This window comes from Vigna angularis, chromosome 10 (assembly GCF_016808095.1).
Source record: "Vigna angularis cultivar LongXiaoDou No.4 chromosome 10, ASM1680809v1, whole genome shotgun sequence".
Classification (NCBI taxonomy): Eukaryota; Viridiplantae; Streptophyta; class Magnoliopsida; order Fabales; family Fabaceae; genus Vigna; species Vigna angularis.
The window spans coordinates 24,388,204-24,516,973 of record NC_068979.1 but is presented as its reverse complement, the minus strand read 5'-3'; the positions used below and the strand labels follow the sequence as shown (position 1 = coordinate 24,516,973).

Below are 128,770 nucleotides of genomic sequence, written 5' to 3'. Positions count from 1 at the left end.
AAGGGAGTGGAGACATGCTTAGTGTAAAGAAATAACTAGTGGAGAAGAAAGCTTGAAGAGAGAAAACAAAAAAACGAGCAAGGGAGGTGCAGCGGCCTGGGTAGGTTTAGCTTTTGCAGTTTAGGATTTTTTTAGTATAAGTGTAAAATGTGGGTTTTAATTTTTGCGGGGGTGCGGGAAGAATAAAATTGGGTGCAAGAAGAGGCTTTGGTTGATATCCATATACTTTATAAGGTTACAAAGTAGGCCTGAACCCAATTTGTGTCCGTTGTTCATCATGTTTTTCTTTCTGAAAAAAAAATTCTCATAATTGATAAGGAAAGAAATTAGGTAAAATTACAATTAAAATGAAAACGACATTTTCATCTGTTGTAAATATAACCAAATTTCCATTTTTTTTAATCTTATCGTGAATTTCTCTAGTTTTCTAAGATAAAAAATAATATTGTTCTAAATACTGTGATCGTTGTGGATATTTTCACAAATAACAAGAACTATACATAAATTTCTCTTGTAGAGCTTATTTTAACAATGTAAAACCATATTGTGACTAACCACTAACCGACTCATTATATTAGAGAATTATTATTTGCTTTGAATAAGAATTTTTGCATTAAGGTTTTGCTTTGAATTTTTGTGTAAGGGTGGGAAATAATAAGTGTGCACTTCCACCATTTTATTTTCCAATAAAATTTTTAGGCCATTAATATAGAAGACTTGATTGCACCGAAAACAAAAAGAGGACTCTAATCACAAAAGTCTTCCTTCTTATCCGTAAAGGAACAACAAAAACTTTAATGTTATACCTATGAACAACATATTCCACTCATATGCACATCTACTTCACAAAGTATTATTAATTAATTGGTGTCGTCAATAGAATAAAAATCGAAGCGCAAAATAAACTAAGATACCTCAATGTTTTAAGTAAATCTCTTATGGAATATTTTATTGACATGTTAATTAATCGACCGAAATGGAGGTGTCACGAATCTCAATTAAAAGAAAAACTATGTAAGAATTTTATTTTGATAGTAAGTTTGAGAGTATAGTTAGAGATAGTTATTCTATTAAACATATTGTTTGTTTTAAAAAATGAGTTTTGTAATTGTTTTATCTTTAAAAAAATACATTAAAAAATAAATGAAAAAAAATAATTAAACTGTATTTGATTTTAACTTTTAAATAATATGAAACTATTAGATGTATCAGAAATAATAATAATTAATTTCATGATAAAAAAATTTATATTTGAAAATATTTATTTTTTCACAATTAAACCTATAGAAGTTATACTCTTGCATATTTTATTGATTTTTGGAGTTTAAATTATGACTAAAACGATTAATTGTACAAACTGGGTTATAATGTAAATATGCTTTTAAATATTCACTAAAAAAATACCAATTAAATATACAAACATTCGAAAGGGATTTATAAAAACTTAAATATACCAATTTGAAACTTTTATAACCCTGAAAAAACTAATAGGATGTATAAAATACAACTTCACATAACATACAAACATTCGAAAACCATATTTAAAAAATAAAATTCAAAATAAAAGTTTATATTCTCTTCCGGATACTGCTCATATATAGTACAAGTACAATATGTCATCAAACAAACAACACACGTACATAACCTATTCAAAATAAATTTCTAATATAATAGAATGATATAAAAAGGGAATCAATAAACAATCCAATTTCAGTCAAACACAACATATTAAAATCATATATACATGAGTCTATAAGTGAAAAGATATTCAACAAATAAAATATTGACGGATGTTTTTCAAAAGATTCGTATTAAGTATGTTTACGAGAAACTAATATTTTATTTAATCCAAGTCTTAGATTTACAAGTTATTCTTATCAAGCTTGAGTTTTATGTCTCAAGACACTTGACTAGATTCTAAGAATAGTTGTGCAGGTCACATTGAATTTTATTCACCTAAAAAAAAATTCTTTGACGTTCAAGTCAGTAATTATCTGTGTATAAAAGTAAAAAATAACTTAAGTGAGTAGATACTTCTTAGAATATATCTCTTAGAGGGTTTCTGAGCCCATATGTTTATTGTATCAAACACACCATCAATGTGAGCACACAACAACAATATAACTGAAAAATATCATGATTGAAATTATCGAGCTTAATGATACATTAAGGTCTTTTTACTGGTCAGGTAGGTACACAAGGAAACAGAAGAATCATGACTTAGGATCATTACAACCAAGTTCACACATTTACACTTGTTATATTATGTATGACTACCCCATACTTCTGACCACCTAATATGTTAGTGTATGTAAGAATCTTGATTAAGGATCACTACAACCAGGTTTACACATGTACACTTGTCACATTATGTATGACCACCCTATACTTTTAACCACCTGATATCTTAGTTCATATGACTCAGATCTTCTATGAAGTAAGGAGATTATACAAGTGTTGATCCTTAATACACAACTCTAACAATGGTTCATAATAACTCCATTGTATGACCATAAATTCATACAAGTTCAATTAATCTCATTAACCATATAATACAATATAACTCAATCAAATAAAACCACCATCAATAAATTAAAGAGATTAGAATAGAAAAAAGAAACACCTAAGGGAAAATCTCCTCACTTAAGGAAAACTTTTTTCATATGAACGAAATTTAAGCATAAACTAGAGTTAAGTTGTAGTCTTTTTTTTTGCTTGATCTAAAACAGGATTGAGAGTAGTCACTTTGAATTCTATTTTTTCCTAAGAAAAAATATCTTACTTGAATGAAAATAAAGTAGAGAGTCAGGTTGTGATCTTTATCAAAACAACTTCAATAGAAAAATTAAATTAGTTTTCAAGGATAATTCCAAACGCATTTTATTTTAATAGTACCACTTTTAAAATAATTCAATTGATTAATCCAAACCATGATTTTTTCCAGCATCATCTTTATCATTTCAAATTACTTTTGGCTCCTTAACTCAAAACATGCCATCCAATTAAAAATATAAAAAATGTGTCTACAAAGTAATTCTCTCTCCATAGCTTATGATGTTCTTTATAATTTGTGTCCCAATTAATGCAACTTCCATTTAAATCATTAGAAGAATAATTTTTTTTATTCTTTTTAAAACAAATAATTCCTTCTTTTATATATTTCCTTTAAAATTTTATAAATTTATCAAAGTCCTATCTATGTCCCTTTTGGAGACGGTAACTCTATCATGGATTTATCCTTAAAAAATGTCTTAAAAAATAAAAAGAGAAAAAAATATTTAAATTACTTAAAGCGCGAGACAATTATTAAATTTTATTCTTTCCAATTAAAGTAGTAAAACTAATACATTGAAAATTTAAAAATTACTAATTTAATAATAAAAAAGGTTGTATCTGTTTTAAATTGAGATAAATTTGAATATTTATTCTTGGCATAAAACCATACTAAAGAGCCGTAGCATGTTCTTGTCCCCTACTTTCTCCCACATGAGAACCCAAAACCGTGACATGATGATAGAAATAGGGACCAAAAGAGGGTCTTGTTTATAGAAAAAAGATCGAGAAAAAAAAAAGGAAGAAGAAATTGAGGACCACTACCTACAGTGAGTAATGGCTATAAGCAATTGTCCCTTAACACATAACAGCCATATATATACATGCCTAAAACTTGTGGCCACTTAAACCTGGTGCAAAATATCCAAGTCTTTTTAAATTCTCAGACTCATTTCTGTGACATATTAGGTTTATTGAATGCGACATTAGCCTATGATGAAGGGATAAAATAAATGCTGCTTTTCTCCATTTCTAATTGGCCACACCTTCTTTGGCTTACACATAAAAGATGAAAAAAAGAAGGAAAAGCAAAGTGGATGTGTACAAAGTTAGATCACTTTATGTTTTTTTTTTCCTGTTTTGGATGCTATATATCGACTATGTGTTTGAACTTTTCTCACAAATTATTCGAGTTTATCCATGCAAGTGAAACCCTACTAATATCCTTTCACTTTTTAGCTTTTGCTTTTCTTATGTTTGTAAATATAATTATAAAATAAAAAATTATCATAAATTAAAATAAGTTAATTTGTAGAAGACTTTTTATACAGTTCTATTAATATTTAGCTTGTAAAACGTTACTCTCTTTTTTTTTTTGTAAAAAAAAATCTTTTTTAGAAAAACTATCCAAAGTGATGCATAATCTGACTAAAAATTCAAATTAAATTTGATGTTATATAATTACGTTTAAATTTATATAAAATATAATTCTATATCGAGATAGGTGTAAGAAAAAGAATATTTGAATTAACAAATTAAACACTATATAATGAAGTAGAATAGACTATACATTTTTTTTAAAAGATTTTGAATATGTGAAATTTACTTGTATTTTCAGTGTTTTGTTTCTTTTATATTTGAGTATAATTATGTATCTTTACCATTTAAAAAACAGATATAGTGTTTAGCTTTAAACAAAAATTATTAATCAAATGTTTTATTTTATTTTAGTTTCATAGTCATTTATTTCTTTTTCTTTTTTATACGCTATGCTTTTACTATTTCATTATGTTATTTCAACGCAAATGAATATATTCATTACATAAAAGTAATTGATGCTAGGCATTTTCATACTAAAATGCATGGTATTGTACAATACCATGCATTTATCATACCAGTTTTTAAACTTTGTAATTTTAATTTTCATATTAAACAATTTTGATTTTTTTAAAGTGATTCACATAGAAACTTATTGAATTTAGATTTTTTTTTCTACAATTTTAGACTTGAAATAGTATAGGTGAAGGTAATCTAGCACTAATATATATATATATATATATATATATATATATATATATATATAGTAAAATAATTATTAAATAAATTTAAAATATTTTAAATTAAAGGTTGTTATGTGCTCTCTTTCTCACATACCTTCGTGTTAGCATTAAATGTTGAAAAATCTTATTCTACTAGTCTAAGATTGAACAAGTTTTAATGATAAAAAAATATATAATGAAACAAAGAGAGATGAGTAAATATATATGTTCCAAAAAAGATTAGATTGATTAGAAAAATATCTTTAAAAGAGCTATGAGCATAGAAAGTGCAATCAAGTGATAGATTTCATTAGACAAATAAAAATGATGATTTTCATTAGACAAATAAAAATGATGATTAGACGATCGAATGTGTTCAATATGTGCTTGTAAATGTGAATTTGTATCAATATATGTGTTTCAATGAGTTCAAGTCAAGCACGACACAAAAAAGAACATGTTAATGCTTAGTTAAAGAAGCAAAAACATGAAAAAACAAGGCTGGGACAAGCTCAGCCAAAAGCACTAGTTAGACGATTAGACGAATATAGTTCTACACTAGTGTAAGACAATGTAAAGTTGAATAGACGAATCAAGACAACAAGTCAAAAAACAATGATCAGACAACTTAAACAACATAATAGCAAGATGCAGACAACTACGTTGACCAGATAAGTCAATCTATAATAACAAAGCACTAAACTTCTACAAGAGAATAGATTAGCCAAAGCAAGCCTCAAATAAGAAATGAGTTTGATAAGAACATAAGACTTAACTATTGATCGGACTAAACAAATATAATGCAATAAAGTGATGGTCTCACAAGAGCACACAAATAAATCAAACAAGTATATGTGTCACATGAGTCAAAGCAGACAAATAAAGAAAAAAAGCATTAGACGAGTCAAGCACTACAAAAGAAACATGCATAACCGACAGTCAAAATCTATCAGAAACATAAAAAATCTGTGAGTAATAACTTTTTTTCGACGAAGTTCTAACAAACCGAAATTTGTCACTAGAAATGTAATCGGCAATATTTGTCGACAAAAAATTATATCTGTTGATAATTATTGAAGAAAAAATTTGTCGATAATTACCAAAAGAAAAATCCATCTGTAAATTCTAATAGTATATACTGTGATCTGGTTTATCCTCTTCCTCCTCCCTTCTTCTTCTTCTTTCTTTTAGGGTTCTGTTTTTTTTATTTATACATTTTCATGATAACTAAATCAAATCCGCTTAGCCTTGTCGTCATTGAGTGCATGGTTTTTGCATTTTTAAGTCGTTGTATGGAACGATTTACTCTGATGACACAAATCTGTTTCAGGCACGCGAGCTGACGGTGGAACTACTGGTTTTATGGTGTGCGAACTAGTTTTAGTGGTGTAGATATAGGTGGCTACTGCTCGAATAGTGGTGTAGCATATGGATTTGCATTCGTGTTGGTGACACAATTTTGAGGTCCAACAGGTTCTTGGTGGATTCTGTTTTCCTCGCGGTGACTGAATGGTTCGATGAAGAAGGCTCTCCGACGAGTGTTTGGTGCGTGATCTACTCGCGTTTTGGGTTGCTCATGTGGTGACATGAGAGTTGTCGGGATCTAGTAAAGCTTTTAATCTACATCACTGGTGGTGGTTAGAGGTGTTGTGGGTTGTGGTCGTGAGAGAAGACCTGACGAGGTTCGCGGTGGCTGCTTAAGTTGTTTGTGACGCATGTTCCATGGTTTCATTGGAGAAAATGGAGATGACGAAGGCTACATGGCATGTTGTGGTTGGTCTAACTTTTAAGTGGTGGATAAATGTCACGTGTCTATTCTTGATGGATAGCTTCAAAAGTAATGGATTGATGTCACGTAATTGGACATAAGATTTGAGCAGGAAATTTACTAATTTTCTTACAAATGAATTTGTTCGTTAGTACATCCATCTATAATATGTTATATAATTGCCAACATATTTACCTACAGATTTTTTTTGTTGATAATTTTTACCAATAATTAAAATTTCAAATTTTTTTGATAAAATCCATTAATCTTTATAGTGTAAAAGCACTAGAGCAAGTCAACATAATACATTGGATGAGTCAATGAAGAAGGCACACAAAGGATATTATAAGAGTATCTATCAGACGAGTCAACAAGATGTTAAACAAGTCAATGCTCATGTAGAGACATTAACCAAATAATTTTTAATTGAGTCAACTAGATGTTACAATTGAGTTCTTAATATTAAGGGGAGATTGAGACATGATAACTGGAGATGTTGGTACTCGTTGTAACCTCAAGAGGTTTGTACTCATTATTCCTGGAAAGGTTAATCTCGTTCTTAGAGAGGAATGACACTTGATACCTAGAGATGTTAAACTCGTTGTAACTTGAAGAGAATGATACAAGTTGTTAGTCAAATGTGTTAATTAATGAATTTTTAAAGTAGGTGACTTAATAGACTGGACATAGCCTTAAGTAGAGGTGAATCGATAGAAATCCTTGTGTGCATTATTCTCTTCCTTACTCTTTACATTATTTGTATTTGTTATAATATGTTTACACAGAAAGATTGTCTTTGCAACACTTCCCATTTCATTTTCAGAAAAGAGGTTTGAAGAAAAGAAAGTAGAAAGAAGGTAAACAGATAACTACAAAGAGAGAAAATAAACTTTAGATGTAAGAGAGGGAAAGAGGAATGAAAAAAAAACGATATTTCCTATTATTTATAAGGTTTAATAGCCTCTTTTGTCCCCAGTTTTGTTGCATAATGTCAATTCAGTCCCTCATTTTAAAAGTGTTTGAAATGGGTCCTCAGTTATTAAATTTTGCGTCCAAAACGTTCCTTCCGTTAAAAAGAACCAAACGGAGTTAATGGGCTGATGATCTGACAATAGTTAATGGTAACATGTCATAACTTAGTTGTGTGCGTGTTGAGGTTTTATTTAATTACAGAACCTAGGGTTCATCTTCTACCTCTAGAAACCCTAATTTCCATCAAGCATGAAACCCTAACAGCCGCCACTGTCGCGCTGCCACAGCCTCGTCGCCACGAAAACCCTAAGCCAACCACTTGCACAACCCAACCAGAAGTGCAAGTCGCCACGAAGCCTTCAATCTCTATGACACACAGAGCACAACACGCCACAACCTAGAGCATCTTCCATTGACATCGCCAACCATAGGAAACCCAAGACACCGCGAGTTTAGAGACCGCGAGCCTCCGTTGCGCGAGCATCTTCTCCTCTTGCACGACTCACATTCATCTTCATCACCCTCACCTACAACCATCAACCTACAAAGGAAACGCCAATGACAACAGAAAACCCATAAACGCAGATTTGCGAACTCTCGCAAACCAAATGCGCGAGCCTAGCACCCTCAGGAACCCTAATTCACATCTTCTTCCTTCTTCGCAAAATTGGCAGCTAGGTGGGAGAACCCAATCACAATGAACCCTAGCACGAAATCGCATCAGTCTTCATCTTCAACCCCAAATCGCGAAATCACCCGAGCTACCAGCAGAGCCATCTTCACACCTCCATCACAAAGCGAAACCCCTCTCACCTCATGACGACGCAGGTAGAAGCAAGGCAGGGGAATTGCAATCTATAGAACCCTAATTTTTTGGGTGGGGGAAGGGGCTTCCATGTGGCAGTTCACCATTTTTCCCAAATTAAAAAAATTCTATCTTTAAAAAAAACCCTAGGTTCTGTAATTAAATAACACCTCAATACGCACACAACTAAGTTATGACACGTTACCACTAACTGCTGCCAGATCATCAGCCCATTAACTCCGTTTGGTTCTATTTAACGGAATGGATGTTTTTGACGCAAAATTTAATAATTGAGGACCCATTTCAAACACTTTTAAAATGAGGGACTAAATTGATATTATGTAACAAAACTAGGGACAAAAGAGGCTATTAAACCTATTTATAATTTCATGTTTTTATTATAAAAGCAAGTTGACAATACATTTAATATATATTTTTTATTTAATGCAAAAAAAAATCACCTAAATTTATTTCATCCTATATAATTTAGCATATAAGATTTAATTACAAATTGCTTAACATTTCAATATAGTTATAGAGAATAAAAAAAATAGCGTCACTTGAAGCATTATTTGAAAAAAACAATTTCATTTCTTTAATGATAAAATCACATAAACATGTTAAACAATTAGAACAAAAACTTATTTATACAATTAAAACGCTTTTAATCTTCAAACCCTTATTCTCAATATATGAAAGTAAATAAGAAAAAAAATCACTAGAGTTTATAATGTTTACTAAATTTAACTTCGCCTATCATAAACTTTCGAATATTAGAACAAATGAAAAATTTATGAATTAAGATTAAGTGTAAGATAACAATTTCATATAAAAAAAAATCCTTAAATGACAACCAATTTTAAAAACAAAAAATAATTAATTATTACTCTACTAAAAAATATTAATTTTTTATAAATAAAAAAATATATAATTTATTTATAATTTAGATTTTAAACTGATTACTAATATTAGGTATTAAAGTTTTGACTATCAAAAAATTATTATCTAAATTGGTAATTAGAGATGAATTTAAACAAAGATTTCTTTATAATCAAAATCTTAATAATAAACGTTAGTGACTAATTTAAAGTTAAATTCACAAACGTATTATACTTTTTTTAATCATAAATATTTAATTTAGCTACTATAATAATTAATTATTTTTTATTTCTAAAATTGGTTGTGATATGGAATATTTTTTTACAATGAATTAGACCGAATTGGTATTTAATAATAGATATTCACCCGTAATTAAAAAGGAGAAAGAAAATGTGATTCTAATGACCTAGTAGACATGCTAACATTTAATATATGTACGTGGAACTTTAATGAAAATTTATATTAGACAAATCTAAATTTTTTTATGTGGCAATCACACACTAAAATCACATGTAAATTTATTTCCTAAGTGGGTGGATGGGTTTGTCCTCATTAGTTTAAGGGGATCCACCGATACAACATTAATGGTGCATTAATTTGAGATTAATTAGGTGATGAGTGTTTGACAATGATACAACATTAAAATAATTATTAAAATCGTTAAAAAAAAAGTTACTCCTCCCAAACATGTAAATAGCTAGCTTTAGATATCAACCACATTTTTTTTAAAAAATTCAGTTGAAGTTAATATAAGAGAAACTCGTGTTAACAAGAGTGACTGAACTCAAAATCCAACAAATGTGTGTTACACCAAAAAACAGAAAAACTAATACGTGTAATTTATGAAAAAGGAAATACAAAAGAAAAAGAAAAGGATGTATCAAAAAAAAAATATTGTGGGCTGCCACTAATTAAGAGGTGGGAGATGGTGATAGTTAACCGTTTTCTTTTAATAAAAGTAATACACAACTAGGAAGAAAGAAAATATTATTGGTTAGTGTGTTTTAATCAATTTTGTATTTTTTTAAAATTATTTGATAATTTTTTAAAACGTTATACAATCATAGATGACCATGTATGATAATAATGTTATTTTTAATTATAATTAGTCTAAAATCACATTTTAAGATTGTGGTGGTGCTATTTGTTGTGGGACAAACCCCACAGAGTTAAACTCATTGGTGGAAAATGGTGGGTTAGTGGGTTTCGAAGAAAAGCTTTTGGGAGTTGTCTCACGAATCGAGGATGAAGGCTAAAAGTGATAGAGAAAGAAAAAGTATAAAAATCAATGAAACGAGCATAAGACGATTTTTATCAATCACTTTTTTCAAAAAAACTAATAATCCAATCATCAAATAATATTTTGAATTGTTAGAATTAATTGATAAATTAATTTTATTATGTGATTATTTTAAATATTATAACACGTTTACATTTAATTTAATAAAATATAAAGATTTATTAATTATTTTAAAATATTATAATAAAAATAAAATAAAATAAAAATTAATTTGATGGACGTTGGTTTATAAAAGAGGATTAGGGTTCTATCCTTGGCCATAATGTTCTTTCACAGTAATGTCACAGAAGAAAGAAAGACAAAAAGATATATTGAAAACAATATGTTGAAAAATATAGGTTGAAGGACACATTGGATTTTTCATGGATGAAAATTAGTATCCTATTATGATTTATGTGTGTTAAAGTGTGACAATCATGAATCTTGAGATCGTAGAATAGTTTTCAAGGAATGAATTAGCAACATAGAAAAACTACAAATGAATTTACATGTATGAGAGCAAGTGTTATTAGTTTTATGATTCTCCTTTTTATAGTGTTTGTTCTCAAATTATTTTTTCCCAAATCAAGATAAACCCTTATTATGAATTTAGGGATTATTTTTATGAAATTGGCATAAAATATAATTTAAGTTTATCTCCAAATTTATTTAAGAACCCTAATTATTCGATTTAGGGATTTTCCTTTTCTTCCACTGCTATTTGATTTTAAGATAATTGAAATCACGTTATGCGTATGATGAAATTATGATTGAACCATTACCCTTTGCTAATTGATTGAAAACATTACACTGTATGTGTCCCTAGTTTTATTTATATACCAAAAGGTAGTAGGTGATTTTAGTTTATGCATATTTTAATTATCATTAATGTTATATAATATGATTAGCTTCATTATGTTTATGTATTACTAGATCTTCCAAAGAAGAAAATTAGTATACATTGAATGATTATTTATGCCCGAATTTGTATTTACTTTTAGTTTTATGACTAAAAGCATTAATGCTAGGCATGCGTGAATTATCGTCTCTATTTCAGTATCTTTACATTCGCTCTCTACGTCTGTTCTAGTCTTCAATGGATTAAATTTTCTTGACTAGAGTGAGAAAGTCCAATTTCACTTAGGTGTATTGGATCTTGATTTGGTTTTTCAACCATAGTAATGAAAAGAAAGCCTATTATAAAGCTTGAGAAAGGTTAAACAAACTTAGTATGATGTTTATGTGAATGAGCATAACAAGCAACATTAGGTATGCTCTTCCAAAAAATGAAAATATGAAAAAGTTTATGAATTTTGTGGAAGAGCCCTCCCAAACTACTAACAAGTCCCTTGCTGGGACATTGATGAGTACGTTGACTATCATAAAGTTTGACGATTCGCATACTATGCTCGAGCACATGATCTATTGAATTGGACAATAGAATTTGACAGGCTTGCTCAGCAAGCCTGTTTACTCGCTTAGTGAGTGACCTCTAGAAAGGCACTCACTCAGTGACTAAATGACTTGCCCAACAAACAAGCCTCATTTGCCTCTTTGTCAAACTCAACATTGATATTCACTCAACAACATTTAGGTTCACTCAGCGAAAGAGCATTATAACTAAATTCTTTACAATTTTTTCCAACAAAGAACAAAACTCTCTCTAACTTGAAAATTATGCACACTCGCCCAACGAGTCTACATAATTATACAAATCAGATCCTGCTGACATTGTACTCTGGTCCATTTCTCTAATTTTTTCACTCAACTACAAATACAATATGTCTAATTTCACTTTGCAAATAGTCTTAGAAAAATGAAATCAGATTACATAACCAATTCAAATGAATAATTAAGGCAAATAACTAAAAAACACATCAAAATATCAATTCCATCAGGTATTTGCATGTATGAAATTCATCATTCTCAATAGATTTTACAATCCCATGTATCCAATTCAACATTTCATACATCACAATTCATTAGAGTAATTCAAGCTTAAAAGAAAAACTAACTTCCCTTCCAATTATAGGGATGCCTTCTTTCCTCATAGATGCTGTTAAGCTCTATAACTTATAGGATCCTCTAAAAACACAAGGAGAACTCAATTAATGATTGATAACAGTTGAAAAACTGTTATTTTCATGCTTAAAATTGATACTAAAAGCAACCTTTAACACTTAGAAACTAGCTTGGAATCATGCTTTTGTTTATATTTTTGGAAATAAGAGAGTTGGATAGGTTTATGCTTGATTTCAGTGTTTTATGCAGGTTTTAAGGTGAATTTGATGAAAGAAGTGAAGAAGGATAGAGATGAAATCATAAAAGAACTCAAAAAGTGCAAAAGAAGAGAAGCCGCAAGTACTGCTCAACGCCATTTTACCGCTGAGCGGCACTACTTAACACTCGTTGGCACCGCTGAGCGGTGAAAGTGAAGCTGAGGGGAAGAATTCAACACACGCACTTACCGCTGAGCTCCATTATTTTGGGCTTGGGCCTACTTTTCTGTAATTTTTAGAATAGTATATAAGCTTTAGGACATCCTAGGGTTTGTATCTTTGGCAGAGTACGAAGCAAACACACACCTTTCCACCCCTTGGAGGAAGATCTTGGATGCTAAGGCTACCTACTCAACTTTCTAGGGTTCTATCTTTCACTCTTTCATTGTATTTCATCTAGTTTCATCATGAATATGGTGAACTAGACTCTTCTTGTTGTTGGGGAATCAATGTAATCTTTTGAAGCTCTCATATATGGAATTTTGTGTTTAAACATCATATTTATGATACATGCTTTCTTTCATCATTAGTTAGGGTTTTTCCTCTTTGCTCAAAGCATGCATTGTTTAACTCATTCGATGTCATGATTATTGGTTTTATTGATATGGACACATACGGTAAAATCTAGATCCGGGGAAAATCTCCCAACAGTAGTATAAACCTAGACATAGGAATATGATGGTTGGTTGCCGTTAAGCTTCCGTTCACTATAATGCATGATTAATTGTTAGGGAGACAAGACATTGTAAACTAGTGATTATGATTAGGCTTTCTTCGCCGAGACATCGGGTTTAAGGTAATTTAGAGAGTGACATTAACATTGATGAAAAGAATGATGAATTCCTAAAATATATGAGAGTGGATAAGATGAAATTGATTGCCCCAACAACATACTCATCCACATATTTCAATTCACGTGTTTTGTTTCTTCTTTCCCATTGATCATCACATGCATACATGTTTACTTTTTGTCTTTTGCATTTGAAACTTATAACAATTTGTTCTCAAGTCTTAAATAATCAAGAAATCATATAACTAACTAGGCCGTGAGTCCTTTGGGAGAACGATACTTGGTCTTACCGAGTTTATTACTTGATACGATTCGGTCACACTTGCCGAGGGTTAAACAAGTTTTTGGCACCGTTTTTCGGTGTTCATAAATTTGTCATCAATGATCTAAGCATGTGCTTAGTTGGAACCACAATAGAACAAGGATTTCTAAAGAACCTCCTAAGTCCACATGCAAGACCTATATCACTTATATGTATTAAGATCAGTCATTGATTCAAGAAGAGGGCAGAAATTTAACTTACTTTATTCGAGAAAATGATCAATTAGATGTGTCACTTTTGATGCGAGGAATACAAAGGTGTGCTTGGATAGTGAAAATAGAATTCTAGAGAGGCTAGAGAAGGTTTAAGGATAAAGTTCTAGAGAGATAATTTTTTTTTATAAAAAGAATTTGATTCTAATAAAGTTCAATTTATACTTAACTTTCTTTAATAATAAAAAATTCAAATTTTCATTTTATAAAACTTATTTTTTACTCTTAATCAATTTCTAGGTTCTCACACATTTTAACTTTTTCTTTGTTAATTATAAAGGATTCAACTAATAAAATAAGTACTAAAATCTTTTTTATATATATTTATCTCGTTATAAATTAAAAGAATGCAAGTATTATATTTTATTAAAATATTTTTAATGTTATGGGGTATTTTATAATTAATAATACTCTTTATAACAAAATTTTGATAGAGTGAAAATTTTATATATGATGATTTTTTTATATGATTTATGATCAAACTCTTAACATCTTAAAGTAATAGTATATATTAAGTATGTTAATATTGTAGATAATATTGTTATTTGCTATGCATGGTGAAACTTCTATTTAAAGATATATTATATAAGATCGATATAACTTGTGCACAAATCTCTTACTTTGTAAGGGCCAAAGTATAGGTTGATAGTCTTTTAAGTGACAAAAATATGTTACACTTAACTTGCTATGCTTTGAAGTTCCTTTTGTACTAAACATCATTGTCTAGTTTCTACCACATCAAACTTGGCTACAATAACAAAAAAATTGGTCTATTATGTTAAAAATTTTATTTGGATATATATCGGTTAATGTCCTAGTGACTTTTTAAGATGGTATGACGATTTCAAATTGATCTTTTTGAAAACGAGGAAAACACAATATGGAGGACTAAATTGTGTTTTTAAAATCTATTAAGCATTTTTCGTGAATATTATCTGATAAGTAATATTTAAACGATAATATTATATAATAAGTAATCAGTTGATGACAATTATGTCTAATGAAGTACAATAATCAAACATTTAAGGCTTAATTGATTTACTTAATTAAAAAACATTTTTTATTTATTTTACCTATTCTTAAAAAAAAGACTCTTCTCTAAGTTAGTATAGATAAAAATAACATGCAATGTAAAGATATTAGGAGGAAAAAAGAATACACATTTTAATACTAGTTCTTGTTACCATGTATATTACGTCTAGGTTTCAATCAACCGATTGAGTTCCACTAAATAGACTAATGTTATGAAGTACAATGTGAGTACTCTTTGGGTTTGTTAACACTCGAGATTAACTCCTTGAGTACTTTTTGGGCACATGACCACTCCTAGCTAACCCCTTGACAACTCTTTAAACAAGTCACCATCGACGTAATAAAATTTTCTTTCACAAGCCACTTCTAATTTAACTTGAGTATTCTTTCGAGTCCTAACCATTCCCTACTGACACCGTCAAGAATTCTTTATACAAATCACTCCTAGCTTCAACGAGTATTCTTTGAACAATGTCTAGTCTTGGCTAAGATAAAATGTTTGTAGTTAATGATCAATGATCACATAATTGTTCACCAGAGAGGTTGATCATCTCTTGATTGAACACAAACAATGTTCTTCTTGAAGCTTTTTATTAATTCAGAAAATTTAACACGTTTTTTGCACTATAGAACAAAGTGTGTCTATCTTTCTTCTGCTTCTTCGGTTGCTTTGTGTACTTGGAAGAAAGTAGCCATTATGAAACTGTTTAGAGCCAATGAGCAACTTTAGCTCTTTTTGAATGTCTTCCTCTCATGTGAACAACTTAAAAAAGATGGAGGTATTAAATGCACTCATTCCAATAATAAATGTTCTTTTCTTCTTTATGCAACATCTGAATAATTGTATGTACTTATTTTTCTTGGACAATGTTTATTTTCTTAATTTATCTAAATTGCAGTTTCAAACTAAGTAAGCAATTCTTCCATAATTGACCATGCTTATTTCAAGGAAATGTTGAAGAAAAGTACATTTTGCTTTTGTCTAATGATCACTTTTGGAAAATCAAAGTGGTAACACTCCCTGTAACATAAAATAAACATATATATACTTTTTATTTAGTATCATGTTAATTGACTTTTATGTACTTATCATTTGAATGTATTTGTGTCATATTAGACATAAAGTAAGATTATATAATGTTGTATTGTCCGTCGTTTGGTGTTGAAATTAACCTTCGTCTTTCAGATAAACATGTTTATGTTTTTATGTTTAACTGCTTTAAACACATAATGAAAATCATATGCATGGTGTTAAACTTTCTCCATACAAATGTGTTGTGTAATAAGTTTCGTCTTCAACCTTCCTTTATTAAATGACATAATTTACATCTTCATCCTTACTTTATTTATTAGATGACATCTTATAAATGGAAATTGAAAGCCATATGAGAAAAACAATGTTATGACTTAACAAAAACATAACTTCCTTTTACTTGATAATTTATAATTTTCTCTCATAAACATACTTTGACGCATCTTAATTTTGGTTATTTAAAATCCAAAAAATATTAATCTAAATCCAATTATATGGAATGAGATTTGGATTTTCAAAATCCAAATACAAATAGATTGATATTTGAATTTTCTAAATAAAAAATTATCCAATTCAAATTCAATTAAATCGATTAGATTTAAAATCCAAAAATATGAATTTGAATTTAGATCAATCCATGTACTTAAAATAATATTAAAATAATATGAATTTGAATTATTATGAATAGATGTCAAAATTTAGATTATTTGTTATTAGAAAGTTAGTTTTTTTAAGCCTAACTTAACCTTACAAAACTGGTTTATAAAGTGAGATTTGCACCTCATTTATATATTATATTTTGGTCTTATCTCTAGTCGATGTTAGACTTCCAACACACACTCTTCACGTTGAGGTATAGACATCTCGTACGTGATAATAGAAATTGGATGGTCCGATAGCGGATAAAATAGAAGAATAGAATACCCACATAGAACTCGCTAGGATAGGTTCTGTGTAGACATTCTATTCTTTGTCCGATAACTGCCGATAAATTAAAAGTATTTTTTTTATATTACGTTGTTGGTGCAAAATGTCTACCCGCTTTGTTAATGATTTTTCTCCTTTGGAAAACTTGTCTAGCCACCTTTAATAAGATCTTCGCTTTAAATTCACAAAACTCAATCTCAAAATACTTAAGAAAATGAAAAATAATATCATTCCAATCTATTATTCAAGACAAGTATATCATATTTTTCAACACACAGTATTAAAAGTATATTCAAGAGAAGTATTATATTTTTCAAAACTCAAACTCGATACTTTGCTTAAAAGAACCAAATATATTATCAAGTACACAACTTCCTAATGTATTAAAATTAGATGCAAAACAAGTTAAATTTTAAGAAAATACTTAAATATAAATATATCATATTAAATTTAGTTTTAGTTTACGACGTCAAATAAAGTTATATATATATAATATTTAATTATAAAACTCACATGGTTTTTCTTTTAATAAGAGATAATGTGAAATTTGTAATTAAATATATATTTTATATTAGGAAATATAGTTGATTTAGTGAAAAAATAAAGAAAGAAAGTAACAAATAAGAAGTAGATTAAAGGTCTTACTGATATATTAACAACTAATATTTACTAAAAAATGTGATTTAAACTTTTTTCACTTTTTTATAATAAAAGTTTTCATGGAATAAAAAATGTATCATAAACACCTCTTAGATATTGGATTTTTTTTATACATATTAGATTTTTTACATTTATAATTGTTTCGAGAGTGAGGTCGAGTCACTGTTGTATCTGTCAAAGGTATTCTGTTGTAGGATGATTAATAAATGCACAGTAAATGGAATTACCTACGTCTTACCTTTGACCTATATTTATAGTTTTCGACATGAGCTTAAGATTAGTGAAATCTTAATCACGACCCAATCTCAGCTCAATACCTCTAATTACTATTTACCTTAATCTTTGTAGGGAAATCTGATTATTGACGGAGCCCGGACATTCTATTCCTTACTGTCCAATTTGTCCTCGTTCAATCACTGTTCAGCTATGTCCTGCTCTTCATGATCATCCAGCTAGCTTGATAATGAGATGATTGTATGGTCGTTCGGACACACGATACAATAATTAATAAAAAGTATTTACAAATTTAATTGATGACTAACTTTCCTTTAAGAATTTAATAATTTTTAATAGATTTTTCTCTTTCAACCCCATCTTATATATATTGGATTTGCATAGCTTAACCATACATGCAATATAAAGTAAATGTTTTTTTCCTGCCACTACTTGATCAAACAAGAGACAGGTAGCTATGTGTGGTGTGGGTTTGTAAATAACTTTCATACTTGTCATCATGCATGAAAAAAAAAAGTACAAAAATATATATTTTAAATTATTTAGTTTCAAAACTAGTTTATCGTTTTCAGAAGTGAGGAGGATAAGATAAAATTGCCTAGTAAAAATGAAGACTTTTTTTGAAAAGCAAGATCATGATGGTGAAATTATTGAATCTTTAAGTAAGAAAATTTGGAAAAGTAATTCTCTATTTTGTGAGTTGATAACTTAATAAGGATAATGTAAAAAATGTAAAAGTGTGAATAAATATTTTCATAAATTTCAACAATTATTTTTTCATTGGTGTTATCAACTTTACTAAGTGATGTAGTAGTGTCTTTAGTCGTCAGCCACCACAAAGAGAAAAAAAAAAAGAGAAAGAAAAGGAAAACGCTCTTTGACTCCACGCGTGTGAAGGTCGTATCAGTGCTTTATCTCTTTGGCACATCATAAATCTCTGCACTGTATACCCATTATCATTTCTGCAATGCTTGTTAGGTGGGTGATGCTGCAAGATATTTTATATTTGTCCCAGGTGGCGAAACAAAATATTAAATGAACACAAAATAATAAAAGTTAAAAGTCAAAAATAGGCCTAGTATTATGAAACAGCATCGTAAACATCAACAACTCACGGAAACTGACATAACACATTAAAAAAAACACTGAATTAAATGTCGTACTAATAAGAAAATTACTATATCAATGCTCAGAATCTCAAAACAAAACAAAAGAAGAAGCAACAGCAGGTTTGAAATGAAGACCCTCAACTAAAACAACATTGGATTTTAGTCCAAGAATCTACTTTACTTTGTCTTTTCTCCTTGTTATTTATGCTGTCTCTTATATTTTTATATATATATATATATAGATGTATATATATATATATATATAGATATGTACAGCAAAGATATTTACTAACAAGTCATCGAAATCTGAAAAAACACCTGTTCAGTCTGACAGGCTGAAGATGGAAACTAAGCTATATATAACTCTCCTGTCCTACACATCCTGCAGAAAGGTTGGTCAATAATACAAGTTCTGACGGAGAAAAGCAAAATCATGTCATCACCACCTAAGAACAAGGTTGTTGTAATTGAACTAGCGTGGCCTATATGAGAAACATTTTTGGATGAAGCTCAGGAATTCCCAACTATGTTCTCTCATGGAATACAAGAGACCTTGACAAAGCTGCAGGGTTGGCTTGCAACACTGGGGATGCTTCAACCACCACATGGTTCTTCTTGTCATCACTGCCCCCCTTTGATGCAAATGCCTTGAAAAGCCCTCCTCCATTCAGAGAGTTACCCTTCTCCTTCTCGATCCCTAGTGTTGACCATATCGAGCTCTTTGCAGCTTCTGTAGGGTCATCAATTCTCAGCGTCTTGGGGATCAACACAGTGTTGTTATTTTCTGCCATGTTGCTGCTGCTTTCAGTGCCAGGCTTTTGGAACAAGATGTCCCCTTCTCTTGAATGTTTCCCCAAGGTTGGTGAGTTTGGACCAGAGCAAGGGGCAGATTGGTAATTTAAACTCCAAGATGGTGGTGGCATGCATCTCCAGAATGCTGGTGTGGGGTAGAAGGACACAGGTTGGTAAAAAGCAGAAGAAGCCATTGCAGGGTTCCATGGATAAGGCCAAGGAGAAGATGATGATGAAGAAGAACCTGTGAGGCACAATTGAGGACTGAAACCTTGATGATAAATCTTATCCACTGATTCTTCATGAGAGCTAGTAGCATTGTCTCTCTTCTCACACAAAGATGAAGCCATAACAGAAGCACCAACTGACTTAATATCATCACCAGTCTTGTTATTATTAACAGTGCTAGCATTATGCTTAGGTGAATGAAACCCGTTGAGGACACCGTTTTGTGTTTTCTCAGCAAGGTTCAACACAGAAGCCATGGAGTCACAGAGAGGGAAATCTGATCCAAAGGTCAACACAGCACTGTGCAATGATCCGTTCTGAAGGGTTTCAGGAACCATGATTTGACGATAATGAGATGCAGCAGAAGAAGAGTTTTTGTTCTTGCGGCGACCTGCACCAACTGGCACATTCCTCATGGTTCCTCCTGCAGTCCAGTATCTCTGGCAGTGCTTGCAGAAGTGGCGTGGCTGATTCACGTTATAGTTGTTGTAGTAGCAGAACTTGGTGTCCATGCTGTTGCAACGAGGGCATGGAAGGATCTTGTCTGGTTTCTTTGGAGTTTTGTCCTCTGATGCGCTTGTCGTGTCGCTTTGGTCTCCCTTTTTAGGTGATTTCGTTAAGGAAGTTTCTATTTCCGTTGAGGGTGTCTTGGGGTTCTCGAGATTGCATGAAGATGTTGGAGATTTCAGTTCTTCATGCAAGACTTCGTCATCTTGTGTTGAGGTGAGTTCTTTCCTTGATGGTTCCTGAGATTAATACACAATACTTTGGTAAGACATGATGCACTTGTATTGTCAAGATTTTTGTATTATAAACTATCATGTATCACAAGATTAGGATTTTTTCTATGTAAGAAACTAATTATACGGTCTAATTTACATCCTTTAGGGGCAAAGAAAACTATGTTATATGTCAGTTTTTCAAGTCTCATGTTTTAGAGGCACAAAACGTAATTTTGTATTTTGTAGTGATTAGGATTCACGAAGATATTGCTTTCTTCTGGTAATTTGAAGCATTTTAGATAGAACAGGGGAGAAAACAGAGTTTAGGTATATGATTTATTCTTCTTTTTCATCAGGTTTTAATCTCTCATATATGACCTTTTCTTGATGCAAGAGAGTGTTGTGGGAAAGTACAGAGAAGATAATCAATTGAATATCAGAACAATATAATGGAAATTTCGGTAACTTCTGAATAAAAGAGGTGAATACTGACTGATATTTCTTGAATTATATAATTAAACAAAGTTTTCAGAGGAAACAAACTAGATTATGGTCATTGGAGGAGAATTCAAAAAGTGAGAAAGCAAATTAATCCGGAATACAACTGTTATAAATCAACCAACATTGAAGGGACAAGTTGTTTTTTCTTTAAAAAAATTTTTCAACCCCTTATGAAAAGGTCTTAGCAAGAAATTAAAAGAGTATAATATAGTTCAACAATAAAAAAAAAAGCCGAAATATTCTTTAAGCATTTCTATGTGACAAGTCTTAATCGGAAACAAAATAAGCAATTGAATGTGGACAGTGTTAAACTATAATAAAGTTAGATCCAATAGAAGTTCGACGCGTGAAAAGCAATTATAGTTTGGTAGAACAAGAAATTCAATAACAAATCTTCAAAGTTCAAACCATCCAAATGGCTACAGAACTTGCTGCAAGAGATCCAATAAGAAATGAACTCGAAGTTGCAAATTAACAACCAGTTTAGGATAAATGTTTTTCAAATATGAATAAAGTGAGCTGGAAAAACTGGTTTGGAATTTGGATTATTAGAAAAGTCTAAAGCAAAATTATTGATCCACCAATAGAATGGACAGAAGCAAAGCGAGTCCAACCACATAATATTATTCGTTATTCTCAAAATTATATTCTGGGAATGAACTGGATCCAGTTTCGATGACAGTGCCCCACAATGACTTGTAGCAACCACTAAAGAAACTATTCAGCAAAATTAAAAGAAAGAAGTAAACAATTTCATGAACCATATGTGATCATGCAAAACACTTGGTGTAGTTTTGAAACAAAAAGGTTCTCAAAACAGCCATGTAGATTGCTTGGCCCCTAAGGAGCCAAAAAGATGAAAAATTGCATGAACCCATTATCAATCGTGAGCTTCTGAAAAAAGGGTCACTCTTAAATTTGGAAAATACAGTAGTACAAATTAGCTTGCGCCATGATATGTTTTTTTGTCATGTTTGAAGCTCAAGCCTTACACAGACACCATCATGGCTCATACCTTATCACTCTCATCAGGTTCATGGTTCGTTGTGGAGGTCACTTCACGTGGAAAAGATGAAGATGAAGGAGGACTGTGATGGTGAGAATAATCTTGAGGAGGAGCAGGTTCAGAAGAAGAACCATTAGCAGAAACCTCGTTGTGGCGTGGCAGAGAAATTGTTCTACCAAACAGCTTTATGGCTGAGTCTTTAGCAGCCTCAGACATTCCTGTGTTATATTGTAACTAAACTAACAACTCAGCTTCACCACTCTCTCTATCTCTCTCTCTTTTCTACTTTTTCTCAGGCTCTTTGAAAATAAATGAGGAAAAAAATAGAAACAAACGTATATAAAGAAAAGTAACAGTTGTAGCAGTAGTTATTGTTGTTGCAAGTGTAGCCAGCAGTGTTGGCTTTGTTTCTTTTCTCTCTCTGATTACCTGATCATCGTGTGCAAGGAAAAAATGGATAAAAGAAAGAAAGAGAGAGAGAGAAGTGTTGTGTGAACTGGTTTATTAACAAGGTTGGAATGGAATGCCACTTCAGCAAAGGGGAAATTTTGTGAGCCACAAGTTCTTGTGGCCTATGAGATCTTTGTGTGCGGTTGGATTCCCCCAAGTTACATATAAAGATAGTGCTCTGTGTGTGTCCCACCCCTTTTTCATTCCATGTCATCTGCTTTCATCTTTTGCCTTTTTGTCAATCTCTTCCTCTTTCTTCTTTTTCTGCCTTCTTTCTCAATAGTTGGTCAAATAACTTCCCAACCTTTCGTTTTTTACCTTAACCTTCTTCGTTTCAATGCTGTCTGCTTCGCCTTTCGCTCTTTTCTTTCCCATTTTTAACTGTTTTCTCTTTTTGGCAATTTTAACCTCCTCATTTTTTTATTGGTCTTACACAAAACTTTCTAAATACTAATGGAAGGAAGAAAAATGCCAGATTTAATGCCTTTATGATCAACATATGCATCAACTAGGGTAAAGGTCTATCTTTTTTTTATTAGTAGTTTATGAAATATGCTTGAGAATTAAACAACATTATTTGTTAGATGGGTACATGGGGACTAGGAGATTATCTCATTCCTAATATTGGAACTGAATTGTGAATAAGGTTCATAATGAAATAAGCTAGCATTTTACCTCAAAGTTAATTTGAATATTAGAGTGTTCTTACATGTATTCAACTCATCATTTTCTAAATTGTAAATATCAACAACAAAAAATGACTTGACTTAAAATGAAAAAGGAAATATAAGATTGGAAGTTTGAATGTTTTGTATAGATCATTTCAGTCTTATCTAAGAATATTTGACATTTACCATTGGTCGAGACAAGAAACCATGGTACCTATCGATAACATGACGAACAATTAACAACAATCGAAAGAACTCTAGAAAAACAATACGAATGGTGTTCTTTTGTTACTTGAGCTTCATAGTCAAATATAGACTCTCAAATGGAGAAACATTGAGAAAATAAATGCGAGGATTCGGTAACGATGGAAAGAAATTCATATCACACATTTTGACTTTAAGCCCAAAAATAGTGAAAGGTTAAAGGACATTCAAAAGTCATCACATTAGCCACTCACATAGAAGATACAAAAGGTTGATAGGAAGTAAAAGGTCAACAGACAATATCATATGTTCGCACAAACATCATTTGATGTGACAAAGTTAAGGCGACACCCCTTCGTTAATGGAATTATGAAAACTCTTTTACTTGTCAAGTTGGAAGACTCCTATACTACATAAGAATGATAGGATGAAAGACCATATGAGCATATTGACATTTATGTCTCACAATAGGGATTTACACAATGAAAGATGTAATTTTTTGATAAAAGTTTCCAATAACCTTAAAAATAAATGGCTCCGAGCTAGTTCATGTGATTGCCAACTCATTTAATAAATTGTTTCAATGCCATGGTAGCCAAATTTCTTAACTAATCATGTGTCTCATATCACTTCCATCACATTAATAAGACTTTTTTTCTCTTTGTAAAATCTTTACCTTGATACAAAGTTGCAATTAATCATTGAAATCTCTAGAATTTAAGAGTTCAACTTTAACTCTTATAATTAGATTAAGCCCACTTAAGAACCTAAAAATAATGGTATTTTCCTCCTTCCTTATCTCTGCCTTATTCATATATAATCTCACATGTTATCTATATTCCTCTATACTGATGTCCTTCTTGTGGGCCATTTAGAGCTTACTCATAAGCTTACTTTTATAGTAAGAGGGAATAAATTTTCTCATCATAACACCCGTAAGATCATTAGTGTATTGAATCAAAGGATTATTATGGAGGCATTTCTCTTACTTAAGGGAGGTCTTATAATACATGACATAACCTTAGAAGCTTAATGTTGCTAAGGACACTTTTCTCTCCTCACTTACTTGATGGCAAGAAAAAAGTTACTTTATCATCATCTTTAGAGAACACAACAAGACAATGACAAGTTTCGTTATCTCATACATATCTCCAAAGAAAAAATTATTCTCCATCCCTACACCTAAACCCAACGAATATGAAATTTTTGTCTCATCCTCATCCCCACCAATATACACATGTACCCGTGCTCGTACCAATACATGTATACTTACTGTTTCAATATCAATTAATTAATTTTTATAAAATAATAAAAAATTATTGCAAATGAAACATAATATTATCATTCAATATCAAAAAGACATATTAATGTTTCTTCAATATTAAATATTTAGAAAGAAATTATAATTATCTACATTTCAAATTAAAGTACCAAATAAAATTTTATGAAAACCAAAACATTTATTAAATTTACAAATGTTAATAAAACAAAGTTGATAAAATTTAAAATTAATTTTAAAAATTTTTAAAAAAGTAAACACATTTCAAATTTAAAAATATTTTAAATGTCTTTTTACTAATAACAATTAGATGTAAATTGTTGAATAAGAACACCTAAAAGAATTAATAAACTTTCACAAATAGAATTAAGACATATGAGAAACTTACTCTAATGATTTTATAAAGGTCTATTAGCAAATATAAATTCAAAGTTACAAAAACAAAAATCATACATAAGCTACTAGATGAATTTTGAAACTTAAAAGCGAAAAAGCAAAATGACTAAATAATAGGAAGTTGTAGACAATTAAAGACTAACATGGCTCTAGAGAAAAAACTTGTTGATCATCAAAATTACAATTACTCAAATATGAAACATTTGAACAAATTCAAATCAAATAAGACTCAAGAAAAAAAAACATATAAATTTAGTGAGAAACTACCGGCACAAGACAAGATGACCTAAGGAGATGATACAAATAGTTGCATATAACTAAATAAGAAACACCAAACAAGTAAAGAAAAGTAATGAAGCAATCATGGATCAACTCAATAAGAAAAGATAAGACACTTATCTTCTGTTGAACAATGCTTTATACCAAATGTTGGATTTCTTGATGGAGTTAAAGAAAAGTTGCAAAAACTTGGAGTTAGGAATGTTAGAAGTGGACTTTAAGCCTAACTCAACTCTACAAAACCGGCTTGTAGGGTGAGGTTTGCACCCACTTATAAACTATGAATTGGTCTTATCTCTAATCGACGTGGGACTTCCAACACCCCCCTCACGCCGAGGTATATACATCTCGAGCGTGGGATTAGACATTTTTTAATGGGTGGTTCGATAGCGGCCTGATAGCGGGTAGAACAATATGCTCAACAAACAACAAATATTGTTAGGATAAGCTCTAACCATGACTCTGATACCATGTTAGAAGTTGACTTTAAGCCTAACTCAACCCCACAAAACCGGCTTGTAGGATGAGGTTTGCACCCATTTATAAACTATGAATTGGCCTTATCTTTAGTCGATGTGAGACTTCCAACAGTTGTGCCGATTAGTATATCTGTTATCAAGGAATGTAAGTGTGACATATTGAAGCCTTCAAATGGAGAAGATAAAGAAAGCTAACCTCGCAATGAAAGTCTTATAGAAGTTGTCAAGTATAAGCTTATCCTAAAGTGACTTTTGTGAGTTTTATGAATTTTTATGAATCTCACATAGGTTCACACTTAATTATAAACTAAGTTTGATGAATTTTTTTATCATTTTACTATTCTTTAATTAATTTGATATTAAATATTAAAATTTAATTTTCAATTTGTATATTTTTATGTATTTAAGGATTAAATTAATTTTTTCATTCATTTCAAGAATAAATCGTCGTCAGTCTACATATTCAAAGAACAAATTAGTAAGTATATATATATATATATATATATAAAAGCTTTTAATAAACTTTTTAAATAATGAGTTGGTCAATACACAACAAACGCTTGTTTGCATTGTATATCTAGTGGGCATACACAACAAAAGAAAATCACATCGTGATTATTCAAAACAAAAACTAATTCTTGTCGAGTTATGGAAGGTGACTACAACATGAGAAGATCCAATAATATTATATTATAAGGAATATATATTAATTTTGTTTACTATATTTCAAAATATAAGATTAATTTATAATTACGCGTAGACATTTTCTTTAGAAAAACTTAAAAGTATGCGGGGGCAACTACTCCAATATCCACCCTTGGTCCAAAGTCAACAATATTTTAAAAAATAAAACATCCCTATAGAAGGGAAGGGTCATATGGGGGTACTAATAGTAATCCCCAATTCATGCAAAGAGTTTGAGTGTTTAAACATTTGGCCCAATACGATTATTTTCTGAGAAAAACCAATTAAATTAACGAATAATCAGCATTTGCAATAACCTTCTAAATATCTATTATGACATTTTTTGTAGTACCAAAAGGATTAGTTACATTACATATATTGAGTTAAAATTAGAAAAACTTGCCTCTTCAAATTAGAGAAAAACAAAAATAATTTGTACCTGTTTTCAAAGGTAACGAAACATTGTTTATTTGTACCATCTTTTTTAGATAAAAATAAAAATAAAAATTATTTTTTATAAGTTAAAGTTAACTTATATATATATATAATAATAATAATAATAATTTGTAAAAGTTATATCATATAGCTTTTGTAAATTCTTATTTTCAATTTATATATAAAATATTTTTAATTTACAGAAATTCTTTTTAAAGCTATGAAAAGAATTCTTTTGTAAAAGTATTTTTTTCTCCCATGCTTGCTTGCTTAGTGCAACTATAGAAGCAAAATCAATTACTATTAAATAATCTTTTGTAATAGTGATATATTTAAACAAATTTAAAGGATCTATTTCGTTTAATATGTGGAAATTTCACTTGTTTTTTTAAAAGGTGTGCCAGGAGTATCCTGTAGTAAGTTACTCTCTGGATATTTTATTTATTTTATATTTTAATAAAATAATATTTACATTTCTTGTAATTTTTTAACTAAACGTTTGTTTATTATATATTTTTAAATAAATTACATCTATCTCTCTTTTATCTTTGATAAACTAGCATTTACTTTTCTTATTTTATTTATAAATATTATATTAACTAAAACTTATACTAAAAAAATATTAAATTTAAACGTTCAAATTTTAAACTATAAAATTTAATAATTTAACAAAAACTAAAAAGTATTTCTATAAATGAAATAAAAAATGACTGTCAATTTTAAAAATCTAAAAAAATGAATATTATTCATTGAAAATATAGGTTAATTTTCATTTAGTTTTTTTAAAAAATGTAACCATCATTTTATAAAAATAAAAAAGGTGAATATTTATGTTAAAATTGAAAAACAAAATTGCTTCAACATTTGTGTTTTGTAGTAAGGAATTTAGGTGGAACATAACGTACTTATTTATAAGTGACCAAATTATGAGACTCTTCTAATTGTCTTAGTTGATAGATGTTAGGTATATCCAAAGTCTCCTATAATATAGGATCTGAAATTAATAATAAATTTTAAATGTCTTTTTTTTACCTACTAAGTGCGTAATAAAAGAGCATTAAAATCTCGAATCCAGTGATTTAGTTATTTATATAAATATTATATTTACAACAATTTTCATTTTCATCATAAGCAAATACATATATCTTTTTCTTCTCTTAGAATTTACTTTGTTATCCTACTCATGTTTTTTCTTTTAATTTTCAAAACTGTTTTCTCTATTTGAAATTTAATGATATTTTGTTTTTTCTCAACTTGAAATTCAGTAATGCTATTTATAACGAATTATAGTACTAACAAAACCATATTACATATAAATTTTCAACATGTACTATTATATATCAAAAGTTTTTTTTAGAATATACTATAACAATATATATTTAGGATAAAACAAAAATTAATATATTAATCTTATTCATCTATATCTCAAAAATGAGTTTTAAAATTTTTTATAAAGAAAAATATTATGTTCTTCTTTCTCAAAATACAACAATCGATTAGTACAACGAATATACTTATGTTTTTAAAAAATAATATAAAACATAAGACTAAAAACAACTTTATATAAAAGTTGTTATTAGGTTGCATAATTTCTCAATAAAAATAGGTAGTATTTATAAATATAATAAAATAAAATAAAAATAAATTATAATAAATATAATTAAATAAAATAGTAATTGGAGATGAAGTTAAAACAGCTTACTCATAAATAAAATTTTCATTTTTCAAAACTACAACCTGAAGGAAACAAATTTTAGTCATAAAACTCATAAGTATAATGTCAAGTAAAACACTTCTTTTAAGTTTATGTAATAAAAAATATTTCAAATTCATTAATTTGATCAAAATTAGATTTATCATCCTTCATTTGAAATTAAATTAATTTTTAGATAAACTTTCTTTTAAGCGTAGATACATATTTTTAGTTCGTGCTTCTATAAGGGTTTTAGTATGACAAATTATTATAAAATATCTCAATTAATTTTATAAGATGTTAAAATTCAATTAATATAATAGAAAAATCAATAAGTTTATAAATCACGTATAAAATATTCAGTGAACCAAAATCTCATTTTCTTGTTACCAGCAGAAAAAAAAATACACATTTAATATTATCTTTGTCTTTTACAATAACAAGAATAATGATCAATAAAGTAAAATAACATATCTTTTCTCTAAGACTATTAGAAAAAATAAAAAAATAATAATAATAAAATTGATAAAATCAAACTATTACTAAAAAGATAAGAGTATAAGATAAAATTATAAATGAGAAAAAGATTAGAAAGAATTTGAGTTAAAATAAGCATAGCACTCTCCATAGAGAAAAAAATATTATATTCTTTTTTCTCAAGATACAACAATTCATAATCGAGTGAAGTGAAAAATCTTTGAATCATATGAACATCAATGTTTTAAAAAAATATAAAAGTGAGAGCAGTTATATATAAAATGTTGTTTTCTTTATATTTTCTTCAAGAAAATAGATAATATTTATAAATGAAAGATAATAAAATAAGAATAAATTGTAATAAATATAACTAAATAAATTCATAATAAAGTTTAAACCTTTAACCGAATAAATAAAATTTATTTATAACATTAATAGTTAATAAAAATATTAATAACAATAAAATATTTTATTTATTTATTTACTTTTTAAATTATATTAAATGTTTCTAGCACATAAACTTACTCACAAAATGCAAAAGTTATCATTTTCCCTGTCGGAAAAGTCGTTCGAGCAAAACACCTTTAATAGCTAAAAAATTTCAAACTTCTAAAAATTTAAACTACATAAACAAACACAATAATTTCAATAGAAGACTAAACAAGATGAGATTGATCATTTTACTAAATTGACTAAAACCAAGATAGATCTATAATATAAGAAAGAAAAGAAGAATGTGATATTTAAAGTAAATATATTTATTCTAATTTGAAAATTATTCAACGAGAAACAATTTTCAGCTCATTAATTAGTGGAAGGTGGAGTCAAATCCTTGAAAAAAATTATTAGAGAGATGTTGAAGTAGAAAAATTTAAAGAGAAAAGAAAAAAGTTTCATGAATGAAGAAGAAAGAATGAGAGAGTTTTAATAATATGGATGTAATATTGGTTTTAGTATTATTCTTTAATTGAATTAGAATTTTACTTTAACAATTGTAACATTAGTTTTTATGCTTATCTCGCCGATTAGTTAATAAAATAAAATTCCAACTTTGACACACCAAAAACAATTTAAAAAATATTACATGTCAATGTCATGGAATTGTGCCCTTGAACTCTTGGTGATAATTGATTAAGACAACATCCAAACGTAACCACAATATAGTACATACAATTAAGTTAATATAAGAAGGGATTAATTTTATATGGTAATAAATCAAGAATTTAATCTATTAAAAAAAAAGTGCACTATAGTAAAAGTTTTTGATTGGTTGCTTTAAATAAATCCCACCTAGGAACCTTTTGTAAAGAAAAAACCAACTTTTTGAGATAAAATGGCGTAGAAAAGTTTTCCATTCCACTATTTCTAGTACAACTCTTTGTGCTTTTTTTATTTTTACTTTAAAGTTTGTGCCACTTCCAATGATCATGCCAATAAATTATTAATGAATAAGTATAAAGTATAAATTGAAAGCTAGTTTGGTAAAGAGATAACAATGTTTACAACAAACCATAATATTACTTCCATTTTACGAACAAATTGCACACAAAAGATTAAAAAAAAATGTTCCTTCGTCAATTTTGGCAGTATTCTCATTATAATGTCTACCCATTAATATTTAGGTTGTGTTAGGGCACTATCCTAAAACTTTTGATTGACGACTTCAAATGAAACCCACCCACCTATAGAAACCTTTAGTAAAGCAGAAAGATGTCTTTTGGAGATAGCATGACAAGTTTGCCATTCTTCAATGCTGTTTTTAGTTTGTCTTTTTAAATTAATACCTTTATTTATCATAGTATTTATAGTAATTAGTTAATTTTTTTTTTCAATTTATTCTTTTACTTGATGTAGTTCTAATGTTTATTACAAGAGTCAATATAATTCATTTCCTTAGATCAATTTTAATGTTTTTAGAAAATAATGATTTGGAAGAGTGAGAATGGTATGAAAATAAGTGGAAGTGCCTTTATATTTATAGAATTAACATATATTTTCCCTTTCTTGTTGATCAAAAGTATCTTACTGTGCTAATCAGGTTCTCTTTTTTTTGGTAGAATGTTTTAATTGAATAATTTTAATTTAAATACTTTATTGTAATAATATTGAATAATTTACAATTATTTATATTAATAAAAGGAATAATTGAACATTTTAATAGAATAAATACTTTCTTAATAAAATGAATAATTGAAAATTTTAATAGCTTAAAATTAGAATTATAATATTAAAATATTTAATTGAATAATTTTTATTAAAATACTTTATTGTAATAATATTGAATAATTTATAGTTATTTATATTAATAAAATGAGTAATTAAAATTTTTAATAGAATAAAACTAGAATAAATACTTTTTTATCATATAATATAATGTTGTAATTTTTAATTTAATATTTTAGTTAATTTAAATAAATATAGTTATTTATATTAACAGAGTGAACAGTTGGGAAATTTAATAGAATAAGACTCAAATAAATTCTATAGTTTGAAATAATAATAGAATTTTAATAAAGTGAGAAAATAAATATTATAAAATAATATATTATTGTTTATACGAGTAATATTTCCAATTGTTAGAATAATATTTGACACATTTCTACTTCAATTTAGTTGAGAAATCCATTTGAAACAATAAAAATAAACTTGATAAAATTTGGTTAAAAAAATTAAATTCATACATTTTTAAAGATAAAAAATTAAATTAATCCAAAGTTTTAAAAATGAACTAATTTTAATTTTAAATGAAAATTAAAAAATTAAAAACATATTTTATAAAAAAAAACCCCATTATGTAAGTACCATTCAAAATTACCCCATTTCGTACATAATCCCACTATGTTACTCTGTATCAACCCTTGTTTCGCATCATAGTTATGCAATCCTTAGTGTCATATATAAACCCTACAACTCACATCTAAAAATGCAAATATAATGTATTCGTTATATTCCTCCTTCTAATACTTTTGCATGGATTCTATACACGCTACCATAGATTTTTCCTTGCTACTTTATTTAATATTACTCATGACCATGTGAAGTGTTGTGCTGATAGTAAAGTTAATCTTCCCTCTAATAAGGTTTTGTAATTTTTTGTGTAAATGGATGTAATGTAACAATATATATTTAAGGTTTTTCCTAATAACTCCTACATCAAGATTTGCAACTTTAGGTCTTTCCCATTCAAACGAGAACCTCCTCCACTCTATAGACCACTCTCATTGATCATTATTCAACCTACTTCTTCAAGTGTTGCTTCCTTGAAATTTATGTTTATGTATAACCTAGGAATTTTTGGAATGAGAGGCATTTGTTCTCCAAGTCACTTATCATTGCAAAATCTTATTGTTGTTCTAGTTTCTACTCTCCAAACAACATTCTCATCAAACTAATTCCTCCTTTCATCCTCTCAACATACTTTTCTCTCAAATCTCTCCTCCACCATCTATCATAAATATTACTTTTTTCATTTTTTTTAACTTTTGTCTTCCATATTCAAATCCTTAATATATCTCCTTCTTAAGCCTCTCGATTTTCTTCTTAACCTCTATTTCAATTTAGCTAGAATAGAATAAAGATATAAAATATATTGATATGATGAAAAAAAAATCGAGTATTATTTATAGCCATATTCAGTTAATACGGTAATTCTTTATAAAAATAGAAACGATTTTGGGAAATGCCCAAGAAAATCCTTGAAGTTGTGCGAAAATAGAAGCCAAACATGAAAAAGAAAATGAATGAAAAAGGAAAAAATGAAATTCTAAAAAAATAGATGTATTGTGTATCTTCAATATTATGTGAGTTCATTAAGCAATCAATTTAATATCTTTTTCTCTATTTTTTTGTAAAACAATTTCCAATTACAACAATTATCCCAATAAATCAATATTATTTTGTGTCGATTACATGAATTATTTTTAGAACCAGTGTAATATCCCTTTAAAATCATAGAATATTACATTGATTCTGAGAATAAATGATTTAATATCTCTTTCTCCCGTTATTTTTTACAAAACATAAAATATTACATCCGTTCATAGAGCAACAAGTAATATCTTTTTCACCTACTTTTAAAAAAAAAAAATTCAATTATAACTGTTACTCCAATGAATCAACATTATTTCGTGTTTATTATGGGTTTAGTTTAACTTATGCAATATCTCTTTTCTAAATTTTAAAATTGTCACTTATTTTATTTACTACTATTTTCAATTTAACTCATTTAAAATCTTATTTTTGTATTGTACATTTAATTTAATGTGAATTGATAAAGTTGTGTCAGTCCTAACCATTTTAAGAATTAGAGAGAAAATTTTCTAAAACCAAAGGTTCAAACTATTGTAAAGTTGAGCAAGAGGTTCAATAATAATGATAATAAGACTTTCTTTAAAAATGAATTAACTACTAATTATGTATTATTAACATCTTCTAAAACATACTCTACTATATGACCAGACGGTCATATGACAACCGATTGGATGAAATCACCTAAGAGACCTGACCGGCCAAGAAGCTCATAAGCTGCAAGTTAAATAAGCGGCCAACCCATCAACTGGACGACCCAAAAGGAGAGGAAGCTAAGCGTACGTATCCTGACATCCACCATCCTTAAATACCCTGTCAAATCAAGATTACGGATAAATATTGCTTAGGAGATTTTGGGTCATGATTAAGGCTTCACTAATCTCAAGCTCATCTCAAAACCTATAAATAGAGGTCAAACGTAAAAAGGTAGGTGAATTAATTTATTGTGAATTTAATATTTTGCTCTAACCTGTGATCGAATCAATTACTAACTTGAGTGTCTTTAGTAGATACATCTCAGACGATCTGGAGTGCAAACAAAAAAGAATTTGGACTAAAACACACAGGATTACTTAAGCTAACTTAGAACAAAATGTGAAAATGTGTTTTGTGGAGACGCTCGACCCTACACCCGAAACCCATACTATATAATCTTCTAAATATTTGATGACATGACTTGCAGCCATGGTTTTTTACAAAGCAAAACCATCATATAGTTGGAAAACCAAATATGGAAGAGTATGTAGCATGTATTTCTACTTGACTTTTTGTTTTCTTTTTTAGGCAATTTTTATAGCTACGAGATCCCTTTTCTCTTAGGTTTTACGAATGTATATCCCTAAAGTTCCAATCAAATCATCCAAATAGGGTCATTCCACAACTAGGTAATACTTTAATATCAATATATCACATTATAGGTTGATATGGAAAAATTCCTTTAGATGAGTAGGATAATGTACTTTGGGGGTCATGAGAAGCAGTGTCCTAGAAGTGTGTGATCTCTCATGTCTTAAGTATTCACTTTTTTTCACTGTGTGCCAAAGGTATTTTCTCACACCAGGAAAATATTATTTGAAAAAGAAAAAGAAGGGAAAACATTATTTGAAAAAGAAAAAGAAGGATGGAAGTCATTTGTTTCCATATTTTATTATTTGTCTTTTAGATAGCAAATTTTGTGATATTTTTGAAATTTAAATATATTTTTATAAATTAATTAACTTTTTATGTTTTTAGTTTGAATAAGATTATACAAGTTGATTACATTTTATTTTATTATTTATATAAAATAGTTTAGTTACCATCGAATATTAAATACATAAATTATCACTAACAAGCTTTGTATCATAACTACAAATAAAAAATGTCAGCTTACATTTATAAACTACTAATTCTAATAATATTTATTAAGAAAAAGTTAACTGTTGATAATTGAGATATATTGCTGGCTTATATTGACATATGGACAATCCTAATCATTTCAACCAGAAAATAACTATTGTTAACATAGATAAAAAAAAAGTTTAATTCACATTAAAATAGTCTCATTGCGGATAAAAAAACCTTAGCTGACATCATTGAAAAATATTATCATATTAGTCCAGAAAACTTTAATTATCATTAGTTTAAAAATAACTTTAACCTATTTTATTATCGGCGTTGATAAAAAAATAAACTTCAACTAATATCAAGTAAAAATAATTTTAATTAATGTCAATAAAAAAAATTGAAAAAATTATGTTTGACATCATATGAAAAACATTGATATTGATAAATAAAATTCCTACTAACATCAACTACGAAATAACACTTATAACCTATATTTGCGAAGAAAAAATAATAGCATGGTAGCAAACGAATGAGCATAGTCGGGTTTAACAAAAATAAATGGATATCAATCATAAAAGTAATGTCAATCTAATGATTTTGTTTTACCTTAATTAAGCTCATCATGACATGTTAATTGAAGTGAGACGACCTGAATATATAGAAGTGACGTAATTTTTGAGAGAGGAAAGAGTTGAATATTTTTAAATTCTTAGCTTTCAGAGAAAATTTGAGATTACATAATTTTAGATAATTAACTTACTTTCATAAATTCTTAAATTTCATTTTTTAAAAATTATATATGTCCAAAAAATATATTATACCATAAAATGTTTTAAATTTTCTAAACAAATCTTAATACCTTCAAAAGAAAATTCTTTATCGAAATATGTCTCATTCTCTGTATATTTCTCTCTCTCAATGCAACATACGAAATCAGTACTATTAAATCAATCATAAGACATTATACTCGAAGACCAAAAACACAACTAAAATTGCAAATAGTACACAACTATGATTTGATAATTAACACCAAAAAGTAATAAATATATTATCATGAATAAAGTGGGTGTGATGTGATTAATGAATTAAGTAAAAAAAATGTTAAGTGAGCTAGACTGAATTCTAATTAACCTAAACTCTAAAAATTAATAAAAATATAAATGAAATAAAATATATAATTTATCTGGTTCATTGATTTAGTTCACATTCTTGGAATAAAAATCAAGATTCAAACCAAATTGATCGAATTTATATTCTCATTGGTATATCTTTATTCTGTACATTGTATTAAAACTCTTATGTGAGATACTTGAACAAAATAAGAAAACAAGATAGCACAAATAAGATTGTAGATGGATTGACAGAATTAACTGAAAGAGATTACAGAAAGATATCTGATCAAACTCAGGTGACATAACCTAAAAGGTTGGTTTTTGTAGGAAGTACATGTGTTGCAACATCACAGTTCAAAAATTTCATGTTGGAGTACATACTTACTTCAACTTATATACATACATCTTATATGAATATATGCAGATGTAGTCAAGTGCAAAGTTAAGGTTAGTGTCATAGAAGATATACAAATTCATTGTAGTTACTCAATTATTTATTTGCTTAAATTGTCATATAGAGGATTAAGTTTCAAGGTACATGAGAGAGATTTTTTAAATTGAATTATATAGTTACCAAGTAGGGAGAATCTAAGAGAGAAATATATGAACATATCTTTTGTTTTTTTGTTTTTTACCATGTTTCTTTGAGTCAAAACAAGGAAGAAACATAAAAAGGAGACAGGTGATTTCGTTACATCCAACGTATTGCAAACAACAAGAGAATATAGAATAAGGTAATGTTGATTTAACAATGTGCAAAGAACTAGAGAATATATACAGACAATGATGATGTTGAATAACTATGACATTCATCTATCATCTTGACTGATAGATTTTAGTGTTGTGGAAATGATTGATTTTTTGTTAGATACAAACATTCATGTAAATATGTATATCGTAATTAAACATATTGAAAGAAAGAAGAAGCAGCTAGGGTTTGGCACTGATAGAGACAGGTTGAAAAAAGAGAAGAAAACTCAGAAAAAGGTAGCACTAGGTCTGCATTTTCCATTATGAAAATGTTTGAAAAAGTTGGTAAGTAGCATGGCTTTTTTAACGTTAGTTGCCTGCGCATTTTGCTGGAGATTCTCACGTGCAAGAATCAAAAGACGTTGCTTTGAAGCATTGGATATATTCTTTTTTTTTTTTGGATGTGAAATGATTGTTGGGAAGTAGGGTTAAACTAGTGGATGTCTGTCAAAGGATAGAAAAGCATGAATGAAGATGAAGAAATTGACCATTTTTATGGAGAAAGTGGGTGTGAGGTGTCACTCACTGCTTTCACATCCCATCACTTATCTTCATTCTTCCCTCCTTACTTACCACTGCACCAATGCATTTCACAATTTTTCTTTACCTTCAACATTTTTATTACTTTAAAAGCTTCACTACAATGTTACATGGACCACCTTTACATGCACACCAACTTACCAACTAGGAAAATAAATCATTCCTTCTACAAATATTCTTCTCAACTTCAAAATTTCAACAAACTTCTCATTTAATGTTCACATGAAATATATATATATATATATATATATATATATATATATATATATATATATATATATATATATATATATATATATATATATTAACTGCTTCTCCTTTATGAAGGTATTAATATATACATATAAATCCTTTGAGAATCTATAATTTAGTGAGACTTTTTCCCAACATAAAAAAGGAATAAGATTAATTAACGACATTAAATATAACATTCTTATTAGGACAACGTGGGTTGAAACTTTCGGCTTTGTAACCGGATGAATCTTAATTCAAGCTTCATAATCTCATGTACCAATGTCATCATTATTTAAAAACTAAAGAAAATAAGTTTTTTTTTTCTATAAATAAGAATATAAATTATAAATTATTGTATCAATAAGTTAGCTAATTCAGTTTCATTTACAAAGCTAAATTTAAGTGATTTAATGTTTTAATTTTATGTATTTATTTAGATTTCTTTTAATAAGTATAAATTGTTTATGTTTTGTGATTATAATTTTTGTCATGAGTTTTGTGTGATTTTTTATGCTTTGTATTATTTTATTTTTTAATAAAATTTTATATCATGACAAATGATTAATGAACTTTAAAAGATGTCAAAATTTATGATAATGTATTTTATTCGAAGTATATATTTTTTCATATTCAATTTTTAGTTCGAAATTTTAGAGTCGAATCTATCAAAATATAATTATCTAATTAAACATGAGTATGAGAATCAATTCTTTTACCACACATATTAAGTTCTATCTCATTTGTAAGTTACGGTAGCATTTGATGCTTTCACGGTTGTGGAGAGACCTTTTTATAATAGTTAATTTGAATGTTTTATGTTAATTGTAAAATTCACGTATTTATATGACATAAAAAATAATTATGACGGTTTTAAAATAATTAATCTATATATTAAGTAATAATTTCTGTGTTGATTACTTTTGTATGACATTATGATTCAAGTATGTAACGAGGTTGCCAACACAGAACCTTCTTTGTCATATATATATATATATATATATATATATATATATATATATATATATATATATATATATATATATATATATATATATATATATATATATATATATATATATATATATATATATATATATATATATTATTTGAATCAAAGTTAAATATTTAATTTTTCATTACAATAAAATTGTGATGTAACACTGAACTTTAAAAGAGAAAATGCCTTAATTGTGGTAGTTGATCCTAATAATAGAAAGGTTAAATACAAATTAAATAAATATTCTTTTCAATTATAAAATGTTATTTGAAAGTTTATTATTATTTCCCTTTTTTATAATATGAAATTAACTATCTTATTTCCCTCTCTGAACAAGGATCACATGAAGCCTTTTCATAGAAAAACAGTAATTTGAAGAAGAAAAAATCTTTTCTGCACAATTTTCTTGTTATGAAAAAAAAAAGTTCAATATTATGTCTGGGTTGTTTCTAAAGTGCATTGTTCCGAAAGAATGGAAAGATGCGTTTTGTGGCAGGACCAGTCCCTAACTGACATTGTACCAGCCAGTTTTTGAAGAGGAAGAGACTTAATAAAGGAAAGAAATTCCGCAGGAAAGTGTTTCTGTAAGGGCCTAGAACTCCAAAGTTATTGATAATAGCGAAACTTTAAACCATACTTTGATTTTTATTTCATCTGTGGAACGTATCCAATTCTGAAAAATCATGAAAACAGAAAGTGCCTTGATAAGAAATCACTTATAAAAAGTTATGCTGTTAGAGATGTACCAGTAAATTGTTTGACAAATACTTGTTTTTCTTTATAGCAATGTTTTTAGAACCCTAATTAGCATTTGCCAAATTGCAAAGAAAGACAATCTTGTTACCACGGATGAGTTGTTGATAATGCAGATGAACCCATTTGATCATGGTGTTGAAGAATAACAAGATATTCTTACTTAGTTTGTACAATCCCATGCATGTTATTTATCAACAACTTTTTTATTACAATAAGAGAGATATGACAGAAATAAAAGAAAGTACTAGATGAATCATGTTAGAAAATAATAATTTTCAAGAAAGAAAGGTAAAAATGAAAAAAATGGTGAAAATAATGAGTAAATAGTGTTTATACTGTAGAAGAAATTTACATTGTAGTCTAACAAAGAATATAAGATTTTTACATTCTAGTCTAATAAAAAATTACAAGGTACGGTAAATTTGTTAACTTTTATAATGATTGTCTTAAGAAATATATTAAATATATTTTAATTTGGTTGAAAATGTAAAAACTATTATTCTTATAATTCTTATGGATTAAGGGCTTAATAGAAAGTAGATCTTTAAACTGATACTTTTTAATTAGCTTTCTAAATTTAAAAAATATTTTAAAGTATTAATCTTCTACAACTTTTGTTGTTAGATCCAAAAAAATTAGTAAAGTTATAACAGATTGTTACTTTTATAGCCATTTCTGGAACACCCCAATAATTAGTAGAATTCTTTTACTAAAGCATCTTTTTGTTGGTATTAAGCGTAAAAGTTACATATGATTCATGTGTTATTTATATAGGAATGTTTGCAAATACATAATACTAAAACAATTAAAAGAGGAATTCTATGCATTACTAAGGAATCAAATAAGTAGTTTTATTTATCTACATCTTTCTATGATTATCATAGGTGAATAAAACCACAAGACAATACTAAGCTAGAGTTATTAAAATTTTACTATAATTTAATATTACGACCATAATAAAAGATTATACATATATTTATATAGAGGTACACTTTATGGTCATAATAAAATATCTATCATATCATGGTATTCATACTTCATTTAATTCAAAAAATAATAGTTTAAACCATATGATAATCTTACATGACACATTCACATTATTTCATAGTCATCATACATACAATAGACAAGACCTCTATAGGACTAATGCATTAATTAGGCTCTTAATCATGCACTTGTTATACTCATCTCACTCTTTCAAGGTCCTTATTATGTCAAATATGTAGAATTTACCATAAAGGTCAAATTTACATATGATTATCTCCTTCAACCCTCACTATAAATATTTTCCTATGTGAGTCAATTACTTACTCAAGTTAGAATAGTCTTATCATGAGTCATTTCATTAATACATTTCACACATAATTCAAACATTAACATCTTCACCTTGAAGATTACTAACACTCACTCTAATCCACACAATCAACCACAAGGGAAAATTTCACTATATAAAACAATTTCATCATAAACACAACATTCATACCTCTTCATTTTTCATTTAGGATCCATTATATTGAAATAAAACTCATATAATCTTAAATCATCACACCATGTCATGCATATGTTTCTTACTTCCATCCAATCTCACCATATATCATTTAATTCAATTGAAACATTAATAAAACATCATTTATTTTCTATTGCATTAGTATAATATTTTAGATTATTTCTATTAAGTACATCAAAATGGTGAAAAACATTACTCTAACCATAGACCTTTAATCAAAGATCCCAACGGTCAACATAAAGATTCAGCTGTCAAAATTTCAACTCGATCTAACGATTAATGGAAAAGGAATTTCAATTTTTCTGAGTGACTAAGGGCTAAAAACAAGGTGGTGCCTAGTGCCTACACCTGAAACCTAAATTGAGATCCCCTAGAGCTCACTTCGAAGTGAGCACCCAACAATCCCTAGAGTGGTGCTCGGGGCCTTGGGTCTATACTACTAGAACCACTGACTTGGAAGTTCACAATGTTCCTAGGATAACACTCGACCTCTGGACCTTTGGTGCTCACTGTTTAGGTTTACATGAATGGTTCCCAATGATTTTGTGGTTCGCTAGGTACTGTGTTAAAGTTTTAATATCCAAATTGACTTAATTAGATTGTCCAACTTGACTATCTAAGCAACTTTAGTTCATTTTTAGTTTAAAATATCTTTTTTTTTAGTTCAAAATAGCCATAAAATACATCAAATTAGATAATCTTAGCCAAATCCAGTCCCACATCACGATCTAAAAATAGTGGCAAATCAATTTTACCAAAATAGTTCAACATTTTGACAAATCAACTCACACTGAAGAATTTATAAACACACCACATTTTTCATCATAGTTAAATTCCAATTAAACAAAACCAAAATCAAGCAGTCATATAATCTTAATTGAAACCAATACATAAATCAAAAACATATATAAGTGTAGAATTACTATTACCTTCCCTTACCTGAAAAGAAGCTCTTAGACTAAAAAGTTATTCCTACATACTCTACCTTACACAAGCTATTCTATCTACTCATAGAAAATTCTAATTAACGATTTAAACTATCTAACAATCCTAACCAAACAAAGATTCATCCTCAATCCTTAAATGTCACATGCAAGCCCAAAAATCCTACATATAACAATTTTTAAAATATAGAAAAGAATGACAAAAGATGAATTTACTCTATTGAGGATTTTGATTAGGTAAGATTGTAGTTCTTCATGGTAGGAATCCTATGACGCATTTCAATTTTCAAACAAATGAAAGATGAAGTAGAAAATTTAGAGAAAAGATCAAGAAGGAATTTAAAAAAAAAAAGATTTTAAAAAAGAAATGAAACTCTAATTAAAAATTTAGTTATAGTTAAACTTTAACAATTGAATGTCATAATTGAAACCACTATTACTATTTTTTTGAGTTCTTAAAATTTCAAGTTATCAAAAATTAATTTTATAGGGACCCAAAAAAAATAAATTATATATATATATAATCATTCCAAATATCAAAGATATAATTATAATTTTTTAACGTAAAACTCAATTAAAGTTATGACTTACCTTGTTATAGACGAAAATTGAACTAGCCATTGTGCTTTGTGACGAGAAGAGAGTGGAGTTTATGTTATTTATATATAAGTTGGGTTCACATGTCAAACCCAAAATGGCACTAATAGTAGCTAAAATTCTATTACTCTTAAATGAAAAGCTTCAAATTGAATATGCCAAACTAGACTTAAATAACATTATCATATTTTCAATATTTGTGTAATTTTAAGGATTAATACATGATATTTAAAATATAACAACAAACATAGGTTATCTATTGAGGTATTGTGATCAAGTTATCTCTTATATATTATTAAAAGAATTTGGTGTTTGTTAGGTGTGTGGTAGTGCTTTATATCTAAGAAATATTTTGACGAAATTTGAAGATTTCACAGAAAATCAAACTTAGTACATGGCTGTATTGGTATTAGGTTGGTGCTTGTCTACATGAGCAGGCATCATGGATAAGAGGAGCTTAGAATTTGGTGCTTGTTGGTTTCTTAGAGACTCATGCTGTGCACCACACTGCTTTTAGATCACATTAAATGCTGTAAAATCAGTAGTTCTCTTCATCATAATTTCTAGCTTATAGTGGCAAGAATGATTATACATATACCTAATAAAAAAAGCATCAAAATACAAAAAGATTTGTATTTTTCAGGACATGGTTGTTAGGAGTGGACTTTAAACCTAATTCAATCCCACAAAACCAACTTGTAGGATGAGGTTTGCATCCATTTATAAACTATAAATTGACCTTATCTCTAGTCGATGTGGGACTTCCAACAATGATATATCATCAAATATATCAGTTTTGTTCATGTTTGCCCTCAATATGAATGAACTAAAAATAGATATAAATAATTGGTTTTGTTGGTTGTAATACCTGAAGAATTTAAATTTGGAACTTAGTTTAATTAAATTTCAATTATTAATTATAATGAATTGAAGTAATTTGTAAATGTATTAATAATTTATTTTATTAAAGATATTAATAAATAAAATAAATATTTAAAAATATTTATGTGATTAAATGTGTTTTTCAAATATATATATATATATATATATATATATATATATATATATATATATATATATATATATATATATATATATATATATATATATATATATATGTATATGTATATATATAATTATGGTATCATAAAAAAAATTATGTATTATAGAAAACTATTGCATTATATCCTAAAATTTTATATAAAAAGTACAAATTTATATCTTGTGAGAAAATTTTCAAATTAAATAAATTTTGAAAAATTTGAATTTTTGTATCTTATATATAAAAACTATTATATAAAGAGAGAATTATTTTTTAGTATTTATATTTAGTTAATTTTTTATTTAAATATTTTATAAAAATTAACTATTGTATTAAATTAAATAAATAAAAATCATCTACAAAATAAATAAAAACTATATACTAAAAATTATATATATTTACTTTTATAATTATAATATTATTTTTTATTATCAATAAGAAAAAACACACGTAACGCATTCATTAGTATAAAGGAAAGAAAGTGAAACAAATTCGGGGGCTTTGCCCCTTACCATGAACGTAGCTTCAATCCAACACCACTTTTGTTTTTATTATTTTTATCAGAGATTTAAAAATCGTCCATGATTTTCATGATTTTGAGTATGAAGTGTGTTTGAATTCAATTTAAATATTATGTTTAAAACTCAAATAAACTATAAAGAAAAGTCACTTGGAATCTATTTTAGTCTATTCCCTTTTATTAAGATTTGGGAAAACTATTTTAAGTACTTCCACACTTTTGTTGAGCACAAATTCCATCAGGCTATGAATTTCTCAACCTTTCTTTTATCTTAAAAGGAAATAAAAAAAACAGAATATCTTTAAAAAATTCAAGAAAAGTTTTGTTAAGTGATGGATGATAAGAGAAATTAAGTGTAAAAGTGAATGAATATTAAGAATAATTAACGAAAATATTAAATAATGAATAGAAGATGAAACACAAGAACATATAACAAACTTTACACTGATTTCATTTTTTCAGAATCTACATTAAAATAATCTGAGATGAAATGTTCACTAAAAACTTGATTTATTCATTTACAAGACAATTTATGCAATTAAAAAAATCAAAAATAATTCTTGAAACATCTATCAAGAAATTGTACACTAAGTAAATAAATCATTCAATTATGTATTCTACACACACCAAAACAAAACATGGGCAGAAGACTTACAAATAAAAATTCAAGAAAAGAATATATTATATATATATATATATATATATATAAACTTTAAAAAAAATATTTAGTTTTCCTTACTTGATAGATGATCAAACAACTTTAAAAATCCTAAGACAACTCTAACAACTCAAGAAGCTCTATATTCTCCTACAAACCATAGAAACATGATCAAGACACATAGTTAAGACCATTGATTAGCAGAGAGTCTTACAAAAGACTTAGATGTCACATGCAAAAACCAAGGTAGCTCACATGTACAGAAAAACACACAATCTGTAACATCCCAAAAATAAATTATACCCATAACCGATCGGTTAATACAAGAGTATAGTGGTAACCGAACGGTTCACCAAAAACTATAAACACTAATATGATCAAACGATCATAAACTAAACAGCAGGATTCTCGCCGTCCAACTCCTGCTCCAACGTACACTCCTCCCCTTCTGCTCACACCTAAAATGTGATCATCGCAAGAGAAAAACTGAACGGAAACATGGACAAACAGAAAATAAGGGTAAGCTAATATAATTTAATTTACTATACATACATACAGTTTCTACAAGTTTAAACAATGCAAAACCGAACATTACATCAGATTAAAACCAAGCATAAGCAAACATACATAAATTAAACATTTAAATAGTAAAGATTGATCGTAATACTCATGTATAGACCTGACATCTGACTCGACCATCCAGATCGTATGAATATATAGCTTGAGGCCATTCATGCACTCAGGTGGTGTAATAACTGGAAAACCATCAGCTGCCACCCGAGGTTAGTCCGTTATAACTCACCCAAGAACCTATGGGTTAGGACCTCCTGCCATTCTCACACAATGCATTACCCATCTCTACTTGAGAATTGGTAATCATCAGAATATCAGGATGAACTCCGTGAATTTCACTATCCATATTCATACTTTATCACATCAATACACATTTCACTAAGACATTCCTCCTTGGAATTCTCTTCCACATTACATGAAACATATACCTTATTGGAATATCCATAAAATTCCCCATACACATTTGACCAATACTATTATCTCAAATAATCAGAGTAACATAGTGAAAATATCAAATATTCATTCATAGAAGAAAACCGAACGATAACAACACAGCTCATGAATACGACCGAACGGAAACTAACTAACTGTGACAAAACCGAACACTTAAGCTTAGACTGAATACTTATAAATTAAACTGAACTCTTAGTGTAAGACCGAACGGTATTTCACTATCCACAGAACAGGACCGAACGGTCCATACTAGGTAAGAATGAGAAAATGTCCAAATACTAAAACTAAATAAAATACTAACACGAAACCGAGCGCTATAACCTAAGACGACCACTAATAGTTTAATCCGAACACTTAAGGTTGATTCTAAATAATATTGTTAAGATCTAACACTTTTAAGAAACCGGTCGTTACAACAATATGACCGAACTATGTATAGGAACAACTATCTCATTATAACTAATGTATTTAAGCCTAGTAAAAGTACGAGATCTAACACTAGTCTAAGAATTATCGCTAACAAGACTACCCAACCCGATAAGACTTATCATTATTACAGAATCATAAACCACTAGGATGTCAATCACTCACCTAAGACCGAGCGGCCATGCACGGGTAAGACTAATAATCTAACTATATTGATGAATTATTGACTGACCATGACCGAGCGGTCAAGACCGAACACTCAGCTTTTCTGCATAATTCTGCAGAACTTCTGCAGAATTATACAGGATCACCAAACTCATAAACACAACATTTCATACAACATAACCAAATCATCAAATCATTCAATTTCACACAAACACAGAATCATCACTCAAACAATTAAATTAAATAGCTTCCCTTACCTCTTAACTAGACGGAACGCTCACCGTGAAGAACTCGCTCACCACCAAAAATCTCAGAAACCTAAGATTCACTGATTGAGGAAAAATAGACCAACCACAAGACCATAAATGTGATCAGAAATTTTAAAAGAAGAAGAAGATAAACACATGCAAACAGAAACTTGGTTTGCATGTGCCAGAAAATAGACTTTCTCAGAACAAGAAGGACATACCAGCTCAAACAACCACTTGATCGGTGAAAAGAGAACTCTTGCCACCCGGAAAGCTTCAGACACAATCTGATTGATGATCAGATGGAGAAGAACATGAGAATTTGTAGAGAAAAGGAGGATAATTTAGAGAAAAGTTAGAGAGAAGGAGGAGAAAAGAAGGTTTCAGAATTTTAGAAAGATGAGTTGCATGCAGAGAGTGGCACCAGATTTTAAAAATTTCCTTTATATACTATCGTCAAAAACCGATCGATCCACTCTTCTGCTCACACCTGTCTTCCACTTTCCGAATTTCTAAATTCTCACCCCTCCACCTGGCTGCCACTTTCTCTACAGAAATTAAGGGTCCTGACACAAACTAAGGGAAAAAACAGAAATTAACTTACTCTTTTACAAAAACTAATCAGATGAAGTTGAAGATCTCATTTCAAGGATCACTCAGTATTTGATCTTCAACCAAATAGACATGAGTTTAGAAAACTTAGAAAAAGAGTAGAGAACTCTTAGAGAAAAAGTTTTAAAAAGATAGTCCATTTTTAGATAATAAAACTCGTATGTAGAAATTCTATTTATACGTTGAACTTTTAATACTATAATAACTGAGTTTCATTATTTAGAATACACTATCAATTTTAAAACATGATTTTCTAGACTCTTACAAATACTATGTATTAATATTTCCTAAAAGTATAAAATTTCTTAAAAAAATGACAAATAATTTATATATTTTTTTAGAAAAACTTGAAAACTTTTTCTTTTTCCTAAAAACAAATAGGTTGATTCTTCAACTAATACAATATTCTATTTATAATCTTAAATCTTAATATAAAAGGAGGAAACAATTTCCTAATTTAATAGGTAACATGTTAAATTTAAATAATCGAGATAATAATTTAAATTCAAGGAAGATCATATAAATTGAAAGTCAATTATTTTCTTAATATATTAGTAGATAATAATTTAAATTCAAGGAACATCATATAAATTAAAAGACAATTATTTTCTTAATATATTGTCATTAACAGGGCAAGTACGTGTTTACATTAATTTTTTAACTTCTTCTAAGATTTTTCTCAAAGAACCTTTCACTTTATAAAAATTCAATCAGATATGTCCTCAATAGCTGAATTATGCATATTTTAAAGTAGCATTAATCATACATTTTTTTATTAATTTGGAACAATTTAACACTGAAATTACCAAAAGTGGTCCAAGTTTTAAAAGAATTACAACTTGAAGGTAATTTCCGAATTAAAAGTGGAAACAAATTTCCTAATTTAAAGGTAGCATGTTAAATTTAAATAACCTAGATAATAATTTAAATCCAAGCAACATCCTATAAATTAAAAAAGACAAGAATTTTCTTGATACACTGTCATTAGCCGTGAAAATGCATGTTTAGATTATTTTTTAACTTTTTGTAAGATTTTTTTCAAAGAAACGTTTTTTTTTAAATTAAATCAAATATGTACTAAATTGTTGAACTATGCATATTTTAAAGTAACATTAATCATAAGTTTTTTTATTAATTTAGAGCAATTTAACACTAAAATTACCTATGTGATCCAAGTTTTAAAAAAATTACAACTTGAAAGTAATTTCTTAATTAAAAGAGAAAACAAATTTCTTAATTTAAAGGTAACATATGTTAAACTTAAATAAATTAGATAATAATTTAAATCCAAGCAACATCCTATAAATTAAAAAGAGAAATAGTTTCATAATACCCTGTCATTAGCGGTGCAAATGCCTGCTTAGATTAACTTTTAACTTCATGTAAGATTTTTTTCAAATAACTTTCTTTTAGAAAAATTGAATCAGATATGTACTAAATTGTCGAACTATATGCATATTGTAAGGTAACATTAATTATAGGTCTTTTTATTAATTTGGAGCAATTTAACACTAAAATTACCAATTTTGTTCAAGTTTTAAAAGAATTACCACTTGAAGGTAATTTCCAAATAAAAAAAGAAAACAAATTAATTCTGAAAATTTCTGATGCAGTGCTCTTTAAATTACTATGAAATTGGTGTGGCAGAGGCCCAGAAAAAAATGTGATGGTTTGGCTGAATTACATACGTGGGGAATATTCTGGTACGATTCTCTTTTTGTCTTCTCAGGCAGTTCGGGAAAGACGTTGGATGGTTGCACAAGTGTGTGTTTCCCCCAATAAGATTCCAGAAATCAATGAATCTGTGGCATTCATTCAGTGTTTAACAACTGTAGTTGTGCAGGGGTCTGTAGATAGAGTAAGAAACTGTATTCTTGGTTATAATCTGTAGTTTTTCAATTTGCAAGTTTCAGAGTTTGAATATGTAATTAATAATTTTCACATGATTACATGTAACTTTTGTACTAGGCAAGTTCAAATGAGAGAACTTTTTTTAGTTGGTATCATCCCATGAAAACGCATAGAGTAATTTGTAACATCCCATGTCAAAATATCTGTTTCTTGTACATGGTGTTTGATGAACCTGGGATATATATTTGCATGATGTAATTGGATGGTATTGGTATACATGCGTTTTATGTCATCCACCTAGTTCAATTATTTGAAGCACTGAGTGTTGTGACAGTGTTTACTTTGATGATGCGTAGTGGGCCATTTTAACTGGAGATAGACTAGGATTGAGCCTGAGAGAACATTCTTGATGTGAATAAGTTATTTGCAAAACTTCAAGAAGATGGAAGCATTGTTCATACTTTGGTCTGATAGAGAATGCTTTGATGATACAAAACAATAGGTTAAGTGTCCCTTTAGGGGAATTTTGGAGCACATGGGGAGGCCTAGTTAGAGCTCCTATATACTCACTTTTCCCCTTAAAACTGTACCATTCTTATCACTTTCCACGAATCCATGTCCTGAGATGAAACTGAGGTACCTTTCATGACCTGATCTGTTGAAACCTATATACAATTATGGCACCTTATAGGTCTGAATATACGATGTTAAAGTTTCCTAATTGTCCGGAATATGTCTTGGTTTTGGTTTTTCATCGGTGTTGTGGTGACACAGATTAAGCAAAGGAAATGGAGAAAAAAGCATGTAGCAATAGCAATGTTGCAGATAAAAAGAAAAGAAAATGCTATGCTTCATGCCTACTCTACCAGTCTAGGTTGAACTCCTGCATTTACCTAGTGACATATGGCTCACGTCATTTTGAGGAAGTGAGGATGTTATGTTTGACAAAATGTTTTTGTTTCAGTAAAATTGAATTATTCTATGGTGGGACGTTGACAAGTTCCTTTTGCTTCTCTTTTTGTGATTCCTGAGGCCACATTCTTCTCATCTTCTTTCACTGCTTTTGGATTTGTGAGATCTTCCTTGATGGGTCCATTAAAAGAGTAATAATTGATGAGGCAACTTTGCTTAAATGACTTTTGATTCAACGGACCTTCTCCTACTGATCTAATAAAAATACCGGGGTCCCTTTGGATTTAGCATCATCATGGAATCTCCTTTACCTGTTGTGGAATATATTAAAGCAAGAAAGGAGCTTCAAGTACACCACCTGTTAAAGACTAACCTCTTGCAATTACTCTCCCTCTTTTTTCCTTCTCTTTCAAACCTTTGCTCCACTCACCACAAATACGTGTCATCAATCAATAATAATAATAATAATAATAATATTCCTTTCTTCCAATCTCAGCCAAGCTTCCCACTACAGTTGAATGTATTTCGATACATACACAAAGCAGCAGCATATGCTTACATAGGAAGAACCTACCCTTCTCCCTCTTGGTCTTGTAGGACCCACCCTACCCTTTATTGTAAACTTATCTGAATTCATAACTGTTTCTTAGTGGATTTCTAAGTTTTTTACACCAAATATTGTGTCTTACATTCCACTAGCAGTTGAATTGTGCTAAGTCAACTAACCAGTGTAGTGCATGTGTGTGGAAGTGTTATTGCTCTTCCAATGGATAGCTTAAAGTAAATTGGGGTCGATTTTCCTCAGTTTTGAATCATGGTACACTGTTGAGTAATTCATGGGATTTCATGGTACTGGAATGGTAGTGTTTCTAAGGCCAAATAATTGAATTTTGATTATAGCGATCAAACTCTTAACGCCACCCTAAGAAGAATGTGAAGAGTGGCTTGCTTGAATTGACTTTTACAATTTGTTGTTGGCCATTATAAACCCCCTTTACCCTTTTCTTTTTTCCTTTTATTTTTGGCCAAAACTTCTTTTATTCTCCTCAGCTTGGATATATATCACAGCATTAAAGCACGCATTCCCTTTAGAATAAATTCTTTCTGTGATGGATGAGTGAGCCCTGTAGATGGCTTGCTTAATAATTCATATTACAAAGAAAAGTTAACTGCATCTGCATGCACAGCCACATATGTATGTTCTGTCATCTCCTTCTGACTAATAATTTTTACTCCCATTAGTTACTTTGTTGCCTTGCAGCCAACAGCAACATGTGGAGGAACTTCTAAGTACAACACAATTGGAATAGAAATTTTTTGATCTGTGTGTGCTGTAGACTCTTATATTATGCATGTTTTGTTAAGGTTCAATTCCTTGATGGAATACAGCTTTACAATCAATGATGGATTTATATATATATATATATATATATATATATATATATATATATATATATATATATATATATATATATATATATATATATATATATATATATATATATATATATATATATATATATATATATACATACATTTGACCCCACTGATTGATTGGGTTAGTGCTTAGTTATGTCATGACAAGCACTGAACTGTGGTGATGGTCCCTTAATGAACTTGGGGGTTGCGATTCCTTTGCAAGGATAATGTAACAAATTAATTGTTACCTGTTAAGTGTCTTGAACAAGCAAGTATTTTATTAGTTTCCTTTTCATAGCAGCTCCATCTTGATCTTTGAACAGGCCTGATTAGTTCTCTTTCTTCTACATTACTTTCTTTGTACAAACATGGGGACTCTGGGTCCAAAAATCCAATCCTAGATTCTTTGATTCCTCCATCCCTACATGGAACAAAAAGAATCTGCCAATGCCACCACAAACAAACACTACATGAAAGAAAAACATAATTAAAGTATTTGACTCCACTTTTTTTTTTGTTTCAGAATATAAGTTTGGAATAATGTATTTAAATGAACAGTTATATTTTTTCCATAACATGATCATTTTTTGGGCTTGAAATTAGTTTTCCTTCATAGGAAAAATAACTGTCAGAAAATCTCCTTTTAGAAATGAAAGTTGAAATAAGATTAGTTGGTCCAGTTTTTTCACTTTTGATTGCAAGATGAAAATATCCTGAACTGGTTTACGGCATGCCCATGATTTTTATTTTCCCTAAAAGTTTTTCTCACAGCATTAGGAAAGTAGTACCCTATTATTCATTACGGTGGGCCTACCTAATTCAGTAGGGAATCAACCATAGAGGGAGATTGTGAAGTGAGAAAACAGAAAGATAAAAACAAACCACACACTTTCCCTCTTTTCTCTCCTTTTAAGACTCAAAATTGGGCTGTTTTGCTTTCCCTGTTATTGCTGCATCAGAGATTCTCTCCTCCCCATTCAAGTCAAAGAAGAAAGAATAGAGGGAATTTTTTTTTTTAAGAAAAAAGAAAAAGTTGGTATGAAATGGGATGAGAGAGGAAGAACCACATCTCATGGCATATATTCCCCCAACATAACCCCACTCATGTTTCCTGATATGGAGTGAGATCATAGAACAACACAACCAACTCCAAGTTATAAAGAGAACTATAGCTGGCACATATTGATGCATAGCTAAAAGGATCAAAAGACATATATTTTTCAGTCCTTTGCCAGTAAGTAAGTAGTAACTCCTCCATAAATAGCAAATGGATCTACAAAACATGCAAAATCAGAGCATGCATTTTGTGTTGTCCACTGATGCCAAACCAAGGCTAAAGTGGACTCCTGAACTTCACCAACGGTTCATTGAGGCCACAAATCAGCTTGGAGGTGCAGATAGTGAGTATAACACAAACTTCATAAACCTTAGTATTTCTATTACCATCATTGTTATCATTAGATTTTGTAGTACATCTTATCTGATACTATTTTTCACACTGTGGCATCTTGTGGCAGAAGCAACTCCAAAGAGTCTTATGAGGGTGATGGGGATTCCAGGACTTACTTTGTACCACCTGAAGAGCCATTTACAGGCATTCATTCCCCTTTTGTAATGATATTATAATTCTTTGTTTTTCCTTCACTGAACATGGAAATCATAAGTTGTGACATTTTTTCTGTTTCGGATTACAGAAATATAGACTTGGGAAAAGCCAACAACTAGATACCAGCTCTGACAGCAAACAAGAAGGTGACTAGTAGTGTGTCTACTTCAACAGCAAAATAGCATGATTAGTATTTATCTCACTTGGCATAATATCTCCTTTTTTTGGTGCAGATTACATAGAAACCAAGAGCAGTGATGGCCATTGCAGCAGGGAAATCAGTCTTGGGGCCCAGAATCAAATTACTGAGTAATAATTTGAAATTAATCAAATATTTTTATTTTATTTTCAAAGACTTCGTGTCTCACATAGAAATAGTATTTCCTAGAGAATTAATTCGTCAAGTTCTGTGTTCGTTTACCAGAAACATGCAGATAGCTCAGGCCCTCCAAATGCAAATGGAAGTACAAAGGAAACTTTATGAACAAATTGAGGTAGCACATTAGATATGATTATGAATTTAAACTTGCTCTTATCAAGGTTTTAAAACTGTGGCCACGATTGCTGTTTTGTAATGTTCCTTGATATGCAAAATGTGATCATATATACTGAAAAAATATTTGAAGTTGCAGCCAAAATGGCGATTGTTGATCATCTTCTAAAAACCTTGCCCTTGTTTCAATTCTGAATGATGCAGAAAGTCATGTGAATCATTTTGGATGGTGATTTCAGGTGCAGAAACATTTGAAGCTCCGAATTGAAGCTCAAGGGAAATACTTGCAATCAGTGCTAAAGAAGGCACAGGAAGCACTTGCTGGATACAATTCTGCCCCAGTGGGGATAGAGCTCACAAAAGCTGAACTTTCCCAGCTTGTCACCATCATCAACAATGCTTGTCCAAGCTCTCCCATCTCAGAACTAACAGAGACAAGAGGGTTGAGTTTAAGCTGTGGGGACAGGAAAAGAGACAGAGGCACTATGTGTTCACTGGAAAGTTCCTTAACATCTTCTGAAAGCTCTGGGAGAAAGGAAGAGAAACAGTCAATGGAAGAGATAGAGGAGTTCAAAAGCTCCAATAATGCTTCAGTTGAATTGCCGTTGATGGGCTTTCACACTGAGAATAAAGCATCCAACACAGGCTCTAGCAATGAGGCTAGTGGGAGAAAGAGAAGTGCAGCAACAAAATCTAATGATGGTAAGTGTGTTGTTGAACAACCATGTGGAAAAAGAAGTGGCAACAAGTTCAGAAAACCAGAAATGCTTGACTTGAACAGCCAATGCCAGATTGACATCGACTCAACAACTTCAAAAACATTAGACTTAAATTGCAGCTTAAACTTTTGGGAACCATGAAGATAGTTTTTACATACTCCCTAATATTATATATATGTATATGTATATGTATATGTATGTATGTATAATATATGCGGCAAAATCTGTCATTAAACAAATCTGTTAATATAGTATGTATATCTTTTATGATTATAATGAAAAGAAAGAAGAATTTGACTGTATATCCTGGTGAAGAAAAAAGGTATTAGGCATGTAAAATGATATGGTGAGGTGAGGCATATCTCTCCAACCAGTAAGCACTCTCTCTCTTTTGCCATCTATTGGTGTTGCTGATATTGGGCCAGAGAATAACAAATTTCTGCTGTTACAAGTTGGTAATGGTACCCACTGGTTTGGTTGAATTATTAGCCTTCTAAAGGCCCTACCAAAATGTGTTGGTAACGTCTAACAATGATCCGTATTATTCCAATTTGAACCCTTGTTTACCTCCAAGTAACTCACTGAAACTGTGGTGTTAGGAAGGCACATTAGCCATGTTGTTCAAATAAAGTTACTTGGTAAGTTTACTTCAACTGTCTAAAGGGAAGAAAGAAACTTATGACCTATATATAATGATGTGTGATGAGCATAAGTTGTGGACAAAAGGAAACAATTAAGGAATGAATGAATGATGAGTCAAAAAAAAACTTATGCAGTTGAAAAATATAATTGATTGATGAGGTCTAACTTTAATTTATTGATATAATGTTGTCGATTATTAGGAGGCAACCTTGTTGTTTGAATAATTGACTTAGTTAAATTATATGACATGTTCTTCCTTAACTCTACAATGAATGCATTATCCATATCATGTTTAGATGTGGAACACTGTTATTAAACAAGTTCATGAGCATCTTACAGCCCTTTGGTTTGTTTAAATAAACCATAAATAAAATTAATTGAAAAAGAAGTTTGTTCTCATGAAAACGACATTCTCTTCTTAAATAATCATATCCTTCAACACCATTTAATAAATAGATAAATCTCTGCAAGTTCTTTCATAAATTATTTTGTTGGTTTCTATAATGATTATCTCTTAGGAATCCAAGACTGTGCATATATGTGGATTAAGAACACTTTCACCCTTTTTTTTAAACACCCAAATGACTTCATATAAGTAGAATTAGTATATTAGCTTAAATCTACTTACCTAATATTTGCTAATGATTTACAATGTGTAGTGTTTATCACATATCATATGTGTCAAAATTAGATGATAAACAAATATTGATCTTAAAATTGTCTATTTCTTAACTATTAAACTAAAATCAAATTGGTAATGATACAAAGATGAAAATTGTCTGTTTTTTAAATAAACAAACTAAAATTAAAGAATTAAAACTACAGAAACTAAAATTACTCGTCTATTAAAGTATTAGAAAAGGCAATTGGTATATTTTCATTGTCTATCTAACTACAACAAAATCAATGAAACCTTAACTAAGAAAAGAAAGCACAAAGCCTAACAGTGTCTTAAGATGGTTGTTACGAGTTTTTTTTTTTAAAAAAGGTTGAGATCAGTATTACACTTTAGTAACGGCTAACCCTAACAACCCTTTTCGATTCACCAAAAGGAAAATAGCTATAAGTAGAAAAACTCATTATATATATATATATATATATATATATAATGGAGATGTATTACAAATAGTTTGTAAAACTATTTTTTCTGAGAAACAGTTTTTTTGTGATTAATAGTATATTGATTAAAATTTATGATTTATGAGTTATTATTTTAAAACGTTTTATACTAAATTGAAAATTCAATAAAAAAAATTTGAAAACATATATCTATTAAAACTAGTTCTCTATAGCCACTGCTTTTCTTAGCAGTTTGAAATTGGTTTAACAGTATTCAAATATAAATTACATGGTCAAGTAATAAGAAATCTTCTTTTAGTCCTTTAATGATGAATGAATGTTTACTTATGACTAGATTAAAGAATTGAATGTTAGTATATTATTAATCTAAGATATAACCTAATTATAATTATAAAAACAATATAATTAAAAGAATTCAACTAAGAAAAAAGGGGTAAATAGTTATTTTAATATAATAAGAATTGATATATTCTATTTAAGAAAAAAAAATTAATGTAAAATGAGCATCCAGTTAATGTGTAGTTAAAAGTATGAAATTAGAATATTCACATGAATTCTAAGAGTTAGGTTCATTACATATTTAATAAGAATGTGTTTAGTATGTAGGAATTATCTCAAAGGATCATTACACACATTAAAGTTATTTTTTCTTTAAATAAATATATATGTTAGTTATTAAAGATCAAACATTTATTTAATTACCTTAATCATTATGAGATTGTAAGGAAAACTCAGAATTAAAATCTTGGTATTTACTACTGTTTTTTTTATACTAAAAATAAAATATATTAAATTTTTTGTTATATTGAACTGAAATAATTATGCATAGAAAAATAATAACTATACATAAATATCCAAAATTCTAAATAACAACTAGAAAGAATATATAATTAATATGATGTGATTGAAAGAAAAAGATTAAAAAAATTGATATTGATTAAATGTTTGTGAACAATGAATGATATTGTAAAATACTTTCTAAATTGCAGCTAACTCATCTTATTCTGTACTACAAAATAATGCATAAAGGCAAAGTAAATACTATTATTAGAATTAGATACTTAAACTCAGTTGTCTCAATAATTAAGTCTTAATCATTTCATTTACTACTTGTATAAAAAGTTATAGAAATGAAAGAGTCACACTCACTCCTCTGGGTCCCTTCATTCATTATCATATTCATAGTCAACAATGGAATACATATATGGTCGTATGCGAGGCACGTGACACCTTTTCCACTCACTTTATTTTTTCTTCCAAACATATCATCATGCAATGGAATACTTATAATGTGATTAAGCAGATCATTAATTATGTCTACATGCATAATTATTATTGTTACAGCCCACATCATAGATTATTCCATTTTTACCCACATGCAATTATGCCCACACTTTGTAATAATTTTCACTTTGTTTAACGTAAAAAAGTCTCTTGGACCATGCTAACAAAGTGATATTTTGATGGATTTAAGAAACTAAAAACACTGATTGAATGGAATCATTAGCCTTGATCTTCAAAAAACTGTGTGGACTTAATTCACACGAAATATTATTTTAACAAAACCTTCTCTTTTTTGATATCACAACCACCTATGAAATTCAAGGTTAGACAAAAACATCATGCCCCTAACAGACAACGGTTGTGGCCAACAAAGGAAGAAGGAATTATTAGTAACACCATGCGCATTTTTTAAATGTTTTATGCAGTGTAAACTTTAATCAATTGGTGTCACCAGCCAAGAGAAAGAAAATGATTTGCACAGCCCACATTTTGGCACATAAAATCAACAACTTCCTCACTAGTCAAGCATTAGCTCATTGTAATATGGAACTTCCACAAATTAACCAAGTCCATAGGCTTCTCATAGCATTTTTGTTGTTTCTTCTTGCAACTTTGGTTCTGTCTTTTCCTTTTGAGCCTCCAGGTAAGTTATATATAATTTTTCTTTGTTTTCTTATTGAGCTTGAAACAATTTTCACTTGATTTCCCTTCGTAGGCAATGTTAGGCAATGGCACATGACTTCTGATGTAAAGGAAGTAGCAGGGAAGTCTTATGACTATATTATAGTGGGTGGAGGCACATGTGGTTGTCCATTAGCTGCTACTCTATCAGAGAAATTCTCTGTGCTGCTTGTAGAAAGGGGTGGTTCACCATATGGGAATCCTTTGGTGATAGAAAGGAGGAACTATGGAATTCCATTACTTGAGACTGACAAATACATGTCAGTGGCACAAAGTTTCATATCACAGGATGGAGTTGGCAATGTGAGAGGAAGAGTTCTGGGGGGGTCATCAGCTATAAATGGGGGCTTTTACAGTAGAGCAAGTGAGGAATTTGTTTGCAGAGCTGGTTGGGACAAGAAGCTGGTCAAAGAAGCTTATGAATGGGTGGAATCAAAGGTTGTCTTTCCTCCTTTTTATCTCTCACCATGGCAATCTGTTGCTGAATTCAGCATACTTGAAGCAGGAGTTTTACCATACAATGGCTTCAGCTTGGAACATATCAAGGGAACCAAGATTTCTGGAAGTGTGTTTGATGAATTTGGAAAGAGACATACCTCAGCAGACCTTCTGAATGCAGGGAACCCAAAGAACCTCACAGTTCTCATAAATACCACTGTCAAGAGAATCCTCTTTCATCACAATAGTAAGTAAAACAAAAATATAAGCCTTTTTGTAACTAGCTATAACAGGTAGTTTGAAGTAAATTGAATAAGCCTTTTTGTCAGTAGTTGGAAAAAAAATATCTCAAATTGATTGAGTCTGATTAGCATTTTTAAGCGACCAATTCATAATTCAGAATTTTGATCGTTGAAGTGCAGGTTACAGGAATGAAACCAGAGCTAAGGGTATAAGTTTCATGCAGAGCAATAGCACATTAGATGAAGCACATGAAGCCTACATAAAAGAAGTCCAGAATTCAAGTTCAAGGGGTGATGTCATATTGGCAGCAGGTGCATTGGGTAGTCCTCAACTTCTGCTGCTAAGTGGCATAGGGCCAAAAGAACAGCTGAGAAGGTTCAACATTTCGTTAGTGCGTGACATTGAAGGGATTGGGAAAGGAATGCAAGACAACCCTTGTATAGCAGTTTTGGTGGATTCTAAGCCACAGGATAGGCTTCCTGATCCACCCCAAATTGCAGGCATAACAGATGACTACAAAATTATAGTTGAAGCATCAATACTTCCTCTAAGTTCCAATTCCACAAGGGTTAATGTTGCTGCCAAGATAGCTATGCCTACTTCAAAAGGGGCGCTTCACCTGAACAACACAGACCCCAGGCTGAACCCTTCTGTGAGGTTCAACTATCTAGCTAGTGAAAATGACATGGAAGAATGTGTCAAGATGACAAAACTGCTTGACAGAATTGCAAGGTCAAAGTCTATTGCATTTTTCCTTGGTGAGTCACGGCAAGAAAAACTGACATCCGCTGATGTTGATCTAAGAAACTTCTGCAAGAAAAATGTGAGAACAATCTATCATTATCATGGAGGTTGCACGGTTGGATCAGTGGTTGATGAGCACTACAAGGTTTATGGTTTAAAGGGATTGAGAATATTGGATGGCTCGACTTTTTCAGAGTCACCGGGCACAAACCCGATGGCCACCCTTCTCATGCTAGGAAGGTACCAAGGACTCAAAATTCTGAGCGAAAGGAATGCAGTTTCTGACTCAAATGCCAAAGATAAAACAAAATGATTTCTCTATTATTACCTTTCAAACAAAACCAGCTTGTAAAAAACAACAAGGCAGCGCTTAGAAGCCTAACAGTGTGTACCATGCAAAATAATAATTCTGCTTCAGCAATGTAAATTCATTTCATTTCAATTCATTCCCTCTCATCTCATCCAATTCATTGATTAACATTGAACCAGAGAACAAGAAAACCTTCATGAATTTTTCCTTTCTTTCTTTCTCGCTAGTCCTAAAAATTATATAAATTTCTGAGTTCAACACGTTCCAAATAGCAATTCCAGAAATTTGTGTCGCGGTAATCCACATCTATGCAACCAAGAAGTGTAAAAAAATCATCATTTATTCATTGCAAGAAAATATATCATATAATTAACAATTTCGTGCAATTTTGTCTGTACATATATTTATCAATCCTTCCCCAATTTCAAAACCGACAACACTCTACACCCAAAATCAAAACCATTCTCTAACTCTCTGCAGCATCATCTTCAGGACTTGATCGAGAATCATCATTTGAAGAAGCAGCTTGATCATGATCCTGGCCTCTCCTAATCCTATTGTAAGAAAAACTAACCCAAACTTCATCACCACCATCCCTTCTCCTCTCTCCCCCTTCTTCCTCGCTCTTCATCACGCAATTCTTCTCCACGGGCATCTCATACCTACACACAGGGCAAGACCCATGAAGCCCCAACCACTTCTCAATACAATCACCATGAAACTTGTGCTTACACGGCATCTCCTTCGCCACCACACCAACCTCAAACTCCTCCAAACAAACCACGCACTCCAAATCCTCACCCTCTCCAACTTCCACACTTGGCATGGCCTCAATGGATTCTTTGGAAGCCGGAGGCCGACCACCTTTTCCGCTGCCAAGTTCGCGAAACAGAGCTTCGAGGCGCGAGTCGGCGTCGATGACAACCATGCCCTGAGTGAAGGGGTTCACCAAGATGATTCTTTGACGCTGGGGGCCTTCAGTGTTCCCGTTTTCGTGACGTGGGTCGTCGCCATCTCTTCCTGGGGCGGCCTCAGAGAGGCCAAAGAGAAAGGGAAGAAACAGAGTTATGTCTCTGTTTCGGTCGAACCTCTCGAAAACAGAATTCTCCGGCACCTCAGTTCCTGAAGCCATGATTTTTATTCAGAAAAGCTGTTTTGTTTGGTGAGAGAGGAAGAGGGTGTGATGAATGATTGAGAATAATGGAAAAACTGATTGAGAATAATGGAAAAAGGAGGGGAAATGGGGAGTGAATATAAGGGGAAACAGGGGGAGGGAGAAGGATGCACCCACTGATATGACTCACAGAATGTTGTGGAAGGATCTGGAAGTTGTTTGGGTTGTTGTGCTGTGCTGTATTGTGTGTGCCAATGAGGTAACAGAGCATGTTTATCTCCAAAATTCAATTCAATCACTGTCTCATTCATTAGACCAAGATATTTAAGGAAGAATTTGGGTTGTCTATGTGCAGACCTTGTATTATAGGATGGAGCTTTTTGGTTTAGACAGATCATGAGGCAAGTTCCTTCACTAAACACTTCCAATTCGTTCTGTCATTTTGGTAGATCTCTTTTTCACCTCATTTAAATAGTTTTTCTTTTTTCAGAATTAGGAGTAAAAGTTTTATTCCAAAAATATGGGGTTTTTTTTTTGTCACTGTAAAAAAATATTTATTAGCCTAAAATTTCTCACATTTTTTAACTTTAATAGATATAAATAGTTAGTTTAATAAAAGTAAGAAGATATTGACTAATATAATTATACTAATTTAATATATTTAATTAATATATTTGTCATTTAATATAAGTTAAATAATTTTATATTGTTTCTAATTTTAATTTAACTTTTGTATTTTTAATATTTTAGTTTTATTAAAAAGAAATTATAATTTAAGTTGACATTTATAATTTTTTTAGATAGTAGTTTTAATATCTTATTTTTGAATTATGGTAAAGTGATTTATTTTCTAATATATTATAAATAAAGTTTTATCTTTAAAAGTAAAAATAATGAATATATTTTATATTTTTTCTTACATTAGTTATAATTAATAATAAATATTAAAAATTAACGCTGCAAAATTGTAAAAGATTTAAAATAAAATTAAGAAAAAACTAAATTAAGACATGACCATATTTAGAGGAATTTAAAATAATTATTTTATACTATTTTTAAATTATGTAAGGCTTGAAAACTAAAAAAAAAGGAATAATTGTTTAATAATTCTAAATTTATAAAATATTTTATTACTTTTTCATTTCGTAATAAAACCTTTGTTTGTAATATATTAAAAAGTTATTTTATAATGATTTATGTAACATCCCAAAATTATACAGTGACCAACTATATACTTAGAATAATCACATATATTAATATGGCAAAACAGTTTTAAAGCAAAGGGAACGAAAATTCCGAAAGTGGCCGAACGGCCATTCATGTATAATTCAACGAGCGTTCACAAAAAAATAAACGAGGACGAACGGTTTACAAAAACCATTACCGAACGTCCTAATATTTATACAATCAAAAAGAGCGCTCGCTCACAGTCGCTCAGTCTTCTAACTATACTAACTAAAAACCGAACGCCTTTACTGTTCGGCCTTCACTTCTACTTCTACGAGATTGGCGTCCTCCAAATTTTCTTCTTCCAGTGTTTCTTCAAGTAACGCCTCTCCGTCTGCTCACATCCACATGGATGATCATTGCATAGACAAGACGGAAGTTCATGGACGAACGACAACACAAGGAAACAACACAGGGTAAGCTTATTGAATTTAATTCAAGCCAAAACATACATATCAAATATATCAAATGAATCATAACACATACATTCAATTCATCCATAACTCAATCAAAATCCTGATACTAGACCGACCGTCCGGACTGTATGAATTCTGTGTAGCTACGACGTCCGTGCACCCAGGTGGGATAGCTGGAATACTCGTCAGCCGCCACCTGAGGTTAGTCCGTTCTGTCCAAGTTACAGTTATGGACTAAGACCTCCTGCCATTCCCACACATGACATACTCCTCTCTACTTGAGAACGAGCACTCACGGAATATCAGGATGACCCGCCAGCTAAGCTTACCACATTCATACTTTACAAATCTCAATTTCCAACCAAGAGTCGTTCCTCCCTGGAACGCTCGTTCAAATTCAACAAACATAATTTCATCTATTACACCATTCGCACATCTTAATCTTTCCTCTTATTCACACTTTCATTCTTAGTTCCACTTTCATAAAAAGACGAACGTCCAGCCCTCTTTGTAATAGAGGACGAACGTCAATAGATCTATTGGACGAACGCTATTTAAATTTAGGACGGACGCTATTTCAATTCAGGACGGACGCTATTAAAATTTCAGGACGGACGCTATTAAAATTTCAGGACGGACGCTATTAAAATTTCAGGACGGACGCTATTAAAATTTCAGGACGAACGCTATTACCGCTCGCTTGATAATTACGGAAAGAACGAGCGTTCGGTATAGGACCGAGCGCTACTTATCATTTACACTTTTTGGACGAGCGTTCGGTCTGAGACCGAGCGCCACTTAGGACGTACGCTTTTAGGTCGAGGCTATCCGCTGATTCAAAATCATAGAAAATTTGGAATTTATATATAAGATGAGATACTTTAATAATTTGACTAAGAGTTCAAAGGGATATTTTCAGGCTTCTCAAATTCTTACCCAACACTCAGGATGTCTACGTTTGGCCGAACGCTCAAACGTAAAACTATATTTAAGAGGGCGTTCGTCCTCAGGGGTAATCCTTTCCAATTGAAAGGGTTCGACTATTTCAAAGAATTTACTAGAAATACCGAACGGTCAAAGACCGTTTCGATACGAACGTTCATTTTCATAGGATTTAGATATTCAAACTCACATTTCAGTATACAAATATTTTCCAGTATAGGCTTTCATACATCAATTTACTCCAATTCATAGTACAAATCCATACATTTTCATACATCATCTCACCATACAACTCATTTTTCAATTAAATCAAACCATAGAACATTACATCATTTTCATACATCATTTCAGAATCATTTTCATATACCAACAGTCCAATATCATGAATCGTAGTTCAAGCATCACACAAACGCACATGCAGTACAGAACATCATATGAATTAAATCTAATAAGCTTCCCTTACCCGGATTCAGTAGCGAACGTTCTAAAAGTGAGTTGTTTCTACTCGTCCAAAGGTGGCTTTCTATTCTCAATGTTCCTCTTAAACTCTTCAACTAAAATTAACAAAAAGAAACTGAAAGAACTGAGTTTACACCCATGCATGCAGCTGGATCAGGGTTTGTAGGAAATCCAGAAACGATCGCCCAAGGAAACTTACCAGAACTGGTAGTGGTTCGGTCCAAGATGAAGCTCACGTTGCAGTGGTCGTTCTCACGGTGCTGAAACGTGAACGGAGCAGAGAATAGTGAGTTGCAGAAGAGAGAAGGAGAATGGTTTTTAGAGAGAAGATGGAGAATTTGGGATTCAGAAATTCTGGGGAAGAAGATGAAGTGTGCAGAGAAAGGGGAAGAGTTTTCCAGAAATCAATTTTCTCTTCCCAAGCAGGACGTGCGTCCATTCCTCTGCTGCCACATGTCTTCCATTAACGTTTTGGAACGTTCCAAAAATGACATCCGGCCGTTGCATGCAAAGTGAGTACGTGTGTGTCTTTAATGGCACTGAACACGTGTCACGGGCATTAATGGAAGCAGAGTGGTGATTCAGCAGTGAATTTAATGGACGTGACAATCCCCCTAACTACAAAAATTTTCGTCCTCGAAAATTAAGTCTTACCAGGGAATAGATGAGGGTATAAGTCCTTCATGGCATCTTCAACTTCCCACGTAGAGTCGCTTGTCTTTTCATCCCACACCACTTTCACCAACAGAACGTCCTTTCCTTTGTATAACTTAGTGCGAACGTCTTCAATGCGAACCGGCTTCATCTCCAGCGTTCGGTCTTGTCGAAGACGAACGTCCTCTAGCTCCAATATGTGTGAGGGATCCGATATGTATTTCCGGAGTTGAGAAACGTGAAACACCGGATGAAGGTTGGACAATTGTGGAGGTAAAGTCATTTCGTATGCAACTGGTCCAATCTTCCTTGTGATCTGGTACGGCCCCACGAACTTGGGAGATAATTTCTTTGATCGTAACGCTCTGCCTACTCCAGTAGTTGGATTAATCCTTAGAAAAACGTTAAACATGTAGGACAAAACTTCTTCATTCACACATGGGGAAACTTTCTCCTTGTTTATTTATGCCAAAGGAAAGCATCCAAGGTTTATCGCCTTTTTCCCCTCCATTCCCTGTCTTCTAAGATTGAAAAGGGCATCGTTCTCCTAGCATACCATTCGAAGTCACAACCATCAACGACACCAACACAACCCTTTCCTTCAAGGTTTCTCTCACCATCACTCTTTGTCGTCAGCATTGTAGCCCCATTCAAGCCTCTGTCTCACCGCACCTTTCTATGTTGTCGTAGACGTCAGGGTTAAAGATGATAGTGGGTAGCATATATGAATGTGAGAACAAGAAGATTTATTTTTTTGTGCTTAAAGGGGTATATAATGCAAAATTATATTGAGTATGCATAATGGAGCGGTTGAGCTTAGGAATAGAGAAGGTAATAGAGGATACTTTGAAGATGAGAGTGATACACACTAATGATGTAGTGATTGAAAGGCTGGTAATAAGCAGAGATGAATGAGCAAAATGTAATGAATAACAGTGTTATGAGTTGGATGTTGTGAAGCAAAAATCTATGGAGTTTAGTGACAAACTTGTATGGGTTTATGAGTGATAGATGGTGGGGGAATCATGGTGAGCATAAAAAGTCATGTGTGAAGTCGAGGGTTAAGCATAATGCATTTATTCATCATCATCACCATTCACGCTCTCCATTAATGACAATGCTTAGAAATTTGTTGAAGATGTTGCACCTTGGATGCTTCTGATTGGCATGAATCAAGAAAGGAAAAGATTCCTCATTTGTGAATGAAGAAGAGGGATTTCATGTTTTGGCCCTACACGTTTAATGTTTTCTTTTTAATTTTAATTACAACTATAAACAAAATTATAATTAACACGTGTACAATGACCTAACAAAAAATCAAATGACATGTTAAGAACATCGTTACACATATCTTTTGAGGACGTGACACACTATTAGTTACGTTAAAAACTTCTTTCTCAATATTTGATTTAACATTTGATTTAAAATTTGTAAATTTTAATTTAAAATTTATATAATTATAATTTATATAATTATAATTTATTTTTCAATATTTGACAATAAATACGAAGATAGGAGAATATATCTCTTTAATATTAAATATTAAATAATATTATATTTTTTATTGATTTTTATTTTATAAAAATTAATTAATATTAAAACATTAAAATTAGATATAAACATGAATATATGAAGATGGGATGAATTTTTATATTGATAATGAAACCATCCCAGCCCCATTATCATCCCTAAATTCATTTATTATTATTTCTTAAATTTTTAAAAATATAAATTAAAGTGCAATTATTACATATTTTTAGTGTTGTTTAATTAGGATTATAGCTTCATCCCCGTAGATTTTTATACAGTTCTTAAATATATATCTTTAATTTCTAGATTATTAAAGTTATATTCTGATTTAGTTAGAAAATAAGACTAAAATTACCAAGAAACTGAAAATTTACATTTATCTTTTTATATAAAAGGAAAGTTAATGTTTGTGTTGCTTTATCTGTGAAAATGTAAATAATGTTGTTAGGTCAATAAATGAGACAAGAAGTTGAGAAATTCAGTAGCAATTGAAGTATGAGTATAATAAAAAAATATTGATGGAGCAAAGCATGCATATTTTAATGTTAATAGTTTCATCACATGCTGATGTTGCATTTGTGATACATTCAATGTTTTTAATTAGATGAGAATTATTAATCTTTGTGGACAGCTGGGTGGCAAATAATAATGCCTACCAACTATATTCAAAAACTTTGGTTAAGTAAATAAATCATAGTCACACTACTAATTAATCTTCTTAGTTAGTTATATTATTAAAAAATTGTGTGATGAAATCTCTGGCTGCTATTTGTTATGGTTGAATTCAACGATATTGATCTTTCTAACTATGAAATCTAGGTCTGTCTACAACTTACACTAATTAGGTACACTCAATCTTTATAAAATTACCAAAATTCTGGTGCGTGTGTTGAGCTCACCAAAAGAATAATCAAGATCTTTGTGAAACAAATATATACTTCTAAAATGTAAACCGTGTAACACATGGCTTTGATGATTTTTTTATAATTATTAGAAAACGAGTTTGATGCGAATTCGTTTTTAATTTTAAAACACGATTTTATCATTATTATTTTATAAAGAGATTTAGTTTTACATTTTTTTGCATATGTTTGTTTTTTAATTTTATTTTTCGATAAGTAATCGTTTTTAATTTTCTGTTAATTTTATCTTTTAAGTGATTTTTTTAATTTAATTGTTTGATTTTTTTTAAAATTTAACTATTTTTTAAAATTAAAATAAATATTTATAATAAAAATTATTTACAGAATATATAAAATTTATCTATAATATTTATAAACCCTAAACCATAAATATATAGTAATTAAGTTTAATTACTAATTTTTCTTAATATTGTTTTATTTAAAAAATTGAATTGAATCAAAATTTTAAATATTTAGATTAAATTGAATATAAATTTTTTTAAAATAATACTAACACTCTTACATGACATTATGACACTAACAATGACCTCAGCAATTTTTTATTAAAAAATAAAAAAAAATAATTAAAAAAAATTAAAAATATCACAAAATGAGACATGATATATAAAAACATAACGTTAAATGAAAGGATCCAGAAAATAGAAGTAATGGAGTAGATAAATGTATTAAAATAATAGAACCGAACTTTTAGTGGTAAAATACACCAATAGTATAAAATAGGAAATTTTATCAAACGGTTCATTATTTTAAAACTGTCTATCTTTCTAAAACCTCCATTTCTTACCTTTGCTCTCCTTTCTCTCTAGATTTCTTCCATCTCACTCCATTTGTTCCACAATCAGACCGTACCTGAGTGATCCTGGTATCCAGAGCTTTCTATTCCATCTATTACTTCTGAGTTTTGAACTGGTAAGTTTTGTTCTTTCGTTCTTAGAAAATTTTGGTTTCTGACACATGCAAGCACAATTTTGTTTGCATGTGTTTAACTCTTTTCTTTTCTGGTTCTAACTTCAATCTTGGTTCTGTGGTTGGTCTCCTTTCACCAATCGGAAATCTGTAGACGTTTCTAGAATTTCCCTACGGTATAAGCAAGAGTTTGAAGGTGGTAGAATTTGTCCAAGTTTCTTTGAGGTAAGGGAAGCTAGTTAATTTAATTGATGAATTTATTGTGAATGAGAATGTTGTTTTGAAGTTGCATGTGTATGAATTGGGATGATTATGTGTTCGGCATTGGCTGTGATCATGTTGAATTGTTCTGCATAATTTTCTGATATTGTTTTAAAGTGAATTTTAGGAAGTGGAGTAGTGAAAATGGAAATTTGGGTTTAGGTGTTCAATCGGTCAGTGGGATATGCTTTTATGAGTAAATTAGGACTTGTTAGAATCTTTAAGTTACTTAAACTGTGCCAAAAACCAGTAAGATTGAATTGAGTCCTTAAGTTAATGATAATGCAGTTTTTGATCATGAATTTGGTAGCAGAACCTTTATGAAATGTTTATAAAACTTTAGACACCCTTGGTTTAATGTAATTTGGTACGAGATACAAATCTAGAGGATTAGAAGTTGGGAAAATGTTTAGTTTTGGTAAAATCTAGCTTGTTCATAATTCTGCAGAAGTTCTGCAGAATTATGCAAAAAGCTGAGCACTCGTTGTTGACCGCTCGGTCACGTTCAGGTACTCGGTCATTAATTGGATTAAGTCTCTGTAGAGTCTTACCAGTTCATGATCGTTCGGGCTTAAGTGGGTGGTCGATCTTGGTAGTGCTCGGTCTTGTACTAGCACTCGGTCTTGGTAGTACTTGGTCTTATACTAGCGCTCGGTCTTGGTAGGGCTCGGTCTTGGTAGTGCTCAGTCTTGTATTGGTGTTCAGTCTTAACTGCGTTCGACTTCTTCTGGGTCTTCTTTAATAACCGTTCGGTCATGCTTTGGTAATCAGTTTTATGATATTATTCGGTCTACAATCTAAATGTTCGGTCTAGGCCATAAGGATTCTGTCTAACTTCTTAGTATTCGATTTAAGTTCTAAGTGTTCGGCCTAAGCTATAAGTGTTGGTTTAATTATAGTGTTCGGTTCTCAAATTGTGTTAGGCTCATGTTTGAGCCTTACTCGTTAAATAATCGTTCGGTCATGTTCGCGTGTTGTGAGTGTTTTCCCGTTCGGTCTTATTTGTAGGTTATATTGATATTTTTCGTTCGGTCGTACTCAGGGGTTGTGTTGTTGTCGTTCGGTATTCTTCTACGAAATGTTATTTGGTATTCAAATGCTGATTTCATGGTTTGGCTATGATTGCTTATTTTAGTTGTATTGATCTACTATGTATGAGAAATTGTATTAATATTCAAATAAGGTATGATGTTCCAACTGGTATGAAAGAAAATTCCAAGGAGGAATGTCTCAATTGATTGGTTATCAAGGTGGTTGTAAAGTATGAATATAGACAGTGAAATCCACGACGTTCATCTTAACATTCTAATGATTATCAATTCTCAAGTAGAGATGGGTAATTCATGTCGTGAGAATAGCATGAGGCCCTAGTCTAAGGGGGGAGACCTTAGGTGAGGCATAACAGGCTAATCTCGTGTGGCAGCTGATGGGTTTCCAGTTACTACACCCACGAGTGCACGAACGGCCAAAGCTACATATTCATACCAGTCCAGACAGTCAAAGTAAAGTGGTCGGTCAATATGTGTATATAAGTTTTATGCATGTGTATGAGTGTTGTATATGTTTATTGAACTGTATGTTAACATGATTATTAAATTACACTAGCTTACCCTTGTTTTTCTGTGGCTTGTCTTTGTATGTTGTTTCTCTTTTGCGATGATCACTTAATGGTGTGAGCTTAGCGATGCAGTCTTTTCGGTGGAGCAGCTGAAGGGGGAAAAGAGAAGCTTGTAGTATATGTAGTTATTTTTGTTCTTCAAGTAAAATAAAAATTCACCAAATTTGTAGTTCTTGTTTTGTCATTATTCATATAATGTTCTTTTTAGTAGTTTTAGATTACTAAATTGGGATGTTACATTAACCTTAATTTAACATAAAAATCTAATTGAATATTTTTTAAAATTAAAAAAATTAATTGAACAAAATAAAATTTACGAGTCTAACTAAATTTTGCAAACAAACTAAAGTTAAAAAAGTATTTTAGCAAAAAAAATATTATAAAGACATATTATATATATATATATATATATATATATTTATTTATCTATCTTGTCATCAAATTTAATTTAAAAGATTGAATATTCATGTTCATACCAAATATACATAAGTTCTCTATCAAATTTAAAAGTTCACACAATATAAAAAAAAATCATGTTATTTTGATGCTCAATACAATTTTACGTCTACTTGACATTCAATTTTTATCTATGAATTTTTCCTATAAGTAAAAAAATTTGCTTTTAAAATGGATTGTGCAATGGCTCTGTCAAAAAATTATTTTAAAAAGAAATGTAGGGTAGAACACAGTGCCCCTCATTTGGAGGAAACAATAACCATCGACGAAGGATGTTTTCTATCCAACTTGCTTTACAGTTGCAAGCGATGAATCTGAGTCGTACAATGCAACACGTGGCCCTGGTGTGACCTGAAAACCTTTGATTCACAAATACAACAAACCAAGTAGCCTACTCTAAGAAAACTGTTCCCAGGGTTTGTAACCTCTCTGTCATTTCGCTGCTAGCAATTTAATACTTAAAGCCGTTTCAAGACCCATTTGAAATTACAAAAAGTAAAAATAATCCCAACATAGCTGCTCTCTTCGATTACGTTTTGAGCTCAACAGAGGTCAATTTTTCCTTCAATGTCGAATCAGACTGAGCAAGACTGCTGCTTTAATGAACCGCGCACAAACTATTTGCTAAAATTCCTGTGAGAAACATTCTTGCTTATGTGCTGCTTGTGATACAAGTTTTGATGTTTTTGCAGTGCACGCAGTCCTTGAGACATGGACAATATGGCTCTAATGAATGCTCCAATGCTACACTTTAAGAATTCTGCTCTCTTTGGAATCCATCCAAAATCGTTTTTGTGCTTTCAGGCACAGAGTAGAAGTAAGTTAAGCAGAAATTAATCTTCGGCTTTTTGTTGTGTGCTCAGGACTGTAATTTCTTAGCTATGCAATGTGCTAGCTTCTATGAAATTTGAATTTATGACGTGGACGACAGCAATATGCTCATAGAATTCATCACATGATAATATCTAAACATGGACATAAAGTTCAGCGTGACTTTGATATTGATTGCTATGAACATTGAATGTTCTTCCAGGTATAACTAAGAAGCCATTACTGGTGGAAGCCAGAGGTAGAGCAAATACTAGAACAGAAAGTGCAAAAATTCGGAACAGAAGGATGCTGAAAAAGGTATGTCTTCGTTATATAATTCACCTTTCACCTTTAGTACTGTCATATCTGTTGTAGATTTGTAGCTATATTTTGCATTGGTGAGGTGTTCTGCAGACACATTTTACATTCCAGATCGAATGCATGTTTGCTATGCTATTTTCCTTATATATGTCATCCAATTTTTCCTAGTTAGTTTCGGATTTTAGTAAATTCTGTCTCTCCAAGAGTCCTTCTATATATTGTATTATATTTTACTCACAGACTATAACATAACAGGTGACAAGTTGTTGCATCACTTTTAACTGAAAGAAAGTTGACGAAAGTTTCAGAGTTCCTTCAGTTATATCACTTACTAATATCATGCATGATATTTTTCTCAGTATAATGGAACAGCTACACATCCGAGGCTTTCGGTATTTTGCTCAGATAAACAACTATATGCAATGCTTGTAGATGACAAAAATAGGAGTTGCTTGTTCTATGGAAGCACGCTGCAGAAATCCATCCGACAAGATCCTTCTTGTAGCGCTCTTGTAAGTAGTATTAGTAGTCCACCTTTTCTTACAAACAAACATTGCATGGGGCAGGGAATGCATCTTTTACCTTTTATTTTCGGCAATATTAGGATGAGAAAATATATTACTGGTTTATCTATTAAAGGGGTAGGTATTTATATTTCCTCTGGAATAAAACTTATAATCTACAGTAACTACCCATCTCTGCCACATTCTTCTTTAACTCTTTTTCGCTTTTATTTTTTATTAGAGATAAATTATGTATATTTTTTTTTGTCTAAAATTACTAAATATCAACCAAACATGTCCATTGGAATAATATTATTACAGCTTTAAATACATTTTTAGTTTCCATAAAATAAATAAGTTTTGATTATAAGAATAGTGTTCTTAAAGTTTAAATACGCCTTAGTACTTATAAAATAAATTATTTTTTATTTTAGTTCATGGAAAAACTTTTCTTTATTTTATGGTTGCTATTTAAAAATTAATACTTTTTATTCCTATTATATGACATTAATAAGTGTTGAATAAAAAGTTAGATGATTATTCTAAGTAACACATACTAGTGTTGGTGTAATGTAATGTCATATTACCTAAAATATTCCTAAGATTTATAAAATAAATATTATTTACTTATCTTAAAATAAATGTTGAGGACTAAAAGTAGTGGTTTAAAATTTTGGATCGATTAAAATTCAAAGAAAATATTTTATAGACTAAACTCATAATTTACTCTTTTTATAAAGACTAAAAGAGTGATTTCAAGTTTCATAGGAATGAGAAACAGAAAATTTTCTATGGATTCGAAAATTAAAACTCATTCATTTAATGAGGACTATGCCATGAAATATCTGTTTCCTTTGTTTTTCCAGTCTCATGAGGTCTATGTTTTGGATTTTTTGTATTTTTTGTTTTGGCATAACATGATTTAAGGAAGCTGCTCAACGTGTTGGGGAGGCACTTGTCAAAGCTTGTGATGATCTCAATATAAAAGAAATATCATCCTATGATCGCAATGGCCTCCACAAACGTGGAGAAAAGCTACAAGCCTTTGAGACGATCATTTCAAGCTATGGATTCTTGCCAAGAAAAGGGTGTAGCTGATATTGACACTCTTAATGAAACACTCTTAATGGACATGGTCACTTTTCTAGAATATTGGCTTGCAATATTGCTTGATTCCCCATTACTTAGATGAGCTTTGGAACATCTAACATTCTTTGTGCCATAATAATATACAATTATTTGAATATCAATCTAGAATACCCTGCCAAGAGATGTTTTTGTATGTTCTGCATCAATGATTTACTTAAGGTGCCTCTAGAGGGTCTAATGTAATTATTAGAATATATGATATACAGTCACAATTTGATGGAAAACAACAATAAAACCAAAATAATAAATAATGCACTGGATATAATTTCTCCTAATTTACAAAATCTATGAAGAGTAATTGTGAATGAACAATAAATTACCAAAATCATGCACAAACAAAGACATCAATATTTTTAACGGTGAAAAATCATTCTAAGCAAAGGAAAAAATCATTAGTCCTTTAAATCAAAGAAATAATTCTACTATAATCAATAAAGAGTAAAAAAAAGTTTTAATAAATGGCATAAAATAATGTTAACATATAGCTAAACAACAAAGCTAAAAAGTTTGCAAATAGAAAAAAAATAAATAAAATCTAAATACAAAAATGCAGTGCAAATTGAATTTATTCCAACTCAAACAGTATATCAATGATCTGAACTGTCAGAATGAAGAACAAGATGTCCCAAAACCAATTATCAAATTTCAGTATGATCCAACGATAAACGAATCTGCAATATCGATTTTAAAGTGGCAGCTTAGTGAAAATGTGGACATATTTTTTTTTCTTCTTTTTCTCTCTTAATATGCTAGTGTCTTCTCAACTTCATTTAAAGGGCACTACTTACCACTTAGTTTAAAATGAGTAGCATGAGGAGTGTTCATAGCTTTAGCATTTTCCATCTGGAATCTCTGCAACACTCTTTTAATACAGTGTTCTTGTGACAACCAAAACTTCTTTTCTTTTCTATCTTGAATGATTCTTACACCAAGAATCTATTTAGCAGCTCCCATGTATTTCATTGCAAATGACTCACTCAATTTCTTATTTAACCTATTAATTCCGGAAACATTTTTCCTAACAATAAGCATGTCATCAACATATAATAATAGGATAATAAAGCCATCATCAAATTTTTTTTAAATAAAGACACAATGATTAGAAGGAGTCTTCTTATAGCCTTGCTTACACATAAAAGACTCATACTTCTAATAATAGAGTCTGATTGAGATCGTATAGACTTTTTTATCAACCTACACACATAGACTTCCTTTCCTTTAATTTGAAAGCCTTCAAGTTGTTTCATATAAAATCTCTTCTTTTAAGTCACCATGAAGAAAAGTTATCTTCACATCCATATGTTCAATCTCCAAATCAAGAGTAGTAGCTAAACTTAACACAATTCTGATGAATGACAATTTCACCACTAATCAGGCCTTGTGCCTTGGAAATGTAGAATTAGCATCTTGTTTTACCTTGAAAATCCACTTGTTCTTTAAAGTCATTTTTCCCTTAGGCAATTTCACCAAGTCATAAGTATGATTATCATGCAAATATTTCATCTCATCTTGCATTACATCCAACCATTTTTGCTTTTCTTCACTCTCCAAAGCTTTTCAAAATTCTCAAGTTCTTTACCATCATTCAAGGTTATATACTCATCAAAAGAATACCTTGTAGAAGGTTGTCTCTCTTTGTTAAACCTCCTAAGTTGGACTTGAGGTAGTTTAGGTATATCACCAAGATCATTATCATGTTCCTCTTAAGCATCATCAATTGGAACATCTACCCCTTCTCCGACTTGTTTATCATCAACATCACCATATTATTCATCCTGAGCTTCAATTTCAACATTATCCAGATTGTGAACTGACAACCTCGTCGGATTACTATCAGTGAGATTACTATTTTTTTGTGGTCTTCTACACCTTATCAATGTCCTCAATTGTCTTATATTCCATAAATTGTACATCACGATTTCTAACAAGCTTCTTCTCTACAGGATCATAAAACATAAATTTATCTTCGCTATAGCCAATAAGGATGCACTACTTAGTGTTTGAATCCACTACTTAGCATCTGAGAGCATATATCTCACTTTTTCAAGTAATGTCTTGTTCATCCTCTCAACTAAACCATTCAGTTGAGGAGTTTTAGGAGGACTTTTCTTATGTGAAATATCATTTATTTGCAATAAGCATCAAAGGGTCCACGAATACGAATACATTTCATCTTTTTGCCTGATTGCCTCTCAACCAAAAGGATGAAATTCCTTGAACTTTTCAAGTACTAGAACCTTTCAATAAAGCGCATAGACCCAAAGCTTTCTGGAACAATCATGAATAAAAATAGCAAAGTAAAAGGCCCTACTAAATGACTTTACCTTCAAGCAGCCACAAACATCAAAATGCATTAATTGTAACAACTATGACTTCCTTGAGGCCAGATGCTTCTTGAAGGATACCATGGTTTTCTTACTAGCCATGCAATGAGAACATCTCTCCAACTATACACTTTCTAACCCTTGAAGAACATCCTTTTAGCTAAAAAATTAAGCCTTTTTTTTAATTGATATGACTAAGCCTTCGGTCCTATAAAGATTCCTCCATATCCATGGCATTCATAATGCCTTTAGCAATCAAAGTTTTTGCCAATATAGTTTAACTAATTTTTTTCCTCTACCCACAACCAAGTTACCTTTGGTGAGTTTCCACTTTTCATAACCAAAGTGATTATCATAACCACCATCATCAAGTATTTGCACAGAGATTAAGTTAAAGCGGACATCTAGAACATGTTTAACTCCTTTAAGAAACAATTACATTCCCATGTTGGTTTGCATGTAAACATCACCAACACCAATCCCCTTAGACACAATCATTATCCATCTTCAACACTCCAAAATCACTAGAAGTTTAATGTGAAGAACTTCTTCCTCGATTTAACATGAAATGTAGAATCACTATCAATAATCCACATGTTCTCATCAGATACCAGATTAAATGACTCAAAGTCATGAAGAAGAACAAAATCACCACTTGTAATAGTAGTGACACGATCATCACCATGATCATTCCTTTTTTGCTTGCCCTTCTTGTCTTTGTTGTCCTTTTTCCACTTAAAACAATATTTTGGAATGTGCCCAGTTTAACTACAATAATGGTACTCTATATTCTTATATCTCGACTTGTACTTGCTTATGCTCTTCTCTACCACCTTTCGTTTCCTTTTTTTTTTTATTTCTCCCCTAATTTCTACTAAGATGAAGAATCACATGTCTTCCTTCTCATTTTCTCATTAAGAGCATCACTCTTTACCATCTAAAAGGAAACAATGTCATTCGAGACTATGTTTGTAATTAAAACCTAAACTATATCCCAAGAGCCTGGTATAGTATTCAGTAGTCATAATCCTAAGACTTCATCATCAAAGTTTATACGTATTCCTAACAATGGATTTAGGAGCCCTTGAAACTCATTTAAATGATCTAAAATGGAAAAATTCTCCATGTACCTCAAATTCATCAAGCAATTCAAAAATTACAATTTATTATTGTCCAACTTAGAAGCATACAAAGACTCAATATTCCCCTACACACATATTGATGCTCAAAGTCTCATTCTTCATTAGACATAGAATCCGATTTTTTTGTAGCAAAAACGAGAAGGTGCAATTTCTTCACAAATAATAAGTCTTTTCATATTGCCCTTCCTCAAATGATAATATGTATCATTCAAACCAATCATTTGCATTTGCTTCCATCATTCAAAGCAAGAGCTTTGATGCCACTCTGATAGGAAAAACAACAACACAACCAAAATACAAGATAATACCTTAGATATAATTTCTTCTAACTTGAAAAAATTTATGAGGAGCAACTACCAATGAACAAAAGCAATAAATTACAAAAATCACAAATAAAGACACCAAAATTTTTAATGTTGAAAACCCCTCTAAGTAAGGAAAAAAAAACCACAAGTGCAGACCAAAATAGCTTCAATATGATCAACAAAGAGTACAAATGAGTCTTAATCAACTGTTCAAAATAGTGCTAACATCAAGTCAAACAGCAAAGCAACAAAGCTTGCAAATAGAGAGCAAGGAAGATAAAGAAAACTTAAATACAAAGTTGCAGTGCAAACTGAATTTTTTTCAACTCGGACCTCATATCAACAATCCGAATTACCAGAATGAATAATATGATTTCCCAAACCTATTTTCAAATTTTTAGCATGATCCAACAGTGAACGAATCTTCAGTATTGATTTTACAATGGCAGCTCAATAAAAAACATGAACAAAATTTTCTTCTTCCTCTCTCAATGTGTTGGTGTTCTCTAAGTGAATGTCTCTCTCTCTCTCTCTTCAGTCTCCTTTCCACTAGGTTAAATGAGACATCAAATGAATTTCTCAAATTTTGAATTTTTTCTCCATAAAGAAAGCTTAATACCCAACAATACTAAATTTGATCAATAATCAAATGATTCATAATATTTAATCTTATGTAAAATGCAACTCAAAAGCATAAGAGTATTTTATTGGATAGAATGAAACGAGGTCATAATAAAGTCATACTGATATAATTGTCGAATGTGATACTCTCTTCGATTTCTTTTCACAACAAAAGGCATTTTATTTTAAACGATGAAGAAATTTACAAGTAAAATAATGTTTATTGAAGTCTTTTTTATTATATGAAAAATATTTTGTATTTGTAGTACATCATGATTTGATTTTTCAATAATCTCATTCATGCTAATTGCAGTGTTCCATGAATGCTTGTATCATTTTTACCAGTTCTTTGTTCTAGGTTTTCAATTCAATAACATCTACTTCAATGACATGAATCTTGGCACCTTTGTTATAACTTTCAAGAGCATCATGTATTTTTTGTCTTTTTCTTTTATTATTTGTATATAAGCTGTGGAGACAAAAAGATAATATATCATATCATTATTGGTATTTCACTTATATTTTTTTCCTCTTAAAAATAAAAAGGTATAATATTTATTTTTAAGCGCAAAGTGCACAAGAAAATATTTCTGGCTCAAACTCGTTACCAAAGAAAGAGGGTTTTAATATTCCTTGATATAGACTTTTAGTTTCGGCTTTTATTTTCAACAATTTGCCTTGTTCCTTTCATTGATTAATACACATTTCATGACAATTAAAATTTTAGCAAAACCATTAGATATCTATTTGGTTTTTTCTTATCAAGCTAAGCTTTCTCTATTTTTTATTCATATTGTTGTTCAGAAGTTTATTTTATGTATTTTTTTTTAAAAATTACTTAAAAAATAAATCATTTATCTTAATTTTACTTTTATTGATTGTCTTAATATTTATAAAAAATATTTTCACTTAAAACTCTCCTTTCCAAAAATATATAATTTTTTTAAGTTGTTTATCTCATTTCGTTCATTTTCATTCGATGTACCCATATTTTTTCATTTAGTATTCTTATTATTAAACTAAAAATGTTATAAGAACTGGGTTGGATATTAGATGAAAACATAGATAGATGTTGATGGCACTAGCAAAAGTGAAATATAAGTATTGCTAAAAGATGGTAAGTGGATGAATATTTAATTCAAGCATTACTTTATTGGAATCACAAAGGATTTTGAACCTAGTGTTTCTTTTTTAAAAGAAATAATTTTGATGACAAAAAAATGTTGCAGAAGTTTACGAAGCTTCCTTGAAATAAAGAATCTTAAATATAAATGATGAATACCATGAAAAAAATGAGGGGTTGAAGAAAGGCAAGCTATGTTTAGTTTTAAAGGAAAATAAAGAATTGTTCGTAACGAGCAGTAGTTCAAAGCAACTACAAATCAAATTAGTAAAAAAGTATAAAGAAGATGCTCAATTTGCTATTTTTTTTTTTACACAATTGTTATTGTAGTCAATGTTGTCACAAAAAAACATAAGATGATTAGAAATATAGAGTTGACTATAAACATTTCATTTATCATAATCATATAAAGAAGCTTTTGAAACAAGTACCCAAAGAAAAACTATTTTAATTCTTCAAGGGTTTAGGAATAAATGAAAGAGAACATGTTACACGATTATGTCTGATGGGTACAAAAAAAATGACATTTTATTTTGTAACTTTTTGGTGAATAGTAGTAAAGGAAATGCATTTCTTTATTTATTGAATATCTTAAACTTCTCAACAACAAATAAAGTATTTTAAATGTTAGACAATATCATAGAATATGTTGATAAAGTATTAATGTGTTGCCTATTTCATTGATTTAGGGAAGAAAAATCACTACCTATATTAATATGTGTATGCGTGCGTGCGTACGATCATAATTCAAATTATCTTCCTTTTTTTCATAGATATAATTATAAATATTATAGTATGGTCATAACAGATCTTATTAAGATGGTTGTCTCAAAGTATGATCAATTACCTTAAACTCTCTATTAGCCAATATAGTCTTAAAAAGTTGCATTATAAATTTATTATAACAAATAATATTAAGTTTTATTGAACTAATGTTTTTCTCTAAGTACTCACTAGATAAAATAATCATACCATCGAAAGAAAAACAAACTCAAACAACCATAGTTCATCTACCATGTGAATAACTTCTGCGCAATGCTTATTAAAAAGTTCATCCTAGCGAAGACACGGAGCTCAAGATAAAGTTTTCATACGAAAATTCAAATTTGAATTTGTTAGACAATCTAATAAGAAAAAATCAACAATTGATTCACATTTCTAAACAAAGTTTTTGACACAACAAACCAACTTTCTTGTCATTGTATGCTAAAATTGGTGTTTGTCAATCTAGAAAAGGATATTCATAATGAAAGGTAGTTTAAGCATAGCAAGTTCAATGCAAAAGAAATTCATATCAACTAAAAAGCTACTAATCTCTACTATATTTATTACACATAAAAAGAAGATATACACACAAGTTTTAACTGTCTTATTCAAGACACTTATAAATAGAAGTCTCATCATATATAACATAATTACCTAAGTTTTTGTAGCTTCAAATATTAGTGTTACGACTTTAGATCATTCTATACACACTAAAAAGTGCATTTTTTTGTATATCCCTCAATGAAGTTATTCTCAATAAAGAACATTCGTATGTATATTTAGAGTTTTTCTTTTAACGTTACAACAACTTTATTTGCTATTCTAGGAGCGGAAGAAATAAAATACTCATTAGAAGGTAGAAGACACTTAATGTTAACAAATATTTTTGTGCTTTATTTTAATGAGAAATAAAATGGGATAGTTTGAAGTAACTTTGGTATTCGTGGTAAGTTAGAAGTGATAAAAAAATACTTTTAATTAATTTAATCATAATTGAATGGGACATAACTCAGTTTAAAAGTAGAAAAACCAAGTTTTTCTTGTTTCAACTATTATCCTTGTATAAGTTTTTGTTATCCTTTACAAATTATTTACAAATTTATTTTTAAAGTTGTTTTTAACTAGTAGGAAAACCCCTCCTAGACCGTTTACTTATCAACATCTTATGAAAATTTGTTTTAGAATATTTTAACGTTCTATTCAACCCCTTTTTAAGTTAACATTTTGTTTTTCAAAGTTTAGTTATTTGTTCGGTCAGAGCCTCAATATGGTGAGTCAATATTATTTTGTGTCAAACTATATCTTGAGTCAAGATCTTATTTTCAACGATATTGCCTATTGTGTTGGGCTAGACGGTCTATTGAAACAAAGACATCTATAATCATGGTTGCTTGCTAAACATATGACATAATTCACTAGACAAGAAACTAAAGAGAAATAAAATAATAGAACATGTCATGAAATTGTTTTTAATTTAAAATATATAATTATATTTAGTAAATTGCCAACACTGACAGTTTCACCAAACTCGTGAGTTAGTTGCAGTGCAGAATTATTTGTTATAGAAAAAGGAGAGATAAATTTCTCTCTCCCTCTCTCTATAGAGATAAAAAAGATTTGAGATTTCTTCGTGTAATGATGTGTTAACAATCAAAAAATTGATAAAATGGCAGAAAATGTGGTAACCTATTTCCGATTGGCGGCTCTATACAGATTTCTCACTCTCTACGTACAACAACCATCAGACTTACTTCTAGGAATTGATGACTGCGATTATGCCCTATCATTAACTATCTCTAATAATTTCTAGCTAAGCTAACTATTCTAATCATCATACAAGCTCCCCAGCCACTCAAAAGGGGGATTTTCTTTTCTTTCTTTTTTTCTGTTGAAACCTGGTCAGTAAGTGATCATCTCCTATCACCACAGCATTTTGCACCTTTTCCTTCCTCAAGTTTCTGCCACAAACAGAGCATCTCCCTTGGGCCCTGGTAATGGGCAACCACATAACCATCCTTACAACCTTCAGGATACACTCTGTTCTCATTCTCATACCGAACTTCTACACCTTCCTTCTTCATGTCTGCGATCCAGATTCCCATTGCAACGTCTTCTAATTTAAACATCTGTCACACAGTTAACATTTGAATCATCAAGTGACTTAAGGATGTCAGTGAACTTGAGATCAAAACAATTCAAACACATTTCAACAAGTAACACATTCTTTTATATACCTTCAAATGGTTCTCTCTGAATTTCTTGGCCACCGTTCTTGCTATGTCGTGTGAGACAACGTAGCCGGGACCATGTGCCCATGGAGGATAAGTTCCTTCGCTCCATTCCTTTCAAGTAGCAAGCAATAAGATGATAACAACTTAGTACGACGGAGTGGGTAGAAAAAGAAAAAGACAATATGGTTCAAAGAATAAAATGGGGAGCATACTTAAAAGTCCCGAACTTCTAAAAGTATAGTAACTAGCAAGTAGCAAATTCAGTCCAGTTCTTATGTGTTTTTTTCAATTCTGATAGCGTAAATAGAACAATCCATGTCTCATTGTCATTGATGAATAATCAAGTTTCAATACTACCAGGGGAAATTATAGGCCGTTATAAATGAAAGGGATACTTGCCCAGAGACCAACATTTCCAATTAATATCTATTTACAAGCAAGCCTTATAAACAAAGTCTCATATCATATAAGCTAACAATAACCATTTTAAAATTTATGTAGTAAAATTATAATCAGAAACTAAACATAAACAACACACGGAGCAAGAGAGATTTAGTTCTTAAATGACAAATATTTCTACCTCTGGGCTGATGTACCATTTGCTATCTGTATTTCGATGAGGTCTGGAATCCGAATTGATGAGTCCGTATAGTAACCCATGATCAACATTGATCTTATGCAAAGAGTCTAGAACTTCATCTACCCGGACAAACGCATCATCATCCGTCTTCATGACAAACTTTGCCGAAACTTGTGTCTGTTGAAGGGATTATATGAATGAGTCGGAGGAAGGATTCTCCAAATCAAAGGAAGAGACAAGACATTACCCCAAAAATGCAGATTGCTAAAGTTTTCCATGTGATGAGGCTGTAGTAGTCAACAAATGGCATCAGCTGCACGTCTCCATAAGTTTGTGCTTCCCTCCACAACTCTTCATTAACTATTGGGCTTTTATGCTGCATGAGCTCAAACGAAAGACCAAATTCAGTAAAAATATATATGTAACTATATTGATAGAGAATTTCAAAAAGTAGCAAATGTCACGTCCATCTTGATCTTTATCAGAATGAAAAGGCTAAGACAGTCAAAAGATATTGAAAATAATGCTCCGGCGTAAGCAACATTTGAGCAATTTTTGCTACTTCTTAAGATAAGTTTGAAGAGCTCCAATTTAAGAAAAAAACAGAAATTTAATTTATGCAATGAAGTATTTTTTTTCTCCAATTCCATTGACACAGTTAGAATCATATGAGAAAATCACAAACAATACCCACCAAACCAACAAAGAAGCGCACAGCTGTCTTATTTGATCGAATAGCATTGTACTGCATCCAGGTTCTTCTAACGGCCATTCGACGCTTAAAATTGTTAGCAGTAGAGAAAACACCAATGAAGAGATCCAATGGGATTTGTGCAGATATAGAACTTGATTTTAATGATTCTAGGTCAATAATATGCTCTGAATCCTCTGATGTGGGCAGACCACTAGCAAGAATAGATATTAATTTGAGGTCCCCAGAGATTTTTATTTCACTGACAAGCCATGGCTCCAAAGTCTGACATGTAAACAGCTGAGTCAGTTAACATACTAAAACATAAAATTATTATATTTTTAAGTTAAAAAATAACAAGGGAGAAAGGAAGTACTTCACGAAAAGCAAATGAAGTTATGTGCTTTCCATCAACTGTCATCTGGATTCCCTCAGATCCCACTCTTAAAGTTGCCACAAATGGTAAACCCTGTTTAAAAGGAAAATATTTCCTATTTATCGATTGTTCTTCGGCTGATAAAGATTGTCTTGAAGTGCGGGAATGCATGCCAGCTGTGTGAAGTTGGCTAATGTTCTTCCCTACAATCTTATTACACTGCTCCAATTCATCAACTGGCAAAAGAAACGGCAATATTAAACAAAGTTGCTATGCAAAAGCAGTTTATGAAATTATGCCCAACATTTGGATCAGGAAAAACCACACAAATAAAGCTTTAACACAATAATTTAATAAAACAGAAGAACAAGTTAAATAAAAAAACATCTTTTCACAAACAATTGACTTTCATATGAATAGGATTCAATTCTATTCCATCTATTTCCAAAATCAATAGCGTATGAACACTTGGCAAAACAATAAGATTATCTTTGATTCAAGAATTCCTTATTGTCGACTCTGTCGTTGAACAAACACACTCAAGTAATCATGGGATTCAAATTTTAAGAAATCTGATTTCAGAATTGTGGGGAACTTCCCTTTTCAATTATGAACACTATCGATGTTGAAGCAAAAAATGAGAATAGTAATTTCACCTTTCTCGACCTTTTCAGCAGTAGGGGATGGACAACGATCCTCTTCACCCCAATCATGAGCTATAGTCCAGGTGTTTTGGACAATTACAGGATCTTCAGTGATCTTATCCCCATGCAAGCGAACATTATAGTGTAAAATAATTGGAGGATCAGGTTCCCCAGGTAGTGGTTCTCCAGTCAAGTCAATCCGGAAATTACCTAAAAGACCGTTCGGAATGCCAATTACAGTGATGGAAGAACCTTGTGTCAGGCCACAAGGTACTTGCATTTTGTAACTACTGTTACCAAGTTCGGTGGAATTCATTTTATTAAGAAAGTGGGGACACTGCTTCTCTTTGGTTCTTGAACTGTCATTTGCACGACCTTGTTTTTGCTCTTCAATTGAGGAAATAAGAGAATTCCATGCACTGGCAGCCTCCTTTATAGCTTCTGCGGAACTGGGTAAACCCTGAGTGTGATCAATTAAGTGGTTCAATTGGTTCCATGTCTGCAGAGCTTGTTGCTCGTCTTCGGAAAAGTTGCTCCCAGCAAAGAGGCTAGATACAAGAATATCAGAAGAAATAACTTTAGAATGATCATCTGGATTTTGAATAGCGGGTGGTACTGTGGGATTTATCCATGCTAGAGGATTAGTTCCATTAACCAGGATAGGAATAGTCAAATAACCTTGACCAATAGGAGTTTTCATGATCCCATTTCGCAGGAACATAAGCATAAACAACATAAAGAGCGATGCGACCAGAACACCTCCATACAACTTTTTCATTTTGATGATCCTATGAAGAAATCAATAGTCCTGAATCTTCACAGTACTAGATCAAAAAGATGCCAAACTTGTACTAAAGTGGTCATTATCTTTCTTAAAGCTCATTGACGTAATATGGACAACGAAGACGTGGAAGAAAATATGGGTTGCAGATAGTAAAAGTTTTTCTTATCACATTTGAAGAAACATCTGCAGGAGAGCTTTCACAATACCAAAATTAACTACCAGCCCTCCGTAGCATGTGTTGAAGCAGGCACATCCACCATGAGAATTACTTGGAAATTATACGAGATTTAGCTAGCATGCCAGACCTGTAATCAGAGCAAAACGAAATTCTTTTAAATATTGTGCTTGATGTTCCATAAAACAACTGAAGCACATAGTTAGTCAATGCGTAGAAAACAACTAAAGCTCAATGTTCACGCTTAAAGAAAATCAACACTAATTTGTTAGGAAAGTAACACTTGCAACAGAAGACAAACAACACACACTAGTGACGTTATGAGTTTTTAAAAAATACGTAAAATTTCTAGAGAGAGAATTCTGTGGAATGAAATACATAAAATATGGGTCGTATCAGGTTCATTAAGAATAAGTGGATTCAATCATCATCTCAGAACCGTTGAATATTTATACCCCCGTGAAATAATATGAATCATGCTAACAAACTGCGGATTTATCACGACTTCAGGTATTCCTTAGCTAATATCACCTATGGAAAATATTTTGCGTGAACCCATTAGCATTTTTGTGAAGAAAATGCTTCCAATTCAAATAAAGTATCATGGAAATTAACATATATTCAACGCACCATGCCCTCACCAGGCAAACATTCAAACTAATTAACAACCACCGTTAGGTCAACATAACACTACAATATTCGGTACTTACAAAAAGTTAATCCATTTGCATCATAATTGAAACCATAAATTATAATCAGGAGGAAAGGAGAAAAAGGAAAGAATAAAATGAAAAACACCAAGGACCACACTAAACGTTGCCCAACAGTATAATCATGGAAAAGTAGAAATTCTATTGAACGAAAATAACGCATTAATTACAATTAAATAACCCAAAACTCCATGACTCCGTCAACCAATATTATAAATTCAACTCAGATCATACTCCATCCACCGTTTGGCTTTACATCAATTAAAAGTTAAATCTCCTTAAATAATAAAAAAAGCAAGATAAATCATGAAAAATTTAAAAGACCTCCATACGCGTTAGAGTTTGAACTTCAACCTCAGTCGGTGTTCTACAGACTAAACGCCGACAAAGTTAAAGTATGCATCATAAGCAAAATTGCCCAAACAAAGAAAATGTAAACGAAGTCGCAAGCAATTATTATCACTGAACTTAAAAATCTAACAAAAACACAGTGCCAATCAATTTCGGAAAGAATATTACAGCGCAGAATCCAAGTACAGAGCAAGCAAACACAGCATCACACAGATCGAACGGCTGCAACACATAATCTCGAACATAAGAAAGCCAAATAGGAAGGAATTAACGCGAGAAGAGCGTGGAGCGAGAGAAAATCGAAAAGCGTGGCAATGTTGAACCGGAGGAGCGAGAAAGGTTTTACCAGACGAGATTGTCTCGGGAAAATGTCGGAAAATGTAGAACGAGAAAGAGAGAGAGAGATATAGAGAGAGAAGAGAAAGGGTTTTGTTTAAGCGTGTTTGCTTTGATTCTCCGTTTCAAAGCGAAGTTTCACTGGTCTTTGTGTCTTCTTTGCAAAGAGAGAGAAGAGAGGTTCCTTCTTCAACTTAATTAGTATAAAGGATTCAAAGACGATGACAAAGAAAATAAAAAAATAAAGCTATTTAAAAAAGAAAAAAAAAAGAGAAAGAGAGAAAAGTAAAATCACCAACTGTGACATTTTGCTACCAGAAGGGTGTAAATGGAGATTTTGGATTCGGTGTAAAGAGTAAATATGTAAATCTATAAACATATACTATACTTCTACGATAAAATAAATAAAAAAATTTCCTGATAATTCCATGGCCAAATAGTTATTAAAATAAAACCTCTCATTATCCAAAGTTAAAATTTGTCTCCTAAACTTTGCATCATCTGTAATTTATCTTTATTTTACCTATTAAAAATCTTCCTACATCTTTCATTTATAGAATTTTTTACTCAAATGATATATTTCGTACTCCATATTATACAAATATACAATTTCTAAAAAAATTTATGAATTTCGAAACTCATGTTGTTATAATAACGATACAACTTAAAAAGAAATCATATAAACTGCACACGACTTTTACTAATTGGGTGAACTTGTTTTTATCATTGACGACTTTAGTATATTACGATTTGATTAAATTGTTGATTAAGTGTTAATTTAAGTGAAATCATGTAAATTAGATACGTCTTCAATATATAGATAGATTTGAAAAAAAGTTATCATAGTGTGAAATGACTTCATGGTGGTAAAGATATTGTTTTTGGTCTGGACAACTTCAGTTTCTATAAACTGATGTTGTGTGATAAAGACATTACTTTTGTTTTTTTTTTTTAAGTAATGGAAAGTTCATACAACTTTAGTATAAATGTATATTTGTATGAATTGTAATTTTTAATGTTGATAATTTTTAAAAAAAATTTCTATTTATCAAAAATAAAGTAGTGCGAACATGTACAACTTCAACACATATAGATTTGGAAGGAAGTCATCATAGTGTGAAACCATTTTATGGATATGAAAGAAATCATTCTTGGTTAGAATTATTGTGGTGTAATTCAAATTCGTTTTCTGTTACTTTCAGTTATTGTTTTATCAGTAACTAAACTTTGTATATAAATCTTTGCTTTTATCTGTTGCAATAATCAATATCATTCATTCATTCACTTTTGCTGCTTTCTCTCTTTCTGTATCCCGCTTCTCTGTTTCAATAGTGGTATCCAGAGCGTAGGTTGTAGAAACCTGTGAGTGTACATCTTCAACTTTCTTCACGGTGATACTGTGGTGGTTAAAGGGCGTGGTTGAGACGATTGAAGGAAATCAAGAAGATAGTTCTTGGGCAAGAAAAGAGAAGGTGTCATGGCCGATATTCCTGCTGCGAGTTTCCCTGTTCTCACAGATAAAAACTGGAGCAGGTGGAGTGCACAAATGAAAGTCTTGTTCCGTTATCAAGGCGTCAGTGCAATTGTGGAAGAAATGGGGTATGAGTCTGGTCTTGGAGATGATTGGAGATGACACGGAGGAGCAGAAGGAGGAGCTTAAGAGGAAAGATGATAAGGCCTTGTTTATCCATCAATGCGTGGATGATGTGCATTTTGAGATGATTCAGAATGCAGCCACAGCAAGAGAGGCTTGGGGTATACTGGTGAGACGCCATGCCGGAGGAGATAAAATAAGAAAAGTGAAGTTACAAACGTTAAGGAGGCAGTATGAGCATCTGCAGATGGATGAAGGAGAAAAGGTGAGCGAGTACTTCAACAAAGTGCTGACGACTTCAAATCAAATGAAAAGATGCGGTGAAACGATTACTAATCTCATGGTAATAGAGAATATAATGAGATCGTTGCCCTAGAAGTTTGATCACATTGTGGTGGCAATCGAGGAATCACGGGATCTTGAAAGGTTAAAAGTAAAAGAACTTCAAAGTGCTTTGGAGGCTCACGAGATGAGAATGCGTGAGAGGAATTCTGTCCAGGTTAATGAGCAGGCTCTAAAAGTTCACCATGTCAAGAATGATGAGAAAAAGAATGTTAAGAAGTGGAAAGGTAAGCCAAGAAAAGAAAAATGGAGGAAAGAAAGTAGTGGTGCGGATGAATCAGATGAAAAATCAGATTCTGTAGAAAAGAAGAACGAATTTGAGAAGGGTTGGAAAAAGAAAGATAAACGAAACATTGAATGCTTCAACTGCCACAAACTCGGGCACTTTGCATACGAATGTTTCTCTGGAAAAGGCAAACTGAAGAAAAGATTTCAAGGTAAAGAAGCTCACATTGCGCAAGAAGAATCAGACTCAGAGCCATTGACCTTGATGGTAATGACAACTACTGATTGCATGGAACCGTTGACCAATAATTGGTATCTTGATTCGGGCTGCTCAAATCACATGCGTATAACCGGGAATGGCTGGTTAATTTTGACAGCACCAAGAAAAGCAGAGTCAAGTTCGCAGATAATAGTACGTTGATGGTTGAAGGTATGGGCGATATAATCATCAAACGAAGAAATGGTTCACAGGCAGTTATTTCCAATGTTTTGCTTGTTCCGGCAATGAAGTGTAACCTTCTTAGCATTGGGCAGCTAGTCGAGAAGGGATATACTGTGATCATGAGAAACAATAATAGGGTGGAGCTTTTTGACAATCATAAGAAGCTGATTCTGAGAAGCAAAATCTCAAAGAACAGAACCTTTCAAGTCAGTTTGGAGGCGTTTGAAAATCTGCAGTGTTTGTCTACTGTAAAGGAAGAAGATAGTTGGTTGTGGCACTTACGTTTTGGTCATTTGAACTTCAGAGATTTGCAAAGGCTTGGTGCGAATGGTATGGTGTCAAGTATGCCAAATATATCTGTACCAGTAAATGCATGCGAGTCGTGTTTGATAGGAAAGCAAACCAGAAAGCCTTTCCAAACTCAGTTAAAGAAGAGATCGAAGGAGTGCCTTGAGATAGTATATTCTGATGTCTGTGGTCCGATTGAGGTACCCTCTTTTGCAGGCAACAAATACTTCCTTGCATTTGTTGATGAGCATAGCAAAATGATGTGGGTGTACTTGATCAAAGCAAGAAGTGAAGTCCTGGAATTGTTCAAAAGGTATAAGGCTCGTGTAGAAAAGGAGAGTAGTAAGGTGTTGAAAATTCTCAGAACGGATGGAGGGGGAGAATACACCTCACTTGACTTTGAGAGCTTCTGTCAGAATAATGGAATCACGCATGAAGTTATCGCACCTTATACGCCGCAGCACAATGGCGTGGTGGAAAGGAGAAACCGCACCATCATGAATATGGCAAGATGTCTCATCAAAGAAAAAGGGTTGCCACGAGAATTTTAGGCAGAAGCTGTGTCAACAGCTATGTACATACTAAACAGGTGTCCTACAAAGAAAGTAGAGGGTGAAGTTCCACTTGAAGTCTGGACTGGGGAGAAGCCATCTGTAACGCACTTTAAAGTGTTCGGATCATTATCATTCGTGCATGTTGCAGACCAGAAGCGATCCAAACTCGAAGATAAGGGAGAGCCGATGGTGTTTGTAGGATATCATGTGACTGGAGCGTATAAATTGTATGATCCAGTCAACAAGAAGATGGTGATTAGTAGAGATGTCATCGTGTTGGAGAATGAACAATGGGACTGGAAACACATGCATTCAAGCTTGAAGAAGACACTGGTGCATGGACTAGTAGATGAGTTTACACAACAGAGAAGCGAACCAACCATTGAAAGCGACAGTCTTGACTTTAATGAAACATTGCAGAGACCAAGGAGACAAACGGTAAGACTATCATGGTTTTCTGACTATGAGCTATATTCAGATGCAGAGATAAATGAAGAAGGAGATGTGTTACATATAGCACTTATGGCTGAGGCAGAACCTGTGGAGGTGGATGAAGCTTTAAAGCAACCCGTGTGGAAGGAAGCAATGATTGATGAGCTTCGATCAATCGAGAAAAACAAAACATGGCAACTTGTTGATTTGCCACCTGGAAAGCGGTGTATCAGTGTGAAGTGGGTCTTCAAACGAAAACTAAACCCAGACGGCACTGTGTCAAAGCATAAAGCAAGGTTGGTAGCCAGAGGGTTTCTGCAGAAACAAGGTGTGGATTTTACTGAAGTCTTTGCCCCTGTAGCCAGATTGGAGACCATTCGCTTGGTTGTTGCAATTGCATGTGAAAGAAATTGGCAGCTGTTTCAATTGGACGTTAAGTCGACATTCTTGCATGGAGCATTGGAGGAAGAAGTGTTTGTTCATCAACCTCCCGGATTCAGTGAAAAGGGTAAAGAGCACATGGTGTATAGACTGCACAAAGCTCTATATGGTCTAAGACAGGCACCCAGGGCCTGGAATAAAAGGATTGATTCGTATTTGCTTGATCTCGGCTTCAACAAGTGTATTGTTGAACATGGAGTATATGTTAAAGCCTCGGGTGGAGAATTGGTAATCATCTGTTTGTATGTAGATGATCTTTTGATAACAGGTTCAAACATAGAAGATATTGAAGAATTTAAGAAGAAGATGCAAACTGAGTTTGAGATGACAGATCTCGGCAAACTTAGTTATTTTCTTGGCATGGAATTCGTGCTTATCGAGGCTGGGATGATTATGCATCAGCGTAAGTATGTGAAAGATCTGCTTGAGAGATTTAAAATGAATCAGTGCAACGCTGTGAAAAGTCCATTGGAGGTGAATGTCAAGTTGATGAATGATGATGCAGAGGAAACGGTAAATGAAACGGTGTATAAACAAATGATTGGATCACTGAGATTTTTGTGCAATAGCAGACCTGATCTAGCATTCTGTGTTGGTATAACGAGTAGATTCATGAATCAGCCCAGGAAAAGTCATTTACTTGTTGTAAAACGCATAATCAGGTACATAAAGGGCACTTTGAATACTGGAATCTTATTTCCTTATGGACAAAAGAAACGTGAGCTAGAGTTGATAGGTTTTTGTGACTCGGATTTTGGAGGAGATATGGTAGAAAGGAAGAGCACTTCAGGATACATCTTCTTTCTGAACGAGGCACCTATCTCATGGTGTTCAAAGAAGCAGTCTATAGTTGCACTGTCCAGTTGCGAGGCTGAATATATAGCAGGATGCTATGGAGCTTGCCAAGGTATTTGGCTTAAAGAATTACTGTCAGAACTGAAGGTTACGAGGGAGAATGCTGTGAAATTAATGATGGACAATACCTCTGCTATCAATCTGGCAAATAATCCTGTAAAGCATGGGAGAAGCAAACATATAGAAGTGAAGTACCACTTCTTGAGAGACATGGTGAATAAAGAGAGAATCGATCTCTCACATTGCAAAACTGAGGAGCAGTTGGCAGACGTGTTTACTAAAGCATTGACTGGTGAAAGATTTGATTTTTTGAAAATAAGAATTGGTGTTGTTTCTCTCAATGAAGTTTGAATTAAGGAAGAGTATTGTGGTGTAATTCAAATTCGTTTTCTGTTACTTTCAGTTATTGTTTTATCAGTAACTAAACTTTGTATATAAAGCTTTGCTTTTATCTGTTGCAATAATCAATATCATTCATTCATTCACTTTTGCTGCTTGCTCTCTTTCTGTATCCCGCTTCTCTGTTTCAATAAGAATGATTTCAATTTCGAACAAATATGAATTGGAGTCGTGTGATCGAGGCATGAGTTTTGTCTTTTTTTAATTGTTCTAAAGTTATGGTCGTGGGAGGTTTATATGATTTTAGTATAAATTATATTTTTATGACTTATAATTTTTAGTGTTGGGTTATTTTTTTTCTAAACATATATAAGTTGGATTAATAAGATGATTAGACAAGTTATTACCTTACATTATAATTTCAAATATAATTTAATGAATAGTTAATGAAAAGTATGTAATGATATGTAGATTAATTAGAGATATTATAAAAAAAGTAATATAAGATTGGATAAGTTATAATTATAAAGAGAAAAAGTATTATAGAGAAACCATTAAACAAAAATAGTATATAAAAAAAGTTTGAGTAATAATGTAATTGGGGTTAAAGATTTACTTTTGAAACGATGTTTTACAAGGAAGTCTTCTTGTCTTAATTAAAGAGATGGAGTATGATCATCATCATTATCTTGTTGTCTGTCATCTTGTTTAGCATTTTCATGTCCTTGAGATGACATCATGTGTCAATAATATTGCATGGATGATGTGGGATAGTATGCACACAGAGATGTTGATGTTGAGAGGTATCTAAATATATAATCGACAAAATTTAGAATTTCAGTTTGAGAGATAATCATTGTCAAACTTGGTTATCGACCCATGTCAGGCTTTGTTCACTTGAATGGATTTGGGAGAGAGTAATTGAGAGGATTTGAAGGTAAATTTTTTTGTTGTTTATTTGAGTGAATTTAGAGGTAAATGAGAGTGGATTTGGAAGTAAATTTTTTTAATCTGTCACGTCAATCAAATCCTACACTAATTCTCACAAAGTTTACTTCCAAATTCACTCTCACTTATCTCCAAATCCACTCAAATAAACAACAACAAAATTTACCTTCAAATCCTCTCATATCCCCTGAATCACTCTCCCCCAAATTCATAAGTGAACAAAGCCTTAAAGACATTTGTCAATCAGTCTACAACTTCTCCAACATTTTCAACACTTAATATGGTTCAATTTCATCTTGTTCAAAATAAAGATTAGTGATCTCTTTTTATGAGACTAAGATTATTGATCTTCTTTTATGAGACAAATTCATACTTAACTCCTAAATGCAACGTAATGAGTTAGGAACACCTACTACTAATTGTATCCATAATTAAATGGGTCACCCAAGTCCAAATAAGCCATAAAAAGTTTCTATTGTAAAAATAAAGGTCATAATAGATAAAATTGTCCATGTAGAAAGTAAATTTTCATCCCTCAACTTATTATAGAACTTGAAAATTAATATTTTCATCCCTTCCCTAATATAAAAAATTCTTATTATTTATCATATCACTATTGATATTTATTACTTCTTTGTTTATTTTTTAATAATACCTCATGTATTAATTTATTTATTTATGTTTAACTATTTTAATAATATAACTTTACGAAATATTATGCATAATTCATTTTCACATTAAAAAGTTATAAGCCATAAAAGAAATTATACTAAAATTGTATGAGTCATCCACCACTTCTAAACAATAAAAAAAAACTAGAAGTCGTGTTTCTATCACACTACTTTAGTTTTTTGTAACTGAAATTGTTCATACCAAGAACAATTTCACCACCATAAAGTCATCCAAACTTATAATGACTTTGTTCCAAATCTCTATGCTAAAGTCCTATATTGGTCATTCGACTTCACTTTAAAAAAAATTAATCCCCAAATTAAATATTAAAAGATCATTATTTAAAGCAATTTTATTAATTAGTATTATTATTTTAATTCAAAATTATGGTTATTTTTATTTTATTAAAATATAATATAAAATATATTTAAAATTAATAATAATTAAAAAAAAGAAATTATAGTAAAAACTTCGTAATTTGAAATTATTTATTTATTATAAATTAACTGTTTTCTAATAGAAAATTATAAAATACATTTTATATAATTTGTGGTAAATTAGTTTATTAAAAGAATCTACTTTAGTCTTACCCTTTACAAGTCAATAATTAATGTAAACAAAATTGCAGTGAAAGACAAAATGAATTTTGTTAATTAAATAGTTAAACAATCATATATATGAAAAATATTGAGTTCAGTTTAGAACTTATTTCATGATTGCAAGTTGATGTCAATGGATAAATGGAATACTAAAAATATTTATGATAATAATAACAATTGTTTTTATCAATTTAATTGTTAATGTCGATCTTTTATGTGTATCATATGCTTCATTTGAAGAACTTTTACAAACTTTTCACATTTTAGGATTTGGAGATAATATGAATTTATGGTGGTTTATAGTTTCAATAACTCAACCTTTTAATATTGTGTATTACATGATCTAGTTGTAATATGCTTCTTCACATAAGATAAAAGAGGGTAAGTGAAGTGTTTACAACTTTCCACAGTTATAATTTAATTTAGGTTTAATAGTTTTCGAGGTCTTTAATTTGGCTGAGAAGTCTCAAATATATTTTTATTTATTTTTTTTCTCAAGGATCCTTATTTTTGAAAAATTAAAGCAATTATGTTTTTATTGTTAGTTTTGTACTAACACCGTTAAAAGAGGTGTCACGTGTCAGTTTGCAGTTTTTTTCAATTTTTGAATTATTTTTTTCATTTTTTTCATTATTTTTATTTATTTTTAATTTTGTTAAAAAAAATAAAAATGTCACGTGTCAAACTGATATTGTGACACGTGGCAATGACAGTGTGACATGGTAGTGACAGTACCATGTGTCATTGTCAGACTACGTGTCATTGTATTATTCTCAATTTAGTCCTTGTATTTTATTTTGTCTCAATTTGGTCCATTTATTTTTATTTTATCTCAATTTAGTCCTAATTTTAAAAATTAAACAATTTTGTCTCTCTCCAAATTCAAACAAAATTTAATTAGTATATAAATCTTAACAAATATTTTTATTAAATATTTTTAACAAAATTAAGTGTGTTTATATTTTTATTTAATTAATTATATAAATGTTAATTATGTTCTTTAAATATACCTATAAGGGTTTAAAAAAAGAGTGACATAACATGTTGGTATAAATTTTCCAAATGATTTAGTTCATTGAACAAATTATTGATGTGAATTCTCACTTTTTTAAATAAAAAATTAAATAAAGTTTTTGTGAAAAGGGTAATTAAAGGTAGTTTCTTCTTTTATGATCTTCCATGGAAATAATTTAGCTCATTGAACAAATTATTTTCACTGTTTTCTTTTAACTCTTATAGGTATATTTAAATAACATAATTAACATTTATATAATTAATTAAAGAAAAATATAAACAAACTTAATCTTGTTAAAAATATTTAATAAAAATATCAATTTTAATAAAAATATTTGTTAAGATTTATATACAAATTAAATTTTGTTTGAATTTGGAGAGGGAAAATATTGTTTAATTTTTAAAATTAGGGCTAAATTAAGACAAAATAAAAATAAATGGACGAAATTGAGACAAAATAAAAATACAATGACCAAATTGAGACTAATGCAATGACAATGAGGCATTGTTAGTGTCATGTCACACGGTCATTGCCACGTGGCACAACATCAGTTTGACACGTGACATTTTTATTTTATTTTTAAAAAAAATAAAAAATAATTAAAAAACTCAAAAAAATCACAAACTGACACGTGACACCTCTTATAACGGTGTTGGTACGGAACTAACGGCAAAAGACTTAATTGCTTTAATTTTTCGAAAATAGGGACCCAATTGAGAAAAAAATAATTGAGAACCTATTTGAGACTTCTCAACAAAATTAGAGACCTCGAAAATGATTAAACCTTTAATTTATTTAGTTAGAGTTTGAGTTGATTCTACTTTCTCACATTCATGATCTCTTCTACTAAGAAAATTTAAACCTATGCATCCTCTCATATTTGGATTATTAAATAATTTATTTTGTCAAACTAGATTGATTTACTCTTCATGTCAAGAAATTGAATCTTTTGAGCCAAGTTTTTAAGACCAATTTTTTTTCTTAAATACTATTTTTGTTTTTATTCATTTATTATGATTGTTTTCTATTTGTTCCATTACCTCCACTTTTTCCTCTTTGTCGCCTAAGTGATGTTAGTGGCCATGACCCCTACAACATGGAGTAGTTCAACCCATACTACATATTTTCATATCATCCATAATCAATTCTCATGTTAGAGAATTGGTTATTAACATATTCAAATAAAAAAAATTATTGGCTTTTTAATAAAAGTAGTGTATGTCTCCTCAAATCTCTTCACCTTTTCCACGAATCCATCTACCTTCTCATCCTACAAATTCTCTCCTCAAAATTAACATAAATCACATGAAGCAAATACATAGAACATTTGTCGTGCTATTCTACATAGAACATTTGCCCTGCTATTCGCAGGAACATTAAATCACCCGACACTAGTGCAAAAAAGTCTTTTATATAAATTGAAAATGGCTTTTTATATCGGTTCTGGAATTGGTATAGAAGTAGGGGTATACAAAATGTTGATTTTTTATACCAATTTTATAATTAACACAGAAATTGACACTTTTTATAAAGGTTAAAGATATAATCGATATAAAAAAAATTCATCCAAATTTTTGGAGTTCCAAAAGTTCACTTTCCCGAAGTAACTGTTACTACGAAGAAAGTGTGTTCCACCTTGTAAAACTCATCCACCCCGACACTTTCTTAAAAATCAACGTTCCAATATTTCAACAAATCATACCCTCAAACCCCACATCAGATCTAGAGTGGCACACAACATCATCGTCATTACTTCATACATATACATATCCACATGCATACAATTGCCAAATCATAACACACCTCATTCTCTTGGCACCTTTCAATGACCTTGTCGTTTTCCCTCCATCAAAGATGAGATTGTAGGTCCATAAAACCAACCAAATCCAACCTTCTTTTGCTAATCACTCCCTTTATTTAATAAAGGTTCGAACTTTTACAACTTGGGTTTTGGATCAGACCTTTGAACAAGTGAACCATGTCAGAGATAGTGAAGCAGCGGTTGACAAAAAGTCGATCCAATTGACAAACCAAGTCACCAAGACAGCGAAAGAGGTCAGTTCCTCATTCAAGCAAGAGTGTTTAGAACTCAAATCCAAAATCGAAAAACTTGCAAAAAACAAGTGTGTCGGATGATGAAGGATTTAAGAATCTTTTTTTAAAAAAATAAATAAATAAAAAATTACTTTCTATACTAGTTATAATTAAAACTGATATAAAAAGATTTTTATTAGTTACAAAAATATCACACACCCACTTTCTATATCTATTATAAGTATAACATATATAAAAAATATTATCTTATTTACAGTTATGTCATCACACTATAAATTATAACTTATATAAATAATTGTTATAAAATGTATTTAACCTAAGACAATTACCATTTTATCTAATGAATAAACTAAATTAAGATAAATATTTTACCATAATGCTATATAAATAGTTTTAAACTCATGATTTAATTTTAGTTTTTTTTTTATTTTTTATATCAATTTATTTCAACTTTGAAATAATGTTTTTAATTTCAAGGGATAGGTCACGCTGGCTGTTCTTTTATTTAAAGTGGGAAAAAAACATCACTCACGAAAGGGATAGGTAAAAAAAGAAGAAAGGGTCAACATTGTCTGATACTATTCTCTTATGCAAAATCAATACATAACTTTTTAATATATTATAAATTATGATAAGAATGCATCATTAATTACTACAAAAACAAAGAAGGAATCATTAACAAATTAGAATTATTCGTTAATATCTTAATTTAAATATATTTTTAATAAATTCCTTTAAAATTGCAAATATTACTATATTTCCTCAACAGCATATTATAAATATATGTATATATATATATCCATCAACCCAAAATCAATACATAACTTGTATAATTCCCCAGAAAAATATTAATTTATTCACAAAAATTCACCTTTAACAAATATTTCCAATAACTTTTCATCATGAACCATCCCATCAATCTCCTACTCTAGAACATGAAATTTCAATTCCGTGAGAGATTTTACATTTAGAATGGTCAAACTTGTTTGTGGTATTTACTTGACTGAGTAATAAGACAATAACTATGGAAGACCCAAATAACTTCACTATTTATTAATAATTTAGTAAGAAAGCCCTCAGAGAAAAAAAAAATAAAGTAATTTTAGACTAAACTAATTCTTCAGGCAATGTTGCGTGTTCTAAGTTCCCAACTGAGAATGATTTATTAAATAATGAAACCAACATTGAATATAATAAAAATTTTCTCCCTCGACTCTCAAACCCCATTGAATATGTCAATTAACTGTAGTCCAAAATATGTTTCGTGCCCAAAGCAAAGTTTAACTAACTTTAAATTATAATATATTTAAATCCCTTGCTTATAATTGTATTATTTATAAAATATATGACCAAACACTTTCTCAATTTAAATTTAATTATTAAAAAAATGTATATGAATACACGTCTCTTTACCCTAGCAATATAGTAAGAATGTATGTCAATACATATATCTAAGGGTATATTTTCTTTTAAGATGAATGCAAGGGAAAGTGATAAGATGAATTTGAAAATAAATTTTTTTTGTTTCTATTAAAGAATTTAAAATTGAAAATGAGTTGAAAGTAAAATTTGTAAATGATTTGAATAATATAATAGATAAAAAATAAAATTTTATTAAATTAAAATATAAATTTATTATTTTATCTTTATAATTAAAATTAATATATTATTATTATTATTAATATAATTACGATTTAATAATATTAAATATATATATATATATATATATATATGAAAAGAATCGGTTTTTCTTGTCCATTGGTTCTTTTTTCATACTGAGGTCGATAATTAGTTTCACTCTTTGAAAACCGATTTTATCTCTACAAATTTAATTCCAACCACCTTTGATCACTATAGACATGAAATGAAAGTGTAATTTTAACTAAGATAGTTTATTCATTATAGTATTAACGTCATCAAATCACAAAAAATTCATAAAAGAAAAACAAAGTCTTAACAAGTATTTGTTTTAGAAACTTTATTATTTCCACCAAAATATAATAAAAGTTTTATGAATCTAAAGCTTTGTAGTTAACATTTTTAAATACTTTTTCCAACTTGGGTAGCACTCATTTAAAACTGATTTTTTTTCCCTAAATAAAAAGTTGACTCCTGTCATATTAATTAATTATATATAATTGGTTATTGTGTGAGGTGAGAAATTTTCTATTATTAGAATTAAAGTGATATACATTATTAATTTTCATGGGTATAGAAAATTATAGGAAAAGTATGCAGTTGTGCGCTGTTTAAAGCAGACCATGGACGGCAGAACATGATGCAATTACAGAAACACCCTTGAGACACTTGTCTTGTCTTAAAACAAAAGCGTAATTTAGACTCAGGTAGAACGTAATTTTCGCGACCGGCTAACAGTCACTCATTTCCTTGATATGAAAACAGAAGAATGGCAGACATTATAAGTAAGAACCAAACACAATGAATGTTGTTTTCCTGAGTTTTTATAATGAGTTAGGCGACACAAATTGTTGGTAGCTTTCATCATTGTGAGAAGTCAAGAATTGGCCTTTGTCATTGACGTTTCACCTAAGATTGAGTCTTGGAGCATACCTAAATGGCCACATGTCCTAAGTTTTATCAAATTCAGAAATTTCTAAGTAGATCCAACATAGGGAGTATGAAGAATCAAAATATAAGAATGGTATTTATTCATCAATAATTTGGGAAGATGACAAATCTTAGTTTTTAACCTCAAATGTTATTATGAATGACTTCCTTTATGTACAAGATGTAATGTTTTTTTTTTGTTTTTTTATCTCTACTAGTAATAGTTAAATAAAAAAATAAATATTGAATTTATGAACTTAAACAATAATGATAATATTTTTTTATTTGATACCAACTTAAATAAGAGAAATTATAATTACTAAAAAAATAATATATTAGAAGCTAAAATTATTTAAGTCATTTCTTAGAAATTATAATGAAATTTTATCTGTAACATCTCATTTTAAAAAGGAAAAAATTATTAAAATAAAATATTTCATAATTAATATTCAATAAATAAAAAATTTAAAATATAAAGTATATTAATGGAGTCATCTAAAAGATTAAACTATAATAATATAGTATTTATACATTTCAATTATTAGACCAACTAAATTCTATTTCCAAAATGATATAACTTATGCCTTCATATCATACAACAACTCATACAGTTGATTCCTATCCGTCAAAGGTGTCTTTCTGTATACTTGCATCTTCATCTACTCACATCAATAAAGTGATCATCGCAAAAGAAGAAACATCACACAATAAAACACATAATGGTAAGCTAGTTGAAAAAGAAGATAACATACGTATGTATAAATAATACCAAGACACTTAATAGGATGTTGGATTTCATCCTTATTGTGGTAATACATGACTCTATTGAGCTACCACAAACACAAGGTTAATTCATGGCACAATCATAAGAACTCTTGAATCGTCCTTATGATAACACATTCTGCCACTCTCACCATGTAATCATCTTCCTCTGTATGAGTATGAATGATCAATAGAGTTTAAGATAGCTTCACATAATGAAACAGTCCTTACCTTAGTACACACCCTAGTGAATTACAAACACATAAGATTCTCTCCCTAAAAATCACTACATTTTCACCAAATCATACTCGTGTTTTACTTTTTGAGTAAGTATTACATACAACTTAAACATTATCAAAACACACCCATGACATTCCAAAACAATTTAAAAAGTTGATAAACTACCACCCAACGCTCTGGGCTATCGCCCAACGCCACTTAAACATAGGTGCCTTTGGAAGAGTTTCACTCAACGCTAACTAGAGATCGCCCAACGTCATTTCCTCGCTAAGCGAGGCCAGTGCGCGCTCAGCAAGAGAGCCAATGGAATTCCCAAGATTTGATTCAAGGAAATTTCTCCTAGTGACTCTAGGTGGCACACAATGAGAACCAAGTTAGTGAGTCCTTTGAATTTGACGTCGCCTGATGAGAATAATATAGCCTAACAATCTCCAAGTTAGCAGATTCTCTGATTTTGGTATCATTCAATGAGAATACCCTTATCCAGCGACTCTGCATAATGTAGACAACGAAAACTTGCAATATAGCATTTTCAAGCCAAACCAAACACCAATCTTAAGCTTCGTACAAGTTACAAACATACCAATTTCATGTTAAACAATGAAACCAAGTCAAAATTGATCCTTGTAGTACCATTCATATAATAATACCCCAAATAATTGGTTATACATCCTAATTTAACAGTTCAACATCATCAAACTCAATGATTGATCATACAATCACAAACTCAAATGTACATACAATAAATCAAGCAGTTTTAAAAATAGAGTAATTAAAATTAGCTTTCTTCACCTGGTGTCATAACTCTAGGTACTCTAAAACTTCAAACTACATTCAATCTCATAGGAGACTCTATCTACATATAAAAACATCACAAAGATGATTAGATCATATCATTATTGATCATTGATAAACATATACTCACAAAGAGTATAAAAACACAACACGCGACACCAATTAATGATCTCATGCAAAGAGAGAGGAAACCACAACCACACAAAAAATGGTAAAAGACCAACTTACTCTATTAGAGATTTTGATTGTCTACCCTTGTAAAATTCAATACTCTTATCACAAAGATAATCTGGTCGTTAAATCGATAAATAAGAATATAAAAAACTTAGAAAAAAGAAAAAAAAGACTCTAAAAAAATTTATTTCTAGATAAATAGTGATTATATATAAATTAATTTCAATTATTATAATTTTATTAAATAATATAATATTATCTTTTTATAAAGACCATCATTACTCTTAAGTTATGTTCTAGATTCTCACGTTACCAACAATTCAATATTAGACATCTATAGACATATTTCTCATGCACAACACAATAACTAATCAACAAGTTAAAGAAATGATTCTTAATTTTTCTATACCCATAATACTCAATACTTCTTTTCTAAAACAATTGAAAGTAAATAAATATTTTAAATAAATTTTTATTTAAAATTATTATTCATAAAATTTACTCAATTTACTATTTATTAGATTTTAGAATTGACATAGAATTATTACTAAATTCATATTATATAAATATATTTTTAGTATTTTATTTTCTAAACTAAAATATAATCAAAAACCTTACTTGATGTGTTTAACCCAAACATTTCATAACTTTTTTTTCTGATTTAAGTTAACTAAATTAATTTTAACATAAAAAAAACATGGAATATTTTTCTCCTCTTTTCTTATAATACTCTCTTCGAATAAAGGAATTAACTTTACTTTTTTCTTGTCTCATCTCTCTTTCAAATAACAGTCAAAAGTCATTATTTTTCACCTTTAAGTTTCAGTTGTTTTATATGTTAAGTTCTCTATTCGCTCACATTCTAATTTATTTGTACTTTTTAACTAACTAAGAACTTCATATTTCTTTTATTTTAAATCTAAACTTCTTAAATAATATATCAAATTTAAACAAGAAACGTAAAAATAAATAAATATATAATAAAATATGTTTTAAAACTAATATACATATTAGTATGATAAAATCCGAACACATAATTACGTTATTTCAATTGTATGTATAATGTATAATATAAGATTAAAATCATCCCATAGTTAATATTATTAATTATTACCTTTCAGTTTCCAACAATCACTAAGTAATTATTTGTGTGTATTAAGAAAAAAAAGGTAAAACATGTGAGAATTTTAATCTCATCTATTCCCCTCTCTCTCTCTGTATAAAGAAATTTCTCTTTTTTTTTTATCCATCTTTATTTTCCAATTTGATCTTTTAAATAAATTTTTAAATTAAAATAATTATTTTATTGATTTTACTTTAAATAACAGTTTTTTTATAAATTAATCGTTTTTTAAAATTTGACATTTTTTAATTATAAAACTACCTTTAAAATAAATAGAAAAATAATAAAATTATAACAATTATTTATATTTAATTTTATAATAATAATAATAATACTTTTATTATTTTTTATTATTAGAAAGAAAAGTGAATACACGTGGTAATGTGTTTTCACTAATGTCTAATAAGTTAATTAGAAAAAATTTGGAATTTTGAAAATTAGTGAAAATAAAACAAAATGGTTATCAAAGAGAAATACTTGCTTGCCAAGACAGATGTTAAGTGCAGTGAAAGATGGAAGGTACAAAGCCTACCTAAAACAACTTTTCTACGTTAAGTTTCATAAATTTGAAATCAATTAATTATAAAACTATTCATAACTGTTTTATGTTTAAATACCTAATAAGTTATTTTTCTTGCAAAATAACAAGTAAATTCAATTTTTTTTAATTACGATAAACATGTTTCAATTTTTCAAAATATTTTTGACCGAGAATATCTTTGGTTGAGTTTCCACACTCGGGACCTTTTTGTCATTTCATGAATTCAATTATTTCAAGAAATTTTTGAACTATCCTATTTTGAGCATTTTTCTAAATAACTTCAAAATAATTTTGAACAGTTTTCTGTATTTCTGTTATAATTACTGTTTCTAGAGACGTAATTTTCATTATTATTTCCCTCATCTCCAAAACGTTATTAAAAATTAAAATCAAATTGTACTCACTATTCCGAATTAAAATAAATTGTTTATTTCAAAAATAATTATTTAGAGTTGAGAATTCTACATATTTTTTAACTTAAAAGTATTTAAACTAACATAAACAATTTCTTAAACATATTGTATCAAAATTCTTGTCATTACTTTGTTTTTCTCTAATTTTCATTTGGATAATTGTTGTATGCTCATTTTTTTCAAATGTTAAGCTTCCTTTGTGTTCAACCAAAAATAATTTTCGTGCAAATTGTCACAACTTTCATCGTGTCATTATTATTTCTTTTTCATCACTACTTGTTTTATTCCTTTTCCAAATGGTGGTGCCTAAAAAAAAGATAGTGAAAGGTTAATAATTTGTTTGTTTGTTTTTTTCTTTTAGGATTAAGAGTGACATTACATGACAATTTAGGTTGTATCAACGTATTCCATGTATCAAATAGAAAAGTCAAGTCAAACAAATTGAGATATGGATTGTATTTTATTTTGGGTAGATTTTAAGGTGGACCACCTTCATGTATTATTATTAATAATTAACACATTTATACAGAGTAAAATATTATATATTTCTTTTATTAAATATTTTTATTTACTTATTTATTTTAAGTAATCTCTTCAACTTTTTTAATCTTAATATATTAAAAGTCATTATTCAAATAATAAGAGAAATAAAAGATAAAGAAAATTAATGATGATGTAATTTTTTTCTATAACTTAAATAAATGTAGCACGAAGAGTAACTCTATAAAAAAATGTAACTACGGCGGTGAGATAAATTTGAAATGAAGAAGTGTTGTTGTAATTGAGGATATGATAAGTTGTTGTGTGTCTCACCACTCACATTATTAAATGTGTCTAAAAAATTATTATTCATGGTTGATAGGATGTCTAAAATTATTGTTTCATAATTTGTTATTTTGAGTGTTTGACTATTCAAATGAGTATAGAAAAAAACATTACTAAACAAAGTATATGAGAATATTGTTACATGAATTACAAACATGAAATCAAGATGGCTTATAAAAGTGAGAAAAAAATAAGTAACCATATCTTTAATCAATGACTATATTTGGAAAATTAAATAAATATAAAAGAAAAATGAAAAATAAAGTAAGTGTGAAAAGTTTTACTAGTTTTCCTTTTTTCCTTTAGTCGTTGTTAGAAATTTTCTTTGTTTTGTTCTAATTTTATTACTCCATCATTCTCGTTATTTCATATATTTTTATTTGTTATCACTATATTGGTGTTAGTCTTTTAATTGTAAGAAATTTATATGTGATGCATAATCTAATATAAGACTTTTTATTCATTAATTTATTGTGAACTTAATTGTTTCACACATGAGTTCCTTACTTTGGTTGTTTTCATCTCTAACATGGTTGAGAACATTTGTTTGAAGAAGTTGAATATTAGTGTCAAGAATAGCTTATTAAAAAAACATGATCAAATTTGTATATACAAAGCTTGAATAAACTTTTAAGAACTTAACCAATATGCATTTCATCACTGGTTCTAACTCAAATTTGATGATTGGGAGCTCACAAATATTTCAAATACACAAATATCAATCAAGACATTTTCAAAAGTAATGTTATGTGAAGTTGATTAGATTTCTCAAGTTTTGGTTTGATGGAAAGAATTGGATCCCACTAAAACTACTTGGCAAGATATATTTTTAATTCATGTGCACAAGAATACTAAACATATGCATATAGATGATAATATTATAATTAAGATATAATTGAAAAAAAAAATAGTAACTTATAACTTTTATTTTCTCTCAACGTTTTATTTGTTTTATTCTTGTTTCATTGCTACACCATTTTGTTATTTCTTGTTTCTCTATTTACTAATTATTATCTTGATTTTAACCTTCTTTATAGTAAGACATTCATATTTTAATACTAATATAATACAAAATCTATTTCATCAGTTTATTTTTAACTTGATTGTTTGTTGTGAGTTCCTTTAAATTGGTTTATAATTTACAACTTTAACTAAAAATTTGAATTATTAATAAGTTATCCAATGGAAAATAATTTGTCAAGATTTAGGCTCTAATCCAAAATAATTCATATATATATATAAAAAAGGATTTTGAAAAGAAAAAAAAATGCATTGCATTTAAGATATGATATGTAATAAACCTACAACATCATGAAGAATAAGTGAGATTAAAGTTGTGACATGATGCAATTAAAATTGATTGATATTGACTTTCTGAAACTAATCATCTCCACCACTTTATATCAATATAAGCAAGCATCAATGACTTAAACAACTTAGTGCTCCAAATGAAGCACATATGTGATAGAGAAGAACGAAGAAGGAAAAACACGATGAACTAGTGAACTAAATTTTGTTAAAACTTGGGAAATTGAATTTGTTCACCACATTTGCTCCTTGGAAGCAAAGGACACTCAATGAAATCTGACCCAGAAGTGTCCACACACATGTAAACTTGGTAGAGTTGACTGTTACGAGCTGAATCTCTGTTACACTCTATTCCAGGGGTAAACCCAGTGCCCTCTTTTATGGCATTTGTTATGCTATTTAGACTGTAAAATTCATCATCTGGTTCAATCCCTGAAATTCATTCATTTCTGTTAGAATTGTTGCTCTAATTACGTAAAATGTATAGATAACAAGTTTTGTATGAAAAAAGAATATATAGAAAAGAAATGAAAAAGATGTACCTGCATTCTTGAGGATCTTAAGGAGGTTTAGTTTTTTCTTGAGTTTGAGAGTTGCTTCAAAGTACTCAGTTTGATCAAGCTCAGATTGTGCACAAGTGCCATGTTTTTCCCATTCGTGTGACCAGAACCTCATCCCATTGCTACTTGGGCAGCTCAAGGATGGCCACTCCTTCTCCATGCTGCTAATAAGCTCTGAGATCTGCATCAATATATATATATATATTATCAAATGTATATACTTAGATATATTAATTATCGATATGGTATATTCTTTCCTTCTTCTTTTCTTCATTTTTATATGAACCTTGTTTTAACTTCTTTTACTCTAGTTGAAATCCAAGATGTGTTAGATGTCCATAATTGTAAAAGTATATGATTTAAATTGAATCAACCATAACATAAGTACTCCACTAATAAAATATAAGTTCAATCAGAATTGACATTATTTATCTAAAGTGGGATTTGGCACTAGCAAATGTTATATGAATGTCATATGAAGTATTTTTTTTTTATCATGAAAGTTGTTATCAAGTACCTGAGATTTATCAAAGACACTGTCAGGGTCACAGTTAGAGGGCCAGGAGCCATCATTGTAGTTAGGCCAAAGTCCATGAATGCTGAAATCTGCAGCAGGTTTCCCAGTCTTAGGATAACAGCAGCTCTGCCTTGTGTCACAGTATGCTCCTGGCCACTGCATAGAATCATAACACACAAAATGTATACATTAATTCAGAAACACAAATTTATCTATGAAGTTACTATAAGAGTCAAAACAATACACATTGCCTTACCTGCTGAACAAAGTAGAAGAAATCAAAGTCCTGAGAAAGGCATGCAACTGATAGACATAGCAGTATGAGAAGTTTGGATATAATACAAAAAATGAGTTTCATCTTTGATGATCTTTGATGCCTGCTTCCTCTCTTAATTAATTGAAAACAAACAATGAAGGATGTTGACAAAGTAATGTTTTTATAGGCCAGAAAATATTTTATGATGCTTGAGCTTACAAGGCATGCTATGGAGAATATGCGAATCAATCCCATTCTTTATCTATAACTTCACGTACTTGTATTCTGTTAATTGTACACCAAAACGTGCCCTCTAAGCTGTCATTAGGTAATCAACCAATTAATTAGTTAACGTCTATCCAATACTATTAATTTCACTTTTTATAGCTACCAATATCAATAATTTATCATAATTATTAATTAACAAACCTCCAAACCTAATAATTCAATCTGAACAATACTCATTAATTTAGTTTTATTATTTCATTTTTTATTTCTAGTTTTTATCATCATAATATTTTTATTACTTTAAACATTAAGTTGACCGATATGAAGTGGTGATACCTAATCTATGTCTATAAAAGCATATCCATAAATTCAGTTTACTTTTTTCTGCCTTTACACGGCAAGTAAGTCCCTGGGACAAGAATTAATTGTACGTGGAAGAAAGATGTTTGAAAGTTTAGCAGCAAATTTATACTAAGAAGATTTTAATTATGGATGTAAATTTTAACGTTGTTGTGTGGTTGTTGGCTGCAATGTTAATGACGTAAAGTCAAGTTCAAAAGCTTTGGTGGTCTTGCTTGCAAGTAAGTCAATTTGAGGGGCTGTTTTGGCTTATAGATTGTCATTTTAGCAACAGAAATATACCAACTAGCACAAACCCTTTCCCATTGAAATTTCTTCACTGTCTCTATCACTTACAACTTTTTCTTTGCAATTATTATTTCTTCCTCCAAACATCTTTTAGATTATATTTTATTCCGATGCATCTATTGGTTTTATATTATTTAGAAATAGAGATTAAAGATAATGTAAAAATATTTCTTTTTTCAATCTTTTAAATATTTTTTGAAGATAAAATTATGACAGAGCTTTAAATTTTAAATTTAAAATATTTCAAATTTAGTGATTATTTTATGCTATCTGAAATTTCATTTTCTTAACTTAGGTAATGTTGTTTTAACTGACATTTTAATTTTTTTATTTTAGATAAAGAAAGCTTCAAAAGTTTTGACCTTATCAAATTCAGATTAGAGATGAAAAATATGGTATCTTAAATTATATGCTTTGATACGTAGACATTAATAAAATTTAGAGATAAAAATATAATTTATTTGATGGACATTGACGTATTCGAATTGAATGGTAATAGAGTGTGGATCCAGATCTAGAAGTTGTGAGAGAATGCAACAAAATTTGTTTTCAAACGTAGTTGTAACTTATATAATAAACTAATGATCACAACAAAAATATCATCTTAAACAACAATTTTTACCTAAATGAATATAACTACTCACTTTTATCCAAATGGAGGAAAAATATAAAGGTATCATGCATTGCTATGACCCGTTAGATAAGTATGTCAGATGGGACGAGCTCGATTAAAATTTTTAATTCGTTAGTATGTTTTAGTCTGTTCCACTTAATCCGTCAAATTAGCGTGTTAAGATGAAGTAATCCGTTCTTGACTGCCGATTTCTTTTGTTTTTCTTTTTTATTTAAAAATTAAAATTAAAGAAAATTAAAAAATAAATTTTTATATTATTTTTTTTATAAAATTATAAATATGTAATTCTATTATAATTTAAATCATTAATTTCTAATTAGTATAACAGAGTAATTTAATTTATTCAATAAAAATATTAATTAATCAATTAAAAATTTAGAAAAAAAAATTGTAATTAAATATATTTTAAATATTTATTTGTTAGTGTAACCTTCCAAATATATAATATTAAACTATAAAGGAATTCACATAATTAATAAAATAGCTCAGTTAACAAATTATGAGAATCATTTAAACATAATCAAATTCCATATACAAATTTACTAAGTTCAAAACTATATATACAAGATTTAGTGTTTTCAAAACAACTAAAGGAAAAGAGAATGGTTAAAGATTTATTACAAAAGCTACTAAGCTTTTGGGTTGTCTTCACTTCCTAGGGTCTACTCCACAGTCACCTCATCACCTTCTGCTCACACCCACCAGATAATCATAATCAAGGCAATCACGTACAAGAACATACCAACAAAACATACAAACAAAAGGGTAAGCTAGTGATACAAAACAGTTTATATTATATTGTAACATTTCACACATGAATCACATTTAATATAAAGTAATTCAATCATCCTAAATATGCCAAAACCTAGATTGGACTATTTGGATTTAGTATGAATGTGAAGCGATGACGGGTTGTACACTTGCGGTGGCCTCTACCGTTTTGCAAAGTCAGTGTCAATGAGTTTCACTCTACCACACTCAAAAGGTTAGTTTGTATCTCGTCTTAGGTCATACTCAAAGCACCTTAACTAAGACATCTTGCTACTCTCACCACATGTATCAATCATCTCTACTTGAGAATGAATGATCATTAGAGTGTCAGGATAACCACCAAGAATCAGCTCCCTAAATTCATACTAACAACATTTTGATATAACCATTAAGAATCCTCCTTAGAACTCTTACGCACCTCATTCCATTCACATATATGTTCCAAACCTTACCATAAATAATACAACAAAACATTATAACTTTTACAAACCATACACATAATTAAAAGAATTCAAAATCACCCAAGAACACATACTCACTCGCCTAACTAATAGCCTTGCTCGCCTAGTGAGAGGCAAAACAATAGTCCTCCCAAGCTAAGCGAGCTGACTCGCTCAGCCTCTGCAAAAGCCCCAAATACTTGCTCAGTGAGCTCCTTCACACCAAAACAGCAAGCTCCCCAACTGAGTGAGTTGGTTCGCCCAACCTCTAGAACTCACTACTAGAATTTCTCTAAACTTGCTCAACTAGCCCATTCTGCTTGCCCAACCGGACTGCATAATTCTGCAGCACTAAAACTGCAAAATTAGCACTCTTAAACCACTCACTACCTATCCTAATCATTTTTACCAACTTCTAACACTTCTAGGTTGGATTATAAATTATTTTAGACCTAAACAAAAGTGTATAACATATCTTAAACTAATAATAAATTGTTTACAACAAGGTATCAACTCAAAAACAACTAAATTCTTAACTTAGATACCAAAATTTCATTCTACCTGTTCTAGCTCATTTTTAAGTAACTTAGGGACTCTGACAAGTCAAAAATTACTTATCAATACCTTCTAAACTGACCAATTTGACCATAGCCTATAATTCAAAATCCCACTACTCCAAACCCCAAAAATGTCCCTTAAAAACTAACCAAAACACCTTTAAAGTACTACTAACTCATCTTAGATCAGATTTCTCTTTAACTCTAAACCTAAAGAAGTTCCAAATGATTATAACATAGACCCAAACATACAATTTCCTCATTTTATCATTATCTCAACCTTTCACCTGTCAAAATCCCATTTTAGACTAAAAACTAACTTCTAACTCAATCAAAATCCTTAATTCTCAATATTACATCAACTTCACACCAAACATACTCCAAAACAACAACATACATAAGATCATTCAATTTGATTCACTACAATTCATAACAACATGCATCAATTTATCAAACATACTCATCATACACAATTATCACTAAAACAATAATCTCAAATCATAACCAAATCAGTATTACTAACTAACAACTATCATTCACAGTTCTTAATTTAAAACTAAAGAAAACATTAGTTTTTCTTACCTCATAGAGAACTACTACAACTCTAAAAACGCTCAACTGTTACTTCAAATGCAAGGAACTCTAGAAACGCCTACAAATCATCAAATTGTTATCAGAATGAGTCGTTAGGATCTTAGATTAACAAGAAACTAGGAAAAGATAACACAAGGCACGTGTGACAAGAATCAACATGCACGATTTCAATCTAAGAAAGAAAGGAAAAAAAGAGTCGAAACTTACTTGCTCAATACTAAAAACTGATCAGATAGGAATGGAGATTACTTAGTCATGATCTCTCAGACACTTCCTGATCTTCAAACAAATATTCGTGAAGTTAGATATTTTAGAAAGAAATGAGGAAAAACTAGGAGAAAGAGTTTTAAAGAAATAATTTGTGTTTTAAGCAATTAAACGACTTTAAGAAATTATATTTATATTAGCGAATTATTTTAACTTTAAAACACACTCTCATTATTTTAAAATTATTTTAAAATACTTATTAACTCTAATATTCTATTTTTTAGATTCTTATAATTAGTATATATACAAAATAATTTTAATAATATTTTTTTAAAATTAGAAAAGTTAAAAGAAAATTTGTTGACATGTGAAGGGACAGATTATAATTTATGTTTTTTTTTTGTGTGAAGGGCTAATATAATGCGCTTTTGGCAAGTCTAAGGTAGGACGGGTAAAAAAAGCAGAGCTAACCCGTTTATTAAGTGATTATTTAAGAAAAAAAATCCTTATTTTTAGACATCCATAAAGGATCTAATGAATGTGACTAAAAATAGTTTTAAAAATGTATTTTTATAAAATGAAATGAAGTTATCTAACATTTTCTTAACTAGCATATTTAATTAGTATAAAATTAGATATTTTACTGAATTTCAGTAGTCTATTTCAAGAAAAAGAAAAAACAAGTGTAAACCAATTGGGGGTGTTGCTCCCACCACCACCGTATACTTCCTCCATCTTCCCACGTTATTTTAATTTCAATTATATCCTTAAGTTAAAACTTTTTTTTACTTTTACCCTATTTTAAATCATTTGAAACTCTAATTTACTTTTCCAGCACCCACCCACAGAACTCTCTTCCCCTTTCCCCATTTTCGTTTCACCTCCCCATCTCCCCGCTTCCATTCCTTTCTTTGTTTCTTCCCAATTTTTCTTTTGGTTTGAAAGCTTCTATTGTCGCCATGGTGTGGAGGAGCGTCGCCGCCGTGGTGTGGAGGAGCGTCGAGGAGCGTCCAAAGCGTTGACGAGCATGAAGGAGGAGCCTGGATCGAGTTCTTTGCACCTTGTTTTCGTTTTTTCAGGTTGGTTTTCTTCACCATTCTCTTCATTTTTTATGTTAGGTAGTTTAGTTTAGGGTTTATTATTGTTTGTGTGGTTTGAATATGTGATGTTTTGTCACTGTTAATGGTTTGTTGTCGCTGTTGGTTCGATTGTGTGCCGCCTGAACAGTCCCCGCGAAGGCCAAAATGGATGTGGGATATCCGTTTGGCCTTCAACGGATATTCGACTTCTGTCGACGGATATCTTTACCTTAAACGGATGTTAACATCCGCTGAAGGATATTCACATCCGTTTAAAGTTTACCTTTTTTATTTTAGGGTTTATTCGATTACGCACTTGGAGGAAGCACCACCACTGTACGCACCACTCCACCATTGAGACCCAACACGCTTGATCAATTCTTTCCACCACCACCAACCTTTGCAACTTCTCACTAAGTATACCACCGTATATTCTCACAGCGAAAGAAAGAGAAGGAAGAAGTCTAACGTTAAAATGAAAGAAAAGTTTTTACTGGAACTAGTAATAGATCATTAGTGGAATGGTTTTGGAGTGGGTAAAAATTTAAAAATAACAACCCTAAAAATAAAACTTTACTGAAAGGCAAAACAGTAAAGGGGAGGTGGAGGGAGCAAAGGGTGGTGGTGGTGGAGGGATCAAAACCCAACCAATTGCTATAAAATTTTAAAATCAATTGTAAAAGAATAAACAATCACTTATCATTTGATTTTATATTTTAAATTTTTTAATTCTTGATAAAGATAAAATGTCAATGCATATCGGATTAAAATAACACTATGCTTTAAAAATGACCAAACACAATTATTTCTGTGAATTTCTTTTGACAGTTTGTTCAATTTTATCCTCAGTTTTTAAACAGCTAGGTCATCTTACACGAGTGAGAATTTTAAAGAAACAAAAAATAACAGAGGTGATTAATATATTACACTCAGTTAAATTTACCAAAGAAAAGTGCATTTTAAACCATTTTCATTCAATATCTGAAAAGATAAAATCTCCAATTCTTAGGATTTATTCCCACAGATTCTCACCAACATATTGAGAACAGAAGTTGCAGAAGTGTTGGCTATAATTGGATACACCATTTTATTAGATAAAGCAGTTTCATATGAAAATGAGAAGAAGTAGAAAAATTTTGTATAAAGTTCTACTCATTCTTAGAAGCTAAAAAGATGGGAACTGAATGTCTGAGCCACATTTTCCATGAGGGAATACAGAGCACTCAATGAAATCTGAACCAGAATTGTTGACACATAAGTAAACTTGGTATAGCTGGCTGTTCCCAGATGAGTCCACATTGCACTGAATGTATGGAGTGAACCCAATTGCATCCTTTATTGCCCCTTTTACGCTGCTCAAACTGTACGATCCTCCGTTTGGTTCAATTCCTGACAAGAGACATTCAGTATCAATAATCAATAAGTCATATTATCAAACTTATATAAAAACTATAACTCCACTTTCAACTCAGATAATGAATCTATCATGTTAAGATAATGAGTGTATATGGTCACATCACATAAGTCCTTACAATAATAAGATACGGATTTGATTTTGGTATCATTTTAAGGTTCTTACCGATAGAAATATGTTATGTGTATATAAACTTATATTCTTGTTTATCCAAAGTGGGACTTTTGTTTGTATAGTAACAGTTTTAACATGTACCTGCAGATGTAAGAGCTTTGAGGATGTTGGCCTTTTGTCTGAGGCTGAGAGCAGCTTCAAAATAGTCATGCTGTTTGAGGACTGACTCCGAACAAGTTCCATGTTTGTTCCATTCATGGCTCCAGAATGTCATCCCATCCCCACTTGGACATGCAAGTGTGGGCCAATTGTTTTGCAAACTACTACTCAGATCAGATATCTGTCATCATAATAAACACAAAATTACTGCCAAATTAACCATCATGCAAACACAACACTGTTCAGGGTTAGAATACAAGTGTTTTTTATTTTTTTTATTTCAGCTTCCCTACGTAGCAGTTATGGTATTCACCATCTGAACTTTACAGTAAATTTAAAAAACATTCCATCACAACACGTTCAAATGACATAGGGTTCCACCAAAGAAAACTAAATAAAAAAATAAGATCGGTTTATCTGGTGAGGGATAGGCATCACTTTTCCATAGCTTGGTATGAAAACTGACATATACTTTAGTCAGAAACTTGTGTTAAAGAGCTAGTTACAAGGTTTCAAAACGTAATTCTGAGCATAATGTAAAAGCTTTTGGAAGTTTTCAGTTATAATTCCATCAAAACTACAGCTGCATGGTTCAGTTTTTTTTAACTTCATTATAATATTAAAGATTATGATAATATAACAACTAGAATCTAGCAACATATCATTGGCCAACATAAAGTTGAACACGTTTGTGCTGTGAAGGATAAAAGGCAAAACATCTTTTATGGCTTTTGAAATGGATACAATAATTGTGTGCCAAAAGCCCTTTTGAGTCAAATGGAAGAAACAGAAGAGGAGACAGGCAAACAGTTCTTATAGCAACTTGCATGTTATATTATGAAAAGAGAAACCTTAGATAACATCAGAGACTGTGGATTAGGATTGAAGAACCATATCTAAATATTTTTTTCATTAAGAAATTATGAGATATGATATGATAATGAAGCACCTGAGATGGGTTGAAAGGGTTGTTAGGATCACAGTTAGAAGGGTATGAGCCATCGTTGTAATTAGGCCACAGACCATGAATTCCAAAATCTGCTTCAGGCTTTCCACTTGTGGGGTAGCAACAATTCTTCTGTGTGTCACAGTATGATCCGGGCCACTGAAAAAGCAAAGCTTGAAACAATGATTCATTAAAAAGTTCCTTGTAACACAAAGCATCAATGCATGATCTTCCAATGAAATTTTAGATTACCTGTTGAACAAAGTAGAAGAAATCAAAATCCTGTGAAGCACAGAAAAGGGACAAATAGTGCAACAGCAGCAGAAGCTTGACCAAAATGGAATTTTTAGACTCCATTTTCACCTCTTTGTTCTTAGAATTGGTGGGATAGAAATGGAATGTGATTTTTTATGGCTTTGATTTTGAGAGAATGCTACAACTATGGATTGGTATATCAAAAATTGGTGAAAATGAAAGGAAAGAAGAAACCCAAATGCAGAGTATCAGAACGTTACATATATATATATATATATATATATATATATATATATATATATATATATATATATATATATATATATATATATATATATATATATATATATATATATATATATATATATTCATTGTCTTGTCTTAATTGTCTGATATGGTTTACGTGTGTAACTGTTGCAGAATACCAGTAACATGTCGCCACTCTATTTTTTTTTAATTTTATAAATATCACATATCAAAATTCCAAATCTCCATTCTTAAAAGTATGACATTTTTTGAAAGCTTAAACTTTTTTTTTAATAAATTGTGTATTTTTCCTTAATTATGTGTAATCCTAGCACTTGAGTCAAGTGAACTTATCATAGATGACAAAAAGTATCCATTAATGATTTTTAAAATTTCCTTTTACTTTATGTTTCTTTTCTCAAATATCCTATTTAATTACTTTTAGTTTTTTTTTTTTAAAAAAAAAAACTCTAGATTGATTCCATGAATCTGATAATGATTTTTTTTTTAATTTTAATATTTAATTTTACGTTTTAAGAGTTTTGGAATTATTAAAATTTTAAACTTTCCTTTTACTTTATGTTTTGTTTTTTTTCTCAAATCTTATCTTCAATCACTTTTTAGTTTTTTTTTTCTTTTTCATTTTAAAATTTCCTCTTCAAGTGCATAAAAGACATTAAATCCCATAAAATAATTTTATACTCTCTTTCCTTATAAAATCGTGTTTTTTTCTTATATTATGACATGTGTATAAATTTCCAAATTAAATTAAATAAAATTTAAATTAATCCATTTCTTAATTATCTATTTAAGTATATTCTTAATTTCTATAACTTTAGTAGAAAAATGTAACTTTCTTTCATCAACGTTAAATACAACATGATATTTGCTATTCGTTATTATATATGTATCTATGTTACATCTATTTTCCCTAAAATAATTATTTGTTAATTAAATTAATTTTTATAGTTTTTAATTTATTCATTTCTTTACATTTTTATAGTATTTCATAAAGATGTTAAAATGGGTAAATTCAACTAATTTGGGTTAAATTTATTTTAAAATTACATTCAAAATTCAAGCTAATGCAAGGAGGTTGCAACTTGGATTGGATTGATCAGCAAAACTAATAAAAGCACAAATCATAAGACAGTTGTTAATTATTTGCAAATTTGCAGAAACACGCGTTTTAACGGATTTATATTATAATATTTTATTTTTTAATTAAAATTTAATTTTCATAATAAGTTTTATTATTTTACATACTAATTTTCATATGTTTTTTAATTAATATTATTTATATATTTTATTATTTTTACGTGACTTTTTAAAATTTGAGATATAGTTTGAAAGGTTTAAAGATCAAATTGAGTTAAAATCGTCACTGAGAAAGAAACAAAGGAATCAGGAAGGAAAAGGACACTTGGAAATTATAGAAATAAAAATGTAATATAAGAAATTTGAGAGAATCAGTTTACTTATTATTTAGAAGAGGATATGTGACCAAGAAAATGAATAAAGTGATTTTATGTAAATTAAGGGACATATAAGGAAGTAAATTGGGTAAAAAAATCTATATTTTACCTCCAATTAAATGTATTTAAAATTTTAAGACATTTTATTTCTGGAAATGTTTTAATTTGTGTAATAAACAATGCTTTTATGAGAAAGAGTTGTGTATAAAATTTAATTAATTGACTAAATTAATAATTTATTTAATTTTAGGAACGGCACACCATTGAAGTTTTAAAAAAAAACTGCTTCAGTTTTAATAAATAAGAAAACTGTAACATATTGTAAATGTAATTAATTGGATATAATAAAAAATTAAATTCAGAAATGATTAAAATTTGTGAATATACATTTAAAATGAATATAAACTGTAAAAATCTACGTAAATTTGCTGCTAAAAATAATTTTATTTTAAGAAAGATTGTAAAGAATCCGGCTCGCCTATTTCAAAATTTAATTTACTTTTTTTCAGATAAAAGTTATTGGTTGTTTCTTATCCTATTTTTCTAAATCTAATTATCTAAGAAAACTTTTTCTAAAATTATCCTAATTTAAATATTATTTTCTCACCTTATTGTTTGCTGGTATAACCTCTTTATCTTTTGGTTAAAAATATTTTAGTTTAAAAAAATCAATATATTATACATTGAATAAAAACTATAGAACAGAAATCAAGCTTTTTATGCAACATTCAAAAAACTTCGCTACTTACAGTAAAAATGTTGGAGCCCAACAAGTTATGGGCCGGAAGAGCAATTGGTCCATGAGGGGTATATGACACCGAAGGTAAGGAAGGTTTATGTGCCAAAAGAAAGAGTGTTTGTTCCTGCACCATCCCACATTTCTCTTTTTACCGCCATATTTATTAAAAATTTCAAAATTATTTTCTACATCTCAAAAAGTTTTACACTTCACTTTTTTTTCTTTCTTGAATTTCGAAATTCGTTGAAAAATTCTAAACATTTTGAAATTTTGAAGAATGTTATTTTTGAAATGTGGAGGTAAAAAAGAAATGTGGGATGGTACATAGAGAAATGCTCAAAAGAAGGAAAATAGAGAAGCAGTTTCCTTTCGATAGCAAATAACATACAAATCACATTGCACTTTTTTTCTCTCTTCTCTTTTATCACTAAATTGTTTGGTTTGTAACAATAAATCTGCAACATCAAAAGATATCTACTATTACAAAGTTAAATGTACATTTCTTTCATTATTTACACTAACATAGGTAACTCATCACTAATGATCCGAAGTTGACAGTCATGACCATTACCAATTCCCAACATTTAAGAAGAGGCCTTGATTTGTTTATCTTCCGAGTTGCATACAGTGGCTATTCCTTCCAAGCACAAAATATTAGCACTCAATTCTGTGAAATGAATAGAGCAGTTTCTTCATTAATCTTGATAAAAAATATTGACTATTGGCTCAACAAACTCCACTACCAGTAATCCCCACAGGAGCATTTCCCATCTTTAAAATGATGAAATCGCTGGACATCTCTTAGAATAATTTGCCTACCAAATATCAATGATATAAATTTAGCAGCGTTGTGGCAATCCACACAGACTCTAAGATTCTTGACCACACGAATTGTTGTTCCAGGGGGAGTATTCAGAAGACCATAAGTTATGGCCAGTTTCTCACTGTGATATCTAAGAACAATTTCTTTCTCTTCATCTTCTATGTCTGCATAAAAGACCAGAGATGTGTCAGGTACATACCCAGCCAGCTTCAATTCCTTTACCAATTCATCGAGTGCACGGTGCAATACGGTTGAAGTGGAACGAACTCCATCCCCGGCAAAGAATTCATGCACTACATTGTTGACCTCTATTGAGCTACAACCAGGGACTTTCATTGCTCCTTTGTCTGCCATCGTTTTCCTTAGGTAGTTCACATCATCCCATCTTCCATTTCTTGCACACAAGTTTGACAAAATGACATAATCCCCACCATGGGAATCATCCAGCTCAAAGATTCTCTCAATTACTTGCTTTGCCATTTCCACATTACCATGACTGCTACAAGAAGATAGCAAAGTCCGCCACAGAATTGGTGTCGGCTTGATCGGCAACTCGTCTATGAACTTATACGCCTCTTCCAAGCGTCCAGCTCGACCAAGCAAATCCACCATACACCCATAATGCTTGATACTTGGAACAATCCCATACTCATGAATCATACTATAGAAGTGATCATAACCTTCCTCTACCAATCCATTGTGACTGCAGGCATAGAGTATACCTAAAAAACTTATCTCATCAGGCTGCACTTTCGCCTTCTTCATTTCCTCCAACATTGATAAGGCTTGGGATCCATGCCCATGTGTTGCATAGCCAACAATCATCGCCGACCACGCTTGTGTGTCTCTCCTAGGCATCTCCCTGAACACAGAAACAGCGTCCTCCAAACTCCCACATTTAGCATACATATCTATAAGAGCAGTATTCACCTTGACATATTGATCAAACCCATTCTTCTTGACATACTCATGGATCCACTTCCCTAAGTCCAACGCCCCAAGCAAAGCGCACGAGGAAAGAGCAACAAGCATGGTGACATCAGTAGGCTTGAGGCCACTCTCCTGCAACTCTCTGAACAAAGCCAAGGCTTCATTGGGCTGGCTACTCCGAGCACAGCTCGTGATGATCGCATTATACGCGACGACACACGGTTCATCGATCTTGTCAAAGACCCTCCTAGCAGCATCCATGTCATTGCAGGCAGTGTACATATTAATAAGTGTTGGGCACACATACATGTTACCACTGACCCCAAGTTTAAAAGCAAGGCAATGCAGCTGTTTACCTTCCTGAAGCGCTTTGAGCCTTGCACAGGCCTTGAAAAGAGAGGAGAAAGTGTAGTCATCTGGAAGGAGGCCAGAGAACAAAACCTGACAAAAAAGAAGAATTGCTCTGAGAGGGTCATCAAACCGCGCATACCCACGTGCCATGGTGTTGAACAGAATAATGTCTGGGTGGGGAATTTGATCGAATATTTGGTGGGCATGGTCCATGGAAGCGGTTGTGGGATTTGAAGTGCAGAAATTTATGAGCTTTGTGAGGACGGTGTGGGTGTTGTGGAGATGGGTTTTGATGGTGTAGGCTTGGATTTGCTTGAGCTCTCTGAGAGAGGTGCATTTGGGTATGAGAGAAAGAATGGAGGGTGAAGGTTGAAGTGCAACTTCTATGTTGACTTCTATGGGAGAATGTGAAATGCATTGGAGAATGGACATTGCCATTGTTGTCACGCTAATTTCTTACTAACTGTAAACTGCATCTGAAACAGATGCAGTTTACGCATGACATCAAACAGAGGACACTACAAAACACGAATGGATAGAGATAACGGATTGAAGCGGTGGTTCAAATCAAATCCTTATTATTTTTTAATCTCATTTTTAGTATAATAAAAAAATTATTATGTTAATATAATCATTTTTATTTCATTAAATTTATTTAAATTTTCTTAAAGCATAAGGTATTTGAAAATGTAATTAATCTTTATTAATTGTCAAATGTATTGATTAGAAAAAAAAATAATATTAAATAAGAAATAATTAAAGATTTTACATTTACATGTAATAATTGATAAAGATTAAATACGATTTTAATTATTTAAAAAAGTTAAAGTTAATAGAATCAAAGTTAAACGCATGTTCAATTATTTTAGATACTAATAAAATTCAAATAAATGAACTAAAATTATAAAAAATTAGTTTACTATACTAATAAAATATGTCATTTTTTATTGTCTTAAAACGATTATCTTAGACTAAATACTTTTTACATGAATAAAGTATTGATAATTTTTTAAATCAGTTAAGTATAAAAATCAAGTTTTAGAAATATAATATTGTAACGTCATAAACCCCTTTATTTTTAAAGTCATGTTTCCAGCATACAGTCATGTTTTATTTAGTACCGCTTTTAAAAATGAAGACATTGGTCCATATGTTATGAAAAGTATATGAATAAGGTTCACAAAAAAAGAACAAGTTCAACAAATCATCAAAGAAAAAGCTGAAGCAGCGAGAGAAAAAGCTGGACAGCAAGAGAGAGAAGAGAAAAATATGGTCACATCAGCATGGACTTAACGTCGTTGTTGTCCACTTAACGGACATGACCTTATTCATACATTTTTCATAACATATGGACCCAATGTCTTCATTTTCAAAACTGGATACTAAACAGAAATTCACCTCTTAACATCAGAACGAAGTAAGCATTTAAACCTTTTTTTAAATAAAAATCTATGTATTTCTATAAATTTAAATTCAAATCACATCGCAAAAAAAGTCCTTCTACATCCTTAATTTGTATTTTTATAATACTTATATTATTTCATCGTGAGGAGAATTATTTTCTAATTTACATTTTGAGATTTTTTGTCATTTTTTTTCAAAATTTCTTTATAATATATTATTTTGTTTAAATTTCTAAATTTTCTTATCATTTAAGTTTTATATTATGTTGTTTTTATAATAATAATAATAATAATAATAATATTAAAAAAATGATAAATTACTCTAATGCTAAAAGAACACAACGTTAATAATATATTTGGACGAGATTAATAACTAAGTCTATTATATCATAAGTTATCTAAAAATAACAATTAATTAAAATGAAAATATGAAGTTATATATATATATATATATATATATATATATATATATATATATTTCTTCATCATGATATTTTCGAGTTATATGTATATCATTTATAAAATTATCATAATTTTTGTTAATCATTGTTTATGTAAATAATTTAATCTCACAAGTCTCATTATTAGTTTGATCATTTTCATATTTATGATTTTGTTTCCTTTCGTGTAACACATTATGTTAGTTTTCAAATGTATGATTGGTAACCTAAATTATTTGTGAAGCTTGATATGTCATAATAAATTGTTTATCTTTATATTTGGTTTTTTGAAAGTTAATTCATGTTATTCCTAATTTGTCAACTTTTACACAAGTTTTGTTGTTAACCCATGAAGACGGGTGCAAAAAACTTGGTATAACTACTCTCTCAAAACTCCTTTTATAACACTATAATAGGGTATAGATCCAAAAGTAGAATTATAATCCTTTACAAGCTGAGAAGTGCATAGACTTTGCCTCCAAAGTAACTATGATATTTTGCATTGTGCTTTTATCATGTTAAGACTTTGTATAAAATAAACTTTCATTCATTTGATACCTAGAACAACATAAAACATTAAACTTTAATCCATTTACAAGTCAAGTTAATTTTCAAATGTTGCCTTCACAATTTCTTTTTGAAACCATGCCATGAAAATTTTGTTATGCTTCATCAACACTTATTTCTCTAATTGTCTTGATCTTTTTATCTTTCGTATGATTTTTTTTTAACAAATGTCATTGGTCTTTAATCTAATTTCTCCTACAAAAAGAGCAACCAAATGCACCATGATTTCAATAATAGGATTTTTTTGAATGATGTTGATTTTTCTCATATGCCTTCAAAATCTTTATATATCGTTCCACTGGGAACATCTATTGTAGATAAATTGACCCACACAATCTGATTTCTCCTACAAATAAAAGCAACCAAATGCACCATGATATCAAAACAAAAAATGAAGGAAAAAACATCTTTAGTTGACACATGATAATAACAATCTCTTCTTGAAGTTCATACAACTTTTGAAGGTCAATAACTTTGTTACATATCTAATTGAAAAATGAACACAATTGGGTTATAGTAAGTCTCACCATTGTTTTGGCAAGATTCCACGTATAGTCATAGACAATAATTGTTACATTAAAACATGACAATCATAAAACTTTAAACCAATTAGTTTCAAATCTTGCATAGATACAATACTCTTGTGGTACCTTAACTACTTTAAGACACTAACAAAAATTTGTTCTCTCCTTTTGAGACAAAGTGTAATATGTTGCAAGCAAATATGTTTGCTTACCAATTTCTTTTGGTGCCAATTTCTTTTAGTGCTAATTTCTTTCGTATATTCTCAAACATATTAAAATGAGCATTGACATCACCCTTCATCTTTCCTTTTATATTTAGAAATGTTGTAATTAAATTATCGCACACATACTTTTCAACATAATTGTACTTATATAGTGTCTCACAACCAAACAATTCACACAAGAACACTCCATCCTTACTCCATTTTCTACACTACCAACATTATATCGAGTGAATTATATAAATTTTTTCACTCCTCTCTCGTAATCATAATTTATATGTGGTTAATTAATCCAACTCCAATCCATATCTATGTTTTGTAGATACGTGATTGAAATTAGTTTTCTATCAATACATACAAAGCTCACTTTTCTTTTATCAAATGTATGATTTTATCCTATTCGAGAATATTCACTTTTATTATTGTTGTATAGTATATAAATCGTAATCGTCATCCCTTATATTTTACAAAATTTTGACAGCAATTAGTCTTTTGATGACACAAAATGAAAATGATGACACAAAATCTTTACAATCAAATATGCATTCAAACATCAACACAAAGTGCAATAAACCAAAATTAAGTAAAATATATGAAATGTAAACTATAATTTATCTACTACTCTATTGTATAATCGTTGTTGTTTTCTCATTGTTCCACTTTTAATGATAACCATCATTGAAAATATCACTTTTATTTTAATAATATTGTTGCACTTTATTTGAGTACGATGGTTTTTAGCCAACATTAACTATTGTCGTAGAAGTCTCTTTTCACATTAGTGAGATACACCCATGATATTTTTAAATAGATTGTTACCATTATATCCTTTAAATACGAGGTATAATCTTCTCTTAGAGTTAGTTCTTTACCTATAATTCTTATAAACGTTAATATATTGCGATATTCTACACTCCTCACTCAAATAACAATATGTTGCATCAAATATGTATACGACCAAACCAATTATCCTCTTCCAAAGCCCTCCCGTCATCTCTCAAAGATTTTTTCAATCATAAAGAATTGAACACATGTAGAATTAAAAGGACAAAAAAAGCTTCTCATCTACTATTCAAATTAATTTCAAACTTTTTAATAAATCATCCAGACTCAATTTAATATTATTATGATTATTTTGGATGTTTATGACTTATCACGTGCCACTAACTTATTTCAAGTTAAAATATTTATGAAAATATATCTATAAGAATTTCACGAGTATTTAATTATCATCAAATATACATAAAAAGAAAGGGAACTTTGAAACTTAAGTTAATAGGATAACACTCTTAGCAAGATATTTAATGAACGAAAGTAAATATTTTATTTTAATTAAATTTCAAGTGATCTTATAGAGAGTTTTAGACATAAGAAGATTTGAGTTATGATGATGTATTTTTTACTATGGAACACAATGGTTTTAATTTTTTTTATAAAAGAATGTAAAATTGATTTTAAATTAAATTGTAAAACAATACTTATTTGTTGAACATTTACTTTGACATTGTTAACATTGAGTTGAATTTTTGTCTAGAATAATGAAAGTAAATGGTATTATAAGTTCATTAAATTAAGATAAATAACATATTTTTTAAGATAACAAAAAATACTTATTTTTACTAAATTATTTAAAGTAAAAAATTTAAACAGGTGAGTCAATTCCAAATTTTCACAGGCTGTATGAAAAAAAATGTTGTTTTTTTATTTATTTCTACTAGTATTTAAAGATTTTTCTTCATGTTAATCTAACTCAATCAAAAGATAAATAAAATTCGACAAAGAATAATTTATGCCAATAACTATTAAATTTTTTAGTTGTTGAAGACATTATATTGACTTTCAAAGTTTCTTGATTTTTAACTTAGTTAGAATATATTCTTCTTAAACACGACAAAATATTTGACGCCCTTAAAAGTCTCAAAAACCAAAAATTTTGTAATTAACAAATACTCTAAGAAAGGACAAAAATTTAAAAAAAGAGTCACATTTAATACATTTAAAACCACAAAATAAGTGTAAACCTTTTTATTATTAGATTAATGGCATCACTTATGATTGGGGAACGTTGAATCTCAACATTAATAATTGCTTTTCTTTTTTATATCAAATATTTAATTATTATTACTACGGTACTCATAGAGATAGGGACACATTCCTTATAAATCTTCCCAGTACCCCCCACTTGTGTTTTTTTATTCCTAGGAGTCTCCTTTTAGGATTGTTTCCTTATTTATTATTTATTTAATTTATTTTCAGATATTTATATGTTGTCTTCATCTCAATAACCACCTTCTATCTTTCTTCACTTCACTCCATTTTCCTCCTCAAGAAGACAAAAAAAGGTACACACTACAAAAACAAAAACAAAAAAACATGTACTTGTTTTTCCGAGTACTAACTTTTGCTACTGTGCGACTCCTTTGTCCCTGTATCCTCTAGGGTTTTCTCTGTTTTTTTTGCTGTCATTTTCATTTATGTGACTGCCATTTTGTTTTCTTTTGTGTGCTTTGGTTTCCTCATGCATTTTCTTACTGCTTTTCAGAAGCGTAACAAATTAATGGGTGTTGAAGTAGACTAACTGATGCTAAAATCAACTGTGGCGAGGTTACAGATTGTGGCATGGTAGTTCAAAAAATGTCACACGAACGTGTTAGCAACATAAATGTGGATGGTTGGTGATGCTGCCTTCATTAATTTTCTCGTGCTTTGTGCACTTTAAAATGTCAATGTTTGGAATAGTTTGATAGTTGTATCTGTATTGCTTTGCTTATTGATCATAGATTATCTACAGTTTGTTATGTTAGTAGTTAAGAGTGTGGGTTTTGATGTGTAGCTACCAGAACTCGCTTGACTCAAATTCGGAAGCAAGCTAGATGCAAGTACCTTTTTTTGGATGAAAAGAGGGGTGGCGATAGCCGCTGCAGACATTCACAAGGAAAAATAATCCGCCTGAACCAAATAAAGCATCAAGCTCGGTGTAAAAGTGAGAATGATTTGTCACAGAAAAAAACTATATCTGAGTCTGAAAATGAGCAACCAAAAGGTAGAATACTTCGATTGAGCCAGATCAAACGTCGAGCTCGGTCCAAAGACAATGCAACAGTGACAGATGGGACTGAGAAGCGTATGGATCAGACTTTGCCTTGCAACAACTTTTCAGGTGAATAATAAGGAAACTAATAGTGTGAAGAGAGGGACAATTCTTGAACTTTTCACAGTTTGATTTTGAATATGTTAAGTACTTATATTATTAGTATTAGGACTTCAAGTGTGTGTTTGTGTCCTAGGAATAAGCATGATGATTAGTATATATGAAAGAAGACCACAAACCTAATGCCTTAATATTTTGGATTGAAGGTGGTGTCTTTAGTTTCTTATATGTAATGCTCATGACCACAAACCTAGTCAGTGATTGAAGAATCCTGAATTTGATGCTTGAGGGGAAGTATCAATGTGGAGGAAGCTCACATTTGAAAGGGATTATTAGGATACCAAATGTGAGTTTTTATGTTATTTAAAAGCTTAGTTTCTATGCAATAAGCATGAGAAAACTAGTTGAAGAACTTATTTGTACATCCAGTCAAATTAACTGAGTTAGAGCAGTGAGTAAAGCATGTTTGCCTTTATATTGTTTTTTTGAGCAACCTAGGATTAACTGATTGCTATCATTGTTACAGATAAAGAAAATTTGATTGCATTTGCAGGGCAAGCTGTGAAGAAAAGTATCTGTCAACAGGGCAAGGGTATTCCTTCCATAAATATCATTAATATGTAGCAAGACTATGATTCCTTGACTTTGTTCTTTCTATCACGGTTACTAATGGAAGGAACATTGGTTGATGCTTCATACTATGTAGTATTATAGGCTATTTATAGTTCTCTTCAGTCATGTAACTCCTCAATTCACACGGTAAAATTTTACTGCATAAGTCAGCATCAAACTAATATATAATGTGCACTTATTAGTCTTTAGTTTTTTTTAATGAGCTTTATTTTCAAGATGATAAATAGGTTGAAGCAGCATCTGGAAAATGTCAAGACAACAACCAGCCTGATGCTGACTTGATTGTTATGTTACTGTAATTATATATCATTATCTTTCAAAATAGTAATTGATATTGATTTTCATTCTATCTGGATTTATCTTCCAGATTCCAATCCTTCTGTTCAAGGTGTTCCTGCACATAACTTATACAGAGGAGCCTGTCAACTGTCTGATGGTACTTTTCATATAGATTCTGTATAATGTACATGTAAACAAAATTATAAATTTGGTTTCAAACGAACTTCATAAAAAAATTATGTTAAGAATTGGATGAGCTATGCTCTTCTTACCTAATGTACAAAGAGTAAGCTGCAATCAATTGCATTTGTACTTTAGTTTCTTATTGTACTTGTCATCATCTTATGCAAAATAGTAGGTCATGAATGTCTGTATGTTTCTAATTTTTAACTTAGTGTAACTGTTATATATGTACTAAGATTGACACTTTCTTGGGTATTTAGCACTGGCAGTTTTGGTTGGACTACAATCAATAAATAATCTTTCATCAATTTGCTGCAGTATTGCGGGATGTTGAAAATCTTAAGGAACTTCAACGTACTGCAAGGAGGTTAAGGATATTCAAGACTAAAAAGCTTAGACAACAATTACGGACCGAGTGTAAACAAAATCTTTCCAATGCAAGTTTGCATGTGATAACAGGTATGACCAAAGCACAATAGTCCATGAAATGTAATGATTTGTTTTCATGTTCACACGAGCCACCTGAAACTGGTGGATTTATTATGGTGGGAAAATTGCAAGGTATGGGACTTGAGTCCAACATCGTAATATAGGATTCTTGTGTGTTGTTTATAAGGGCTTGGGCTCTCCCATTAGAACGGATATCCTTTGTGGTGTGGCTTTCCTAGGGTTCTTTCCGAAGTTTCTTATCAAGGGGCTCGGATGATGATAGTGCTGCAATGTTTGCTACCGTATCCTCTTTCCTTAGGTACCATCACTTTATATTGATCCATTGTGTCACCAAAAGTTTGTCTCTCTTGTTGAACCACCAAAGAAAAAACACTATTAATGATGGCAATGCATCCATCAACATGATTTGTGAGTTTATAATAGAATAACTATCATTCAGTCCTCTAAGAAACTTGATAACCTAATCTTGAGTTTTATACGTAGTAATAGTGACAAAAGCCCTGCAAGAACATTTGGTTTCACAACCACAAACTGGTAAAGGGTGAAAAATGTCCATCTCATCCCAAAGGATTTTCATTTCAGTTGAATAGTCAGTAAAATTTAACTCTCCTTGTTTGAGAGATGATAGTGTCTTGAAGAATATTCAAGATCTGACAAAATACTTGAGGTTGTATCTCTCCATATAGCACTTTGTGTAATCAATGAGATTGAATGAGTCATGATACAACCATCATGGTGGCTCTCTCCCAAGCTGGGTATAGAGCACAAGTGCAAGGAGAGGCTCAGCAATGACGCAGAACTTGTTTTTGAAAACAAGACCATAGGAAAAGATCGTCATCACAGATGGTAATTTGGTCCATCAAGAACAAGAGAAACAATAACCAATGGAGGGTTTTCTAGACAAAGGTTCTTCTTAAGCAGAAGAATATATAAAACTTTTATACACATACGTCTTTTTCCCTCCGTTCTACCTTTTTTAATATGGTGTCAGTGCTATTAAACTCAAAGCTCTAGTTGCTATATTCAATAATGATCGTTGATCCTTCTCAAGATCCCACCTCACTCACTATTCTACACCTCATTATTCTGCTACGTTCCTCAATATATACACAAAAGAGGGACTGCCTATTCTAATAGAATTGGCTACAAAATGACCAATGGATTGCATTATAATTGTACAAAAGAAAAGATTGTATGGAAAAATAAAAAAAATAAAAAACTTCAAATGATTGTTAGTTGTATTATGAAGCTCGGACATGCTTCTTTAATGGTATGTCTCAGTGTCCAATATGTATTGGATACCGATATTCATACCACACGTACTGAACACTCTGCTGAAGTGTCTGATTTAAAAACGTGTTTTGGGTCTTTGACACGTCCAACT

The 128,770-nt window shown here is 30.3% G+C and overlaps 12 protein-coding genes across 24 annotated transcripts in view; 5 read left to right on the top strand and 7 right to left on the bottom strand.

The window, feature by feature from the left end:
* Nucleotides 1–19,254: 19,254 nt before the first annotated feature.
* On the bottom strand, nucleotides 19,255–22,880 carry LOC108334622 (cyclic dof factor 1). Its single transcript, XM_017570507.2, has 2 exons — nucleotides 22,371–22,880; nucleotides 19,255–20,878 (listed from the first exon to the last, which is right to left on the bottom strand). The coding sequence occupies exons 1-2, from the start codon at nucleotides 22,575–22,577 to the stop codon at nucleotides 19,637–19,639; spliced, it is 1,449 nt and encodes a 482-aa protein (XP_017425996.1). The 5' UTR covers nucleotides 22,578–22,880; the 3' UTR covers nucleotides 19,255–19,636.
* Nucleotides 22,881–52,011: 29,131 nt separating this feature from the next.
* LOC108335868 (myb family transcription factor PHL8) lies at nucleotides 52,012–54,574 on the top strand. Of its 2 annotated transcripts, none has more exons than XM_017572057.2 (6): nucleotides 52,012–52,755; nucleotides 52,876–52,949; nucleotides 53,050–53,107; nucleotides 53,195–53,270; nucleotides 53,386–53,455; nucleotides 53,694–54,574. In XM_017572057.2, the coding sequence occupies exons 1-6, from the start codon at nucleotides 52,623–52,625 to the stop codon at nucleotides 54,312–54,314; spliced, it is 1,032 nt and encodes a 343-aa protein (XP_017427546.1). In that variant the 5' UTR covers nucleotides 52,012–52,622; the 3' UTR covers nucleotides 54,315–54,574. The 2 variants fall into 2 exon arrangements, with proteins under 2 accessions (XP_017427546.1, XP_017427545.1); XM_017572056.2 differs by having other exon boundaries at nucleotides 52,163–52,755; nucleotides 52,873–52,949.
* A 2,899-nt stretch (nucleotides 54,575–57,473) lies between these two features.
* LOC108335867 ((R)-mandelonitrile lyase-like) lies at nucleotides 57,474–60,816 on the top strand. The gene is made up of 3 exons (XM_017572055.2): nucleotides 57,474–57,822; nucleotides 57,895–58,545; nucleotides 58,721–60,816. Exons 1-3 carry the CDS (start codon nucleotides 57,648–57,650, stop codon nucleotides 59,596–59,598), a joined length of 1,704 nt encoding a protein of 567 aa, XP_017427544.1. The 5' UTR covers nucleotides 57,474–57,647; the 3' UTR covers nucleotides 59,599–60,816.
* On the bottom strand, nucleotides 59,918–60,727 carry LOC108335870 (E3 ubiquitin-protein ligase MPSR1). Its single transcript, XM_017572058.2, has one exon. It carries the CDS (start codon nucleotides 60,725–60,727, stop codon nucleotides 60,062–60,064), a length of 666 nt encoding a protein of 221 aa, XP_017427547.1. The 3' UTR covers nucleotides 59,918–60,061.
* Nucleotides 60,817–64,396: 3,580 nt separating the features above from the next.
* LOC108334916 (uncharacterized) lies at nucleotides 64,397–65,046 on the bottom strand. Its single transcript, XM_017570840.2, has 2 exons — nucleotides 64,964–65,046; nucleotides 64,397–64,799 (listed from the first exon to the last, which is right to left on the bottom strand). The coding sequence occupies exons 1-2, from the start codon at nucleotides 65,044–65,046 to the stop codon at nucleotides 64,397–64,399; spliced, it is 486 nt and encodes a 161-aa protein (XP_017426329.2).
* Nucleotides 65,047–70,341: 5,295 nt separating this feature from the next.
* Nucleotides 70,342–73,017, top strand: LOC108335473 (uncharacterized). Of its 4 annotated transcripts, none has more exons than XM_052869847.1 (5): nucleotides 70,342–70,596; nucleotides 70,794–70,918; nucleotides 71,135–71,229; nucleotides 71,592–71,744; nucleotides 72,663–73,017. In XM_052869847.1, the coding sequence occupies exons 2-5, from the start codon at nucleotides 70,813–70,815 to the stop codon at nucleotides 72,831–72,833; spliced, it is 525 nt and encodes a 174-aa protein (XP_052725807.1). In that variant the 5' UTR covers nucleotides 70,342–70,596; nucleotides 70,794–70,812; the 3' UTR covers nucleotides 72,834–73,017. The 4 variants fall into 4 exon arrangements, with proteins under 4 accessions (XP_052725807.1, XP_052725806.1, XP_017426983.1 ...); XM_052869846.1 differs by having other exon boundaries at nucleotides 70,343–70,517; XM_017571494.2 differs by having other exon boundaries at nucleotides 70,343–70,652.
* Nucleotides 73,018–80,787: 7,770 nt separating this feature from the next.
* LOC108335982 (beta-1,3-galactosyltransferase GALT1) lies at nucleotides 80,788–86,265 on the bottom strand. Of its 3 annotated transcripts, XM_017572238.2 has the most exons (9): nucleotides 86,053–86,265; nucleotides 85,875–85,928; nucleotides 83,699–84,775; nucleotides 83,043–83,278; nucleotides 82,670–82,951; nucleotides 82,223–82,351; nucleotides 81,976–82,152; nucleotides 81,399–81,506; nucleotides 80,788–81,290 (listed from the first exon to the last, which is right to left on the bottom strand). In XM_017572238.2, the coding sequence occupies exons 3-9, from the start codon at nucleotides 84,462–84,464 to the stop codon at nucleotides 81,075–81,077; spliced, it is 1,914 nt and encodes a 637-aa protein (XP_017427727.1). In that variant the 5' UTR covers nucleotides 84,465–84,775; nucleotides 85,875–85,928; nucleotides 86,053–86,265; the 3' UTR covers nucleotides 80,788–81,074. The 3 variants fall into 3 exon arrangements, with proteins under 3 accessions (XP_017427727.1, XP_017427728.1, XP_017427726.1); XM_017572239.2 differs by lacking the exon at nucleotides 85,875–85,928 and having other exon boundaries at nucleotides 86,053–86,260; XM_017572237.2 differs by having other exon boundaries at nucleotides 85,875–86,254.
* A 1,378-nt stretch (nucleotides 86,266–87,643) lies between these two features.
* Nucleotides 87,644–88,624, top strand: LOC108334915 (uncharacterized). Its single transcript, XM_017570839.2, has 2 exons — nucleotides 87,644–87,901; nucleotides 88,013–88,624. The coding sequence occupies exons 1-2, from the start codon at nucleotides 87,644–87,646 to the stop codon at nucleotides 88,622–88,624; spliced, it is 870 nt and encodes a 289-aa protein (XP_017426328.2).
* A 16,909-nt stretch (nucleotides 88,625–105,533) lies between these two features.
* Nucleotides 105,534–107,142, bottom strand: LOC108335416 (ribonuclease 3). The gene is made up of 4 exons (XM_052869844.1): nucleotides 106,926–107,142; nucleotides 106,670–106,825; nucleotides 106,135–106,333; nucleotides 105,534–106,024 (listed from the first exon to the last, which is right to left on the bottom strand). Exons 1-4 carry the CDS (start codon nucleotides 107,025–107,027, stop codon nucleotides 105,801–105,803), a joined length of 681 nt encoding a protein of 226 aa, XP_052725804.1. The 5' UTR covers nucleotides 107,028–107,142; the 3' UTR covers nucleotides 105,534–105,800.
* Nucleotides 107,143–113,036: 5,894 nt separating this feature from the next.
* On the bottom strand, nucleotides 113,037–115,209 carry LOC108335432 (ribonuclease 1-like). The gene is made up of 4 exons (XM_017571451.2): nucleotides 114,969–115,209; nucleotides 114,720–114,875; nucleotides 113,753–113,951; nucleotides 113,037–113,472 (listed from the first exon to the last, which is right to left on the bottom strand). Exons 1-4 carry the CDS (start codon nucleotides 115,071–115,073, stop codon nucleotides 113,249–113,251), a joined length of 684 nt encoding a protein of 227 aa, XP_017426940.1. The 5' UTR covers nucleotides 115,074–115,209; the 3' UTR covers nucleotides 113,037–113,248.
* A 2,573-nt stretch (nucleotides 115,210–117,782) lies between these two features.
* LOC108335138 (pentatricopeptide repeat-containing protein At2g02980, chloroplastic) lies at nucleotides 117,783–120,077 on the bottom strand. Its single transcript, XM_017571078.2, has one exon. It carries the CDS (start codon nucleotides 119,971–119,973, stop codon nucleotides 118,171–118,173), a length of 1,803 nt encoding a protein of 600 aa, XP_017426567.1. The 5' UTR covers nucleotides 119,974–120,077; the 3' UTR covers nucleotides 117,783–118,170.
* A 4,889-nt stretch (nucleotides 120,078–124,966) lies between these two features.
* The window catches only part of LOC108335335 (uncharacterized), an 11,972-nt gene continuing 8,168 nt past the window's right edge, over nucleotides 124,967–128,770 (top strand). The window contains exons 1-6 of one of the 7 annotated variants that reach the window (XM_017571329.2): nucleotides 124,967–125,032; nucleotides 125,233–125,361; nucleotides 125,524–125,850; nucleotides 126,368–126,433; nucleotides 126,842–126,910; nucleotides 127,255–127,395. In XM_017571329.2, coding sequence (XP_017426818.1) covers nucleotides 125,310–125,361; nucleotides 125,524–125,850; nucleotides 126,368–126,433; nucleotides 126,842–126,910; nucleotides 127,255–127,395 — 655 coding nt within the window. In that variant the 5' untranslated portion in view covers nucleotides 124,967–125,032; nucleotides 125,233–125,309. Of the gene's footprint in view, nucleotides 125,033–125,069; nucleotides 125,100–125,232; nucleotides 125,362–125,523; nucleotides 125,851–126,367; nucleotides 126,434–126,841; nucleotides 126,911–127,254; nucleotides 127,396–128,770 lie in introns of those variants that run through there. The other 6 variants (XM_017571331.2, XR_008245798.1, XM_052869840.1 and 3 more) reach the window with 6 other exon arrangements.

What these genes read in the sequence shown, in the direction of transcription:
- LOC108335416 (XM_052869844.1), bottom strand. Translation starts at nt 107,027, where the DNA reads ATGAAACTCATTTTTTGTATTATATCCAAACTTCTCATACTGCTATGT. An exon ending in TCTTCTACTTTGTTCAGCAG is followed by an intron (nt 106,826 to 106,925) that starts GTAAGGCAATGT and finishes GATTCTATGCAG; the next exon opens with TGGCCAGGAGCATACTGTGA. An exon ending in GTGTCTTTGATAAATCTCAG is followed by an intron (nt 106,334 to 106,669) that starts GTACTTGATAAC and finishes ATATTGATGCAG; the next exon opens with ATCTCAGAGCTTATTAGCAG.
- LOC108335138 (XM_017571078.2), bottom strand. Translation starts at nt 119,973, where the DNA reads ATGGCAATGTCCATTCTCCAATGCATTTCACATTCTCCCATAGAAGTC.
- LOC108335868 (XM_017572056.2), top strand. Translation starts at nt 52,623, where the DNA reads ATGGATCTACAAAACATGCAAAATCAGAGCATGCATTTTGTGTTGTCC. An exon ending in ACCTGAAGAGCCATTTACAG is followed by an intron (nt 52,950 to 53,049) that starts GCATTCATTCCC and finishes TTCGGATTACAG; the next exon opens with AAATATAGACTTGGGAAAAG. An exon ending in CTCTGACAGCAAACAAGAAG is followed by an intron (nt 53,108 to 53,194) that starts GTGACTAGTAGT and finishes TTTTTGGTGCAG; the next exon opens with ATTACATAGAAACCAAGAGC.
- LOC108335867 (XM_017572055.2), top strand. Translation starts at nt 57,648, where the DNA reads ATGATTTGCACAGCCCACATTTTGGCACATAAAATCAACAACTTCCTC. An exon ending in TTTTCCTTTTGAGCCTCCAG is followed by an intron (nt 57,823 to 57,894) that starts GTAAGTTATATA and finishes TTCCCTTCGTAG; the next exon opens with GCAATGTTAGGCAATGGCAC. An exon ending in AATCCTCTTTCATCACAATA is followed by an intron (nt 58,546 to 58,720) that starts GTAAGTAAAACA and finishes GTTGAAGTGCAG; the next exon opens with GTTACAGGAATGAAACCAGA.
- LOC108334622 (XM_017570507.2), bottom strand. Translation starts at nt 22,577, where the DNA reads ATGTCTGAGGCTGCTAAAGACTCAGCCATAAAGCTGTTTGGTAGAACA. An exon ending in AACCTGATGAGAGTGATAAG is followed by an intron (nt 20,879 to 22,370) that starts GTATGAGCCATG and finishes TATTAATCTCAG; the next exon opens with GAACCATCAAGGAAAGAACT.
- LOC108334915 (XM_017570839.2), top strand. Translation starts at nt 87,644, where the DNA reads ATGAGTCTGGTCTTGGAGATGATTGGAGATGACACGGAGGAGCAGAAG. An exon ending in AGATGGATGAAGGAGAAAAG is followed by an intron (nt 87,902 to 88,012) that starts GTGAGCGAGTAC and finishes TCGTTGCCCTAG; the next exon opens with AAGTTTGATCACATTGTGGT.
- LOC108335432 (XM_017571451.2), bottom strand. Translation starts at nt 115,073, where the DNA reads ATGGAGTCTAAAAATTCCATTTTGGTCAAGCTTCTGCTGCTGTTGCAC. An exon ending in TCTTCTACTTTGTTCAACAG is followed by an intron (nt 114,876 to 114,968) that starts GTAATCTAAAAT and finishes TTGCTTTTTCAG; the next exon opens with TGGCCCGGATCATACTGTGA. An exon ending in ACCCTTTCAACCCATCTCAG is followed by an intron (nt 113,952 to 114,719) that starts GTGCTTCATTAT and finishes TTATGATGACAG; the next exon opens with ATATCTGATCTGAGTAGTAG.
- LOC108335982 (XM_017572238.2), bottom strand. Translation starts at nt 84,464, where the DNA reads ATGAAAAAGTTGTATGGAGGTGTTCTGGTCGCATCGCTCTTTATGTTG. An exon ending in CTTCATTTGCTTTTCGTGAA is followed by an intron (nt 82,952 to 83,042) that starts GTACTTCCTTTC and finishes TTTACATGTCAG; the next exon opens with ACTTTGGAGCCATGGCTTGT. An exon ending in TGCGCTTCTTTGTTGGTTTG is followed by an intron (nt 82,352 to 82,669) that starts GTGGGTATTGTT and finishes GAGCTCATGCAG; the next exon opens with CATAAAAGCCCAATAGTTAA.
- LOC108335870 (XM_017572058.2), bottom strand. Translation starts at nt 60,727, where the DNA reads ATGGCTTCAGGAACTGAGGTGCCGGAGAATTCTGTTTTCGAGAGGTTC.
- LOC108334916 (XM_017570840.2), bottom strand. Translation starts at nt 65,046, where the DNA reads ATGCTGACGACAAAGAGTGATGGTGAGAGAAACCTTGAAGGAAAGGGT. An exon ending in GATGGTTGTGACTTCGAATG is followed by an intron (nt 64,800 to 64,963) that starts GTATGCTAGGAG and finishes CGTTTTTCTAAG; the next exon opens with GATTAATCCAACTACTGGAG.
- LOC108335473 (XM_052869847.1), top strand. Translation starts at nt 70,813, where the DNA reads ATGGACAATATGGCTCTAATGAATGCTCCAATGCTACACTTTAAGAAT. An exon ending in ACAGAAGGATGCTGAAAAAG is followed by an intron (nt 71,230 to 71,591) that starts GTATGTCTTCGT and finishes TATTTTTCTCAG; the next exon opens with TATAATGGAACAGCTACACA. An exon ending in ATCCTTCTTGTAGCGCTCTT is followed by an intron (nt 71,745 to 72,662) that starts GTAAGTAGTATT and finishes ACATGATTTAAG; the next exon opens with GAAGCTGCTCAACGTGTTGG.